The 121,896-nt window shown below is 42.1% G+C and overlaps 2 protein-coding genes across 6 annotated transcripts; both read right to left on the bottom strand.

Moving 5' to 3' along the window:
• Nucleotides 1-1,744: 1,744 nt before the first annotated feature.
• Nucleotides 1,745-27,673, bottom strand: LOC109900997 (ras-related protein Rab-32). The gene is made up of 3 exons (XM_020496954.2): nt 27,268-27,673; nt 8,431-8,708; nt 1,745-3,012 (listed from the first exon to the last, which is right to left on the bottom strand). The coding sequence occupies exons 1-3, from the start codon at nt 27,479-27,481 to the stop codon at nt 2,863-2,865; spliced, it is 642 nt and encodes a 213-aa protein (XP_020352543.1). The 5' UTR covers nt 27,482-27,673; the 3' UTR covers nt 1,745-2,862.
• A 271-nt stretch (nt 27,674-27,944) lies between these two features.
• grm1a (glutamate receptor, metabotropic 1a) lies at nt 27,945-77,477 on the bottom strand. Of its 5 annotated transcripts, none has more exons than XM_031837553.1 (11): nt 77,142-77,477; nt 75,393-76,260; nt 71,329-71,581; nt 46,152-46,387; nt 45,871-45,879; nt 45,555-45,566; nt 42,835-43,081; nt 40,123-40,291; nt 39,254-39,380; nt 31,770-32,700; nt 27,945-30,463 (listed from the first exon to the last, which is right to left on the bottom strand). In XM_031837553.1, the coding sequence occupies exons 2-11, from the start codon at nt 76,108-76,110 to the stop codon at nt 29,647-29,649; spliced, it is 3,519 nt and encodes a 1,172-aa protein (XP_031693413.1). In that variant the 5' UTR covers nt 76,111-76,260; nt 77,142-77,477; the 3' UTR covers nt 27,945-29,646. The 5 variants fall into 5 exon arrangements, with proteins under 5 accessions (XP_031693413.1, XP_031693416.1, XP_031693415.1 ...); XM_031837556.1 differs by having other exon boundaries at nt 27,945-30,428; XM_031837555.1 differs by lacking the exon at nt 77,142-77,477 and adding an exon at nt 76,578-77,092.
• Between the last annotated feature and the right edge of the window lie 44,419 nt (nt 77,478-121,896).

Below are 121,896 nucleotides of genomic sequence, written 5' to 3'. Positions count from 1 at the left end.
GAGTTTGTCACAGCAACTATGTGAGCTACAGTATTATGAAATATGTCCTGGGATTTCCTATGATCTTCTATGTAGAAGCACCCCTTATCATCTATCTGCTCTATTGATTCTGTTTCCTCATGGCAGAGTCTGCACAAAGCTGACTGCTCTATTGATTCTGTTTCCTCATGGAAAAGTCTGCACAGGGCTGACTGTTTTATTGATTCTGTTTCCTCATGGAAGAGTCTGCACAGGGCTGACTGTTTTATTGATTCTGTTTCCTCAGGGAAGAGTCTGCACAGGGCTGACTGTTCTATTGATTCTGTTTCCTCATGGCAGTGTCTGCACAGGGCTGACTGTTCTATTGATTCTGTTTCCTCATGGCAGAGTCTGCACAGGGCTGACTGCTCTATTGATTCTGTTTCCTCAGGGAAGAGTCTGCACAGGGCTGACTGTTCTATTGATTCTGTTTCCTCATGGCAGAGTCTGCATAGGGCTGACTGTTCTATTGATTCTGTTTCCTCATGGCAGAGTCTGCACAGGGCTGACTGCTCTATTGATTCTGTTTCCTCATGGCAGAGTCTGCACTGAGCTGTCTGTTCTATTGATTATGTTTCCTCATGGCAGAGTCTGCACTGAGCTGTCTGTTCTATTGATTATGTTTCCTCATGGCAGAGTCTGCACTGGGCTGACTGCTCTATTGATTATGTTTTCTCATGGCAGTCTGCACAAGGCTGACTGCTCTATTGATTTTGTTTCCTCGTGGCAGTCTGCACAGGGCTGACTGTTCTATTGATTATGTTTCCTCATGGCAGAGTCTGCACTGGTCTGACTGCTCTATTGATTATGTTTTCTCATGGCAGTCTGCACAAGGCTGACTACTCTATTGATTATGTTTCCTCGTGGCCCCATATATTGAATTATTTTTGTATCAAATATCTTTCATAATGTAATAACTTAAATTGAAATATACAGATTGAAGTGTCAATTGTTGGTTTATGTCAGTTCATAGAGCTGCTGCCAAGATATTGGGCCATCAAAAACTTGTTCCCAACTGACTTGAATTTGATATGGTATTGCCGTCAAACCTTTTGACTTTAAGTGAAACTGATACATTTTTCAATTCATACTAATCATTAAGCCATTTATGATTTTTAATGGGTGGCTGACAGACAAATTATTTAATTACATTCAGCTTTCTTTATAAACGTCCACTTTATTTCAGCAGCTTAGGTCTGTTAAACTGGCACCAATGGCTCAAATTGCATAGGCATACTTCCTCTTACTTCAGTCAAAATGAAGTCAGAAGAGACAAAATGAATAGGCAGTAGTAGACATTGCTGCAATAGTCGACATGAGTGTGTGTCCTGGAGGCTAGTGTGACATTGGTTTCTTCTCCAGTAATAATGGGGGCATGGGAGAGCATGAGCTACAGCAGTGAGCAGAATAGTCTGATGACTATCACACACAGCCTCCCCTAAGTGGTACAGCATGGTCATGCCTGATACACATCAATAGCCCAAGGAATTATGTGAAACCTTTCATAATGTGAATTCCCATTTCTCCTCCTCACATGTTGAGCCTCAGGGATCACCTCCAAGGCACTTAACCCTAATTGCTCCTGTAAATTGCTCTGGATAAGCGCGTCTGCTAAATAACTAAAATCTCAAATGTGACACAAACACACACAGATTCTTTCAATTCCACTCAATACAGACAATTCAATTGTGTCACTAATGAAGAATTAAGCCAAGACAACACAAACTATTATCAATTAAAAAATGTTTATTATTTTTAGTTTTTAGTAGTAGTTTCAAAGTATATTTTCACACGTAAACTTAATAGACCCCGCACAGTGTTTAAAAAAATAATTTACACTTGCCTAGGATTCTCAACTGCTTGGGTAGTGCGAGGGTTCCCTCCACCGCCTGATGTACCTCACCAGGAATTATACAGTACATGATCAAACACAAATGTACAAAAAAAAAATACACATCTTAGATGTACTCTTTCGTACTATTACTGAGACATCAAGTCTCTCAGGGATTTCTCTCTGAGTTCCAATGGCACCTTCCTTCTATTTGTTCTTTCTTTCAAGATAAATGTATTTTTTGTTGTTGTCCGTGTGTGACTAGCATTGCCTAGAAGAACACTGGAAGATACTCCACAGATCATCATGATAAAACACACATTTATTTATGGTACATCCTTAGTCCCACCTTTGTTCAGGCCTTCAGCAAAAACTATGAAAAAAAAAAAAGAGAACTCATGGCACCATTATGAAACAAGACAGTTGCATGCGTAATTGTCAGTGAGCTAGGGTATGACGAAACCCACTCCCTGGACAGTAGCCCTTCCGCAGGGTCATTGGACAGGGGGCATGGGTCCAGTGTAACGACAGCTTGGGGTGGGATATGGGGTTCAGGGTCACGCCCTTCCTGAACAGCAGCCCGGTGTGATCATATAGATACAGAAGACTGCGGCTAAGGTTTGGAAGGGTGTTGAGGCGGTCCAGGGTTAATGGACATAGGGGAGGGGTGGGGCTAGGAGACCCAGTCCTTGACCTCTAGGCCCTCTGTGTGAGCTGGCCTGAGGTGCTACCCTGTTATAATCTCGACCCGGCACAGCCAGACGAGGACTGGCCACCCCCCAGAGCATGGTTCCTCACTAGGTTTCTTTCTAGGTTCATTCCATTCTAGGGCGTTTTTTCTAGCCACCGTGCTTCTACATCTGCATTGCTTGATGTTTGGGGTTTTAGGCTGGGTTTCTGTATAGCACTTTGTGACATCGGCAGATGTAAAAAGGGCTTTATAAATACATTTGATTGATTGATTGATCCAGTGGGAGGAGGTTGAAAGGTGGATGCAGTAGGAGTCCTCAGAGCTAGCAGCAGCCTGGCTTGCTCTCAGCAGCCACCGTCTCCTGGTCGAGCTTGATGGGGTCACCGTTGCTCTCCTCGTATGGCAGGCCCTTGTCGTTCAGCAGGATGTTCTCCACCAGGAACCGAGCTGCCTCGTCCACGTTGATGTTGTCCTGGGAAAGGTGAAACAACAACAGGCTTAAGGTTAAAGGTCACATCAATTCAATATGAATACAGTTGCTGAGGATATTGGTTTAGGCAGTTAACTAATGAGGAGCAACATTGGTGAAGCAGGTCTGGGCGCATTCCATTTGTCACACAGAACAATAGTCTATAAAAAAAGATAACCCACTGGTATTTCATCCACCTCTCTCTTCTATGCAAGCACCAGAGGTTGTGTTATCCTCAGTTGTCAACTCAAGAGGACCTTTCCTATAGCCATGGCCCGTGACTAGGCTTCCAACATTAGCAGTCTAGCTAATATTCTTTCATGACTCTGCTACAGCTCTTTAGACTACTTCATATAGGCAGCTGAGTGGCATCAGAGAGCGGGCCTTGAAAACAGCAGCCATCCCTCATTTTGTCATTTCGCACCTCAGCAGCCAAGTGCAGCACAGCACAAAGCTGTCATCCCTCGTTTTGGAGGGGTTATGAATATTAATGCGTCTTCTCCAGGCCTCGACTGCTGCGAAGACATTCACAAAGTGACACTTCAGAGAAACGGCCAGGGCACCTTGGGAGCAGTGAAACTCAGGGTGAGTGTACGACTGGACAACACAAGTGTATCAAAGCTGCATCAAACAGGAATGAAGGGTCAAATATGATGGAGCATGGCATCAAACACAAAGTCCAATTATGAATGCAGATGAGATTTCAACTAAAATACTATTTGAGAATAAACTGCTCTTTGTGTTGTGATGAGAGGTCATTACCTCCACAGCAAACAGCTGTAGGCTACATCAGACTTCTGGCATGGGAGGAATCTGGTGTGTGAACAAATAAGGAAATCTAAATCCAATTGAAATCCAATCCAAATCAGCAGACACAGTGTTTCTCTCAAGGAATGGATAGGCCTACATACAGTGTACAAAACATTATGAACACCTGCTCTTACCATGAGACTGACCAGGTGAATCCAGGTGAAAGCCATCATCCCTTAATGATGCCACTTTTTAAATCAACTTCAAAATCAGTGTTGATGAATGGAAGGAGACAGGTTAAAGAAGGATTTTTAAGTCTTGATACATTCAGAGTGTGAACAGGCAAGACAAAATATTTAAGTGCCTTTGAATGGGGTATGGTAGTAGGCGCCAGGCACACCGGTTTGTGTTAAGAACTGCAACGCTGCTGTTTTTTTTTACACAACAGTTTCCCTTGTCTATCAAGAATGGTCCACCACCCATAGGACATCCAACTAGACACAACTGTGGGAAACATTGGAGTCCACATGGCCCAGCGTCCATGTGGAACGCTTTCGATACCTTGTAGAGTCCATGCCCTGGTGAAATGAGGCTGTTCTGAGGGCAAAAGGGGGGTTACATGAACTCACACACACATACGTATGCACAGCTGCAAATGATGACAGAAAAGGGAATTCAGCAGCAGGGACATTTTGCATTTCACAAAGCCTGAGATTCCCTGGAGGCTCATGTTTGCCATTCTGTTCAACTGTTAGAAGTGCTCACTGCATACAATCCCACAGAATAACACACACACACACACACACCTCAAGGCTCTAAACAGACATATATAAAGTATTTCTCGCAATGTAGGTTATGAGGTTATCCTAGAAGAAATAACACAGGAAATCCCATGTAGCTCAGTTGGTAGAGCATGGTCCTTGCAACGTGGGTTTGATTGTGGGTTTGATTCCCAAGGGGAACCAGTATGAAAATGTATGCACTCAAGTCGCTCTGGAAAAGAGTGTCTGCTAAATCACAAAAATGTCAAATGAAATCAAGTTTTCAAAGCAGGGAACCTTCTACAGTACCTCAATATGTGACCGTCAAGGTGTTGCAACTATATGGATTGTGCCCCATGATTTAGCACACGATAGCCTACTGTGTAATGAATGTATATGTATGAGGGTGGATTAGCCCTTGATTCTACAAGGAGGAATTCACTCCTTTAGCAGAGATGGTAAAAAAATAACTGCCACGCTTTGGTTTCTAGTGGCACACTTCAGCTATAATCAATCAAAGGACATGTCTAAGCACCAACAGGTCTAACAGCGCAGGATTAGAGCTGGGAAACGCTGTGGGCGTCATAACCTCAAAGCTGATCGGGACACCGAGTGTGTGGGGTTCTAAAGGGTATCCCTGTGAGCTTTCCATGGGCTGGGGAACAGGGATGTCACTGAGATGTGGGTGAGTGTGCCATTATCCAACCAAAACTCTCAACTGTTTAAACACAACCTGCCCAAACACATTGAGTGAATGGTGCAAGTGTGTGGACATGGACACTACAGGAAATCACAAGTGAGAGAAAACTGTAATTTCCGCAGGGACTAGAGTTGGCATCAGAATTGCGGTGACAAGCAGAAACTTAAAGACCTCCCGGTGAACTGAGGCACACACACACACAGTCCCCAGCTTCATGACAACAGGGCCCCATTGACCTAATTTTCACATAGATCGGGAGCAATTTCCACACACACAATTTCCACAGTGTGTGTTTGTGCATACTAGGACTTTCTCAGACTAAAAAAATTAAAATAAAAAATTGGTCGACCGAGATTCATCCTGTTCTTTTGACCAATCGACCAAATGTTTAAACTTATTTTTTCCATATATAGACAGATACACCCTATGTGTTTAAGAAAATCAACTAAATATGCACTGAGCATGTCTGATTCTTTATGCACACTGTTTGATTAAATAATTAAGACACACAAATGACTCATTGGTAACAGCGCGATGGTCACACTGTGAGTGCATGTGTGACTGGTGCACATTGTCTCACTCTCCTCCCAACTGCAGCGAGAAAGCACCACAGCAAGTGCTTATTAAATAAGTGTACCAGAGAGTCTGTTCTAACGAAGAAAATAATATATATATATATACACACAGTTGAAGTCGGAAGTTTACATACACCTTAGTCAAATACAGTTGAAGCCGGAAGTTTAGTTTACATGCACTTAGGTTGGAGTCATTAACATTGTTTTTCAACCATTCCACAAATTTCTTGTTAACAAACTATAGTTTTGGAAAGTCAGTTAGGATATCTACTGTGTGCATGACAAGTACTTTTACAACAATTGTTTACAGACAGATTATTTCACTGTATCACAATTCCAGTGGGTCAGAAGTTCACATACACTAAGTTGACTGTGCCTTTAAACAGCTTGGAATATTCCAGAAAATTATGTCATGGCTTTAGAAGCTTCTGTAGGCTAACTGACATCATTTGAGTCAGATGTAGGTGTACCTGTGGATGTACTTCAAGACCTACCTTCAAACTCAGTGCCTCTTTGCTTGACATCATGGGAAAATCAAAGACCTCAGGAAAAAAAAAAGTTTGGTTCATCCTTGGGAGCAATTTCCAAACGCTGAAGGTACCATGTTCATCTGTACAAACAATAGTACGCAAGTACAAACACCATGGGATCACGCAGATGTCATACAGCAAAGTACCTTGTGAAGATGCTGGAGGTACAAAAGTATCTATATCCACAGTAAAACAAGTTGTGGCAAAATGGCTTAAGGACAACAAAGTAAAGGTATTGGAGTGGCCATCACAAAGCCCTGACCTCTATCCCATAGAAAATCTGTGGGCAGAACTGAAAAAGCATGTGCGAGGAAGGAGGCCTACAAACCTGACTCAGTTACACAAGCTCTGTCAGGAGGAATGGGCCAAAATTCACCCAACTTATTGTGGGAAGCTTGTGGAAGGCTACCCGAAATGTTTGACCCAAGTTAAACAATTTAAAGGCAATGCTACCAAATACTAATTGAGTGTATGTGAACTTCTGACCCACTGGGAATGTGATGAAAGTAATAAAATATGAAATAAATCATTCTCTCTACTATTATTCTGACATTTCACATTCTTAAAATAAAGTGGTGATCCTAACTGACAAGACAGGGATTTTTACTAGGATTAAATGGAATTGTGAAAAACTGAGTTGAAATGTATTTGGCTAAGGTGAATGTAAAGTTCCGACTTCAACTGTATATATGGATGACTTATAAAGCCAGGGCCATTTAATAGTTGGGCTATTGATTATAGACGTAATTAAGATGGGGTCGACCAACAGCCTATCGACCCAACAATCGATCAGTCCACTAATATGGGGTAAACTCTAGTGCATACGTATTGTAATACATTTTCCTGTGGTGTCTCCACCCGTCTCTCTACGAAACATAACTACCACTTAAACGAGACCCAGTGCCGCAGGAGGTAAGGGTGATGTAGCACCCCCTGAAAAATCAGAATACAAAACAACAAAAAAATTGCATTATTATTCTGATTTTGAAAAACAAAAACAGAAGTAGTGCACTGGGCCTTTCATAGTCCGGTATAAAATGGGCTGATATAGCAGTCTGTAGCGCGGGCAAATCCACCCCCCTTTGAAAAAATTTGAATATTCGCAGCATCCCACCTCCAAACTACTCCCCGCGGCTATGATCCCTAATATTATAAATGTCATTCTGAATTTCTCGCTAAAGACCTCACCGAACAAACTCTAATAAAAGCTCAAAACTGTTCAACAAAAGAGCTTGTAAACAAAGCAGAGATCGTTTTCAGATGAGGATAAGCATTCAATTGAAGGCATTTAACAGATCTTGGAATGGAAATGAAGACCGCAGCCGTGATTGTGACCCTGGCTGGAATTGCTTGACGAGCATGCCTCTCTCTGACCTAACGAATAGTGCTCCGAGTGACACAGAGGGATATACTTGTGTTTTCCCCACTCTGCTCTTTGTAACAACACAGCACGAATAATTTGATTTCACAGCACGAGGAGCACTGCTAACTAAAGTTCTGATTTAACTCCCCCAAGTCAGGCCTTTACACTTTTATTACATTACCTGTTCATGCTATTTCTGCCCTCGTTTTGATTTCCATTCATTAAATCTATTAATCTGTTTGACGTGGAGCAACAAAAAAACGACCAGAAAAACAGAATGTAACGTGTGTGTGTGAAACGTGATTTAAAGAAAAATCGGCAAGCCGCGGTGAATCAACCATGCAACTAGACCTGAAAGCACCGGTTTACCCTTAATACGCTGAGCTATGTCAGCCATCTTAAACACGTGGCATAAAATGGGCAATGTCGTGCTACTTCTGAGCTGATCTGAGTAAGAGTCAAATGTTTGTCATTGTTTGTTGACAATTGTGTTTTATTTATTATTTACTGAAAAGCAACCTGTAAAACATTAGGAAACAACTTTACAAACAAAAACCTACATTTACCTTCAGTTCAAGCTGAATACAAAAGCCTAATGCACACACTAACTATACTATTATCTGTAGTGTGGTTGTAGCTAATGCTTTATGATTAGGGGAGAGCGAATAGCAAAACAGCAACAAGCTGTTATAGTCTTATGGTGTAGGCCTAGCGTATGTGTGTGTGTCTGTCTCTCTCTCACCATAGCCGAGGTCTCGAACCAGCCCAGGAAGCCAGTCTCTTTACAGAAGTTGTCCATGAGGGAAGTGTTTTTGGAGCTCTCTTTCTTCTGGTCACACTTATTGGCAAGCAGCACCGAGGGTATAGGGCTCCCATTGGCCAGTTTCACCTTGCTGTCCAAGTCGTGCTTCCATTTGGACACTGCCTCGAAAGTGGAGCCCCTCGTCACGTCAAACACCACGAATGCCCCCACCGCCTCCTTGTAGTACACCCGCGTCATGTTTCCGAATCGCTCCTGGCCTGAATGGGGGACATGAAAGGAATGTGATCAGTAACTCAATGGTACAGTACACAATGCAACCTTGTAGGTCTAGTAGTATCTATGGAGTTAGTAAACAGAAGGCTGTTGGTTGAAATGCTCAATGAGTGACACAATGTAGATATTCAGCTACTGCCCCAAAATAACACATCAGCCAGGGTCCAAGGAAAAACAACATATCTTGATGTACAAAACATTGAAGTAGGCCTATAGGAGAGTGGTGACAGCAAGTAAGCCTTTGAGTGTTGCTAATGAGACATCAAAGCAGGGCCTGTTCCCTCCGTACTCACACAGGCAAACCTGTGAGAGGATATTCCACTGGTCCTATAAGCCAGGGCAGTGAGCACACCGCAACAAGGACCGCCTCTGATATTACTCCACTAAATATCTCACCAGACTCACATTAAAAGGTGCCAGTTTGGGGAGAATTAGCCCCGTTTACCAATAATGATTTAGACATGGATATCAAACTGAGTGAGGGTTCTCAACAGTGTTTCAAAGGCAAAAGTCGCTCAGTCAAAGAGAAGTTAGTCTTAATGCATCATTTAGAGTGTAAGAGTGGTATTTTCCCCTTCGTTCTGGTTCCCCTTCCCCACCAAATATGATGAAAATGGATCTTGACCCACTTTTTCCTCACTCTAATCCAAGAAGACAAGCCTAGAAAGATATCTGCCTCCTCGATAATGAACCCATTCTCTCTAGAAATCTCGAGTGATGCTTTGAAGTCAAAGCAAGGGGAATTACCACTGGGATCTGGGGTGCCAGTATCAACTAAAAATGTTGTTACCAAATCGATAACGGAATCCCAAAAACGGAATTTCGGCAATTGAATTGTCTAGAACGGGAAATTATAGTCGTCACAAACCACAGTTGGGTTCACAAGTTTGGACAGCGCAGTACAGCACAGTACAGCACGGAAAAGTAGAGTATAGTTCATTACAGTACAAAAACAGAGTAAACGTAGAGTTCAGTACATAGTCGAGGACACTAGAGTTGAGTATACTACAATGTACTTTGATGCCCAAACATCTGAAACATAGAACTCTATGCTAGGTTCAGATTTGGTCCGGTCCAACAAAATTTGGTCTTGTTTGGGGTCAGAGCTCATTAGAATAATAGCCCGTAATTAGAATAATAGAATAATAACCAAAGATGCAAAGGAGGATATTGTACATTTATACCTTTGTGTACCTATTTAGGTTACATCACCATGAAGAGAATGACATTCATATTATTTTCTGTGTAGGACAGATCAGGGACCCATGATTAAATTCTGTTACCGCGATTCCGTTACCAGGTGTAAATCCACTCACTTACTGTAGTTCAATAACCAAAAGAGATGATTTCAAAGTGGATGTGTCATATCATAGCTGAGCCCTCATTCGTTCTGCATACATCGTGGAATTTTTGGAAAACGAGACACAAAAAACTGAGGGAGATGTTACCAAAACTCTATTACCAAACTCAGCATTCTAATAGATATGTTTTTGTAAAATGTTCTGTGTAAATTGTTGTTACGTCCTTGTGCATAGAGTTGTACGGTTTGTTAAACTTTGAAATCAACGGTTTTCATTTACAACTGCGACCTGGCCAAGATAAAGCAAAGCAGTGCAACAAAAACAACACAGAGTTACACGTAAACAAACGTACAGTCGATAACACAATAGAAAAATCTATCATCTATACATGATGTCAAACGGCAGCCAAGCATCAATTATCACGTCACCTGAATAAGATCCTCGATATAAAATGAAAAGGAGCATCAAGCTCATCACTGTGCACTTTTGCCCCCCGGTGAAATTCATCGTAACTTATTTCATCTGTAGCCTAATAAAAACGTCATGCTTCCCCGAGTCATCGTGGGAGACTACAGAACATATCGATATGATAGTTATTATATCAATATTTGCGTAAGAAAAGGCTTTTCCACCACCATTTATTGCATAATTAATTTTACCGACAACTAAACATCCCACCGTCTAATGTATTTTGATTTGTTCACATCTGGAATGTTTACCGACAAATTTGCTGTTTCCATCAGGTATGACATTTTTTAGCAAACATGTACTTTACTCGCATTAAAAAAAAGTTGGGTGGAAACCTGGTTACTGCATTGATTAAGAATTCGCACAGATAGGACACTCATCCTCATATTATTGACTACATATAACCCATGCTCAATGTCGACTGAAGCCTGCAGATCAAAATGCTATCTAAAATCTCCCATTCTGTTCCTTTCAACGTGTACCTCAAATTAGAGGTCGACACCGATTATTGGAGGACCCCAAAAAAAAGCCTATACCGATTAAGTCGGATGATTTTTAACATGTATTTGCAATAATGACAATTACAACAATACTGAATGAACACTTATTTTAACTTAATATAATACATAAATAAAATCAATTTAGCCTCAAATAAATAATGAAACATGTTCAAGTTGGTTTAAATAATGCAAAAACAAAGTGTTGGAGAAGAAAGTAAAAGTGCAATATGTGCCATGTAAGAAAGCTTAACGTAGAAAGCTTAACGTTTAAGTTCCTTGCTCAGAACATGAGAACATATGAAAGCTTGTGGTTCCTTTTAACATGAGTCTTCAATATTCCCAGGTAAGAAGTTTTAGGTTGTAGTTATTATAGGAATTATAGGACTATTTCTCTCTATATGATTTGTATTTCATATACCTTTGACTATTGGATGTTCTTATAGGCACTTTAGTATTGCCAGTGTAACAGTATAGCTTCCATCCCTCTCCACGCCGCTACCTGGGCTCGAACCAGGAACACATCGACAACAGCCACCCTCGAAACAGCGTTACCCATGCAGAGCAAGGGGAACAACTACTCCAAGTCTCAGAGCGAGTGACGTTTGAAACGCTATTAGCGCGCACCTCGCTAACTAGCTAGCCATTTCACATCAGTTACACCAGCCTAATCTCGGGAGTTGATAGGCTTGAAGTCATAAACAGCGCAATGCTTGAAGCATTGCGAAGAGCTGCTGGCAAAATGCACGAAAGAGCTGTTTGAATGAATGCTTACGAGCCTGCTGCTGCCTACCACCGCTCAGTCAGACTGCTCTATCAAATAACAGACTTATTATTAATAATAACACACAGAAATATGGACGAATCCGGAAACTATAATCTCGAAAACAAAACGTTTATTCTTTCAGTGAAATACAGAACCGTTCCGTATATTATCTAACGGGTGGCATCCATAAGTCTAAATATTCCTGTTACATTGCACAACCTTCAATGTTATGTCATAATTACGTAAAATTCTGGCAAATGAGTTCGCAATGAGCCAGGCGGCCCAAACTGTTGCATATACACTGACTCAGCGTGCAATGAACGTAAGAGAAGTGACACAATTTCACCAGGTTAATATTGCCTGCTAACCTGGATTTCTTTTAGCTAAATATGCAGGTTTCAACATATATACTTCTGTGTATTGATTTTAAGAAAGGCATTGATGTTTATGGTTAGGTACACGTTGGAGCAATGACAGTCCTTTTTCGCGAATGCGCACCGCATAGACACGCTAGATAAACTAGTAATATCATCAACCATGTGTAGTTATAACTAGTGATTATGATTGATTGATTGTTTTTTTAGAAGATAAGTTTAATGCTAGCTAGCAACTTACCGTGGCTTCTTACTGCATTCGCGTAACAGGCATGCTCCTCGTGAGGCAGGTGGTTAGAGCGTTGGACTAGTTAACTGTAAGGATGCAAGATTGAATCCCCGAGCTGACAAGGAAAAAATGTTGTTCTGACAAGTTAAATAGAATGGATATCATGCTTTAAAGAATTTCATCTGTATGTCTTGCAATCTGGTGGGAAAATTCCAACACAATTGACCCTAACAATTTTACATTTCCCTGAAAGGTCCATTGAATTACAGTAATGAGCACTGGACAAAACCTTGAGGAACCAGATTCTGGTGGAGCCCCATCTTCCAAAAATAATTCCCAGGACAAGAGTTTATTGAACCTTCAAGACTGCTGAGGTCAATCAACCAGTGAGTGATTGTTCGCTGAGGCGCTACGGTGCATCTTTAGGTCGGGGGTTCAATGGGAAGACCCCTGGCTGGGATCACACCCAGCCAGCCAGGGTTCTAGACCATCACTTCAGTTTTCCACTGAAAGGGTTTCAGTTCCTCACAACAGAAAGGGATGTTGTTACAAGCACACCTCATCCAATTAAAGATAACGAATTAGGAGTAGCTCACCTCACATTACAGCACCCAGTATACACTGCAGCCAAGTTGAACACGGAATACAGAGAGCAGTTTCAGGAACTGTGATGGCAGTTTTCCCCCCTGAAGTTTTACTTCATTATAGGTACTTCACCCAGCCATGTATGGAAACTGAGCAGCGCGTTGCAGTGCGGGTGTCAGCGAGGGAGTGAATACACTGAGGAGCCTACAGACCTGCTCAGTAATTGCTCATAATTGAGGGTCTAAATTTAGTCTGTTTAACCCCAGGTGAACTCACTGGGGACACGGCACAGTAGGAAGGAGAGACGATCGGTTGAAATAAGGCTTTCATTTCCAGGCCTTTTGGTGCCCAGAGATTCATTAGAAGAAGTCTTAGAAGAAATAAAAACCCAGAAAAAAGAACCTTTAAAAATGTTCTCCAGGCATATTTCTTGGATTTCAATAAACAGGCTCCACACAGAAACACTTAAGGCTCAGGCTGACATTTGCGGGAAAATGGTTTCCAGTAATAATCGAATGAACTGGGTAGTCAATGGAGTCAAATATTGACAGAACAAGTGCTCTGATATTTTCAAAATGTCAGCTATTTGTTGATGAGAGACGAACGAGGAATGGTAAATTAAGATTTTCTGAAAATCTTCTGAAGACAATAATTTGAGTGGCGTTCACAAAGCTGAAAACCACATTAGTCTGAGTACAGTGAATAAATAGAGAGAGACAAGGCCAGTCGCAGGGAACATTTTTCAGTTATGAGTTTCATAACATCGTAATTGACTTGGTGAGTGGTGAGAAGAGGAAGAAAAATGAAGTGAGCTTAGAGAGTTTCACTCCTTGGTCCTCACTCCCAACCTGGAAACAGGTTCACATACTGTAAATACCGAACTTTAAAAAGTCTGTTTTCACTATAATCAACACAATGCTAGCAAAACTAAGGCTGTTGTTGGTCCATTTCCCGCATGGGCCACACGTACTGGTTATGTTGACAATTACATGAATTCTGGAGTTAATCTGGATAGGAGCATCCTTGTGGTAATGAAACTAATAAATAGCTAGGCTATTAGGTTGTGTTAGCCAATGATTTCACCTGTAGACATAATAAGCTTCACTGTATTGGAAGCCATTGGAAATTGATCTCTTCACTGACATCCTTTTTTAGGATGATCCACAATACCACACTAGGAGTAGGCCTATAAGATTGTGAGCTTAGGGCTGAATATTCAGTGCCACTCAGATGGTGTGTGATTGATAAGTAAGCGTCGCTATGCTGTAGGAGTAGCCCTCACCTTCCGAGGGGAAACAGAATGAGTCGAAACGCTTCTTAGGCTGCGTTTAACACAGGCAGCTCAATTCTGATATTTTTCCCGCTAATCTGTCTTTTGACCAATCACATCAGATATTTTTCTGAGCTGATTTGAATGGACAAAATACCAATTAGTGAAAGAAAAAAAGACGTGTATACATAGCCATAGAGATTGATTAAATGGATCAATTAGCCCAGTACACACACACACACACACACACACACACACACACACATGATGATTGTGGTTTGTGCTGAGATGTTCGGCCATTAGAGCCATGATGAGGTTCAATGGTTAGACAACAGACGGCTTGTTATCTATTCTACTGTAACCTCCAAGGCAGTCTTGAAAAAAGGTCTAACCCCCAATGGCACAACCTCGATATAGGCAGCGATTCAACATTGTTAAGGGAGAACAGGATAACACAGTGAGCTTATGGGAAGAAATACGAGTCATGTGCTGTAGTTGAGAAATTCTGTAACCTAATTAGCATTCCGACGAAGGGTATGAGTGTCTCACGATGCAGGCTACAATGATGAGCCGGAGACTGTAATGACAATAAGGAGTCAAGACAGGTTGGCCATATACAGGTAAACATGGTTCGTTTTTGTGTGTGAGATTCGCATATCGTTTTCTAATCACTGCCTGAAGTGGAATGCAAGTGTGTGTAAAACTAGAATATTTACAAAAACAAACAGGGGGGAGAGACGATCATTAGGGAATTCCAGTACATTTACAATTTGGCTGTCCACATTACTAATATAAAACCCCAAGCAAAATAAAATAGGAAGTATTGCTTAAGACCCTGTGAGACCACTATCAAAAAATGTATGCAATGTTACTCCAAGTACCAATGACTTTCATTGAATATATTTTAAATGCCTTTTGCTATTCCGAGAGGGAAAGTAATCTTTTCTACAGATACATAATGGTTAGGGTGTCCATCTCTCTTCCCCAGGGTCCTTGTGGGAGTTGTCTATGAAAGTGGGAAGAACAGATGGAAACACTGAGAAAGAGAGAAACTCTTCATCATCCTGTGCCTTAGCAACCCGAGTTTCCTCTACGGTCTCTGTCGAGATGCTAGCTGTGGGTGGGTTACCATGGAAACTGTCCAAGCTAGCCATGGCAGCGGCAACGGAGGCACTGGCAGTCTCACCAGTCAGTTGTTAAGAGGCTTGGGGCTGTGAACCAACCTCAACAGAAGTCCATTCAAATGCTGGCCTAACCAGTTCTCTGGCGGAGATACAGTAAATATGGTGGTCATTACGAGACAGCTAGGGCCAATAGAAGTTTGCATCATGCAGAGTGAGTGGCAAAGGAGGAGCTGGAAAACAAAGACTATGAACATTGCCACATAATCAAATACTCTAAAAGGGACTATCCCCCCTCTTCCTCTGTTTCACCCCTTTACCCATTATTGATTTCCTTTCTTACCTTCCCCTCTAGAGAAACAGTGAGGCAGGTGGCCCTTCTCTCAGGATGTCTAAATCCTTGGCAAAAGGTGCTGGCTTACTTACTCCACTACCACCCCATGATTGTAATCATCCTGTCCCTGGCTCAGACAAGCCCAGATGAGCGCAGCTATTCTGGGCCAGAGGGGGCGGGCGAGGCCCAGACCTCACGCTGACTTCCAACGTACATCCATTTTTCCACAAGGCCCTGATTACTATCATTCCATCCGAGATGGTAATCATTATGGGAGAGTAAGGACGACATTGCCTCAACATTGGTTGGTCCTTATCGTTGCCATGAGGACAGGCCCACCTACTTATTCTGCATGATTAAAAAGGCTTAAAGAAGAACTGAGAACCAACTTTTCGCTTAAAACGGCATATGTGACATCGATATTAGTCAGAAACAATTATTCCAGTGCAAAATTTACTAAATGTGCAAGTAGGTACATTTTGGTCAAAAAGTCAGTATCTTCCAAAACTTAGTTGTGAGATTTAAATACAAGAGTTTGTCAGGACTTGAGGGCTGGATTTTGATTTCGACAATGCCCATGAATACAGGATAAACATCTGCGGTGATTGCACTCCAATCATACCACAGGACACACTGACAGTGAGAACAACCTGCCCAGCAGATCAGATTTCATAAAACCAGTGCTTAATCTGAGCCAGATCCTGCACCTTTTAGTTTTGGACTGTTTCCTTCCGGAACCTATTTGCCACGATCTGGTACCGATCATGTAATTTAAAGAAATATCTTCACCGTTTGTAAAAATTCAAATAAAAGAGTCTTAACTCGAGTTGCCTGTAATTCTCCTGCCCCCTCAAAAAACGTCATGTGAAAACCTGCTGGACACTCTTTGAATTGATTCATGTTGGGCTGGCCCGAGTTGACGGTTTGCGCAACATTGTAGCCTCGGGACCAACGTGTGCCTGTGTCTCTCACAGAACTAGAATGAGATTCACTTTCTGGGATTTCTCTTCCACTCTGTGCTCTGATAGACATGAGCCTCCAACTCAGCGTTACACTTCATGTATTGACGTAGAATCATAGCCGCGGGACGGGTGCTGGAGGTGCTGCAGCATCCCTAATGAATTGAAATAAAGTGCCAAAGTTATAGAATTTCCGCTGTCTGTTCAGAAATAATTCACAATACCACACTAGGAGTAGGCCTATATTTTAGCCACAGAGGATCAATAGCTATTATTTTTTAATGCTTAGCTGTGGATTGTTAAGCCCGATCACAAGGCGTAGCCGACAGTCGGGAACGTGCGGCAAATCTGTCAGTGAACAGCATTCAGCCTAAACAGGCCTTTTGCAATATTTCAAATACAATCATGGGAAAACACAGGTTGGAAAGCAAATGGCTCCTGCTAAAAAGAGAATTCTCTTATCAGTCTGTAGAATACCAAACATGTTATCAACTTCCAAATAGTCTAACAGAATCGCCGGTAAGTGAGTTTCACATCATTGGTTGAGTCAATGTAACTGGAAAGCATTTTTAGGACTATATAATTTCCTCCTCATATTGTAGCTTACAATATGTGCCTCCACACACCTAGGCCTAGGCTGTTGATGGATTCAAGACATGGTCGTTTTTTATTGATCTCAGAATCTGTTTGTCAGTGTCAAAGTAACCTGTCATTTTGATCACTTTGTGCGTTACTAAAAAAGATTCAGCTAAAGTCTCCAGTCGTGTAAAATGACACAGAATTGCATGAAATGTGTTATCAAATCAAATTTATTTTATATAGCCCTTCGTACATCAGCTGATATCTCAAAGTGCTGTACAGAAACCCAGCCTACAACACCAAACAGCAAGCAATGCAGGTGTAGAAGCACGGTGGCTAGGAAAAACTCCCTAGAAAGGCCAAAACCTAGGAAGAAACCTAGAGAGGAACCTGGCTATGAGGGGTGGCCAGTCCTCTTCTGGCTGTGCCGGGTGGAGATTATAACAGAACATGGCCAAGATGTTCAAATGTTCATAAATGACCAGCATGGTCCAATAATAATAAGGCAGAACAGTTGAAACTGTTATAAAAAAGGCAACATTTTTCCCGGGCCCTAGGCTGCAAAAAAAATCTCCATGTGTGCAACTTTTGTAAGACCTCTACCCTATTGCGCTATGCCACTACGGAAATGTGAAGATATGCATGCAATTCTTTATTATACAGATTTTCCGGTACCTATCAGCCCCCCAGGTAACCCCCCCTCTCACGCTCCCTTTTTGTTCCGGCACCTCCTGACAGATCAAGCACCGCATAAGACAACACGTTACACATTGTTTTACTTGAGAAATACAGCACCAAAAACAATATAATCTAGATGTAAAATGGTGTGACTAAAACCTCGCCTGCAAAAACGCATTTTAATTAAAGATTTTTTTATCTTAGATTCATTCTGATTATTTTCAGGAAGTGAAATTGGCTTTGTTCTAATTGTGTCTCATGGGTGACAAATCGAACCACATAACAGAAAAACACATGCGAAATCGGCGCATTCAATCGCTCTTTAAAGACTGGCCTTAATGACTTGGCAGTACACCTCTCACTTTCTGTCTGTTTCACTCCATTATTCCTTCTCTTCTCTTCACTTTAGCTGAATCTCCAGACTTGGTGTACAGGTGTGAATGATGAGTGTATTTGTGTGTGGGAGGGTGTGTGTATATTGTGTGTCATCCCCCTGTGGGGGTGAGAGTGTGTGTTTTCTCTCACAGCGTCTCTAGCAATGACATCAGTAAATGTGAATGAGGAACTGTGTGTTTGTGTTTTGCCTCCACAGCTCCTCTGGTAGAGTGCAATCCAGCTGTGAGAGACACTGTACCAGCGGAGGCTGGTGGGATGAGTTATAGGAGGATGGGCTCATTGTAATGGCTGGAATAGAATGAATGGTATCAAACACATTCAACATATGAAAGCCACGTTTCCCTCCGTTCCATTTATTCCATTCCATCCATTACAATGAGCAAGTCCTCCTATAGCTCCCCACTCCCCTGCACTGTACCATACCCACGTCGGTGTGTATCTCAACACTGTCCCAATCTCTCTCTCTCTCTCCCTCTCTGGGTTACTGATCAGAGCTAGTGACAGACATGCAGGTTGTTGCGATGGCCTGTCACAGCACTACCAGTGTGTGATGAGAACACCATCAATCAGCAGTCATCTTTCAACAGTCTTGGTGAAAACGGTGTGTCCTGTCGGTCTCTGCCTATCTGCCACCAAAATGTGTCAGACTTGGCTTTTCAGAGTGGTTTTGCAGTTCTCTAGTCCTATATCTGGCTTCAAATTCAACCTCATTCATAGTGGATTCAACATACGTCACAACATACTTCACAAAATTCAAATCACGACAGTTATACCGTGCATGTCCTGACCCCAATCTCACAACCTCATGATGGGATATGAAGCCTCACAGACACACATAAACACAACCCTTTTAATCTCTTAAGACTCAAATCACAGAGCCCTTGCTCAGGCCCTGACTGTAACTGCTGGCTAATGACTAACTTGTAGTCTCTTTCTCAGCTGGTATGATAAGGAGTCAACTGTGTCCATACAACTGCCTGTACTCCTGCTTGGCCTAATAAAAAGACTCATGTGTGCATAGCGGAAGCCAATACTAAATTTATCCATTCATTGAGAGTCCTGTTGGCAGAAATCATTACAGTATTTTTGTCAGGGACAGGGAGAGCAGGATTTTTTGAATGAGAAAATACATCTGATCACAATGTGATATGAGCTGTGTAGTGGTCCTGATAGGAGGCTGAGGTTAAATCAAACTTTGATATTGGTGATGAATGATAAGGAATGCTTCCCGTGAAGCATTGCACTTCCTATGCCTTTCACTAGATGTCAACAGTCTTTTGAAATTGATTCAGGCTTGTATTCTGAAAAATGAGGGAGTAAGAGCACTCTGAATGAGTGGACACTGCAGTGGCCCAAAGCTTTTTCATGCGCGAGACAGAGAGCGCGCCTTTCTTGTTTACCTTTTATATTGACGACGTTACTGTCCAGTTGAAATACTATTGATTATTTAGGCTAAAAACAACCGGAGGATTGATTATAAACATCGTTTGACTTATTTCTACGAACTATATGGATACTATTTGGATTTTTCGTCTGCCTGTTGTGACTGCGTTTGAGCCTGTGGATTCTTGAACATAACGCGCAAACAAAACTGAGGTTTTTGGATATAAACATGGACTTTATCGAACAAAACAAACATTTATTGAGTAAATGGGAGTCTTGTGAGTGCCACCATATGAAGATCAAAGGTAAGTGATCAATTTGATCACTATTTCTGACTTGTGTAACTCCTCTACTTGGCTGGTTACTGTTTGTAATGATTTGTCTGCTGGGCGCTGTTCTCAGATTATCGCTGGTATGCTTTCGCGGGTAAAGCCTTTTTGAAATCTGACACCATGGTTGGATTAACAAGAAGTTCATCTTTAAACCGATGTATAACACTTGTAAGCTTCATACATTTTTTATAATGAGTATTTCTGTTTTTGAATTTGGCGCTCTGCAATTTCACTGGATGTTGGCCAGGTGGGATGCTACCGTCCCACACCCCCTAATGAGGTTAAATAAATGATTAGCCTCAAATATTTTTTTTTTTACAGTAGCCTCAACAGCACTCTATAGGGTAAAACCATAGTGAAAAGCTAGTTTTCATCCTCCTCTGGGTACATTGCCTTGAATACAAAACCTAGGAGGCTCATGGTTCTCACCCCCTTCCATAGACTAACAAAGTAATGATGACAACTTCCGGAGGACATCCTCCAACCTATCCATCAGAGCTCTTGTAGAATGAACTGACACATTGTACACCCAATCAAGGGACCAGCATAAGCTAAAGCTAGCTAGCACTAAATAATTGACTCAAAGAGAGAGAAAGACAAGTTAATGTCTTTAAAAATTAAGGAGAAGCAACAGTGAGATAGCCAGCTATGTTTCATAGTATTTTTATTATTTTCACTTTCACTCAGTTGAAGTCAGAAGTTTACATACACTTAGGTTGGAGTCATTAAAACTTGTTTTTCCAACCACTCCACAAATTTCTTGTTAACAAACTATAGTTTTGGCAAGTCGGTTGGGACATCTACTGTGTGCATGACAAGTAATTTTTCCAACAATTGTTTACAGACAGATTATTTCACAATTCCAGTGGGTCAGAAGTGTACATACACTAACACAGAAACCAAACCAAACCAAACCATCATGCATAAATGCATGTTGTCCTCCCACACCAAACACAATCACGACAAGCAGGTTAAAATATCAAAACAAACTCTGAACCAATTACATTAATTGGGGACAGGTCGAAAAGCATTACACATTTATGTCAATTTAGCTAGTTAGCTTGCACTTGCTAGGTAATTCATCCTAGCTTGCTGTTGCTAGCTAATTTGTCCTGGGATATAAACATTGAGTTGTTATTTTACCTGAAATGCACAAGGTCCTCTACTCCGACAATTAATCCACACATAAAACATTCAACCAAATCATTTCTAGTCATCTCTCCTCCTTCTAGGCTTTTCTTCTCTTGACTTTATATTGCGAATGGCTACTTTCGCAAATTAGGTGCATTACGGCCACTGACCTCGTTCGTCACCCACGTGGGTATAACCAATGAGTTGGCACGTGGGTACCTGCTTCTATAAACCAATGAGGAGATGGGTGGACTTGCAGTGCGATCTGCGTCACAAATAGAACTTAATTTTTTTTCTATTTTAGCCCTTGGCAACGCAGATGATCGTTAGTGAGCGCGAGCAGTGTGGGTGCAATAATTGAATAATGTAGATTTCTACATTTATTTTGCAACACGAGCGGTGTAGTCAGCCTTTTAGTTGACTGAGCCTTTAAACAGCTTGAAAAATTCCAGAAAATTATGTCATGGCTTTAGAAGCTTCTGATTGGCTAATTGACATAATTTTTGTCAATTGGAGATTTACCTGTGGATGTATTTCAAGGCCTACCAAACTCAGTGCCTCATGGGAAAATCAAAAGAAATCAGCCAAGACCTCAGAAAAAAATTGGAGACCTCCACAAGTCTGGCTCATCCTTGGGAGCAATTTCCAAATACCTGAAGGTACCACGTTCATCTGTACAAACAATAGTAGGCAAGTATAAACACCATGGGACCATGCAGCCGTCATACCGCTCAAGAAGGAGACGTGTTCTGTCTCCTGGAGATGAACGTACTTTGGTGTGAAAATCAATCCCAGAACAACAGCAAAGGACCTTGTGAAGATGCTGGAGGAAACAGGTACAAGAGTATCGTTGTAGCGGTGCAGCCAACGGGTTTCTCCACGCATCGCGCCGACAGAAACAAACATCTTCCTGGTAAGAAGAGGGGCGGGGGCGTATGCCTTATGGCCAACGTGACATGGTGTGATGAAAGAAACATACAGGAACTCAAATCCTTCTGTTCACCTGATTTAGAATTCCTCACAATCAAATGTAGACCGCATTATCTACCAAGAGAATTCTCTTCGATTATAATCACAGCCGTATATATCCCCCCCCCAAGCAGACACATCGATGGCTCTGAACGAACTTTATTTAACTCTCTGCAAACTGGAAACGATTTATCCGGAGGCTGCATTCATGGTAGCTGGGGATTTTAACAAGGCTAATCTGAAAACAAGCCTCCCTAAATTTTATCAGCATATCGATTGCGCAACCAGGGGTGGAAAGACCTTGGATCATTGTTACTCTAACTTCCGCGACGCAGATAAGGCCCTGCCATGCCCCCCTTTCGGAAAAGCTGACCACGACTCCATGTTGTTGATCCCTGCCTACAGACAGAAACTAAAACAAGAGGCTCCCACGCTGAGGTCTGTCCAACGCTGGTCCGACCAAGCTGACTCCACACTCCAAGACTGCTTCCATCACGTGGACTGGGAGATGTTTCGTATTGCGTCATATAACATTGACGAATACGCTGATTCGGTGTGCGAGTTCATTAGAACGTGCGTTGAAGATGTCGTTCCCATAGCAACGATTAAAACATTCCCTAACCAGAAACCGTGGATTGATGGCAGCATTCGTGTGAAACTGAAAGCGCGAACCACTGCTTTTAATCAGGGCAAGGTGTCTGGTAACATGACCGAATACAAACAGTGCAGCTATTCCCTCCGCAAGGCTATCAAACAAGCTAAGCGCCAGTACAGAGACAAAGTAGAATCTCAATTCAACGGCTCAGACACAAGAGGCATGTGGCAGGGTCTATAGTCAATCACGGACTACAGGAAGAAATCCAGCCCAGTCACGGACCAGGATGTCTTGCTCCCAGGCAGACTAAATAACTTTTTTGCCCGCTTTGAGGACAATACAGTGCCACTGACACAGCCTGCAACGAAAACATGCGGTCTCTCCTTCACTGCAGCCGAGGTGAGTAAGACATTTAAACGTGTTAACCCTCGCAAGGCTGCAGGCCCAGACGGCATCCCCAGCCGTGCCCTCAGAGCATGCGCAGACCAGCTGGCCGGTGTGTTTACGGACATATTCAATCAATCCCTATACCAGTCTGCTGTTCCCACATGCTTCAAGAGGGCCACCATTGTTCCTGTTCCCAAGAAAGCTAAGGTAACTGAGCTAAACGACTACCGCCCCGTAGCACTCACATCCGTCATCATGAAGTGCTTTGAGAGACTAGTCAAGGACCATATCACCTCCACCCTACCTGACACCCTAGACCCACTCCAATTTGCTTACCGCCCAAATAGGTCCACAGACGATGCAATCTCAACCACACTGCACACTGCCCTAACCCATCTGGACAAGAGGAATACCTATGTGAGAATGCTGTTCATCGACTACAGCTCGGCATTCAACACCATAGTACCCTCCAAGCTCGTCATCAAGCTCGAGACCCTGGGTCTCGACCCCGCCCTGTGCAACTGGGTACTGGACTTCCTGACGGGCCGCCCCCAGGTGGTGAGGGTAGGCAACAACATCTCCTCCCCGCTGATCCTCAACACTGGGGACCCACAAGGGTGCGTTCTGAGCCCTCTCCTGTACTCCCTGTTCACCCACGACTGCGTGGCCACGCACGCCTCCAACTCAATCATCAAGTTTGCGGACGACACAACAGTGGTAGGCTTGATTACCAACAACGACGAGACGGCCTACAGGGAGGAGGTGAGGGCCCTCGGAGTGTGGTGTCAGGAAAATAACCTCACACTCAACGTCAACAAAACTAAGGAGATGATTGTGGACTTCAGGAAACAGCAGAGGGAACACCCCCCTATCCACATCGATGGAACAGTAGTGGAGAGGGTAGCAAGTTTTAAGTTCCTCGGCATACACATCACAGACAAACTGAATTGGTCCACTCACACAGACGGCATCGTGAAGAAGGCGCAGCAGCGCCTCTTCAACCTCAGGAGGCTGAAGAAATTCGGCTTGTCACCAAAAGCACTCACAAACTTCTACAGATGCACAATCGAGAGCATCCTGGCGGGCTGTATCACCGCCTGGTATGGCAACTGCACCGCCCTCAACCGTAAGGCTCTCCAGAGGGTAGTGAGGTCTGCACAACGCATCACCGGGGGCAAACTACCTGCCCTCCAGGACACCTACACCACCCGATGCTACAGGAAGGCCATAAAGCTCATCAAGGACATCAACCACCCGAGCCACTGCCTGTTCACCCCGCTGTCATCCAGAAGGCGAGGTCAGTACAGGTGCATCAAAGCTGGGACCGAGAGACTGAAAAACAGCTTCTATCTCAAGGCCATCAGACTGTTAAACAGCCACCACTAACATTGAGTGGCTGCCGCCAACACACTGTCAATGACACTGACTCAACTCCAGCCACTTTAATCATGGGAATTGATGGGAAATGATGTAAATATATCACTAGCCACTTTAAACAATGCTACCTTATATAATGTTACTTACCCTACATTATTCATCTCATATGCATATGTATATACTGTACTCTATATCATCGACTGCATCCTTATGTAATACATGTATCACTAGCCACTTTAACTATGCCACTTTGTTTACATACTCATCTCATATGTTATACTGTACTCGATATCATCTACTGTATCTTGCCTATGCTGCTCTGTACCATCACTCATTCATATATCCTTATGTACATATTCTTTATCCCCTTACACTGTGTATAAGACAGTAGTTTTTTTTGTTGGAATTGTTAGTTAGATTACTTGTTCGTTATTACTGCATTGTCGGAACTAGAAGCACAAGCATTTCCCTACACTCGCATTAACATCTGCTAACCATGTGTATGTGACAAATAACATTTGATTTGATTTGATTTATATCCACAGTAAAACAAGTCCTATATCGACATCACCTGACAGGCCGCTCAGGAAGGAAGAAGCCACTGCTCCAAAACCAACATAAAAAAAGCCAGACTGCGTACTTTTTGGAGAAATGTCCTCTGGTCTGATGAAACAAAAACACAACTGTTTGGCCATAATGACCATTGTTATGTTTGGAGGAAAAAGGGGGAGGCTTGCAAGCCGAAGAACACCATCCCAACCCTGAAGCACGGGGGTGGCAGCATCATGTTGTGGGGGTGCTTTGCAGGCAGGAGGGACTGGTGCACTTCACAAAATAGATGACATTATGAGGAAGTAAAATGATGTGGATATATTGAAGCAACATCTCAAGACATCAGTCAGGAAGTTAAAGCTAGGTCGCAAATGGATCTTCCAAATGGACAAAGTTGTGGCAAAATGGCTTAAGGACAACAAAGTCAAGGTATTGGAGTGGCCATCATAAAGCCCTGACCTCAATCCTATAGAAAATTTGTGGGCAGAACTGGGAAAGCATGTGCGAGTAAGGAGGCCTACAAACCTGACTCAGTTACACCAGCTCTGTCAGGAGGAATGTAAACTTCTGACCCACTGGGAATGTGATGAAAGAAAGAAAAACTGAAATAAATCACTCTTATTATTATTCTGACATTTCACATCCTTAAAATAAAGTGGTGATCCTAACTGACCTAAGACCGGGAATTTTTACTAGGATTAACTGTCAGCAATTGTGAAAAACTAAGTCTAAATGCATTTGGCTAAGGTGTATGTAAACATCCGATTTCAACTGTGGCTAGCGAATGCAGCTAGCTATTTTAGCCTACGCAAACACAAATCCAATCAAATTTTGGCTCAAACAGAGAGGGATGCTATGTTAGCTAGCTGGCTATGGCTATCGAACACTGGAACACTTCCAAGTCAAGGTAAGCGTTTGGTTTTGTTAATATATTGTCACCGAGGCCAGCCGGTGTAACAGCTAAACTGCTTGCTGACTGTACTGCAACATTGTAGTGGGTTTACTAACGCGTTCGTTCTATTAGCTATGTTGATTATGACGTTAGCTAATATGGTGACAACGATGTAGACTGTGTGTAGTGGTTAGCGGTTATGATATGAAGGTCTGGCTTGGGAAGGTTTTTGTGCCTGGTCACAGACAGCTGACATGTTGTGCACTGCAGTCTTCAAGCGAAGGGAAGAGGTGAGAGGAAGAGAACGCGTAGATGCAAGATATAATTATGCAAGGAGCAAAATGATCATGCTGTTTGTATGTGGCTGCTATGAAAGTGAACTGTGTTTGAGTGTAATCAAGGGTGTACTGTAGGCTATTCATTCCACCGATTCTGTTGATAAATGTTTTTTAAAACGGAAGCAAACTGAACGGGATAAACATACCTGAATTTGTCCAATAAGAACTCTTATTTGCAACTGTTGGACTAATGAATACACCCTAGATCAGCTAGATGCAGAAAAGAGAGTGCAAGACTGTATTGAATGTGTCACGGTCTGTCACCTTGATTGCTCAAATTTCTCTTCAAATTTGCACCTACTTTGTAAACTTTCATTCATAGGCTAGGTTGTAGCAACCTCATGATGGGTATATGGAAAATTAGAGTATTAATGTAGTAGCCTAAACCTATCGATGTTAATGGAATATGAATGAGTCATCCAATATGCTGTAGTTGAAAGACAATGCTCATAAAAAAATTGCATCACCGACCAGCCACGTGCTGGCAAGCATGACTTAGTTTGGAAAACATCCCACAAACTAGATTGTAGGCTATTATTGAGAGACAGTAGGACAGACTTTCTGGTCTGGCATAACCAACTGTAACTCAAGATGTAGGAATGAGATGACAATGGACTGACGTTCGATTATCGACAGACTCACTCCCCACAGGGCTGGTGATCGAGCCCATTAACTACATTGTTTTATGTTGGTTACCCTGATCATAACACCGGGGGAAACAGACCAAACAGGTATTTTTCACATAAATATGCACGTGCCCCTGTGTACATAGTATGAAGCCCACGTATGTAAAAAAAAATATATATATATACACATAATTACTAATGTGCTAACAACATTATGTGCTGTGCAGTCGTGTAAACACGTGCAATTCAAAGCTTCCCCTCTAGAATTGTGCAGTCACCACAATCGAGCACTTTTCAGAAAGTGGACAGGCTACTTTCACCAAACAATGCATAGCATAGGGTAAGCCCATTTGTAGCATCTCAGTAGTCTTGATATGTAGAAAATGTGCATCCATCGATCTTACCTGCGATATCCCATAGTTGTAACCTCACCAGCGTGTTGCTGTCCCAGTTGATAACTTTGAGCGCAAAATCGACCCCAATAGTCGCTCTGTAGTGTTGGGAAAATAACTGATGGACGTATCTTTTGATGATGCTGGTTTTCCCCACACCTAACTCCCCGATGACAAGGACTTTGAACAAGTATTCCTTGCACTCCGATACAGATCCGCCCGCCATAGTGTGAAAGTCCGAATGACAGTGACTTTCTCAAATTCAACACCTTGTTTTTCTCTCACAGGATGAGGCAATGGGAAACTGTTTCTGTGCTGTTTGGAAATATGGTAACTAACTACAATAGAAAGTGCTCTACTTCCCTTCCCCCCTTGTTCAAAAACACATCATATGACACGGAGTCATAGGACCCGGAAATGTCTAGTGTCCAAGTTTTTAAATTTGGTTTATTAAAACGTTTTGCCTCCTCCTGCGTTTACATGGTAACCATGGGTGCTTTGTGTGTATGACGGCTACACAACAAATCTGCTAATAATGCACATTTGATAAGCAATCCAAACTTTAAAACAAATTGTAGGGCCTATTTTAACAAAAATGTATTCCAAAATTGAGCAGGGTTGTCAATTCAATGTACCCCTTAACTCCTATGAATTAAAGCATTATGAAATCATTCAATCAATTAGTCATCTTACTATAAAAGGTTTTTATTTTACAGCATTTTTTCACCTTGCCAAAAACATGTAGGCCTATCTCATTCTAGCTGTGACCTTGTAAAACGTGATCCTTCTGTTACTTTACATTTAAGAAATGTTAAAATCGTCAAACAACTTACACTAATAGACTAAATAGAACATTTTGTAATAACAATTACAATACTATAGAACTATACATACTGTATATGTGTTTTTATACTTTGGAGTTGCATTCTTATAAAGTACTAAGAAGCGTATGATCAAGTAAACCAATGCAACTGCAATTTTATAATACAAAATCTAAACTAGATTGAAGCGCATATAATCTTACCACAAGAAGCTACTATCCATTGGTATGCTTTACAACTGAATATTTTCAAGAGGATACGGCTGACTTGAAAAGTTGCCCTAAATCAATGCCAACACAGCTCTTCCACAAGCATCTGTAAGACGAGTTTTAAAACGTATAAATAGTTTCACATTCTAAATATATAAACATTTACTGATATTACAAACATACCATCCGTGTGGAAAAAAATGAGAGATGGCTTAACAATATTACAAACTTTGAAAACATACACAAGTATATTTCCATTACAATGACACGGCGACCTCAGAAAACATTTTTTAAAAATAGCATCACACACACAGTATGGAAAACAGAATCTGATCTTCATAGCATCCTGTGTGAACCAAACATGTCTCAGGATTTCATAGAATGTGTTCAAACGTATAATGTCATCACATCACAGTCGCCTACAATCAAGCCCAACTCGTAATGTAAAATACTGTACACAATCTCAGAATCTCCTGAAGATGCCTTATCAGTAAACATGAATGCAGAGAACTGGAAAACTCATTTGATTGACACAATAAAAACCATGTTGCAAAGTATTGCATACAGGGCAAATACCTCATCTTCAATCTCCATCATATTATGTTACAGTACCTTGGGGCCCTGTATGCATTGTCTGAGACACATAATACTGCTTATATACTATACTGTAGCCTACCCTGCGGTTCATAGACAGAGTTTGTTTCTTATCAGAGAGTAACTGTTTGAACTGCAATGAGGTTAGTAGTAAAGGTACTGGTAAGCTGAGAAGAGTACTTCTTATTGAGGACTAAGTCTTTATGAAAAAAGGCAAAGAGAGTCTTTTGATCCAGCAGTGTCTGCTACACATAATAATATGAGCTCAACTGCACAGGCACAGTGTTGGACCAAACAGGAAGTGCATTGTGGGATCTTGGTCCCTGTATCTCACCGAAATCATAGGATAAGATCCAAGCACCTTATACACAGCATTCCCTCCATTTGTCTCATAGGCTATTTAAATGCAAAACAAAATCATATAGCTAAAGCCTTCATTGTGATTGCCAGCTTGCTTAATCCATTTGGCACAAGAGCCGGGTAGTTTTGGCACTGATCCCAGTCTCAAAGTTTGCAGAAAGGTTGGTGGGGACTCACAGCCCTTGAGAAACATGATTGCTACTGGACTATTCCATTTATTTTAATTTTCTCTCACTTCAACTCCCCCATGACATAAAATGTATTGTAATATAATCCAAGAAGCAAATGACAGAGCAAATGGAGCAATGTATAAATAAATAAGCAAATCAATGATCAAATCGTTGATGTTACATCTTAGTAACATGGTGTGTGCGTGTGTGTGCGTGTGTGCCAGTGCCTGGTGGCTCTCACAGCGTGGAGGAGCTCCGTCTGAAGTCCTGGAGGATGATGGAGGAGTAGGCAGAGCTCGGGGGGCTGCAGAGGGCCGACTCAGAGATGGGGGAGCCGGGAACCGACCCGGCAGAATGCACTGAGTCCCGAAAGGGGGAGGGGGGAGACAGAGCCAAGGAGTCCTCCAGGGTCAGCTTACTCTGAGCCAGCTCCTCTTCTCCCTCCTCCTCGTCATCCTCCTCTGTGTAGCTGTGTAGGAGGTCCAGTGCCTCACCCTCAGCCCCCTCCAGGGGTGAGATGAGGTCTTCCCCTCCAAAAGAAGCCCCACCTTGCAGGGGGCAGGAAAGCTGAGAGAAGGTGAAGCCTAGCGGTTGGTTGGTGGAGCTGGCCTGGGTGCCAGAGGCACCCATTGTGTCGTTAAATCCAGGGATATTGGAGCTGTGCGTGTCCACCATCACCCCCTGCAAGGGCTTGGTGGTTAAGTGAGAATAAGAGGGTGGCTCCTCCGAATCCTTCCCGTGGAGTGTTCCAGAGTGGGAGTGGGGGGCAATCCAAAGAGGGCGTGCTTCCTCGTCCTCCTCCTCCGCCAGGTTGTACAGAGCCGAGGTGCCGGGGTGGGGGAGGTGGGGGTCTGTGCCAGGGCTGTGTTGTTGGTGGTGTGGGTCGCAGCTGTGGGGGTCGACGGGGGCATTAGTTAGGGGCCTGATGACCGCCGTCTGATTCGAGCCGGCTTCCTGTTTCCTCACATGCACAGACAGTCTGTGCCACACATTCCCCCCCCTCTGAGGGTGTCTTGCACCTGGTTCAGACCATGACACAGACTTGCCATTAGAACTATGAACGAGATAAAGACTGCCGTTACTAACAGAGACAACTCGGGGGAAGGGTTAGTCAACAACACAGAGCACAATAGGACAGAACAGCCGCATTTCAACATTTCTCTACGCATGTTAAAATACGCTCAAGACATTTTAACAACATTATTAACAGGCAGCAGTGATGTGGTTCATGTCTGAGCTCCAAGTGGGATTGCATTGACTAATCTTGGAATTTACAGTAACTAAATACTTTGTATTTCATAATTTCATAATGTGCTGTTTGAACAGCATTATGAACCATAGATGGCTTAATTCAAAGTACTTTGAACCATCCACCAAATGTAGACCTGTTTATCTAAAGTAAGTGTTTATCAAGCTGAGATGGGCAACATGCACTGTAAAATGTTTCTGGTGCCTGTACTGTCTGACACAAGGAAATAACACAAGGCTTTAGCGCTGTGCATAGCAGGACAGGTTAGGTTTGTCTCTCTTATGTGATTAGTGAGGGAGACAAAGAGGGTTTCATGCTTCGAACTGGGATAAATGTGAGGACAATTCAGGATAAACCTAAATCACCTAAACCAGGGGTGTGCACATCTTCTTCCCTTGAAGGCTGCAGTGTCTATTGGCAGTCATGCATACCTTGTAATCGCCAACCAGTCTGGAGCTATGAAGAAAGATTAGTCGACCCTCCTCCTACTAACTACTGAGACATTATTTTCCAAAGACACTGCAGACCTCAAGGACAGGAGTTTGCCAAGCCCGTGTCTAAACATGAGCCTGTCAGTCAACCTCTGTCCATTGGAAGAGATTAAGTGGGACATATTGGAGCAAGGGTGAGAGACAACACTCAAAGACAACATTCTCTCATCCCCCATCTCAATCCTTACTTTAGACACTGTCAGTGTTTTTTGCTGTGGAACACCTATTAGGATACATACATGAAATATACGCTCCCATTATTCTGTGCTAATCTTGCAATCTGACTAGCTTTGAAGATATGACCAGTTCTGAGGTAAATCAATATGTACTTTCTCAGGATTAAATCTGTGAATCTGATGATCTATCATATTTTGTTTTTGATTGGCTTATATCTACCAAGGAAGTGTGTAGTCAAGCACAACTCATAATTCATCATATTTGGACAGAAAAAACAGTAGAATGACAGAATAGGGCATACAAACTCTAATTCTCTGAAACACACGTTTATTGTAGTCACAAGACTACTTTTGGATCCAAACGAGTGTGCAGGCCCTATTCTATCCTTCTATATGCCCTCATCTCTAGACCCTGAGTTCTGAACATCACTGAAGGTTACTCACTTGGTGCTTCCGTTTTCGTTCTTCTTCCTACGGAACATGTTGAGAATGCTCTTGCTCTGCTGAGCCGCCTTGCCGTCTCCCACATGCATCCTGACTACATCGGACGTGGTGAAGGCACTCCTCACGTTCCTCTCTGGCTTGGCGATGATGATGTACATCTTGGGCGAGAACATGCACCCCAGCGCCACGGTGACGCTCAGGCTCACGGAAAAGGACGTGGTGATGATCTTGTAGTTGGAGCCGAAGTAGATGGGCACGAAGGCCAACCAGATGATACAGGTGGTGTACATGGTGAAGGCAATGTACTTGGCCTCGTTGAAGTTGGCCGGGACGTTGCGCGTCTTGAAGGCGTAGTAGGTGCAGCTCATGATGAGCAGGCCGTTGTAACCCAGCGGCGCCACCATTCCCACCGTGCTGGTGTTGCAGATGAGGTAGACCTCACGGATGCTGGGGTAGTACTTGATGGGCATGGGCGGCTCCAGGATGATCAGGGTTATCTCCAAGATGAGCTGCAGGCTGATGAGGAAGAAGGAGATGACTACTTGGGCCCAGGCCGACATGAAGCGGGGCTTCTTGGTGCAAATCTTCTTCTTGCTGCCGGCCAGGATGCGCGCGATGCGGTTGGTTTTGGTGACCAGAGCGGAGTAGCACATGGCAGCCGAGAGGCCCACTAGGAGGCGCTGCAGGTAGCAGGATGTCACGGTGGGATGGGCGATCAAGGTGAAGGGGCAGATGTATCCCAGTAAGACGCCCACCAGGATGATGTAACACAGCTCGCGGCTGGATGACTTGACCACGGGCGTGTCGCGGTACAACATGAAGATTAAGGTTACCCAGAGGGTGACCAGGATGCCCACGCAGGACAAACACACCGCCACGATGGACTCCACATCTGACCAGTCCAGGTACTTCAGCGGCAGGGGCACACAACCTGCAGAGGACAGAGGAAAGGAGAGATGCTATTGTTGCCTATATAATCATTGAAGCATGTAAATTGTGGAAAGGTAGGAAGGACTATAAATGGAAAAGAGGGGAACATGGGTGTACTGAAGAGAGGGAGAGTAGATGAAGGCAGGGGACTAGTGAACAGATTTAGAAATGTGGGAAGTCAAGAGGTACATAGGGAAGATCATAGCCCTTCAAAGATGGCCTAAAATTACTCAGGAACACACACATACACATGCTCCAAATCTGTCAGCATGCTTATGCTGCAGTGTAAAGTGTCTCTGTGTGTGTCTGTTTCTGTGTGTGTGTGGCTGTCCATCATGTCGCATTGGTGGTGATTTGTCATCTGACACACACTTAGACTCGCAAGGGCTTAATGAGAGAAAAGTGACATCCCCAGACTCATCTTAAAACCCCTGAATTACACAGCGCTCCTAGCTAATAGCATTACTGTCAGTGCCACCACAGGCAATGCCTGCCTACGTCTATGCCATCACAACCAGCATCATTTAGCCCTCATAAACCAAATCACATGTATAGATTTACTAGTTAGCTAACTTAATGCAAAATCTCATCTGGATATACAGTGCCCTCCACTAATACTGGCACCCTTGGTAAATATGAGCAAAACAGGCTGTGAAAAAAATCTTTATTGCTCATCCTCTTGGTCTTTCAAACAAAATATTCACAAAAATTGAACCTTTACTTGAAGTAAAATAATTTAAAGAAAAAATACATTCTTATCATAAAACAAAGATTTTTCTCAACTATATTTGTGCCACAATTATTGGCACCCCTTCACTCAATACTTTGTGCAACTTCCCTTGGCCAAGGGATGCGTAATGAGGTTGGAGAACACATGGCAAGGGATCTGAGACCATTCCTCCATACAGAATCTCTCCAGATCCTTCAGATTCCCAGGTCCACGCTTGTGGACTCTCCTCTTCAGCTCACCCCACAGGTTTTCTATGGGGTTTAGGCCAGGGGACTGGGATGGCCATGGCAAAACCTTGATTCTGTGATCAGGGAACCATTTTTGTATTGATTTTGAGGTGTGCTTTGGATCATTGTGCTGCTGGAAGATCCAACCACAGCCCAGTTTAAGCTTCCTAGCACAGGCAGTCAGGTTTTGATTTAATATCTGCTGGTACTTGATGGAGTCCATGATACCATGTATCCTAACAAGTTGCCCAGGGCCTTTGGAAGAAAAACAGCCACACAACATCAAAGATCCACCACCAGACTTCACAGTGGGGATGAGGTACTTTTCTGCATGACTATCTTTCTGCCTACGCCAAACCCACCTCTGGTGTTTGTTTCCAAAAAGCTCTATTTTGGTCTCACCTGACCATAGAATTCAGTCCCATTGAAAGTTCCAGTAACATTTGGCAAACTGTAGGCACTTGAGTTCATTGTTTGATGACAGCAAATGTTTTTTTATGGCAACCCTCCCAAACAACGTGTGGTTATGTAGGTGGTGTCTGATTGTAGTTTTGTAGACTTTCCGACCCCAAGACCCAACTAACGTCTGCAATTCTCTAGCTGTGATCCTTGTAGATTTTTTGGCCACTCAAACTGTGCGTGGGGTCAATATAGACACACGTCCTCTTCCAGGTAGATTGTTAACCTCTTCAGTTGCTTTAAACTTCTTAATTATTGCCCTAATAATGGAAATGGGCATTTTCAACCAGAGCCATTTCCTGATTTGTGCAGCTCAATAACCTTTTGCCTCACATCACTACTGTATTCTCGGGTCTTTCCCATAGTGATGGATGACTATGGGAACTTGGCCTGTGTGTCACCTCATATTTATACTCCAGTGAAACAGGAAGTCATGGCTCACCACTTAAGTGTTCCTAATCACTCAGGTGAACTTGAAAACATAAAATATGAATGGCAATATACTTAAATTAGATTTTACTCATAAGAATTTCTAGGGGTGCCAATAATTGTGGCACATATGTTTCGGAGAAAAATATTTATTTATTTATTTTCACTTAAAAATAAATAAATAATTTTACTTCAATTAAACGTACATTTTTTGTGAATATTTTGAATAGACTCACTCTCTTCTCGCTCCTCAAGTGCACAACACCTTCCCTTCTCTGAACACTGGTGTAAAACTGTTTTCCCCAGTAACCTGGAATGACAGCGGTATTGATATTCCCAGACATGCATAGGGAATCATAGGAAAGAGTGGAATTGAATCACTGACAACAAACTGTTGGAAATCTACTAACGGGCTCTCAATGAGCTAATGTGATTTTTCACCTGACAGGGAGAAGGAAGGAGAGCTCAACTCTGCTCGAATCGCTGTCCTCTATACTGCGCAGAGACGCAAGAGACCGAAATCCACTGAGTTCGCCCCATTAGTTTGCACTATATGGATCAACGTTTTTTTCTGTTATCGAATCAACATTATACCTGCCCCTTTTCATTGCATCAAACCAAAGAAAATCTAACTTTGCAAGATTGACTCTGTGATTGTGTTGAAGGCAGAGCCACAGCGAAACAGATTAGAATTCTATTGGCTGGGGTAGCCCATGAGCGGTCTTTCAATCACCCGAGAGTGAATGCGCTTTTCAGATCAGATCGGAGCATGTTAATGTTTGTTGATATTATTTGCTAGTTAGCGAGTTATTAGTCTAATTATAGATCAGTATAGGTCAGCAATGTGGAGTTACTGCTTCCAACAAGAGCACAAAACGTGTAGGCTCCATTTCAAGCGGTCTTTGAAAAGCTTGTTTTAATTAAATGGGCAGTGTTGTATTTTGAGAAAGGCTTGATTATGCAAATAAGCCAATAGGCAGAGGGGGTAATAATAATTAATTTCATTTTGTAAAGTGGTTTCTTGAACAACACGTATAGGCTACTGTAGGCTTTATCATATACATCAAAAGTTATTTCCATGTGCATGTTATGGGATTTGCTCCATTGGTTCTGTTGGTAGGCCTACATTATGATCAGATAGCCACAATAGCCTATTGGCTACTGTCTAAAACTGTAAGGGTACAGCCTCAGTGTTCACTATAAACGCACGTGGGAAGTTGCACAAATCTCTCACACCATTCAAAGTTTCTGCTCACAAGACCTACAATTTGCTCAGTGCCCCGAAAAATTTGAGGGAACCTTGGTCATGGCAACAATGAGAAAACAGGATGACAGTGGAGTGAGAGAGAGAGATATGAGAAGAGAAGGGGTGGCACCTGAGAGGGGGAAGGTAAGACAGAGAGACTGAAAGCAGATGAGAGAGCAGGAAGTGAGATGAAAGGAGAGTTGGGGAAGGCAGAGTCAGTGTTTTCTCTAGGAATATTTTCAGCAGAGGTGGCAAAGGTAGCAGTGGGGAGGGGGATTTTTTTTTATAGAACAACGGTAAGAAGGTCAGTTCTAGTGACTTTTAAAAAGAAAATTATTGAAAATGTTATGTTGACACCATCTGAAATATAACTGAACTGCATTGTAGGGAGTGTTGGTTGTGTGCTTGTTGCTATCATTTGCACCACTGCTCACTCTGTTTTGCTACAAATATATGTTGAAGAAATGTCACTGGGTTAGGGTGAGATTTTGGCAATCAAGCCTTTTTTTCTACTTACCCAGAGTCAAATGAACAGTTTGAATGAAGTTGAAGGTAGTTTTGTGAGCCATTGCAAACTAGCATTAGCACAATGCCTGGAAGTCTATGGTACCATGCTAGCTGTCCCACAGACTTTCAGTCATTGCGCTAATGCTAGTTAGCAACTTAATTCAAACTGCATCCATGAGTTCATTTGACTCTGGCTAAGTAGAAAAAGGGCTTAATTTCTTAAATCTGGCACTATCCCTTTAAAAGTGGATCTTGGCAGAAATATCATATATATATATATTTATATATATATATATATTTATATATATATATATATATATATATATATATATATATATATATATATATATATATATATATATATATATATATATATATATATATATATATACAGTGCCTTGCGAAAGTATTCTGCCCCCTTGAACTTTGCGACCTTTTGCCACATTTCAGGCTTCAAACATAAAGTTATAAAACTGTATTTGTTTGTGAAGAATCAACAACAAGTGGGACACAATCATGAAGTGGAACGACATTTATTGGATATTTAAAACTTTTTTAACAAATCAAAAACTGAAAAATTGGGCGTGCAAAATTATTCAGCCCCCTTAAGTGAATACTTTGTAGCGCCACCTTTTGCTGCGATTACAGCTGTAAGTCGCGTGGGGTATGTCTCTATCAGTTTTGCACATCGAGAGACTGAATTGTTTTCCCATTCCTCCTTGCAAAACAGCTCGAGCTCAGTGAGGTTGGATGGAGAGCATTTGTGAACAGCAGTTTTCAGTTCTTTCCACAGATTCTCGATTGGATTCAGGTCTGGACTTTGACTTAGCCATTCTAACACCTGGATATGTTTATTTTTTAACCATTCCATTGTAGATTTTGCTTTATGTTTTGGATCATTGTCTTGTTGGAAGACAAATCTCCGTCCCAGTCTCAGGTCTTTTGCAGACTCCATCAGGTTTTCTTCCAGAATGGTCCTGTATTTGGCTCCATCCATCTTCCCATCAATTTTAACCATCTTCCCTGTCCCTGCTGAAGAAAAGCAGGCCCAAACCATGATACTGCCACCACCATGTTTGACAGTGGGGATGGTGTGTTCAGGGTGATGAGCTGTGTTGCTTTTACGCCAAACATAACGTTTTGCATTGTTGCCAAAAAGTTCAATTTTGGTTTCATCTGACCAGAGCACCTTCTTCCACATGTTTGGTGTGTCTCCCAGGTGGCTTGTGGCAAACTTTAAACAACACTTTTTATGGATATCTTTAAGAAATGGCTTTCTTCTTGCCACTCTTCCATAAAGGCCAGATTTGTGCAATATACGACTGATTGTTGTCCTATGGACAGAGTCTCCCACCTCAGCTGTAGATCTCTGCAGTTCATCAGGAGTGATCATGGGCCTCTTGGCTGCATCTCTGATCAGTCTTCTCCTTGTATGAGCTGAAAGTTTAGAGGGACAGCCAGGTCTTGGTAGATTTGCAGTGGTCTGATACTCCTTACATTTCAATATTATCGCTTGCACAGTGCTCCTTGGGATGTTTAAAGCTTGGGAAATCTTTTTGTATCCAAATCCGGCTTTAAACTTCTTCACAAAGGTATCTCGGACCTGCCTGGTGTGTTCCTTGTTCTTCATGATGCTCTCTGCGCTTTTAACGGACCTCTGAGACTATCACAGTGCAGGTGCATTACTCGGAGACTTGATTACACACAGGTGGATTGTATTCATCATCATTAGTCATTTAGGTCAACATTGGATCATTCAGAGATCCTCACTGAACTTCTGGAGAGAGTTTGCTGCACTGAAAGTAAAGGGGCTGAATAATTTTGCACGCCCAATTTTTCAGTTTTTGATTTGTTAAAAAAGTTTGAAATATCCAATAAATGTCGTTCCACTTCATGATTGTGTCCCACTTGTTGTTGATTCTTCACAAAAAAATACAGTTTTATATCTTTATGTTTGAAGCCTGAAATGTGGCAAAAGGTCGCAAAGTTCAAGGGGGCCGAATACTTTCGCAAGGCACTGTATTTATATATATTTATATATATTTATATATATATATATACATTTATATATATATATATACATTTATATATATATATATATATACATTTATATATATATATATATATATACATTTATATATATATATATATATATATATACACTTATATATATATATATATATACATTTATATATATATATATATATATATATATATACATTTATATATTTATATATATATATATACATTTATATATATATATATATATATACATTTATATATTTATATATATATATACATTTATATATATATATACATTTATATATATATATATATATATATATATATATATACATTTATATATTTATATATATATATATATATATATATATACATTTATATATATATATTTATATATATATATATATATATATTTATATATATATATATATATATATATACATTTATATATATATACATTTATATATATATTTAAATATATATATTTAAATGTATCATACTTTTTGGAGTGGCGGTAACGATTTAGGCCACTCCTAAATTAATATAGAGGAATAACATAGTATATGGCGCAGAGAGTCATGTCTTTTGGTGGCACAAAGAGAATAAAAGGCCATAGATATCAGAACATTAGTAAGGAATGGGGAAGAATAGACAGATATTTGCAGTCCCTTCACAGGGAGAACAAAGCAGGGAGCAGGTTGCAGAGTGTTGGGGACTGAGTTTACAAAAAAACTTGGGGGAAAACTGTCAGTGTGTGATGGTGGATTGGGAGACTAGTGAGGTGGGTGTTGGAGGAGATGAGGGCAGGGGGGCAGACATGCAGGTTAGAGATGGTAGGATTAGAGGGAGTACGAGCTGGGGGAGCTACAGCCAGGTAGAGGCAGTAGTCAGTCATCATGGCACATAGATAGATCGTGTCCTGTTAGTAAGTTACCTTCCAGATCATCATCGGGCCACCAGCCCAGGTCACAGGCCTGACAGGTGAACTCATCCCGGAGGATCTCATTGTCCTTACAGGTGGTGCAGATCCAGCAGCAGCTCACCTCACCCTTCCTGATCACCTGATCACACAGAGGTCAGGGGTCAACACCAGAAGTCACAAGCTTACAGTCAAAACAATAACAAACCACAACCCCACACCCACACAGTACCAACCCCAATCAGATATAAAGATGGGTAATTAGCATCTAATATGGCTTTGATGGGGCATTTTTAGGCCCTTCGCTCCACCCTTCGCTAAAACAAATTAGTCAATTCTGGTGCATATTATAAGAACCTATGGTGTAAAAGTTTTCCCTTAGTGATATTCCAAAAGACAAGCTCCATTGCATTTACATTATCCTGTTCCTAAAGTGGATGTTCTCAGCGGTGTGATATGCAAAACAGGGTGATGCACAGCACAGGGCAGTAAACAAAGTGTTAGAAGGCCCCGCTAAAGCAGACAGGAGAGTCTATATGCACCCTATGGGGGATATTGGCCAGGCTGAATAATACTGGCCCTGGTTGGAGAGACTCAAGGTGTTTCTTCAAGATACTGAAGGCTCCACAACATTATGTTAAAACACAATGAAAATCAACCCTTTTCAACCAGGGATGAAATCTGCACATACATTCCTGGACTAGGGATCAATTTACAGAGATAACTTAGTTCAAATTAAACAAAAGCATCAGAGCGGAAACACAGACAGAGCAGTTCTCTATGAAACTGGGTCCTGGGAATTCCTGATGGACTGGTTCAGGACCTTTCCTAATCCAGCCTGGTCCAGCCTGGTTTAGACTGGTTTGGCCCAGTTGTGTCTGTACCTTGATCTGTCCCCTGGAGCAGGGCTCACTGCAGACGGAACGGACCATGTCGCTGTTGTTCATCCACAGCTTCCAGTCATCGATGTTCAGGATGCCCTCGTGCCACGAGCCCACCTGCTGGTAGTCATAGCTACCGTCACCAACACTCTGCAGGTTCATGATGTCATACCTGAGAGGGGGAGAGGAGATAGGGTGAAGTGGTGCAAGACAGTTAAAGAGATAGGTGGGAGATGGATGGAGGGGGTAAAAGAGGGGGAGAGGAGATAGGTGGGAGATGAGTGGAGGGGGTGAAAGAGGGGGAGAGGCACAGAGAGAGATTATGGGAGAGCGAGAGAAAAACAGAGCAAGGTCAAGAAATGGAGATAAAGGGAGAAAGAAAAAGTCAATAAGAAGCAGTTATCTTAATGATAACAAGTCCCTTGCTTAGAGCAGACCCCTTCATCCAAAATTACTTCAACATCTTACATTCAATATAGTTAGACGTTTTTCATATAAAGACACTTACCAGGGCACAGAATCTAGATCTATTGTGATTGTGGTAGCATGTCTGAGTACTAGCCGTGACCTCTGGCTGAATAACAGGTGACTGGGGCTATTTTTCACCTGTCTGTCAGGGATAGATTTGATTTGTGACACTGAGAGGACTGACTGCACACGCTGTAAGTAGAAATGACTGCTGCAGCACACGGATGCATTTAATCTGTTCCAGTCGCAGCCCATTATGATTATGATTCCACATGCTCTGTGTATGTGTGTGTGTGTTTGTGTGTGTACATGTACAGTATGTGTATGTATGCCCATGCATGTGTGTTCATAGTCATTTCAAACAAAATCTGCTCAGAGTCGCTCGCACACTTCATATCTACAGTGCCTTGTGAAAGTATTCATCCCACTTGGCGTTTTTCCTATTTTGTTGCATTACAACCTGTAATTTAAATGTATTTTTATTGGAATTTCATGTAATGGACATACACAAAATACCACAAATTGGTGAAGTGAATTGAAAAAAATTACTTAAAAATGTTCATTAAAAAAACTGGAAAAGTGGTGAGTAAATATGTATTCACCCCCTTTGCAATGAAGCCTCTAAATAAGATATGGTGCAACCAATTACCTTCAGTAGTCACATAATTAGTTAAATAAAGTCAACCTGTGTGCAATCTAAGTGTCACATGATCTGTCACATAATCTCAGTATATATACACCTTTTCTGAAAGGCCCCAAAGTCTGCAACACCACTAAGCAAGGGGCACCACCAAGCAAGTGACTACACCAAGCAAGCGGCACCATGAAGACCAAGGAGCTATCCAAACAGGTCAGGGACAAAGTTGTGGAGAAGTACAGATCAGGGTTGGGTTATAAAAAAATATCAGACACTTTCAACATCCCACAGAGCACCATTAAATTCATTATTTTACAAAATTGAAAGAATTTGGCACCACAACAAACCTGCCAAGAGAGGGCTGCCCACCAGAACTCATGGACCAGGCAAGGAGAGCATTAACCAGAGAGGCAACAAAGAGACCAAAGATAACCCTGAAGGAGCTGCAAAGCTCCACAGCAGAGATTGGAGTATCTGTCCAGAGGACCACTTTAAGCCGCACACTCCACAGAGCTGGGCTTTATGGAAGAGTGACCAGAAAAAAATCTATTTCCTAAAGAAAAAAATAAGTAAACATGTTTGGTGTTCGCCAAAAGGCATGTGGGAGACTCCCAAACATGGGGAAGAGGTACTCTGGTCAGATGAGACTAAAATGTTGTTTTTAGGCCATCAAGGAAAACCCTATGTCTGGCGCAAACCCAACACCTCTCATCACCCGAGAACACCATCCCCACAGTGAAGCTTGGTGGTGGCAGCATCATGCTGTGGGGAAGTTTTCATCAGCAGGGACTGGAAACCTGGTCAGAATTGAAGGAATAATGGATGGCGCTAAATACAGGGAAATTCTTGAGGGAAACTTGTTTCAGTCTTCCAGAGATTTGAGACTGGGATGGAGGTTCACCTTCCAGCAGGACAATGACCCTAAGCATACTGCTAAAGCAACACTTGAGTGGTTTAAGGGGAAACATTTTAATGTCTTGGAATTGTCTAGTCAAAGCCCAGACCTCAATCCAATTGAGAATCTGTGGTATGACTTAAAGATTGCTATACACCAGCGAAACCCACACAAAATGAAGGAGCTGGAGCAGTTTTGCCTTGAAGAATGGGCAAAAATCTCAGTGGCTAGATGTACCAAGCTTATAGAGACATACCAAGAGACTTGCAGCTGTAATTGCTGCAAAAGGTGGCTCTACAAAGTATTGACTTTGGGGGGATGAATAGTGATGCACACTCAAGTTTTCAGTTATTTTGTCTTATTTCTTGTTTGTGTCACAATAAAAAATATTTTGCATTAAATGATACAAACCACCCACAAATAAATTTTAATTCCAGGTTCTAAGGCAACAAAATAGGAAAAATGCCAAGGGGGGTGAATACTTTCGTAAGCCACTGTATAACCTCCCAGTAATTTTTGGGTAAAAAAAACCATTTGTTTTTATAGCTTCCAGTTTATTCTCCGTTAGTCAGCACCTCTTCACTAAATAATTTTCTCTGGGTGTGTGCCAGCTCATGGTTTTTATTACACAAAATCTGCTCAACAACAATTCTCCATCTCAACATTCTGCCCCCTCCCCCCCCCCTCCTCGTCCCCTCCCCATCTCGCTCCTCACCTGCCAGGAGTGTCCCCGTTCTCGTCGAAGTACACATCCTCCCCTGACACCCCTCTGAAGGTGGTCTTGAGCAGGTACTCCAGCAGCTTGCTGCCGTCAATGGGGTCCATGGCCTCACACAGGCCTGGCTGGCCAGGGCACAGCTCACTGTGCATGTCATGGAGGCCGTGGGCCATGGCATAGATAGCATTGATGACGAAGCCCATCTTACTGTCCTGGACGTAGTTCTCATGAAGACTCTCATTGCCTGGGGATTAGTGGGAAATTACCAGAATGTCAAAATGGTGGTTTGGAATTGGTTGATGATGTTTTTCTAAGGACTGTGGCCGTTTTGTTTGTTTGTGCTGGACTTACAGTGCCATATCAATGTGTAAATGTAGGCACACATAATATTGTACGGCAAGAGAATTGTACAACTTCCTTCTCACTCAACCGATAAACAACTGAGTTTGGAACTATAATTTGATTAAAAAACATCTCTCTTTTGCAGCACAAAATAACTGGCACACACTATACCGTAGATCACAATAAGGTGTCCAGAAGCTTATTAATTTTCCCCCAAAAGGATACAGAAGATGGAGGAATCTTGAGGAAGCAACAGTAAAGTCTGTGGACACCATATTGTGTAACAAGCATTTTTGGTTAGCCAGCTGAAAGCATTGTCAAGCACTGGGAATAAGGCAACCATAGCACTAATAGGGATTTTTTTTAAAGAGATATTCATTCCCCCTTCTATCATACCGTACCTGAGGTGCCACTCCATATTTGTTTTCTTCTTATAACGGCTTAAATCTCATACATTTTCTCTCCTTCTTTTCCCATTGTTTCTCAATACATTCAGAAAAAGGCCGTCTTTTGTCTGTGGTGATCATGCAGATAGTCAGCAGAGGGGATAATCTACAGTGGTTTGCGAAAGCATTCACCCCCCTTGGCATTTTTCCTATTTTGTTGCATTACAACATGAAATTAAAATGGACTTTTGGGGGGTTTGTATGATTTGATTTAGACAACATGCACTTTGATGATGCAAAATATTTTTGGGATGAAACAAACAAGAAATAAGACAAAAAAACAGAACTTGAGCGTGCATAACTATTCAAAACTTTGTAGAGCCACCTTTTGCAGTTGCAAATTATAGCTGCAAATCTCTTGGGTTATGTCTCTATAAACTTGGCACATCTAGCCCATTCTTCAAGGCAAAACTGCTCCAGCTCCTTCAAGTTCGCTTGGTTCTGCTGGTGTACAGCAACCTTTAAGTCATACAATAGATTCTCAATTGGATTGAGGTCTGGGCTTTGACTAGGCCATTCCAAGACATTATAAATGTTTCCTGTCGTGGAAGGATCAGAATTTGTTGGTAACATTTGTAAGATGTTTAATATTCATCAAATGTGTGTAAGTTACTTCTCATCAGAATGGTATTTCTGTGTAATTCTGTGGTGAGGTTGCAGTTATCTGTTCTATGTCAAAACTAAGTTGCATGGGCCGCTGAGAGGGGAGAGGTCAAAGTGTCATCATGTGTAAACATATCTTTCACTCTCTACCTTTCCCATGGTGGGGAAAGGAATGTTGCAGTGTCTGGAATCATTCTATGCTCCCTTTTATGTTGTTTCTATCTTAACCTATAGCCTCACCCTCCTCTCCGTGAATTTGTCCAGGAGGTTATATTTTGAGTTGGTTGTATCTAAATGACAATTTGATAAATGCCTGTTGATATGGAGGATTTGGTTTATGGTTCTGGGGTTTGGGAAAGGAGACAAAGCTGAACGATGAATTATGTCTATGCTGTCTGACTATGTGTGTTTTTGCTATTAAAAGGAACTCAGTTGCATTGTAAGGGGGCTCTCAGAGAATTCAGGGGGAGACACTGAATTTATCTGAGAGTCACAGGATTGTGATAGAGCTGATATAATTAAAGATGGACTTTGATAACTAACTCTGACTTGTGTGTGGTTTGCGCTCATGATTTGGTAAATAGAGGAAATTTCCACGACATTCCCCTTAAACCACTCGAGTGTTGCTTTAGCAGTATGCTTAGGGTCATTGTCCTGCTGGAAGGTGAACCTCTGTCCCAGTGTCAAATCTCTAGAAGACTGAAACAGGTTTCCCTCAAGATCTGCACCAGATCTTATTTAGAGGCTTCATAGTAAAGGGGGTGAATACGCACCGCTTCTATGTTTTGAATTGTATGTTTTGTCTTTTGAATTTTTTGAAACAAGTAATTTTTCACCTTTCCCTTCATCAATTTGGACTATTGTGTGTTTGTCCATTACATGAAATCCAAATAAAAATCTATGTAAAATACAGGTTGTAATGGAACAAAATGGGAAAAACGCCAAGTGGGATGAATACTTTTGCAAGGCACCGTATATAGAACACATCTCTCTCATACAGTGGTGTTCTACTGAACAGGGTGTTTCAGTGACTCATTCTTCCTTGTTCTCTCTTCACATTGCAGTACTTTTTTTTTTAAACAACCCAAGAGTTTATGCATTAGAGTTTGACTGATTTGACCCTACCCCAGGCTTTCTCTGAGCACAGCAGCCAATTTGGATCATTCTATTTATTTCACTGGTCTAGTGGTAGTACAACATGCCAACATAATCCTCAGAGCTAGCACCAGTCAAACTCTACAAGTCTTGCCAAAGTGAAGTGCTTATACAGTACAGTGCAGGTGCAGGTAAAGTCAGCATCTCTTTAATCTCGAAATATACACTTACCACCTTGGAGATCTTTAAGAAGAGAAAATAACACAATAACATAAATTATAGCTACATTACACTGCTCTGCAATTTTGTCATGTTTTGAATGCTTGGATCAAGCTATTTTGGTTTACTCAAGTCTTAAGATAGTGAGGTATTACACAGTAGTACACGTGTAATACCTTCATGTTGACGTGAATACACTCACAATAACATCAGTACTTAAAATAGTTTTTTCTTACAAAATGTTTGAACGCATGCCTATCAAGCATCATTTCAGGTGTTAAATGTAAATCACTATGTTAATCATTGGCGGGGCAACAACTCAATTTACCTAGATCACCTTTTGTTCGTAAGCAGAGAGAGTATTTGGAAAGGAAAAAAAGGAGACAATATATTATCATACCATTGCTAGCCTATGTTCAAAACATTAACACTATTAATTTGTCCTCGGCCTATCTTATCATGTATTATTACAATAGAAAATACTGTATGATCTTTATCTGATGATTGTATATATTTTTTCTTCCCATTGCTTTTGTTGATTCCCAACCTAACCCCTGCTCAGTCCTCATGGCTCTGGGTAGCCTAGTGTAGTTAATTAGTCGTTCTCACCGGAGCAGACTTTCTTGTATTTCTTAATCTCCTGTTGATGTCCGGCCAGCCGGCACTGGAAGCGGTACTGCCAGAACTCTGGGAACCACGGGTTCCGTGTGTTGGTGTCCAAACGCAGCTTCAGGAAGTAGTCATCAAATGACTTTACTTCCTCTGACTGCAGCTTCATGGTGATCCCACCTTCAGCTTCCTGTTCGTACCCCTCCACCACCTCATCTCGATCTGCCCATCCATCACTAGAGAGAGAGAGAAAATACTGAGCACACAGATAATGAACTGTATTTGTATTGGGAGGTTGATCAAAACAAGAGCAAGTTCATTCTGAAGAAAAAAACGTTCATTACAAATGGAAAAACAAAATGATTGACTAAATAATTGTCTGTGTTACATTTCCCCATTAACTCATGAGCAGGAGTTCAGACATTCATCCAGTGACACTTGGGCGTTCTGCTAGCCGTGGCAATAGTGTTAGTGCATTCTAGCTGCACACTGATCTGATAGAACTATTGGAAGATGGGAGGTAACCTGTATCCAACCAACAAGGATGTCAGCCAGTTAGAATCGTCTCACTGTCTTGTTACCCTCATTGACAGCGTTCTTTCAGACCAGGCCACACGAAGAGAGGAGTGGACAAAAGAGTAGCAGAACATAGTAGCAGTTCTTTTTTTTTGTTTAGTTTATTGGATCATTTAAAACAACGTACACATACAAAATGATGCACTTTATTAAGAACGTCTATGGTAAACACAAACACATATATGACTTATTTCCATTGTGGTCCTATGTCATATCCTTCCCAACAATCAAATCCCACTGCAAAGATCTGCTCCTTTGTTCTTCAAGGTAATAGGCAGTGGCCTTTAAGTCTACCATAGTTTCTATGGAATCTATAGGGATCTTTAGCCCCTTAGCGTGAGCTCTGTGACCACTGAATGTTCCCAAGGTCTCTCTCCACTACTATCTCCATCTCTATGTGGATCCGTGGATGCTAGTGGGAGGAGCTATAGGAGGAAGGTCTTGTTTATTCCATTCCAGCCACTACAATGAGCCCGTCCTCCTATACCTCCGTCTTCATTTTCAACTCTACTTACAGTCCACCAATCGCCTTGTTGGTTTTCCTTCCCCTCTGTGTCAGAATCCCCATTAAACTAAGCTCATTTAGACATGCATTTGAAGCCTGGAGACCCTTAGAGGGATGAACAAGAAAGACTAGAGACAGAGACAAAGAAAATAAACGAGTTGATATACAGAGCTTCTATGCTGTGCTTCTCTGGATGCAGCAGCCTTGAATATCTGTACAGTTGACAGCTACCCTCCAATTAGAGAGTAATTGAGCCAGTAGCCAATTACCACACGCAGAAGGGATATTCTGATGGGCAAGAGCATATGTGAGGGTGTGTGTGTGTGTGTGTGTGTGTGTGTGCAACCTGGTCTCAGAGCATTTCATATTATTATGTAAGTAAATCCGAGACACTCCATTTAGTATCAATTACATTTCGTATGGTATGTATTAAGTTGTGGATTTCCATCACAAGTTTCATATGATATGTTACAAATTACAATTTTTATGACATGTTACAAAATAGAATTTGTATGATATGTTACAAATTACAATTCGTATGATATGCTACAAATTCCAATTCGTATTATATGTTAGGAATTAGCAAATGTAAAATATGTTAGAAAATTGCAAAACGTACAATATGTTATGATTTTGTCAAACGTACAATATGTTACGAACTTGCAAAACATATGATATGTTACAAATTCTAGCTAGGTGGCTAACGTTAGCTAACTGGCTAACATTAGCCAGGTTAGGGTTAAGGTTAGTGTTAAGTTTAGGAGTTAGGTTAAAGGGTTAGGGGAAGGGTTAGTTAACAAGCGAAGTAGTTGCAAAGTAGCAAAAAAAGTAGTAAGTTGTTTAAATTCTAAAGTTGTCCATGATGAGATTCAAACTTGCAAACTTTGGGTTGCTACACTCTAAAAAGAAAAGGTTCCTGGAGTATTCTTTTGTCACGAATATTACCGAAGGTGACTCCCCTTCTTGTTCGGGTGGCACTCGGCGGTCGTCGTCGCCGGTCTACTAGCTGCCACCGATCCTTTGTTCTGTGTTCGTTTGGTTTTGTCTAATTGGTTTCACCTGTTCCTTGTTTGGTTGTTAGGGTGGGGTTATTTAAGTTCGTTCAGCAAACTTCTGTTTGTGCGGGCTTGTTCATCTGTATGTGTTAGAGTGGTTAGTGTTTTCATTTGGGTTTCTCGCTGTCCTTTTATTTTTCACGATAGGGTATTTTTGTTCTGTAGTTATACCTGGTTTGGTATACTATTTTTGTTCCTGTGATTATTTCTGGACATTAAAGCGTGTTTTTCCCGCATCCTTTGCTCTCTGCGCCTGACTCCACACCTATTCACTCATTGAGCGTTACACCTTAGTGGTCCTTCACATTGAAACTTCACATTAAGTTATTTTGGGGTACATTTTTTAACTACCCCCACTCCCCTATTATTATTTTTATTATTATTAATAATATTTTTTTATATATTTTTTTTTTACCTTTATTTAACTAGGCAAGTCAGTGGTTAGAACGTTGGACTAGGAACCGGAAGGTTGCAAGTTCAAATCCCCAGCTGACAAGGTACAAATCTGTCGTTCTGTCCCTGAACAGGCAGTTAACCCACTGTTCCTAGGCCATCATTGAAAATAAGAATTTGTTCTTAACTGACTTGCCTAGTTAAATAAAAGGTAAAAAAATATATATTTATAAAAAAAATTAAAAAATTCAATGACGGCCTATGGGATATTCATTGAAGAGGTAAGGGAGGAGGATGGTAAATCTGGTCAGCATAACATACCAATACCAATTGACATACCTTCATATGCCTCCTTGTGTGTAAACCTGCAGACCCAGACACAAAAGTGACCAGATCAGTCATCTGCACCCAATACATCTAGCCTTCAACATATTCTGATAGCCTCCATATTTTTACCTATTTGTTGATTGATATCCTTTGAACGGTGTCCATTTTCTATTTTAGAAATATTTGCACAAATATGAAAATATAGATGGTATCATCATAAAACAATATCAATCTAGATCATGCAAGGGACAAACCTTATTTTAAATTCAGGAGATCTTTACATTTTTCAGTTAAGTTCCTGCACCTGCTACCTTCAAATGTTTTAGTTGGGCAGTTAGGTTCCTGCAAGAACCCCCACCAACTAAGGAGGTTCCTCGATGAACCCCACCTCCTACGGGGTTCTTGGAAGTACCTTTAGGGGGCAATTTTCAGTGCCAAGAACCTTAAGGTTCTTCAAAGGTTCTGGAAAAACCGTTGTTGAACTCCTAATTTTTAGAGTGTAGACGTTTGCCTGAAGTAACAATCTCTCTTATGTACCCATACCAAACGAAACGTATCATACTAAATGGAGCCTTCGGGAATACGTACAGAATAATACGAAATGCTCTGAGAGCAGGTTGGTGTGTGTTATGTTCTGCCATTTTAAAAGAGGTCTGAGAGAAACTGTGAAATCCAAGGGATATGAAGCATATAAAGAGTGATGTTGTGGACTGCTTGAACATTTTAAAGTGGTTTTTTTAGCACTTGTCAAAGACACAGGAAAATGTTTCCTGCTTTCTCGAGCTCAGTTAAGGTGATGCCACTAAATAATCCTCCACTGACAAACCTCTGAATTCTGGGTGGTTTTTTTAAAAGTTTTTTTTTTTAGAAAGGTTAGCCAAACAGAATCATAACTTCCTCTGTCTTAATTGAGTTTAGGCCAGAGACATGCATCTGATTTGTCACAGTCACATTTGCCTCTGAGGCTGTGTGGGTGTGTGCACTCTATGTGCATTTATGCTCAAATCCCAAACCACTGTCACTCTTCCACCCATCAAATATTCACAATCACAACAACAACATAATTATTGTTCCCTGTGCCCGCCCCCCCCCCCTCCCTATCACTAGTCTAGTCCATTCCCTGACCCAAGGTAGCTGACGGCATTTGATGTTCTAAATTTGATACAGTGTTATATACGGACCTCCAATATTTGTCCCCACAGACGTGGAGAACTGCAACAGCAGGCTATGGCAGAGAGAGAGAGAGAGAGAGAGAGAGAGAGAGAGAGATTGGGTTTGGTGTGTGTGTGTGGAGCATTTATTTAACATCTCAATGAATAATTTATGAGTTGTTGCCAAGGTAGACATGCATTGCTGTTTTCACATCGGAGTTTGCGATAAAGAAAAAATGACACTCTCTCCCTCTCTCTTCATGCCGTCGCTGGATCCTGCTGTGCTATATCTACTTAGTTTAAATATCTCATCAAAACAGTCAAACCAATGGAGGCCAAATTTGATTGAATTCATACCTACCTAAGTTTCATGAGTTCATGTATCATGAATACTGTTAATGGTATTTTTATCCAATATTCATGAAAACACAGACCCACCACAGCTATACTAATACTATCAAACACATACCACTGCTATCTTATATGGAAAAGAATGATGAACATTTCATAAGAATCTTGTATGGCAGGAGAAGATGATTTGTACAAAAATCTAAGAAGTATCTGGTAAGATTTTGTGTGTTTTGCTTTATATGTCAGTGAGGTATTTGTGGTAACTTATATGACTTATGTGACAAACACAATCGAATACATGTTTGTGGTAATTTTCCTACATAAACTCAGCAAAAAAGTAAACGTCCTCTCACTGTCAACTGCGTTTATTTTCAGCAAACTTAACATGTGTAAATACTGTATGTGTATGAACAAAACAAGATTCAACAACTGAGACAGAAACTGAACAAGTTCCACAAACATGTGACTAACAGAAATGGAATAATGGGGGGGTCAAAAGTAAAAGTCAATATCTGGTGTGGCCACCAGCTGCATTACATCTCCTCCTCATGGACTGCACCAGATTTGGCAGTTCTTGCTGTGAGATGTTTTTTAAATCTTTATTTAACTAGGCAAGTCAGTTGAGAACAAATTATTATTTTCAGCCAAGAAATTTAACAGCCAAGAAACAGTGGGTTAACTGCCTTGTTCATGGGCAGAACGACAGATTTTTACCTTGTCAGCTCGGGGATTCGATCTTGCAACCTTTCGGTAACTAGTCCAACGCTCTAACCACTAGGCTACCTGCCTTCAAATGTGGAAGTTCTCAGACATTTCTCTTTGCTGGCCATGGCAGAACACTGACAGGAAATCCCGCACAGAACGAGCAGTATGGCTGGTGGCATTATCATGCTGGAGGGTCATGTCAGGATGAGCCTGCAGGAAGGGTACCACATGAGGGAGGAGGATGTCGTCCCTGTAACGCACAGCGCTGAGATTGCCTGCAATGACAACAAGCTCAGTTCGATGATGCTGTGACACACCGCCCCAGACCATGACGGACCCTCCACTTTTTTCCAGTCCTGTCTGGTCTAGCGACGGTGGATTTGTGCCCATAGGCGACGTTGTTGCCGGTGATGTCTGGTGAGGACCTGCTTTACAACAGGCTTACAAGCCCTCAGTCCAGCCTCTCTCAGCCTATTGCGGACAGTCTGAGCACTGATAGAGGGATTGTGCGTTCCTGGTGTAACTCGGGCAGTTGTTTTTGCCATCCTGTACCTGTCCCGCAGGGGTGATGTTCGGATGTACCGATCCTGTGCAGGTGTTGTTACACGTGGTCTGTCACTGCGAGGATGATCAGCTGTCCGTCCTGTCTCCCTGTAGCGCTGTCTTAGGCGTCTCACAGTACGGACGTTGCAATTTATTGCCATGGCCACATCTACAGTCCTCATGCCTCCTTACAGCATGCCTAAGGGACATTCACGCAGATGAGCAGGGACCCTGGGCATCTTTCTTTTGGTGTTTTTCAGAGGCAGTAGAAAAGCCTCTTTAGTGTCCTAAGTTGTCATAACTGTGACCTTATTTGCCTACCGTCTGTAAGCTGTTAGTAACAACCATTCCACAGGTGTATGTTCATTAATTGTTTATGGGTCATTGAAAAAGCATGGGAAACAGTGCTTAAATCCTTTACAATGAAGATATGTGAAGTCATTTGGATTTTTACGAAATATCTTTGAAAGACAGGGTCCTGAAAAAGGGACGTTTATTATTTTGCTGAGTTTAGATATGGTGTGACATATTTGAGACAACATATATTACTTATATGAGTCATCAATTAAAATTATAATAAAAGTGTATGTTCTCTGTAAAGGTCGTTGTAAAAACACACACAAATACACCACTAACATACAGAAAAACATAAATGATCTTATCAGATATTCGATTACTTATTAGCTTGTAAAAAATGATCTTCCTCTGCCATACAATATTGTAATTATATTTTCATTATTATTTTTGTATTCATCTGTTATGTGTATTTGCTGCCATATGTATTACTTAGAAGTTCCAGGTAGAACACATAAGAATATTGTTTGTTTCTTCTATATCGTTTCCATATGGGATTAATATTACTCCCACCACACCACAGCTAGGCTAGTTTAATTACTGGAGGCAGCATCATTTCTAGCATATTCCTTCCCTGTTATTCCAGTAAATTGCTATCAAATTCAACTGTTTTCCTAGAGAAATATACTTAAGGCCAAATTACCACATGCATCAAGTGGTCAATTAGAGATATCTCTGTGTGTGTGTGAGAGAGAACATTGGCCAGATGATTGACGGATGCTTAGTGTTGTGAGATAACATTGTGGAAGAGCTTCCGAGCCAACAGTTAGATAATGAATAGCTAAAACACAGCAGACCTTTCAGTTGAGTGGTCTGAGTGCCAGGAGAGAGAACAAACAAACAAATCCCCCAGACTATTTCAGATGATCTAGTTCCAGTTTGATAGCTAACGCATTTGTATATTTATGAAGCCATGAATTAATTGGCGGGGAAGAGCCTTAATCACATGCACTCTCTCCTGAGAGAGAGAATGGATTGTAAAATAGTTTCTTAAAAAGTAGAAAAGAAAGAGATTCATTATGCGTTCCCTTGTTCTGGCTCATTTGACACAAGCAGACACTTAATAAGAATACCCAAACAAATGTAGGTGTCTAAAGACCAGTAGAATGCCAACTGACCCGATTATATTGAAACCACCATAATGTTTGAAATGTATAGAGCCAAGCCCTACCTCTACCCTATCCCTCTCTTCTCTCCTCACCCCGCAGTTCCCACTCTCTCTCCTTTCTTTCTCTCAATCTTAACCCACCCCCTCTTTCCTTCGCTCCCTCTTCTCTCTTTCTCCTCGTCTTCTTTTTCCCTGTTTTTCTATTTTGCCCAACCTCCCCCATCTTCCCTTCTTCTTCATTCTCTCTTCCCTTTCTCTTCCTTCCTGATCCAGTTCATTTTGCATGAGAGAAGTGGCAGTTTGTTAGCTAGATGACGGTAGGCAGGCCAGGCCTCTCCCGAGGCAGCTCAACGACCCTGGCCGAGCTGGGATCCATTAAAACACTATCCAGATCAAGCAGCCTTTACTTATTCATCACGCCCCAGTTTAGAGATTCATCTCCCAGATCCGTTTGCCTTGGACCGATGGCGTACAGTGTTTGGAGAGACAGATTTACTGCTAGCTGGCTACCAGCCGGCAATTCTCCATATTTAAGTATTACTTAGGAAATGTGTTTTCCCGAACCATAGTGACTGTTTTCATGTTTTCCTTGAGGTGCGTGTGTGTGTGTGTGTGTGTGTGTGTGTGTGTGTGTGTGTGTGTGTGTGTGTGCATGCAATTGTTCAATTGTGTATGTGGGCATGCACATGTATGCATGCATTTTCATGCGTACTGCATGTGTGCGAACTATAACAAGGGAAAAGTGAGCTAGGGGGCCATCAAGGAAATTGTTTCAGCCTCAGCGTGTTCTGATCTCACAATGACATCCAGATGCCAACCCAGCATGCCCTTTCTGATCATTTCAATGTCATTCACTAGTCCTTCATACTAGAAAGAAAACAAATGCATCAACTGGAGAGAGATGTCCTTGACAATGTTTTCTGTTTATCAATTCAAGTCTGTGGCACATTATGAATATTCAAATTCTGTGTGTAAAGCCTACTGTTCAGTGAAACAAAAAGAGATGCAATTAAGACTCATAAGTCAACTGTGAAAGACTTTGTGGAACTACTATTGTGTGTAATCACACACAAAGCTGTAGACATATCTTTGCCTCCTCTGTGGCATTCTACAGTATGCGATATGTGCTAGAATTGTGCTGTTATCTTAAAACTGTGGACTTTCTGTGTTGAGATATGTTCCTGAGAGGCTATTGTTTGACGGACAAGCCTAGACTCAGAGCCATTCACCCAAGTCTCCTAGCCTCTCATCAAACAAAACCAAATCTCCATGGGGATTGTAACGTTAGCAACACGCTAACCTCAGGGAGCAAAATTTACTTTCTCCATCAAAACACGAATCACAGCTATAACCTGAAAGGGACATCCCTTGACTAGCCAACACCCCCCACAACATGCCCCAATAAACGTAATCTAAACCTAGATTTGTATAATGGGTTAAAAGCGTAGCAACATGGCAGAGGGAGGAGAGGAGTAGAGTTGGGCCTCTCGAATCATACACAGGCACACACTGGTGTGTGTCCTGTCAGGCGCAGAGATCATGCCACACACACCGGGGGATAATCCTAAGTGGGGAAATAGAGACTTAGAGATCATCTCTATAATGCTGAAACGGGGGCCGCCTATAAAGAACAGCACCCTTCACTTCACAGCCTTTTCTGAGGAAATGGTTGAAATATAATCTGTAAGGCAGGAATCACTGGCAGGCAGGCTCCCTCTGTCCCACTATACTGACCTACTTCACTATAATGCACCCCATGCTGGTAGCCAAGGCTGTCCTCGTCTGTCCCAGGCCTACCTAAGCAACACTGGTGAAAATAGATGCAAGGACAGGAGTAAAAATAACAGAAGAAAATCAGTCTCCCGATCACATATTCCTTATGTAGCCATATAACAATCTTGGTCCTTTTTCAATCATAACTATTATCAGTGATTACAGAGGCGAGGCAAATTACAGTGTAAATACTGTACTATACAGTATTCTCATGTCTTCCGAGAGAATATGAATGGAAAAGCAGCTTATTCAAATGCAGTAGTAATAACAGCATCGAGGAAGGCAGCATTAGATGGGGAGCTAAAGGAATGGTGCTAATTGCGTGTATGTGACTGACTATGCTCCCCACACACAGTCTTTCTAATGGGGGAGGTTGGGTATTGGATGGAAAAGGCACTGGTGGTGGTGACTAAAGGTAGATATGTTGCAACTAACAGCCAACGCGGTTGGGGAAAGTAATCTGTTAGCAGTTTTTTGTGTCAATCCTGATCAAAAGAGTGATTCACCGTTGAGTTAACAGAACTGTAGCCTATTGCATTTCAGTGATTGCTGTAACAACATGTTGATGACACATTCTGTGCCTGTTGCTTTTAATGCATCAAATGCAATTTCCCCTGGGTAATGAAGTAAAATCAGTAAGCAGGTCAGGCACATAATTCCATACAAGGTAGTTATACTTGAGTGAGAGGAGACAGCTGTCAAGGGTTCTAGAGCCACAGATGTGCTTCTCTACACAGCTCCGTCCACTATGCTGGGAAGCTGTGTAGAGTAGACTAGTGTGTGTAGCTCACGCCGGGGCTCAGAGCTCATCACACGGTGTGATACTGCTCCCTTCAAACATTCTCCCTAAATCTATGGTTCCCTCTACGGGACGTCCCGTCTTGACATGAGGTGTTAGTGCCCCCTTGTGATGGGACATCTGTTCAGTGCTGCCTCCAACCACATCCTGAGGGAGAATATACATTGAGTGTACAAAACACACTCCCTTTTGCCCTCAGAACAGCCTCAATTTGTCGGGCATGGACTCTACAGGGTGTCGAAAGCATTCCACACGGATGCTGGCCAATGTTGACTCAAATTGTGTCCAGTTGTGTCGAGTAGGCTGGATGTCCTTTGGATGGTGGACCATTCTTGATGTACACAGTTGTTTGCTGTGATTTAGTGTACTATAAAATGTATGGCTCCACTACTCTCACCACTTTTCCCAGTCCTATTCAAGGCTAGAACTACTTTGTCTTTTCTAATGGTTCTAATGCTTCTAGCCTTGATTTGCATTTTGATTACATATCTAATATATAGTATTGCTTACTTGGTGTTGTCCAATGAATTCTGTAACCACTTCAAATCAGGGTTGATTGGAAAACGCTGTTCAAAAGAGAACATTGTATTAGCGCATCTTTGTACTCCCTAATGAAGGCCATGCAGCCGAAATGCATTGGAGTTGTCCATTGAACATGCCATACAAATAAAGGCATTTAAATTAATTATATGAAGAGTGCCTTGGTCCTCCGTTCTTTTTGATACACACGAGAAACTGTTGAGAGTGAAAAACCCAGCAGTGTTGCAGTTCTTGAAACACTCAAACCGGTGCGCCTGGCACCTACTACCTACCATACCCCGTTCAACAGCACTTAAATATGTTGTCTTGCCCATTCACCCTCTAAATGGCATACATACACAATCAATGTCTCAATTTTCTCATGGCTTAAAAATCATTCTTTAACCTGTCTCCTTCTCTTCATCTATACTGATTGAAGTGGATTCACATCACCAAGACATCACATCACATACATTAAATCTAATGCCAAATCCAGCCAGGTCACTCGTGATACAAGTCAGTATTTCACATCAATCAAGTGTTTGAGGACATCGGGAGATGATGTGGCAACTGGCCACTAGGGCCAACAGTGAGCACTGTTACCTTCAAGTAGGTTTCGGTTTTGCTAAGGCGTTGTGGACGGGGATGGCGGATTCCAAAGGTTGAAAATTTGAATTCAGCAATAGAAAGTTATTTTTTTGATTTTTGTTTTAAGCCTATCCCAAATCGTAAGCCTGACCTTAACCATTCTGGGTTAATGCCTAACCTTAATATTTCTGAGTTAATGTCACGACTTCCGCAGAAGCCGGTCCCTCTCCTTGTTCGGGCGGTGTTCGGTGGTCGACGTCACCGACCTTCTAGCCATTGCTGATCCATTTTTCATTCATTTTGTCTTGTCTTCCTTCACAACTGGTTCCAATCCCATCAATTACATGTTGTGTATTTAACCCTCTGTTTCCCCTCATGTCCTTGTCGGAGATTGTTTGATTGTATGTTATGTGCAAGATGTGTGTTGATGTGCGATGGGTTTTGTACCCAATTTGATTATTTTGTATATTTTGGTTTTTGGAGTTTTGTGAGCACTTACCAAGTTCGTTCTCCTGCGTCTGACTTCCCTGCCACCAACACGCACCCATTACAGTTAATGCCTAAATGTAACCCTAACCTTAAAGATTCAGAGTTAATGCTTACATTTAACCTTAAACATTGTTTTTGAGGTTTGTGTTTTGCAAGCTAGAGATGGAGAGTTGTTTTGGTGTCTTTCATTTGAAGGAACCTACTTTTCATGCCATTGCTAGGCACATGCCAACCCAGACAATCTAAGGTAGGGAACCAGACATTCAAATACCTGCTTGGATGATTCACTTTGAAAGGCAAATCCATGGGTGGAACATTTTTATAAAAAGTGCTCCATGTGAATGAAGGTCCATTCAACTTTGCTTAAAGAAAGTAAATATTTGAGTTACCTAAAATGATCCTGAGTAATGTTTTAATGTTAATTCAAAAATAAATAGGGAAAGAATACTTTTCTGGGCTGTTGGATATCATCAATGAAAAATGTCTGTTTCATTATGATCTAGTGCTGCATCGTTTTATCATAGTCAAACGAGAGAGAGTCAGAGACATTAAGCATATAGCAAAATGCTCTCAGACACAATGATGCAACCTAACCACATTCAACTAACTACAGTACATTCCACTGTTGCTTAGCTGTGCCTTGATGCATGATGAAATTCCTTATGAATTACATTCTCCTTCTGAACACATCTATCTATTGTATGCTGATATGGAACAATGACTGAAGTCATGAAAAATATCTTGATTCAAACTACAGACCAAGGCACTAGAGTCCCTGAAGATCTCTACAAATGGACCTGATTGTCATTCACAGATTGTGACAGGACCCAAAGATTGACACAATGGTAAGAGCAACAGATGTAGCGAAACCATGGAGATGATCAATCTGCAACTGTCTGATTCCTTCCCCCGCTAGTTACCCTCAGCAACTTCACTGGGAGATGGAGACAAAAGACAAGCCATCTGACCGAGAATAGAATATAACACAAGAGGAGAGTGAGTGGTGTAAGTACTGTAGGGTGTTAAAGCAGGCCTGGGGCTGCAGGAATAAAGTATTCCCGTATGAGAGTGCACCTGGCCCTCCTCTGAAGAGCAGGCGAGTGTTCAACAGCAGAGCTCTAAAACAAGAGCTCTCAGACTCTAAACCTGCCCGTCTGTCTGTCTGTATCTGTGTGTCTGATTCTCTTTCTTTCTCTCAGTCCGTTTCTCTCTCACTCTCTCTCACTCTTGGATTTTATGCATTTTTGTCTGTCAAAGGAAGAAATCCTCTCTCTCCATTCCTCATAATCCCTCCCTTCACGTCTCCTTCTCTCTGCATCTCAGTCAAGTCACTCTACCTCTATCTTGCTCCCTATTTCAACTAGGAGCCTAACTTTGTTCCCTCTCTTTCTCTCTCTGTGTCTTTGCCCGTCTTTCACACTCCCTCAACCTTAAGGTCTAATACCATTTCTAGCCATCTCTCTTCATCTCTCTCTCTCTGTCTTTCTTTCTCACATACACATCAACAGCGTCTCACTCGACTGGCAAGCAACGACACAAATTAGCATGGAATAGCAGGCTGTGTTTTGATCAGCTAATATCTGTCAGCCAACCTCCAAGCCTGTGTAACCATGACACTGTAGCCAAGCTTTAGACACACACACACTCACGCACATATGTGTGTTGGCCCAGAACGTTGCTCCGTCAGTCTTTCTTCATCTCTCTCTTTCACTGTCCTCTCATCTCTCTCTCTCTGACCCAGAAGCATATAGAGCTAAGCCACCAGTTCTTTCTCTCGCCCATGGAGGCCTACCCACCAGCAACAAAAACAAATCCTCTCGTGTGGAGTGGAGAGAGGAAGGAATCGGGACGGATGGAAGAAAATATGGAGGGAGATAGGGAAGGATTCGAGATCGGAAAAGGAATGTAAGAGAGGAGAGACAGGGAAAACACTGGAGCTTCATTACGATGGATAATTCATTTGACATGATCTAAAGAAATCCAATTAGCATTAAAAGAAATATCCCTGTAAAAATCTGTCCGTTTAAACTAGAGATGGGTGTGTCTCAATCCACCACAACCAGTGAAAGGTGACAGAGCTAGAGTGGTGTTTGTTAGACCATGAGACATCCCGAAAATCAGTCTTCTCACAAAATCATCTGCATGGAAAGACGAGATTCTTATGAATACAATGGTGTTCTCCATTTTACTCTTCGACCCTCTCAAGCGTCTTCGAACTCGTCTGAAGTCGGTACAGCTGATCTGCCAACTTTTTCCTGTAGCGTCCAAACAGTTTGGCCTACACACTAATATGACCCCGATGTGAAATGGTGAGACTCTCTTAGAACACATACATGTTACTCTAGAACGCCCACAGGCCTCACAATACTCATCTGAAGGTTCCCTGGTACCAGTTGAAAAAAATGCATGAAAGCACAGTATACAGTTTATGGAGACTGCTTAGTGCCAAAAATAAGGGATTAAATACAGTTCAGAACAAACTTCCTTTAGATTTTTGGGGGATTACGATCTGTTGTTCCATGTAGTGAATCTGTTATTCAATGAGTTTGTATGGGCTAATAGCAGTAAGGCCAAATAAATAAATAATCAAATTCCATATCAAATAGCAAAATTATCCTTGGTATGACCTTCTTAAAACAATTCCATATAGCTTAATAGAAACGCCCCCTCCACAAGCTTAGACAGGGCTTAGACTGTTATGGGTTAAGGAAAGTGCTTTTTACAGCGATGCTCCTATAGCGCAGCGGTCTGATATTGGCAACACTAGTGGCGTTAAGTGCCGTTTAAGATGAGGGAGGACGATTTTCTTTTCATGAGCATGGCCTGATTTCTATTACAGCATATTGGATGACTGTCATTCATATTCCATTCACCCAGTTCAATGTAACAGCAATTGGTTTAGGCTAATACATGATACAAAAATGTCCCCTATACCCATCATGAGGTTGCTACAACCTAGCCTATGAATGAAAGTTTACAACGTAGGTACACAAAGGTCGAGACAAATTTGAGGTGACAGATAGTGACATTCAATACCGCCCTGCACACTCTTGCCTGCATCTAGCTGATATAGGGTGTAATCATTTAAGAAGCCAGGCCTGGTATTTATCGTGGATTTTGAAAAGGCATTTGATAGAGTAAGATGATATAAATCTATATTTACCTAGATTTTTTCAATTTCTGTGATTCTCTAATAAAAAGGGTCAAAATAATGTATAGCAACCCCAGGTGCAAAATAGTAAATAACGGCTACTTCTCAGAGAGGTTTGAATTGTCAAGAGGAGTTAAACAAGGGTGTCCGCTGTCACCATATCTATGCTAGCTATTAAAATCAGATCCAATAACAACATTTGAGGATTAGAAATCCAAGGCTTCCAAGGCTCTGCAGTTTGCCTATGAAATGGACTGATGGGGAAGTACTGTAGACATACTTGGTATTCATATCACAAAAGATATAAATAAGCTCTCCACAATGAATTTCAATAGAAAACTTGTAAAAATAGACAAGATCCTGCAACCATGGAGAGGTAAATACTTATCGATTTATGGAAAAACTTTCCTGATTAACTCCTTAGTCATATCTCAGTTTACTCACTTATGGTATGGTGCTGTTTTTCAAATCATATGAGCAAAACATATTTTGCTTTATCTGGGATACTAAACCAGACAAAATAAAGCGTACCTATCTATATAATGAATATGAATTGGGTAGGTTGAGATGATTAAATATAAAAGCACTAAACCTCTCTCTAAAAGCTTCACTTATTCAAAAGTTTTACTTGAACCCTAAATGTTTTTAAAGTAGATTACTAAGAAAAGTTCGTACTGTCACACCCTGGCCATAGAGAGGCTTTTATTCTCTATTTTGGTTAGGCCAGGTTGTGACTAGGGTGTGCATTCTATGTTCCTTTTTCTATGGTTTTGTATTTCTTTGTTTTTGGCCGGGTATGGTTCTCAATCAGGGACAGCTGTCTATCGTTGTCTCTGATTGAGAACCATAATTAGGTAGCTCTTGCCCGCATGGGTTTTGTGGGTAGTTGCTTTCTGTTTTGTACCTGACTGAGCTGGGTTAGTTGTTATTTTTGTTACTTTGTATTCAGTGTTCAGTTCTATTTAATAAATAATGAACACGTACCACGCTGCGCTTTGGTCCTCACCTTCTTCCACCAACGGCCTTTGTGCAGAAGGCCATGTCTCATTTTCGATTAATTGAAAGTGATATGTTTTTCAAAGTCTCTCTCTTTTTCAAACAAGCATTGCAGAGCTGGCTACAATTTCAATTTCATCCCCCTGAAAAGATATTACAACAAATATTATGGCTGAACTCAAATATGCTGGTTGATAAAATACCTGTATTTATGGGAAATATGTTTGAAATTTGTATTTTGTTCTTAAATGATATTGCAAATTGGAATGGTAGAGTCATGTCCTTCATGGAGTTATCAGAATTCTACGGGAAGGTCTGCTCAATCCAAGAGTACAACCAATTGATTACAGCATAACCCCAAAAAATCGAGGAGGCAGGTGGCAGCGGGAGGAGGTAGGGAACTGGTCTGTCTGCACAATATAAAGGATCAAAACTGGCGGAGGAATAAAAATAGCATAAATAGGAAAGTATACCAGTTTCATTTGAGGACCAGGATGTTGACAACTGTGCCATACAGATTGCAAAATAGTTGGGAAGAGATTTTGATTCTGTATCCTCACATGATGTACCGATTCCATGGTACCGGGTGTAGGAGTTGTTACAGAAAACGAAGCAAGATTCAAGACTTCGTGCTTTTCAGCAAAAATTATCATATAGAATTCTTGCCAACAACAAAATTTTGAATATTTGGGGTATAAAATCATCGAAGCTCTGCAGATTTTGTTGTAAGGATACAGAATCATGAGACCATTTATTTTGGTATTGCCCTCAAGTAGCCTGTTTCTGGTCTCAGGTTCAGGAATGGCTGAAAATAGCATTGATCTAAAATGTTACCTAGAAATAGTACTGTTTGGAGATGTGGAGAGACCGGGTCAGTCAATTACTAATATACTAATACTCTTAGTGTGTATTAATCAATTATTTCGTGAGATGATTATATTTAGTATAGTTTTATCTAAAAAGGATAACTTTTTAAATGTTTTATTTTTATGAAATTCACTGAGGAGGATGGACCTCCCCTTTCTCCTCTGAGGAGCCTCCACTGAGCATTTGATATTTTACAATAGGCCAGCATAGACAAAATATTGATCAACATGAACACTCATGCGAAATAAAGGTGAGAAATAAAGGTAATTTGGCATAAAACAAATATTAGAGCCATAAGCCTAACATACAGTGCCTTGCAAAATTATTCATCCCCCTCTGCGTTTTTCTATTTTGTTGTATTACAACCTTTAAATAGATTTTTTATTTGGATTTCATGTAATGGACAAACACAAAATACTCCAAATTGCTGAAGTGAAATGAAAAAATGACTTGTTTAAAATGTTTGTTTTTTAAACAAACGGAAAAGTGGTGCATGCATACTGTTATAAAAACATATCAGAAGCTTTGAACATCCCACGGAGCACCATTAAATCCATTATAAAAAAATGGAAAGAATATGCCACCACAACAAACCTGCCAAGAGAGGGCAGTCCACCAAAACTCACGGACCAGGCAAGGAGGGCATTAATCAGAGAGGCAAAAAAGAGCCCTGAAGGAGCTGCAAAGCTCCACAGCGGAGATTGGAGATCTGTCCATAGGACCACTTTAAGCCGTACACTCAACAGAGCTGGGCTTTACGGAAGAGTGGCCAGAAAAAAGCCATTGCTTATTGAAAAAAATAAGCAAACACGTTTGGTGTTTGCCAAAAGGAGTGTGGGAGACTCCTCAAACATATGGAAGAAGGTACTTTGATGAGATGAGAGAGACGATGTCAGATGAGACTAAAATTGAGCTTTTTGACAATCAAGGAAAACGCTATGTATGGCGCAAACCCAAAACCTCTCATAACCCCGAGAATTACACCCCCAAGCATAGTGGTGGCCACATCTTGCTGTGGGGATGCTTTTAGCCGGCAGGGACTGGGAAACAGGTCAGAATTTAAGCAATAATGGATGGCGCAAAATACAGGGACATTTTTGAGGGAAACCTGTTTCAGTCTTCCAGAGATTTGACACTGGGAAGGAGGTTCACCTTCCAGCAGGACAATGACCCTAAGCATACTGCTAAAGCAACATTTGAGTGGTTCAAGGGGAAACATTTACATTTCTTTTGAATGGCCTAGTCAACTCAGACCACAATCCAATTGAGAATCTGTGGTATGACTTACAGATTGCTGTACACCAATGGTACCCATTCAACTTGAAGGAGCTGGAGCAGTTTTGCCTTGAAGAATGGGCAAAAATCCCTGTGACTAGATGTGCCAAGCTTACAGAGACATACCCCAAGAGACATGCAGCTGTAATTGCTGCAAAATGTGGCTCTACAAAGCCTTTGGGGTGAATAGTTATGCACACTCAAGTTGTCTGTTTTTTTCTTATTTCTTGTTTGTTTCACAATAAGAATATTTTGCATCTTCAAAGTGAGATGCATGTTGTGTAAATCAAATGATACAAATGACCCAAAAATCTATTTTTATTTCAGGTTGTAAGACAACAAAATAGGAAAAATGCCAAAGGGGATGAATATATTCGCAAGGCACTGCCCTACAGTGTGCAGGACCTATTGATTCGTACAATTTGTAACACTCATCTCCCGTCCGGAATGCTTGAAAAAAAAAAACTATACAAAGTAACAAAATGTGATATCACGTAAAAGTTAATGCAACCAACTACAGAGATTGATGGGGAGGAGAGCGGGAGAGGAGGGAGACTCATGAACACCACTTCATTAAAGCAGGCTTGGCTTCAATAAAGCAGGCAGTCACCCACTTGGCTTCAGTCACCCCCAAGAATGAAAAGGGACAGCCTAGGGCTGCTCCTTGTCAGGCCTCTCACACTGGGCAGACAGAGGTACTGGCATGGACAGCTCATACAGCTTCCTCACATACAGTTGAAGTCAGAAGTTTACATTCACTTAGGTTGGAGTCATTAAAACTCGTTATCATCTCCACAAATGTCTTTTTAACAAACTATAGCATTGGCAAGTCGGTTAGGACATCTACTGTGTGCATGACACAACAGACAGATTTACAGACAGATTATTTCACTTATAATTCGCTGTATCACAATTCCAGTGGGTCAGAAGTTTACATACACTAAGTTGACTGTGCCTTTAAACAGAATGTGAAATTCCAGAAAATGATGTCATGCCTTTAGAAGCTTCTGATAGGCTAATTGACATCATTTGAGTAAATTAGAGGTGTACCCGTGGATCAATGACCATCGTTATGTTTGGAGGAAAAACAGGGAGGCTTGCAAGCCGAAGAACACCATCCCAACCGTGAAGCACAGGGTGGCAGCATCATGTTGTGGGGGTGCTTTGCAGGCAGGATGGACTGTTGCACTTCACAAACTACATGGCATCATGAGGAAGTAAAATAAAATATATTGAAGCTACATCTAAAGTCATCAGTCAGGAAGTTAAAGCTTGGTCGCAAATGGGTCATCCAAACGGACCATGACCCCAAGCATACTCCCAAAGTTATGGCAAAATGGCTTAAGGACAACAAAGTAAAGGTATTGGAGTGGGCATCACAAAGCCCTGACCTCCATCCTATAGAAAATGTGTGGGCAGAACTGAAAAAGCGTGTGCCAGCAAGGAGGCCTACAAACCTGACTCAGTTCCACCAGCTCTGTCAGGAGGAATGGGACAAAATTCACCCAACTTATTGTGGGAAGCTTGTGGAAGGCTACCCGAAATGTTTGATCCAAGTTAAACAATTTAAAGGCAATGCTACCAAATGCTAATTGAGTGTATGTAAACTTCTGACCCACTGGGAATGTGACGAAATAAATAAAAGCTGAAATAAATCACTCTCGACTATTTTTCTAACATTTCACATTCTTAAAATAAAGTGGTGATCCTAACTGACCTAAGACAGGGAATTTTTTGCTAGGATTAAATGTCAGGAATTGTGAAAAACTGAGTTTAAATGTATTCGGCTAAGGTGTATGTAAACTTCCGACTTCAACTGGACGTAACTGGATCAAGAGTGACCTCGTTGAAGAGAAAATCAACAAGCCCGTCTAGGTAGCCGGTAATGTTTTTGAAGAGGGAAATGTTTGTTAAATGGTAGTGAATTGAATTTCCTTAAATTATAATTTTCTTAAATTCCCTAAGTTATGATGCTAACAATTCATTGATGTAGTGATCTACTCATTCTACAGTGTGTTTTCTGGTGTTTTTTAAGTACTCAAATTGAGTTTTTTGTGGAACTTTTCAGTGTTTGTGTGCCTGAAATGCTCAATTTGATGCAGATTTTAAATGAATAACTATGACTTCACAGCATGTCCCCCCCTTCTTTGCCTTGGGAAAACTGATTTTTGTGTCACTGAAATCCTACAGAGAAAATGTCTACCATTACAGCTTGATGATAGTGGAAAGACATGATTAGCCCGAATTAATTACATCAACTGTAAGACAACAACCCACACAATGGAATGCCAAAATATGATTTTCAGGGGTAAATTACAAACACTGTACACACTGCAACACCTTTTGGACAACATTCCTTTGTGCCAGCCGTGTGCTGGCACTTCTAAGAGTCAATGTAGGGGGCTTAGGGATGGAGGAACAAAAAGCATATAGTGACTATCAGGTGTGTTACAGAAAATATACCATTCACAAGTCAAAGCAGCCACAGCCAGTTGCATTATCTCACGTTAGTCCCCTGATCCCCCCCCCCCACACACACAAAATGTTGGCTACCATGTCAGACTCATCAAACTCTGATACTTACATTATGGTCAGCGCTTGAAGCGCCATTTGAAGTTTTGTGTTATGCCACTGAACCATGAGATACAATCATAGTCATAGTGGCACTGTATCAGAAATGTTGCCAGGGTCCTCATGGTCTCTGTCTCCATGAACATGGCTACCCTTTAGTCAGTTAGCTGCTTAAGGCCTTTCCAACAGTCTCCTCATTCTCATGTGCAACCAAGAGGGCAGATAAAAACAAATGAAGCTAAGAAATTCGCAGGAGTAAACTACCAAGGCTGCCACTAGGCGCCACGGCAACCATGGAGCAGCAACTGATTTCCCTCCATTTCCTTCCCTAGACATAACAGCCTCCAGAGGAGTGTGCTTGTCTAGATAAGAGGAGGAACAGAAGGGCTCTCCAAGAAGATAACCCTGGTGATGGAGCAGTGTTTGAGAAGCATTTGAGAAGAGTTTGGCAAATCCACTGAGAACAGTGCTTAAACTGGCTCTGAATCTACTCCCTCCCTATCATTCTGTCTCATCAATGTCCTCCTCCTCAGACACAAGCCTGACAGTCAGAAGGACCAATGCCTTACAACAACCTCCATCCCCAAACATCTTTAAGAAATAGACAGTGTCTTGCAATAAAAATGGTGGCGATGGAAGTGGAGGTCAAGTTTTAGGCATATATTTTGATGACAACAGAGGAGTGTCCTTGTCTTTGAAGGTCTTGATGGTGTAATGTGTGGTTGTCACACTGTGAATGCTGCTCTGCCCTTCTCCCCTATTCTTCTTCTAATGAAAGAGATTACAGCTGGAGTCACTCAGAGTCACCCAGTCTTGACACTAGAGAGCCTCTCAGACACCAATGTCAATGCCCTCTTCCACAAGGAAGAGCCCATCAGACGATAGACAGGGTGTGGGGGAAGAGAGCGAGAGAGGCTTTGACTATGTACAGACTTAGTGAGCATAGCCTTGCTATTGAGAAAGGTCCCCATAGGCAGACCTGGCTCTCAAGAGAAGACAGGCTATATGCACACTGCCCACAAAATGAGGTGGAAACTGAGCTGCACTTCCTAACCTTCTGCCAAATGTATGACCATATTAGAGACACATATTTCCCTCAGATTACACAGACCCAAATTTTCCATCAACTAAATTTTCCATCCAATTTACCAACTCCCATATCTACTGGGTGAAATATCACAGTGTGCAATCACAGCAGCAAGATTTGTGACCTGTTGCTACAAGAAAAGGGAATTCAGTGATGAACAAACACCATTGTAAGTACAACCCATATTTACGTATTTGCATTTATTTGGACCTTTTTTTTAAAACTATTTGCACATCGTTACAACACTGCATATAGACATAATAAAACATTTGAAATGTCTTTATTCTTTTGGAACTTTTGTGAGTGTAATGTTTACTGTACATTTTTTATTGTTTATTTCACTTTGGTTTATGATCTATTTCACTTGCTTTGGCAATGTAAACATGTGTTTTCCCATGCCAATGAAGCCCCTTGAATTGAAATTAATTGAATTGAGAGGGGGAGGGACTGACTCGACTTCAAAGAGCAACTGGAAGCTTTGTTGATGTATTTGTAAAGGTAAACAATAAAAAAACAAGTCTTTCTTTTCATACTGGCATATTGACACAGTACAGTATGTGTTACGAATAGTTCCTTATTCCATGGGTTGTTTTATGTAGTGGATATAGGTGATTATCCTAAATTATAAAACAGGTATTCCACAAGTTACCACCATCTAAATCTATGACGTTGAAATGCCTATTTACTTTGTCTATCTGATTGCGCAATCCACTGTCTCATCAGCCCAGCTAGGCAATTTACAGTATATACTAGATCTACACTGTAAAAAAAGCATCATTTTAATCGATACATACAAAGAAATGTCAATAAAAAACATGTTTGAAATGATTGTGTTAGATGTGTAGTTGGCTATCTCTTCTGAACAATGGCCTGGTGAGAGAGCAAATGTTCTATGCCAGGTGAAATTGAAATCATTACCTCATTGTTATGGATGTCTCCCCAAAGAATTCACCATAAAACAGTTTAAACAAACGCAAATGCAGCTTCTTTGCTATTATTCTGGCTGCACTGTTTGACGTGACTGTGTTAGCTGAAGTTGTCTTGCTAGGAAGCAAGGGATACAGTGTCTTCAGAAAGTATTCATACCCCTTGACTAATTCCACAATTTGTTGTGTTACAGCCTGAATTTTATATCCACACAATACTGCATAATGACAAAGTAAAAACGTGCTTTTAGCAATGTTTTCAAATGTATTGAAAATTAAATACAGAAATGGCTAATTTGCATAAGTATCCTCAACACGGGACCCTCAGGGGTGCGTGCTCAGTCCCTCCTGTACTCCCTGTTAACTCATGACTGCATGGCCAGGCACGACTCCAACACCATCATTAAGTTTGCCGATTACACAACAGTGGTAGGTCTGATCACCGACAACGAGGAGACAGCATATAGGGAGGAGGTCAGAGACCTGACCGTGTGGTGCCGGGACAACAACCTCTCCTTCAACGTGATCAAGACAAAGGAGATGATTGTGGACTACAGGAAAAGGAGGACCGAGTACGCCCCAATTGTCATCGACAGGGCTGTAGTGGCGCAGGTTGAGAGCTTCAAGGTCCTTGGCGTCCATATCATCAACAAACTAACATGGTTCAAATACACCAAGACAGTCATGAAGAGGGAACAACAAAACCTATTCCCCCTCAAGAGACTGAAAAGATTTGGCATGGGTCCTCAGATACTCAAAAGGTTCTACAGCTGCACCATCGAGAGCATCCTGACGGGTTGCATCACTGCCTGGTATGGCAACTGCTCGGCCTCCAACCGCAAGGCACTACAGAGGGTACTGCGTACGGCCCAGTACTTCACTGGGGCCAAGCTTCCAGCCATCCAGGACCTCTATATCAGGCGGTGCAAGAGGAGGGCCCTAAAAATTGTCAAAGACTCCAGCCACCCTAGTCATAGACTGTTCTCTCTGCTACAAGTGGTACCGGAGTGCCAAGTCTAGGTCCAAGAGGCTTCTAAAGAGCTTCTACCCCGCAAGCCATAAGACCCCTGAACATCTAATCAAATGGCTACCCAGACTATCTGCATTGCCTCCCCCCATCTTTTATGCTGCTGCTACTCTCTGTTATTATCGATGCATAATCACTTTTATAACTCTACCTACATGTACATATTACCTCAATTACCTCGACTAACCGGTGCCTCCGCACATAGACTCTGTACCGGTACCCCCTGTATATAGCATCGCTATATCATTTGTTACTTTCATTTCTTTTTTTGTGGTATTTTTAAAACTGCATTGTTGGTTAAGGGCAAGTAAGCATTTCACTGTATGGTTGTATTCGGAACATGTGACAAATAGAATATGATTTGATTTATTCACACCCCTGAGTCGATACTTTGTAGAAGCACCTTTGCCACAGCTGTGAGTCTTTCTGGGTAAGTCTCTTTGAGCCTTCCGCAGGTGGATTGTGCAACATTTTCCCATTATTCTTTTCAAAATTCTTCAAGCTCTGTCAAATTGGTTCATTGCTCGACATTGGATCATTGCTAGACAACCATTTTCAGGTCTTGCTATAGATTTGCAGGTAGATTTTAAGTCAAAACTGTAACTCGGCCACTCAGGAACATTCATTTGGTAAATCACTTGGTAAGCATCTCCTGTGTATATTTGGCCTTGTGTTTTAGGTTAGTGTCCTGCTGAAAGGTGAATTCATCTCCCAGTGGAAAGCAGACTGAACCAGTTTTTCCTCTGTCAATTAAATTAGTATTGTGGAGTAACTACAATGTTGTTGATCCATCCTCAGTTTTCTCATATCACATATTAAACTCTGCAACTGTTTTAAAGTCACAATTGGCCTCATGGTGAAATCCCTGAACGGTGTCCTTCCTCTCTGGCAACTGAGTTAGGAAGAACCGTTGTATCTTTGTAGTGACTGGGTGTATTGATACACCATCCAAAGTGGAATGAAGAACTTCACCATGCTTATTTTTCTTTTTACCCATCTACCAATAGGTGCCCTTCATTGCGATGCATTGAAATCCTCCCTGGTATTTGTCATTGAATCTGTGTTTGAAAATCACTGCTCAACTGAGGGACCTTACAGATAATTGTATATGTGGGGTACAGAGATGAGGTATTCATTCAAAAATCATGTTAAAACACTATTATTGCACATAGAGTGAGTCCATGCAACTTATTATGTGACTCGTTAAGCACATTATTACTCCTGAACTTATTTAGGCTTGCCATAACAAAGGGTTTGAATACTTATTGAATCAAGACATTTCAGCTTTACATGTTTTATTAATAATAATAAAAAATGAAAAACATAATTCCACTTTGACATTATGGGGTATGTGTGTATGCAAATGACAAAAAAACATCTAAATGTAATCCATTTTAAATTCAGGCTGTAACACAACATAATGTGGGAAAGTCCAAAGATGTGCCATGATTGGGTCACGTCCATAGATTTAGAACAAAAAGACTGGGTTGCGTCTCTGGCAACCGAACCAATAGACCGAACGACCAGCCAGCTTGGGTAGCAACCCTAGATTTGTGTCTGGACTGTATCTTGTGGAATGATGAAATAGTATGAATAAATTCATCAAAATACAATTTTTTTATGAAAATATGTCAATCATTATTTGAATACGATGGTAACCCTTACAAAAGTGATATTGCCCTAGAAGCCGGTGTTTGGAGGATATATTGGCACGGTTTGCCGGCCCTCGACCACCCATGCCAATAAAGTTGTATTGAATATCATCCAAACACCGGCTTCTCAGGCATAATCAAGGTGTACAAAATCTACACCCTGACACAGCATCATATAAGCAGTTTTATATCTGTGACAGAGATACAAATGATTCATTACCAGTGACCATTTCTCACTGGAAATAGTGGTATCTACTCCAATTCCACTTAGTTGCCTTGGTGATGTGTGTCGGGAAGCAGGCAGCACAAAACCACCCTGCACCCGCCGTTGAATACCATACAAAAACCACATTACCCCAAAATAAGTACCTTATAGCCATGTGCCTTACCTGCCAATGAGGAGGAACTCTCCTCCAGCCACACCCAGACGTCTCATGGCCATGAGGAGGCCGCGCACGGTCATGCCCTCGCAAAAACACACCACCACGCGGGCCTTGGGCAGACGTTCACGGAGTTTCTTAAGCAGGCGGTCAAAGTGTTTCTCCCCGGCGTTGCTGTAGATCTTGTCAGAGTGGGCGATGCACAGACCCTCCTGGGAGGCCAGCTCCTTGAAGGCCTCCATGCCACTCTCCCCATAGTTTCCTAGGGTGGAGGGATGAACAGATGGGTTAATCACCACTTGACACACAAAATGACTGACGAGGAGTCACCATTTTGGAGCAGGAAAAGGAAAAACATCCTCATCATTCATCTACAATGGAGGCTTTGTCGTTATAGAAAACGAGACCTACATAAAAAGTCACCATCGAGCACTGGGGAACAATCGTAGCATAGAATCATCATGAGAAAGTATATAGTCTATGAGCATTCCTTTTCATTTCAACCAAGCCTCTCAATCTATTTCACTGAGTTGTAGCTAACTGTCTATACTTTTTATTTCAACCAAGCCTCTCAATCTATTTCACTGAGTTGTAGCTAACTGTCTATACTTTTTATTTCAACCAAGCCTCTCAATCTATTTCACTGAGTTGTAGCTAACTGTCTATTTCAGTGTGCACTGATTTCAGTCTTTCTCTATACACTTCATCAAGGCCCTGCAGGCTGACAGTGACTGGATTCAGCCACACTAAAGCGGAAAGCTCACCAGAAACGGACGGGCGGAGCAAGCGGAGCGAGGTGGGTGGAAAGGATGGGACAGGCAGAGACAGCAGTGACTGTATGTTAGCAGGATAGTCCATATCTCCAATCACCTTTGCTGATAGCGATGTTGTGTTTCCATAAGTGGATGATTTGGTCTTATTTAGCATGTATGGTAACGCTTCAACCCTTCGCTAGCTCTTCCAATTAAAATAAGCTTGAAAAAAAGTGAATTACATTTTATTTTTTATTTTGTGTGACTAGTGCCAGCAATAGAAAGCCAAAATAGAGAGACAAGTTCTAATTGAGCAAGGTGTCAATGAGGACAACCTGCCCGCCCGGCTTCGGTGGGGTCATTATAATTCAAAATAATGCATTCTAAAATAAATCACACACACACACGCCTCACACATTCGCCGTTCGGGAGATTAGGCTAAAACTACTGTCGTAGTCTCATGACTGTGACACGTCAGGCTGTGAGTGACTGTGACTGTGCTGCAGTCCATATCCATCCTCTGATATAACCAGATAAAAAGGGAGTCAAGTGGGTACTGATCGCAATCAGGGATGCTGAATGGGGTAGAGAGGGCTGCTATGTTTGCCTATGATGACATCCTAATCAAGCTCTGCAAAGCTGTCTTATTTTACAGGTGTAACCTTGATTTAACTAGGCATTAAAAACAAATTATTATTGACAATGACGGCCTACACCGACGTACATACATAGGCTGCGTCTGAAATTGCATCATATTCCCTATGTAGTGCACTGCTTTTGACCAGAGCCAAAAGTACTGCACTATAGAGGATATGGTGCTACTTTGGACACAACTCTAGTTGTGCACAGAGGAGGCTGTTTTATTGTGTATATTCAAAGTGCTGGCTTCAATCAAAGATGTTGTCTGCAATGTTAATGCAGTGCTTTCATGACCTTGACACACACCTGTCTCATTCTGAAAAGTTGAGGCATCTTCCTGAGCACATTGTGCTCTTTTGACAGTATGACTGTGCTTGAAAAGGGAAAAGTGGTCTGAATTGGCAACACACTAATGCATTACCCGAGGGATGCTATTAGACTGGGCCACAATTGTTAGTTTTCCAACATAGCCTTTGATGATATTTTGAATGGCCTCGTTTTATTTTCCTGATGGCAAATGGGAATCATGATATCCAATTATTTTTCTCTTTCGATTGAGGTTGGAGGGTGGGATGGATGGATGAAAGCAGGCGGAGGTATATTGACACCCGTTCACTGAAACGATTTATGTTAATCTAGCCAGGTAATTTATGCAATCGCAGATCCTTAGCTGTTGCTATGGGCAACATGCTGCATGTTTACTTGTCTTAGGTGGTGGAGAGAGATGGGTGCATGGGGAGGTGCTGTCTGTCGTTGTGACTGCTGTTTAATGCAATCTGAACAGGTGAATTCATTTTATGGTTGATCAATTCTAAACCCCTTAAATTCAAAGGATTTCAATTTAAAGATTTTTGTCCAGCAAGAGACATTTTAGTCACATTTTTCATATCAATTAATACATTTACTACATTTTTTATCTCACAGCCCCCACAGTTTTCACAACAACAACCATTCCTCAAAGTGCACAAAATACAATTTACCTTACCATACACTCAATATTATACCTAGCAGGCATGGCGAAGGTCAGATCCCTAGCACCCCCTAGCTGTACCTCATGGCACTTCACCTCCCCTCTCTCCTGGCTCTGCCTGCATGCCCTTCAACCTGACCGTGACCCCTGAATTTTTGTGATTCCCCATACTGGTTTCTAGGGTCTGCCGTTACAAGGTGATCCAGAGTTCAACCCTCCCTTTAGGGCCTGTCTATCACATATCCCTCTAACAACTCCCAGAATTCATCAGTGGCCACTACAGAGCAGAGATGCACTCTGCCTTTCAATCATTACCTGATCACTCCATTGGTTACATTTCACTGAGATTTAGGCTGAGGAGGCTCGGCTAATGGCTAATGTAACCACAATTTAGCCATCTTCACATTTAATTTCATCTTCTCCCAATTACAGTTGTGGTAAAACTGGTGAAAGAGTTGTATGTGATTCAAGCTTAAGCGTTGTGGAGTGCTACTGGTATGTGAACCATTTCAGCACCATGGACAGCGCACTGACAAACTCCACCGAAAACGCATTCAGACAGGTGCTGCTGAAAAGCTAATGTGGGCTGCTATTGCGATGTGCTGATATTGCCAGCGTTGAGGGGCATTGCCAGAGGTGCGTAGAAATCCCTCACAACCATGGGTTAAATATGATGGAAACACACTCAACACAGTAATTCCTCTACATCTGAACAGAAATAACACACTTGGGAGTTTATTTCTAGCGATATCCATAACAGGGGGAGACGTTTGGAGGTATTGATTACACCCATAGAATTAGAATTACTAGAGCAGACATTTCTTTCAAGTGTTATGTAAATGGGTGGACCAGATGGATTCTATTTATATGATTTCTCGCATAGAGTTACATTACCTGTAACCCCAGCCTGATAGTATGCCACACAGCACAAGAACAGCAAATGCAAAGGGGAAACAGTCCATTTGTGCCCCTGTTAAATATGGACAGGCTGGTTGATTAATTAAGACATGCTTAGAAATGCAAATAATGAAGATGATGGAGCCCGCCTGTTATTTTCTAATGGAATAGAATTAGCATCAAATTAAACATCCTGGGAGACAGAGAGAAAGAGAGAGGAGAGAGAGAGAGCAGTGCTGACTGATTATCTTTTCTATCTAGCGTCCAATCTAATTGTCTCTAAAATAAATAGATCCAAATAAATACCAAAATGCATTTTCAGTCAGAGAACATTGACAACAATACGACTGAATTGTGGCTTGAGAGATTGGATGCGTTGCTGGACTGTGGATGTGATAAAAGGCAGAAGAACAGATTGTTGTGACGTACATCCAATATAGGTCACAACCCCATATTTTACCTGGGGTGTGTGTATGGATAGTTATATTGCACAGGATGTATAGGTTTGTCTGGAGAGAGGGAATTCCAGTTTAACAGTTTCCCTTCAACGCAATGCACACAGAAGCACATACAGGGAGGACACAAAGTTAGGAGCAAGTGCTTAACTGTTTACAAACCACGCTCACAATCCACCACCATATAAATAGCTAGGCCTATTTGTCATAATCCCAGATTTTTCCAACCCAAACAGAGACAAGACAAAATCTATTTGTTCGTGCAAAACCTCTCCAAATCTGTGCTAGTCCAACTATGCCTACTTGGTCTAATCCTATCCTAGAAGTTGAACCCTGTTTTGAGTGAGTTGAGCGACTCACCCTCTGTGTGCACCGCAGACACATAGGTCCAGTTGTAGCGCTTGACTATGTCCAGCATGGCCCTGGCCTGGAGCGTGTCAGAAGGCACGACCCGCAGGAAGTACTTAAAGAGCGTCTTGTCACTCAGGTCGATACTGGTTGCGGAATAAGCAATCTGGGGGATGTTGAAGAGCTGCAGCAAGTTCTGCACCTGGATAGCCACGGAGCTTGAGCCCGGCCCGATCACCCCAGCAATGGGCTTCTTGGAGGGCGGGGGCTGGTTAGATGGCGTCCCGTCGATGCACCACTTGGAGCCGTCCTTGTCGTCCCGGATGGAGATGAGGGAATCCCGGATGAACTCGATGCTCTGCTCCAGGGCCACAGAGGAGTGCCAGCAGGAGTCCCGGATCTCACAGCCCAGGCTGATGTTGGGGAGCAGGAAAGGGTCGGCGTTGATCCGGTCCAGGGTGTGGAACATGGCCTCCACCCGCTGGATGCCATACTGCTCACGGACATCCCCGCACTTTCGGTCGGCCACTTTTTCGGCGGACGGCTGGTGGTGGACGGAGAAGAGGGCCCCGATTATCACGTCTCCATCCATCCGGGCCACGGAGCGGGGAGTGGCCCGCGGGACCGCCGATCGCTCAAAGATGCTGCTTTTGTGGGACAGCACGAGTACATCAAAGAATAGTGTCGGGAGACACAGGAGCATGAGGAAAGCCATCTTTACGCTTGCCATATCCCGCAGCACGTGAGCGGCGCCAGCTACGCGGGCATACTATCTGCTCCTGGCAGTTGAGCAGGAACGTTGGCTGTCTCTCAGTATATCCACGTTTAACCCAGTGACCATGATTTGGGAACACAGCGTCCTGAGCATATCCAAACACACCTGAAGAGAGATCAAAACACACTGTCATAAAATATCAAGCAAGAATGTGAAGGCAGCAACAGATATGCAACGTTCCAGTTATCATATAGTCTCTACATTACATGGGTTTGAAAATAATGGTGGCCCTCACAATGAACAGGAGGATATTCTTGAATTGATGAGGTTCATAGCCTATTAGCCAACACACCATTCCTTCTAGAAATAAGGCTTACCCCTTTGCAAACTATATATACTATCATTAATATAAGGCTTACCCCTTTGCAAACTATATATACTATCATTAATCCCACAAGGGGCAATTATGTTATCGCTCCCACCGTCCATTGAGAAACCCGAGCTGCCGAGAAACCCATTTCAGCACCCTGGAGAGCTCACTAACTCAGCGGATTACTGAGGAAACGCCTTCGTACAGGTAGGTGCTACTGATAAACTATGTAGGGTACTGGAGCTATGTGCAGATATTTCCACGGTCGTGAAAGGATCTCATTGAGTTCCTAAACAATCAATGGCAAAGTATATTCCTTTCATTAGAGACGACTGAACAAATCCTTGATACCCAGTCTGATGACATGGAGCTTTGAACAACGTTGCACGGAGTCTCGTGGAATTATAATTGAGCATAAATCGAATTTCCAAGACATTGTATCTTGTCATGCTCTGTAAAGATCCAATGCGCAGCATGCAATATTTTCCACCCTCAACTATTCGAATTCATCGCCCACACCCCTCAGTGGCCTGAATCAAAAACATTCAATAAAATGCCATTATCGAAAAAGGATGATTACAAGGTAATCCGTGTCGCGAGCATATCAAAACCGACACATGCTCTAGCGTTCACATCTCTTCTCTCAAATGAATTCGGGGAAGAACTTCTGACGTACCTGAATCTGCGAGACATATCGCGTGCCATGCTCCGTCTTCTGTGCCGCGTGGTCCTTGGCTGTGATAGTTGAGTTTGTATCGCTCGAGCGGACGTTTTTTTTCTCTCCTCCAGCGAGATCACGAGAACCCCCACCCCTCCTCGTCTTCTTCTCATTTCTCTCTCTGCCCGTTTGTTACCACATTTCAAAATCCGGGTCATAAAAGCTGCAGTCTTAATAGCTCAACATTGTAGGCGTTTAAAACCCCACTACAGGTAACTTATTGTTAGTCGTGTCATTATTCATGCCAGGGTTAATCAGCCTGAACCTGAGAGGTGCCGCATTGGAGAGTTAAGCAGTGCGCAAGCCGCTTAGACAGCTGATATAGATGGTGTTTGTCTACAGAATTGTGACCCGGTCCATTACCCCATGCCTCAACTGGACCGTCTCACAGCAACAACACTCAGTGTGAGAATACATTGATTTATTTTGTCAATGGTTGACCAGATAATGGAGGAATCATCAATCAAATGGTACTTTTCTTATTAAGGAATGAGAGTCCAACATTGTACTAGTCCTGGTCTACCCTAGCTAATCTGTCTATAGGCTATATATCTTCTGATCCAATATCTGACCTCTAAATTCGGATGGGTGCCAGATATACCGACTGACCTGTCTGACTTAAATCCAAATAGTGATATTTCAACGAAGCACCTCAATGGTAGAAAAAACCTATAGTTGAAGTTGAAGACCTTACTTGTAAGCCTAACGTAGAAGATGTACATTGAGTTAATTGCCGAAGGTCAACAGTGTTAAGTCTTCCAAATCGTGGAGAGGTGCTTTGTTTAGAATTGGGTCATTTCTGTGCTATATTCTCTGTGCCATATTCTCTCCACCAAGAAATGGGTTTGGGCGACATATATCAAACAGCGTTAGGAAAAACGAAAAAGGAGTCCACAAGGCTAGAGAGGGCTGCGTTGCGTGGGCACGCCGGGAGCCAGCAGCAGCAGGCGTTTAATAAGTAAACAACCGGCGAGCGCACTAGGACATATCTTCCTGACACGCGCCCTGTGGAGTGTGAACATGGAGAGCAAGCGTAATTATGTGTGTGTCTGAGAGAGTGATAGATAGATAAAATCGAGATGAACAAATCTCTCTCACACTCACACATACACCATTACACACACACACACACCGTCACTTATTAGAAACGGATGTCATGCGGTGTTATCCTATATGTAGCCTACCTCTTTGATATCCTGCTGAGAAGAGTCAACGGGATTTAAGAGATTGGAGGTTATAGAAGGTACCCAAGCGCCATGAGAAGCGTGAGCATAGACCAGACAGATCCATCAGAAAACGCACAGAAATAACGTTATAAGTCACTATCACGCAGTCAGTGGTGGAAAAAGTGCACAATTCTCTTACTTGAGTAAAAGTAAAGATACCTTAATAGAAAATAACTCAGGTAAAAGTGAAAGTCACCCAGTAAAATACTACTTGAGTAAAAGTCTAAAAGTATTTGATTTTAAATATACTTAAGTATCAAAAGTAAATGTAGTTGCTAAAATATACTTAAGTATTAAATGTAAAAGTATAATTTAAAAGTCATTATATTAAGCAAACCAGAGGGCACAATTATTTGTATTTATCTTTTTAAATTTACGGATAGCCGGGGTAACGCTCCAGCACTCAGACGTAATTTAAAAACAAAGCATTTGTGTTTAGTGAGTCTGCCAGATGACAGGTAGTAGGGATGACGTGGGATATTCTCTTTATAAGTGTGTGAATTGAACCATTTTCTGTCCTGCTAAGCATTCATAATGTAACGAGTACTTTTGGGTGTCAGGGAAAATGCATGGAGTAAAAAAGTACATGATTTTATTAAGGAATGTAGCGAAGTTAAAGTAGTCAAAAATATACATAGTAAAGTAAAGTACAGATCAAAAAACGACTTCAGTAGTACTTTAAAGTATTTTTCGTAAGTACTTTACATCACTGCACACAGTGACTGTCCCCCTCAACCATATCCCGTTAGCCTAACAGTCAAGACAGCATGAGTCACTTTAGATGAACCACAGAGCAATGTGGGCCTAGCACAACACCCCTCAATCAGAAATCAATTGACATTTTGTTTGATGGGAAAATACAGTGCCCCCTTACCTATTCCACATGTTTTTGTATTACAGCCTGAATACAAAATGGATTAAATCGGTGTGGAAGAACTTGACTGGCCTGCTTAGAGCCCTGACCACAATCCCATCATTCACCTTTGGGATTAATTGGAACGCTGACCACAAGCCAGGCCTAATCACCCAACATCAGTGCCTGACATCACTAATACTCTTGTGGCTGAATGGAAGCAAGTTCCCTGCTGCAATGTTCCAACTTGTAGTGGAAAGACTTCCCAGAAGAGTTGAGGCTGTTATAGCAGCAAAGGGGGAACCAACTCCATTTTAATGTCCATGACTTTGGAATGATATGCTCGACGAGCAGGTGTATTCACACCCCTTGGTCAATACATGTTAGAATCCCCTTTGGCAGCAATTATAGCTGTGAGTCTATCTGGGTAAGTCTCTAAGAGCTTTGCACACCTGGATTGTACAATATTTTCCCATTATTCTTTAAAAAAAATATTCAAGCTCTGTCAAGTTGGTTGTTGATCATTGCTAGACAACCATTTTCCGGTCTTGCAATAGATTTTCAAGCAGATTTAAATCAAAAGTGTAACTCGGCCACTCTAGAACATTAATTGTCTTCTTGGTAAACAATTCCAGTGTAAATTTGGCCTTGTGTTTAAGGTTATTGTCCTGCTGAAAGGTGAATTCATCTCCCATTGTCTGGTGGAAAGCAGACTGAACCAGATTTTCCTCTCGGAATTTGCCTCTGCTTAGCTCCGTTTCTGTTGATTTTTTTATCCTGAAAAACTCCCCGATTACAAGCATACCCATAACATAATGCAGCCACCACTATGCTTGAAAATATGGAGAGTGGTACTCAGTAATGTGTTGTATTTAATTTGCCCCAAACAGGACAAAAATATGAATTGCTTTGCTACATTTTATTTTGTTATACTTTAGTGCCGTGTTGCAAACAGGATGCATGTTTTGGAATATTTGTATTATGTACCTTCTTCCTTCTTTTCATTCTGTCAGTTAGGTTATTATTGTGGATTAACTACAATGTTGCTGATCCATCCTCAGTTTTTTCCTATCACAGCCATTCAACTGAAATCCCCAATCCCCTTCCTCTCTGACAACAAAGTTAAGAAGGATGCCTGTATCTTTGTAGTGACTGGGTTTATTGAAACACCATCCAAAGTGTAATTAATAACTTCATCATTCTCAAAAGGAATATTCAATATCTGCATTTTTTTTACCCATCTACCAATAGGTGCCCTTCTTTGCAAAGCATTGGAAAACCTCCCTGGTCTTTCTCGTTGAATCTGTGTTTGAAATTCACTGCTCGACTGAGGGACCTTACATATAATTGTATGTGTAGGGTACAGAGATGAGGTTGTCATTCAAAAATCATGTTAAGCACTATTATTGCACACAGAGTGAGTCCATGAAACTTATTATGTGACTCGTTAAGCACATTTTTTACTCCTGAACTGATATAGGCTTGCCATAACAAAGGGGTTGAATACTTATTGACTCAAGACATTTCCACTTCTTATTTTAAATTAATTTGTAAAAAAACAATCTAAAAACATAATTCCACTTTGACATTATGGGCTATTGTGTGTAGGCCAGTGACAAACAAATCTCAATTTCATCCATTTTAAATTCAGGCTGTAACATGTGGAAAAAGTCAAGGCACAAAAAACCCTACTCTTATCCACAGATTCAAATTAGTTTCAGGCATCATGAATTGGTCATGGCCAGATTTGATTCTTAGTAGCAGGTTAGGAGAATTTATGCAGAAAGTTAGAAGAATTAACATAGCAGGTTAGGAGAATTAGGTTAAGGTTTGATGTTAATTTGGCAAAAGCTGGATCCCTTTTATCCATGACTTCATGTGAAATGTGGACAATTTCAGCTCCAACAACAGCTACTTCAATATACTTATTTTTGAAAGCAACAGACTGCCCTCTAGTGTTCGACAAATAACGTTCTAAACGTCTGAGAGCAGACTTGCTAATGACACAATTTCGCCCTCTTGTGGTTATATCAATACTATGCATGTCACTCTCTTGGCTAAGAGAGACTGACTGCATCACGTCTTGTTTTTATAAGAAACACGAATGTGTTGGACATACCAAATTCATTGCATAAATACCACACCAGACATGCCACCAGGGGTCTTTTCACAGTCCCCAGGTCCAGAACAAATTCAAGGAAACAGTATTACACAGTCATGATCGCATGACATCTCATATTGCACAAGTGAACAGCAAACCTGCTATCAAAAAAACGAATAAAGCAACATCTTATGGCAAAATGCCTCACCCCCATCCCATGTGACCTACTTGATGTGTGTAAAGTATGTACTGACATGCCTACACTATATGCAACTGATAGATGGACACACACGCACACTACATGTTAGTGTTTTTAAATGGACCCCAGTAAAACTAGCTGTCGCCATTGGCGTTGACTAATGGGGATCCTAATCAAATCAAAATAGCTTCAACCATCCTTTGGCCTACACACACAGACACTGACACAAAATCATCATAGGTCTCACAATTTGACAGGTGTTTAGCCTAAATAATAAATGTCATGAAAATGTACACATTTTTACGGATAAAGAAAAACGCCTAATCATCAAATAGGCTAGTCAGATAGTTTCAGGCTTGCTATTCATTATGAAAAAGTACTCTGGGTCTATGTTTTGCCTCAACCAAGTTTACGAACTAGGCTAACTTTTAATAGGCTACTTTAATTTTTAGCCTACAGTGAAAAAAATGCCAATGAAGATGCCGACTGAGTGAGTCTACAACCCAAGGGAGCATCCCACGCAGACCCCAGACAGATGCGACCCGGTCACCCGTATCCCGGGGCTTCTCTGTGCTTGATATGTTTGAGTTATGAGTCAGGTCCACCCTGCGCTCCACAACACAAAAAAACTTTTATGGAGACTAGACACTATGACACTGTCACCGCTGCTGCCCTAGGGTCGTAAGAGCTGATATTGATCCAGACTAACAGCGACATTTTGAGGGATAGGGAGGGAGGCGTCGTGGAGTAGGTGCTCGGGGGGACCTCAGTGTTTTTTGAGTTCCTTTGAGGTTAAAGGATGACATAGTCCAGATACAGCTCCTATTATCAAGAAATGTCCCCCTGAAAATTACCTTATTATAGCTTACATCCGGGTCTCTGCAACATAGGGGCAAATGTCCAAGGAAAATAGCTTAGACTGCCTACATCAAGTGAAGGAAACTGTGAAGTTATGTCGTCTTCTTGCCTTGCCTTCTTTTTCTGTGGCCTGAAAAGGCTATTGTTTTATCCCTCTAAATAATTGATGTCACTATCTAGACCCGACTTGCGAACAAACGGTCTGATCTCAAAACGAGTCATAGGCTATGTTGCCGTTTTATGTCCTGGTGTGCAGTGAAGGCCTATCAATAAATCTTTCACCTTTTTTGAGAGGACAGTCCTCCACGTTCAGCCTCGAGGACAATCCTTCATGTTTGGCCTGACGTCATAGTTGAAACTGTCTTTGAACAGGCGAGTCTACACCCATCCATCAATGTTACACTTGTTATTTCTTTCTGCAATGAGATTGATGGCCCATCCAAACTATTATGGAGACTTTATAGGGCACTAAAGAGATTTTCCAATGAATTGAGATTTAGAAAATGTAATTTTATTGAATAGGTCTACTTCAATCAATGATCCAACATGACTTTATTTAGACCACATGGTAAACCAGGCACGTGCACAGATAGGGATCTACCTGTGCCCGAGCACCTGCCCCTTTGCCCTCCCAGTCGATAGGCTTTACTTGATAATGATCATCCAGTATTGATTATTGCCATTATTTAAAAAATGTTGTGCAGTTCTGTCTCCTTACCTCACTGGAGTCTGTGACATGAAGGTCTACTGAGGATATCTTTGACACAACATTCAACTCCTCCTCCTTAATTTCCTCTTGTTTTTTAAGCACTACTTCAAATATCTCCTTTCGCTTCACAACAGACTCCGATGGCATAGAAACTGGCAGGGATGACCCAGGCAGCCCCAGTTTGACATCAGATTCCTCCTGTAAATCAATAGATCAAAAACATGTACTGATACAACCATGACGTTAAATTGATTATTTATGTTTTGGCGTAAATTAATCATCAGCTTTTAGGGAACTTAAGATAGAGAACTTGCTTTACTGCCTTCTTGTCATGGTCTTGGACACACGAGTTTGGGTTGTTCTTCCGTTGGCCCATCATCACAGGGTCCAGCAGCACTGACCTCAGGCCTCACCTCTTCCTGACCCACACCACATTGACCCAGCCATGACTTGGGTCAAATTGAAAGATACCTGTCCTCCTGAACCCATCCTTTACAGTCCTCTCAGTCTCAAAAGCGTCATACATCTGCTTCAATACTGTGGCAACCATGTGCATATGGACAAAAACCATATAAGGAGAGAGGATGTCAAATGCATTACTGGAAAACTGCCTTGAAGGGCCTATGGACTCCATGGTTAGTGGCTGCTGGAAAGGGGGAAAGTCAGGTGGCAGGTAGATACAGAACAATATGACTGTCTCTGTAAGCTTCATTGATAATATCAGAGTCAAGCAGATCCTTCTTTCCTTTGAGAATCAGCACGGGCGGAAGGTCCTTCACAGCAAAGCAAAAATAAATCTTATACCACCCCTTGAAAACCTTTTTGTCCATATTCCCACTTTCTGAAACATAGTGGAAAAATTCATCAGGGTATGCGGTGTCAAATAACTTTGGGCCTACCGTTTGAAGATGGTGCTGGGTGATAAGTTACATCTCATTATTTTAATACATTTTGGAATATTCGATGACAGTTGTTGACATTAACCGCCTGAATTCAATGGAGAGATGTTACGTTACTAGCTTCATGTCATGAAATATGCATAGCCATCTCGAGGCAACTTCGATAGAAAATGTGTTTCACAAAGTTGCCGGGATGTCACGTGTCCTACTTATATCAGTAAACTCCTAGCAACCTAAGCATTACAACACTTCTATTCGAAATAAACAAATAGTAAATAAGCCATTACATTTTTTTTTGCTGACCACATTTCGACACTCTCTTATTGACCTCCATACAAAAACTCCTTGTTAGGTGAGCGAAAGAAACGAAACAACCCCACCTGCTGGAGAAGTCATATTTTTGGTTGAGTTGGGCCTCTCGCTTCTCCCCTTCCTCTTCCAACGTAATTTATAATAAAGGTTATATGGAGAAATTCGGACCTCTCTGAAGTGAAAATAGATGGCCCTCCCTTCAGTAAAATACATTTTACCTAAACCCTCCCTGAATGACTGAAAAAAAAGTGACCCCCCCCCCCTATACCCCAAATTATAATTAAAACCAAATGGATATCAGAGAACATGTCTACCATTTAACCTCACTGCTTGGACGGACCAGAGCCTTAGAAATGCAGTTTTAGAAACTGTTCTTTGTCCAGTAAGCATTAGATCGCACAGTAAAAGCATTACATGACTCTACAATCGTATTTGCAGGTGTAACGGATGTGAAACGGCTAGCTTAGTTAGCGGTGGTGCGCGCTAAAATAGCGTTTCAACGTCACTTGCTCTGAGACCTTGAAGTAGTAGTTCCCTTTGCTCTGCAAGGGCCACGGAGATGCTTCGTGGGTGACTGTTGTTAATGTGTGCAGGAGGTCCCTGGTTCACGCGAGGGGACGGTCTAAAGTTATACTGTTACACAGGTCCCCCAAAAAATAGCATTTCATAAAAAATGGCATGCAATTCTATGTAATTTGACATATTAGCGGAATATAAAAAAAAAAATCCAGACAAATTACCAAAAATGACAGGCTAATAATGGCCCGAGATATTTGTACCTTGTCAGCTGGAGGGTTTGAATTTGCTAGTCCAACGCTCTAGCCACTAGGCTACGATGCCGCCAAATCCGTGTGTCAAATGAAACTGTCCCTGTTTGCAAATAATTTAATCTGAGACATAGAACTACATTTCCACCCCAGACAGAGTAGGCTTACTGACACAACAATTTAAGCTTCAACTGCTCTTCTACCTACTCTTCTTCCGTGGTATAACCCAGCGAGAGGTCACAAGTGTTTCCCTAAAAGCTGTCTGCGTTGTTTGTATTGTACAGAAAGTGACTATCTTAATCAATTGATAGTAACATAATTTCATTACTTCCCAAGCAAAGTCAGCCTCTGAATGTCAAAGAAATTAAACAATGATATTCCCATATGCATCAGAGTCTTTTCCTGGTAGTTTGCAGCCTGTTTCTAGCATAAAGCTGCGTGGACCAAAACGCTGTTAAAAATCACTTAATATTATCGGATCCGTTTTATTTTCTTCAGAATCTTAAACCAACAATGGGTCGGCATGTGCTTTTTGTAATTGTCTTTACTAAAAGGGAGGGCTATGGCATACCATCTCATACCCCCTCGACTCAAGTATTGGTTTGAACTTAACAGCCAATCATTGACATGGAGGAATTGACCGAAAAAAATCTATGGATATAGCAGCCTATAGCCTAATTTCGTCTGTCAAACAGGTAGAGCAACCTCTTATTTCTTAAATAGGAAGAAACAGGCTCCAACAAAAAGCCATCAATAACGTTGATTAATACATAATGGACAAGAAACATTGTTTTTAACTAAATCAATTACAGTAGTAGTAAGCTATCAAAGTTGACCTCCGGTCCTCCGTCTCATCTTCGCTCCCCCCTTCTCAAACTACACAGAACATAGGCTATAGGTTAGTTCGCACACAATATATTTAATTTATTGCACTAGGCCTAATCAAAAATAATTGTTGAAAAAAAACGTTGATTCTCCTCCTGAACTGCACTACACAGCCCAGCCATTGGTTAAGCAGCATACAATATGTTTTTGATCAGCAAGAGCAGAGCAGGTGAGAGATCAGGGTTGGAATATCCATTGCAGTGTGTAATGCAGCCTAATTTTATTCACACAATCCCAGCAGCTATTTTAGCAATATAACTTTGCTCTGTGCTTCGCAGAGCATGCACTTCGCAGTATTTTGATTGAGACCACAATAAATAGCTTATAGGCAAAACTGATATTGCTTGACCAGCGGAGAATCAGAGATGAGGAGCTGCATCGGACACACGAATGTATAGCCTAATAAGCAACTCATTCTGAAACACAGAGAAATATTGAATTGTCATCAACTACAAATTACATTACCCTCCCCTGGACTACTTAAAAACAATTATAATAATACCAAATCCTCCCCTTGACTGATATTGAAAAAGCATGATCCTCCTCCATTTTCCTCCCGGTAACTATTCTGTAAATATCGATCCGCCCCTTTCATTGCAATGAGCCATGCCTGTTCCCGAAGCGGATGTTGACGATTTTATCATTACGTGACTGCTGCATGATGACAACATCAACTAGCGTCTCAGCTAAACGATACAAGTTCCTCATTTGAAGATGCTAATTACGAATCGCATTACTACCTAGCTAATATCAAAACGTGCTATGGACATATGGCATACGACTACTTCGCGGTGAAATAGTCGAAGGAAAACTTCACAGGCCAAACTTCAAGAAAAAGGAAAGAACAGCGACCCACATGACAATCATTGTCCAATGGGAACTCACATCTCTCTTTGAGGTTTCCCCTAGTTACCATAGTCACAAAGTCAAAATGGGCTATCTGGTAACATTCATATAAACTAAAATAGACATTGTGGCTGTGGTAACTAGTGACGAGCTGTAATCATTAGTACAAACAGTTGCAAAACGTTCCTAAAATGAGAGTTTCTATTGGACAAATTCAGGTAGGTACCTCCCACAGTTGAGCACAAGATGGAGGGCGTTCCACTGCCGTCCATGTGCACAGCCAGAGACATATCCCTCCTCTCAGTCTTGAAACTCTAGGAGCAACACACAACCTTAGTGTAGCTAACAGAGGTTAGGTACTGGTGTCTAATTTGATTCAGTTTTTGATGTTACATGTATTTATTTTATTGGAAAAGACTGTCCCATGTTATATTGAGGTTGAAGGGTAAAGAGCCTTTAATGTATGACCTTCTTGACACAGTTCCAGTGGCGGTAAAATTATACCTTTTATTTAACTAGGCAAGTCCGTTAAGAAAAAAATCTTATTTTCAAGGACGGCCTAGGAACAGTGGGTTAACTTCCTTGTACAGGGGCAGAACGACAGATTTTTACCTTGTCAGCTCGGGGATTCGAGCTTGCAACCTTTCGGTTACTAGTTTAACGCTCTAACCACTAGGCGACCTGCCGTGTCAATTGAAGGTACTGTTTAACAATTTACCTCGCATGGTTTGGTGTTTAAATCGTGCCCCTATTTTTGTAACGTGTGTCTTGGAGAGAGAAACATGCAAAAGTTTGTTTTATTTACTACTTTTCTGTGAGATAGTGACTATACAGAGAAAGAAATACATATTCTGTGTTTGTCTTGTTTGTTACTCATAGCCATGGGATGAGCAAGTTGTTTGCCATATCACACCATTTTTATGCTAGCACTTTAATGAATTTTGCACTCTTAAACCCATTTTCAATTTACTGAAATCATCCTCCATGAAATGAATCTGAAGGGCAAGTCTGCTCTCTGTGTGGGTTGGACCAGAAAGGGACCACAACACACAAACTAAAACAAAGGGAGAGAAGACACACAATGTCCCAATGGACATTTCCCAACGATGCATGTGATTCTGTTGCCATTTAATATAAATAGTCTTTATTACCACATTTCATGATTTTCCTTGTGCTCTTTGTATTCTGTTTTTTTTTAATGGTTGTTTTTCTATCATCACCATGAAGCTTCAGTGAATCAGACAAGCTGTTTGAGGTGATTTATTTTGTAATTGACAGTACATATGAAGATGCTCAATCAGGAGATACATGTTAGTTCAGTCATTAACATGGCCAATGAGGCAAGATGACTGTTGCCAGCATCATACCAACCTGCATCCCACTGCTGGCTTGCCTCTGATGGTCAGCAGGATTTATCCTGGTTGGTCCCTGGATGGGAGACCAGATGCTTCTGGAAGTGGTGTTGGAGAACCAGGAGGAGGCACTCTTTGCTCTGGTATAATTTAAAAAATTGCCTTGTTGCTGGGTGCTGTCTTTTGAATGGGTGTCCTGACTGTGATCATTAAACATCACATGACACTTATTGTCAGAGTAGGGGTATTAACCCTGGTGTCCTGGCTAAATTCCAAGTCTGGCCCTCATACCATCATGGCCACTTAATCATCCCCAGCTTCCAGTTGGCACATTCTTCCCAGTAACTGTTCCGCAGGTTGTTGTTGTAAGTTAGAATCTGTTTTCAGTCAATTTACTGGGTTAAATAAATACAAAATGATCTCTCCAAAGGTTCAATTACACTTGAATGCTCATAACTACATCCTGTACTACTGGGCTTGCATGCATTTTTGAATGCTCAATCATATATAACATGAACAGGCTCACATGGATACACCATCTCGGCTTTGTTCAGGTAATTTAAGGGCAGTGTAAAGGGCCCTCCACACCAAGGACAATAGCTATAACGAGAAAAAAAAGAGTTATAATTCAAGTGAACAGGAGCATTAACACTACAACGATAACTACAAAAAGAGTGAAAAACGATAGCTCTCGTTATTGTTTGGATAACTTTCAGAGCCATTTTTCTCTCGATAAAACATTGAAAACAGGTTTTATTGGCACGTTCTTGATTCTAGGTGTGCGAGGATGATCATGAGGGGAGAAAGCAGAGCGCAAATGAAACATGTGAGCATATTGGTGGCCACATTCATTATAGGAAGACTTGGAAAAACGATGATCCACGACAAACAGCTCATGTGAAAGCCATATTTTCCGATGGTAGGCCTCTCTGTAAACGCTGATACATCCTGAACAAAGTACACATTATGACTGTCCTGCCAATGTGCCTTTTAGGACCTTGTAAACTGAAAATACACATTACTGATCCAAATGGTTGCCTAGTCAGGCCTAGGGTAGATTATTATTATTTTGGAATTTAACATGCGTTCAAATCGCAGGGCTTTTTTTTGCGGTTATTGAAATGGCATATTCACTGCAGTTTACAGCCTAGACTAAAGTTTTTTATTCACTGGAAAAAATGTTTTTTATTGAATTGTGTTGTTATAGGCTAGGTATGATAATTTTCTTGTCCCTAAAAAGCTTAATCAATTGGGGAGATTTTTTATCTTGAGTGCAGCCTAGGGATAACAGCCTGTAATTTCCTAATCTGATGGGAAAAAAATCTACAGTATATACAGTGCATTCGGAAAGTATTCAAACCCCTTGACTTTTTCCAAGTTTTGCTATATTACAGCCTTATTGTAAAATGTATTAAATAAATAAAAATCCTCAGCAATCTACACACAATACCCCATAATGACAAACATGTATTAAAAATAAAAAATAAAAATACATTATTTTTAATACCAAACCATAGATTTTTTAAAAATGTAACCTTTATTTAACTAGGCAAGTCAGTTAAGGACACATTTGTATTTTAAATGACAGCCTACAAAACATTGTTGGGCACAGACAACAGCACAAAGAACAAGGTAGAGACAACAATGCAGAGCAACCACAACTGTCAGTAAGAGTGCCCATGATAGAGTCTTTGAATGAAGAGATTGAGCTAAAACTGTCCAGTTTGAGTGTTTGTTGCAGCTCGTTCCAGTCACTAGCTGCAGCGAACTGAAAAGACAAGCGGCCCAGGGATGTGTGCGCTTTAGGGACTACATAAGTACACACATAAGTATGAATACATGAGTATTCAGGCCCTTTGCTATGAGACTCAAAATTGAGCTCAGGTGCATGCTGTTTCCATTGATCATCCTTGAGATGTTTCTACAACTTGATTGGAGTCCACCTGTGGTAAAATCAATTGATTGGACATAATTTGGAAAGAAACTCACTTGTCTATATAAGTTGACAGCTCCTTTCAGAACAAAAAACAATTAATGAGGTCGAAGAAATTGTCCGCAGAGCTCTGAGACAGGATTGTGTTGTGGCACAGATCTGGGGAAAGGTACAAAAAACATTTCTGCAGCATTGAAGGTCCCCAACAACACAGTGGCCTCCATCATTCTTAAATGAAAGACATTTGGAACCACCAAGACACTTCCTATGGCTGGCCACCCAGCCAAACTGAGCAATCGGGGGAGCAAGACCTTGGTCAGGGAGGTGACCAAGAACCCGATGATCACTCTGACAGAGCTCCACAGAGCTCTGACAGAGCTCTGTGGAGATGGGACAACCTGTCAGAAGGACAATCATCTGTGCAGCATTCCAACAGTCTGGCTTTTACGTAAGAGTGGCTAGACGGAAGCCACTCCTCAGATAAAGGCACATGACGGACTCTAAGACCATGAGAAACAAGAATCACTGGTCTGATGAAACCAAGATTGAGCTATTTTGCCAAGCTTCACGTCTGGAGTAAACCTGGCACCATCCCTACGGTGAAACATGGTGGTGGCAGAATCATGCTGTGGGGATGTTTTGCAGGGACTGGGATTGAGGGAAAGGATTGAGGGAAAGATGAACGGAGCAAAGTACAGGGAGATCATTGATGAAAACCTGCTCCAGAGCGCTCAGGATCTCAGACTGGGGCGAAGGTTCATCTTCCAACAGGACAACGACACTAAGCCCACAGCCAAGACAACGCAGGAGTGGCTTCGGGACAAGTCTCTGAATGTCCTTGAGTGGCTCAGCCAAAGCCCGGACTTGAACCCAACCGAACATCTCTGGAGAAACTTGAAAATAACTGTGCAGTAACACTCCCCATTCAACATATCCTACTCTGCCTTTCTAAGGTCTTCGAAAGCCAAGTTAACAAACAGATCACCGACCATTTCGAATCCCACCATACCTTCTCCACTATGCAATCTGGTTTCCGAGCTCGATCAAGGTCCTAAACGATATCATGGCCGCCATCGATAAGATGCAATACTGTGCAGCTGTATTCAATGACCTAACCAAGGCTTTCGACTCTGTAAATCACCACATTCTTATCGGCAGACTATCTTGGCCAGGTCGCAGTTCTCAACTAGCCTACCTGGTTAAATAAATAAATTAACCTCTAGCGTCCCACTTGGCCAAAAGCCAGGGAAAATGCAGCGCGGCAAATTCAAATAAAATGATATAAAAATCAAACTTACATTAAATCACACATGTAAGATACTAAATTAAAGCTACACTCAGTGTGAATCCAGCCAACATGTCAGATTTTTAAAAGGCTTTTCGGCGAAAGCATAAGAAGCTATTATCTGATGATAGCACAACAGTAAACAAAGAGGGTAGCATATTTCAACCCTGCAGGTGCTACATAAAACGCAGAAATAAAATATAAATCATGCCTTACCTTTGACAAGCTTCTTTTGTTGGCACTCCAATATGTCCCATAAACATCACAATTGGTCCTTTTGTTCAATTAATTCCGTCCATATATATCCAAAATGTCAATTTATTTGGCGCATTTGATCCAGAAAAAAACAGCTTCCAATTTGCGCAACGTCACTCTAAAATATCTCAAAAGTTATCTGTAAACTTTGCCAAAACATTTCAAACTACTTTTAAAATACAACTTTAGGTATTTTTAAACGTTAATAATCGATCAAATTGAAGACGGGTCTATCTGTGTTCAATACAGGAAGACAACAAACCAGTGTTACCCAGTTCCTAGATGGCCATACCTCTTCATTGCACAAAGGAATAACCTCAACCAAATTCCAAAGACTGGTGACATCCAGTGGAAGCGGTAGGAACTGGAAACAAGTGCCTAAGAAATATCGTTTCCCAATGAGAACCCACTGAACAGACAGAGACCTAAAAAAATAAAAAATCTGAATGGTTAGTCCTCGGGGTTTTGCCTGCTACATAAGTTCTGTTATACTCACATACATGATTCAAACAATTTTAGAAACTTCAGAGTGTTTTCTAGCCAAATCTGCTAATAATATGCATGTCTTATATTCTTGGCATGAGTAGCAGGAAGTTGAAATTGGGCACGCTATTTATCCAAAAGTGAAAATGCTGCCCCCTATACTTTTAGAAGTTAAAGCAACTTTGACCTTTTTTATTTTGCAGATCTTACTCTGAAACATACGTGCTGTGTTTCCGTTGTCAACCTTTGTCTGCAATTGTATTAATAAAGGTTTGATTGATTTACTTAAAGAAGATATTGTCTGATTGCTGATTTCACCAACAAGCCAATGATTGACAAGGAACAAAGAACCTACCCCAACACTGTAATCACTGCCAAAAGTGCTTCAACAAGGTACTAAGGGTCTGAATACTTATGTAAATGTAATATTTGAAAAAATTCATGTTTATACAGTTGTACAATTTTATAAAAACCTGTGTTTGATTTGTTATTATGGGATATTGTGTGTAGATTGATGAGGCAAAACAAAAATGTGGAAAAAGACAAGGGGTCTGAATATTTTCCGAAAGCACTGTATATTTCACTGTGCAAATCCATTGGGTATAGGCTATTCACTGCAGTATTCAGCCTAATATTTAGGCAATGAATGGGTTATATACGCTCAGTAGTGGTTTGTGGGTCAAATCAAAGGGGAAACCAAGCCCCCACCAAAAAGCCATTATACATCCTATGTGTTTTGATAATTGTGTTGTTTGCTCTATAACCTGTTAGTTCATATGCCTTAACACCGTGATGTATAGACCTAAGGCCGAGACAATAAGAATAAGAATAAATTCAACCACACATTTGTTTCATTACAAAACCAGAGAGTAACATCTGTCTGGTGAAGTCCACAAAAACATATTGCATTGTAACAAACAGTTACATGACCTACAGCATTATCATGCAGGTAATGTTTCTGACATTCTTCGGACTACTAAACACCTTTTGATTTAGAACCAGGGAGAGTTATCACAAGTCACAAAGAAAAGAGGAGCTGCCTCCACTATTCCTGCACCATTTCAACTTCAACATTTCCAAATCATCTATGCTTAGTCTAATATAGTGACAACTAAAATATACCAAAAACTATTAAGTCCAAGCAACGTAAGCTAAAAAATGATGTGGCTGTCCATGGTACTGATTTCCGTGTGAGTATGTGTGTGTCTGTGGGTGCGTGCGTAAGTCCAAGTAGAAAAAACATGTTGACTCACCCTACTTGTAGAGAAACGCCAATGCCATCCTCCTCTTTCATGTTGCCTACATGGTCTATGACTCTGTTATACAGTACATGCTTTTAGTTTTTGTTGTCCTAGGCCAATTGGCTAAAATGTTTGCTCGCTAGACTAACATCATGGGCAACGATGTGCCAGGCCAGCAAGTAAACATTCGCATACTATAGCTACATGTTGAACTTCCATCCTCTCAGGCCAGGGGCACAACAATGTATGAATTTATGGTTGAATCGCCGTTATAACCATTGGCCAGTATGGAGAATGAAGTAAAACCACAAGTCCAGATCCCTATCTCCCTCCATGCACGGTGGGTTGTCGAGCTCCCGCCTATCCTTTCAGCCTCAGTGCTCATGCAAGACCTGGGCTATTTACATTTCGAAGCCCCCCTAATTAACCATATATGGTCAGAATCATCCCTTTAAAGCCGATAGGAATATACAATGCTGTACTATGAAATAGCCTACAACAGCGCAACCAAAAAAAGCTTTGAATTAATAGAAAAATTGAGACTGTAATAGAGGTGCTACTGTCAGAGATTGAGTACAATAAAACTTTTTACATGGCTCGCTCAGTTGAGGTTTGACCAGTAAAAACAAAAACATAGCTACAAAGAGAGGACTATTTGGACAATTCAAGTTGCTTTAGCAATGGCAAATTTACTTCAAGTGAGTAGGCAACACTTTTTATTTTATTGAACCTTTATTTAACTAGGCAAGTCAATTAAGAACAAATTCCCATTTACAATGACGGCCTACCAAGAGTCAAAAGGCCTCCTGCGGGAACAGAGGCTGGGATAAAAAAAAATACATCACGACAACAGAGACACAACAGCAACACATTACAACACAGCATGGTAGCAACACAACATGGCAGCAGCACAAACTGGTAGCAGCACAAACGTGGTACAAACATTGTTAGGCACAGAAGGCCAAAAAAGGTAGAAACTACAGTGGGGATAAAACTGTCTAGTTTGAGTGTTTTTTGCAGCTCGTTCCAGTCGCTAGCTGCAGTGAACTGAAACAGAGGACCGACCCAGGGATGTCTGTGCTTTGGGGACCTTTAGCAGAATGTGACTCGCAGAAGGGGTGTTTAGTGTGTGTTGTATGTGGTCCCATGTGGCTCAGTTGGTCGTGCATGACACTTGCAACGCCAGGGTTGGGGGTTCGATTCCCACTGGGTATGCACTCACTACGGTAAGTTGCTCTGGACAAGAGTGTCTGCTAAATGACTAAACTATATGTGTAGGATGAGGGTTGCAGTTGTTAACTCAGTTAGGGGGGAGTGAGGCCTAAGAGGGTTTTATAAACATGCATCAACCAGTTGGTCTTGTGCTGTGTATACATAGATGGCCAGTTTACACAGGAGTATGGAGTGCATTGGTGGAAAATCTAATGGCTGAATGGTAAAGAACATCTAGCTGCTATAGAGCACCCTTACCTGCTGATCTATATATTACGACTCTTATCTAGCATGGGTAGGATGGTCAGGAGCTGTAGAGATACGCTGAATGATCGGCTATGAAAAACATTTATTCCTGAGGTGCTAACATGTTGCACCCTCTACAACCACTGTGATTATTATTATTTGCCCCTGCTGGTCATCTATCAACATTTTAACATATTGGCCATGTTCTGTTATAATCTCCACCTGGCACAGTCAGAAGAGGACTGGCCACCCCTCATAGCCTGGTTCCTCTCTAGGTTTCTTCCTAGGTTCTGGCCTTTCTAGGGAGTTTTTCCTAGCCCACCGTACTTCTACACCTGCATTGCTTGCTGTTCTGGGGTTTTAGGCTGGGTTTCTGTACAGCACTTTGTGACATCAGCTGATGTTAGAAGGGCTTTATAAATCAATATGATTGATTGATTGATGGTCATATGAATCAGGGTTAGTTTGGCAGCTGGGGTGAAAGAGGAATGATTACGATAGAGGAAACCAAGTCTAGATTTAACCTTAGCCTGCAGCTTGGATATGTGCTGAGAGAAGGACAGTGTGCCGTCGAGCCATACTCCCAAACACTACCTCAACGGCTACCTCAAGCTCTAAACCCTCAGAGGTAGTAAATACACCGGTGACCTATGTTTTGGAACCACATGACCTTTGTTTTGGAGGTGATTGGAACAAGATTAAGGGCAGAGAAAGCTTGTTGGACACTAAGAAAGCTTTGTTGTAGAGGGTTTAACACAAAATCCAGGAAGGGGTCAGCTGAGGATAAGACTGTGTCTGAGCTACACAAAATGCTACACAAAATGACCAAAAGTATCAGACCCCTTCAGTTTTTGCACATTTTCCCTCATCAATCTACACACAATACACCATAATGACCAAGCGAAAACAGGTTTTTAGAAATAGTTGAAAATGTATTAAAAATAAAAAATAGAAATACCTTATTTACATAAGTATTCAGACCCTTTGCTTTGAGACTTGAAATTGAGCTCAGGTGCATCCTGTTTCCATTGATTATCCTTGAGATGTTTCTACATCTTGACTGGACTCTTTCGTACTGGTCCCAGTGGGAATCAAACCCACAACCATAACATATGCTCTACCAACTGAGTCACAACATCACAAACACTTGATGTCTCAATGTACTCAAATACTGTATTGTGCATTGTTTTTCTTCATGGTGATAGAAAGTCTACAGGTACAAACCTTGATGACCAACCTATGTACAATACAGTAATGTACAAAAAGTGGTTGTTTCCCATGTTATTTGATCAATATAAATATTTAATTTGATGTGGCTGTTTTGTGTCTTTGCCCATAACTTTGCAACTTTGGTATAAATGTTCGTTCTGGATTCCATTAGAATGACAATCGCAGGGAAAGGGCAACAACTCTTACAATTCCAGCTATTGAATCCTACAAGATACTATTCTTAATTATACAACTACCTTTTTGCCAAACCATAGATGCAGATTTATTTTATTTAACTAGGCAAGTCAGTTCAGAACAAATTCTTATTTACAATGACAGTCTACCCCAACCAAACCCTCCCCTAAACCAGACAACGCTGGGCCAATTGTGCACCACCCTATGGGACTCACAATCACAGCCAGTTGTGATACAGCGCAGGATTAAACCCAGGTCTGTAGTGACTCCTCTAGCACTGTGATGCAGTGCCTTAGACCGCTGCGCCACTCAGGAAGCCTATGCTACAGCCTTCTACTGTCTGCTAATATGAGTAAAAAGACCCAGAATTTTTTAAAACTGAGATTTAACTGAGATTTTTCAGGGGTTGCTGCAGCACCATCACACCCCTACTTCCCCAGGCTTTGTTCCAATGTGTAGCCTTCTGTACACAATGACATGGTTTTGAAGCCTTCATCACAGAGAATGAGCTATGAAAGCTTTAAAATGTAACAGCACTGCGACCTCTAGCCTAGTAGGCTATAACTGCATCAATATTGTATTTTGTTTGGGAACTTTTAGATAATTTGGTGAGATGTCACCAATGGATATTAGTGAGATGTTAAGTGACATTATCACTCCGGCGTGTTCAGACATAGAGGTGTTTGTGTTGGGGTCCCATCTGGAGATGGGTCACTAATGAAACCGACAAAGGTGGTTAAATCCATGCGTGAGCCCTGCCTCTGGATCGACAACGTGCACCTGGCAGAGACGTGACAATAGAGCCTGTAGTTGAAGTTCATCAAATTAGTAGGGGTCAATTTAATCTCTAAAGATATGCAGTGGTTCTTCCTTTAAAAGTTGTGTCGTACTGCAGCACACCTTGCGGGATTCTATTGAACGTTATTTAAGTGTCAGCCATTGTTGCCATTAATGCTAGTTAGTGCTAGTTTGACAACCAGAGGACATCTTTGAGAAGCATTTGACTTTTAAAAATATTGGCTGTACTAGTGAATTTAAAACCTTTTCTTGTAAAAACATTGATTTTAAGAAATGTAGCTGAATTAATTTGATTAATATTATGGTGTTTCTATTCCAAGAAAAATGAAAAACGCAACCCTCCATGTTCCCGTTAGGAAAATAAGGCGCTGTACAACGTGACCGGTCGGGAGTAGGCCCTAATTGTAGTCTAACCAATACCCAAATGGAGATTCCGTGAAAATGAAAATTGCATTGAGTTATCAAGACTAGTCCCCATGCTTGTCTCAGAGTGGTGCGAAACGGTGCTGAAATAAATTGCTTCAAATCCTATTGCTTCTGTCTTCAATATGCTTTAAATGCCACGAACAATTGAACACACACAATTCTTAAAACTCTGAAAAGGGTAATAGGAGGATCTCTCTCTCTCTCTCTCTCTCATAATCTAATACCCCTTTGGATTTAAGTAGAACTTTTGTATGACTGACACCTTTAGTGAGAGGTCTAATGCTTTAATATTTAATAATTTCTGCCCTCCAATTTCATATTCATTATATAAATATGCCCATTTGCACCTTCATCAGATGAACCGCAACATGTTGACTAAAGCGATATATATCTTAAATACATGGTTTGGTGAAAGATTGGACTAAATGCTCAGCTATACCGAACAAAAACCTAAACACAACATGCAGCAATTTCAACGATTTTACTGAGTAAATCAGTCAATTGAAATACATTCATTATTTCCTAATCTATTGATTTCACATGACTGGGCAGGGGCGTGGCCATGAGTGGGTATTGGAAGGCATAGGTCCACCCACTGGGGTGCCAGGTCCAGCCAATCAAAATGAGTTTTTCCCCACAAAAGGGTTTTATTACAGACAGAAATACTCTTCAATTTCATCAGGCGGCAACACTACCACTAAAACAACGTTGGAAGAGGCTTACGGTTGAGAAATTAACATTAAATTCTCTGGCAACAGCTCTGGTAGACATTCCTGCAGTAAGCATGCCAATTGCTTGCTCCCTCAAATTTGAGACATCTGTGGCATTGTGTTGTGTGACAAAACTGCACATTTAAGAGTGGCCTTTTATTGTCCCCAGCACAAGGTGCACCTCTGTAATGAGCATGCTGTTTAATTAGCTTTTTGATATGCCACACCTGTCATGTGGATGCATTATCTTGGCAAAGGAGAAATTCTCACTAACAGGGATGTAAACAAATGTGTGCCCAACATTTGAGGGAAATAACCTTTTTGTGCATAGGGAACATTTCTGGGATTGTTTATTTCTGCTCATAAAACTTGGGACCAACACTTTACATGTTGCATCTATTTTTTGTTTAGTATATATCCACGTCTGTTTCCATGGCATAGATAGGCCTACAGCCTTTTATGTATTCTGCTTGTTGCTCTTTCAACTGTAATAAGCAGTTCAGTCACTTGATGGCGGCAAAGACATGTCTTTGAATTGCACAGGCTCGAGGCTCTGGCTCTTTGTTTCTGAAAGAAAGGGTGGCACGCAGTGATTAATGATGCATAAATGACCACCTTGAGAAATACCAGGACAGAAGGCCTTACAATGTCACACCAAATGACCTCATTCCCTGCAATCTAACTCATCTGCTGTATATGATATGTTTTCTTTGGGTATTATGAAGTTTGGTTGGAAGATAGATTAGAATATGAGATGGATGAGAGGGATAGAGTTCAGAAAGCGAGTGGTGAAGCAGGGGATCTATCCAGGCGGCAGCACTACCACTATTACTAGATCAGCCCCAGAATTATTAGCATTGGAAATACGCATGGGATGGTTTTCCATGTAGCCTAGCTCACAGTACTCTAGGCCTATTTGGAAATACTTGGATCAACAGTGAATCGGAATAATAACTTTTTGAATAACTGTCTTTATTTGGTGTTGTATGCCTACTTGAAGGCCAATTACCTACCAGCACATCACCTTTAATCCAAAGATGTTATGTCAACGCCCAGAGCAACCTGGTGGATGGGGTGTCATGCCACCCTGTTGGACACTTGATCGAGGTGACATGTCGCATGAACGAGATGAAGCGCATAACTGACTTGTATTTTGTTTTCACAAATAGTCCTCTTTAAAATAACCGATCTCAGTCCTCTTTAAAGTGAACTCTGGGGTAAAAAAAGGCAGTTCTCTTTGTTTTCACACTGCCTTTGCCTTTGAATGAGGACTTAACTAATTTTCCAGTTCACTTTACCTATTTTGTAGTTTGAATCCTCTTTGCATTCACATTATTACGTTTAGAAAGGAATCAAGATCTTTTTCCAACATTCACTCAATGCACTTTGGGCTTTGATGGACATCAGAATGTGTTAATGGACAGCCAGATATACCGTACCTACTTACATTTTGGAAGCTAAGATTGCATTTAGTTAAAAGATGAGACAATAATTGTGATCAGAAGATACTATTAACATGTAAATATTATTGGTAACAGAATAAATAATGCTGTCAAAAATGGTACACCCAATGTAGGTTTAAGAGCTAGAATAGATTTTGTACCCTATGCAGTGATTCTCACCACATATGTTGGTGTCTTATCACACTATTCAAATCCTACAATCAAATAAACAGCTATCTTAGCCTATAGATCACATATTGAAAAACAAATAAACTGAACTAAAAACACACATTTTGGAATTTCTGTGCATCCATGACAATCAATAGGCCTAACCAAAAACAGCAAGTTTTTTCTGTGAACCTGCACATTATGATTTTATCTATTGTGAAACCAATGTGAGAGGGTTTATTGCAGTAGTCTAGTGCAGTGGTTCCCAAACTGTGGGGAGCGAGTGGTCTGCAGCCAGGAGCGAGGGCCCTATTTGGTAAAATACTAAGTCCATATTATGGCAAGAACAGCTCAAATAAGCAAAGTGAAACGACAGTCCATCATTATTTTAAGACGCGAAGGTCGGTCAATCCAGAAAATTTCAACAACTTTCTTCAAGTGCAGTCGCAAAAACCATCAAGCGCCACAAGAAGGGAAGACGCACAGTTACCTCTGGTTCAGAGGATACGTTCATTAGAGTTACCAGCCTCAGAAATTGCAGGCCAAACAAATGCTTCAGAGTTCATGTAACAGACACATCTCAACATCAACTGTTCAGAGGAGACTGCATGAATCAGGCCGTCATGGTCGAATTGCTGCAAAGAAACCACTACTAAAAGACACCAATGGAGCAGGTTGAAAGCTTCAAGTTCCTTGGTGTCCACATCACCAACAAACTAACATGGTCCAAGCACACCAAGACAGTTGTGTAGAAGGCACAACAAAACCTATTCCCCCTCAGGAGACTGAAAAGATTTGGCATGGGTCCTCAGATCCTCAAAAGGTTCTACAGCTGCACCATCGAGAGCATGGTTGCATCACTGCCTGGTACGGCAACTGCTCAGCCTCCGACCTCAAGGTACTACAGAGGGTAGTGCGAACGGCCCAGTACATCACTGGGGCCAAGCTTCCTGCAATCCAGGACCTCTATACCAGGTGGTGTCAGAGGAAGGCCCTGAAAATGGTCAAAGTCTCCAGCCACTCTAGTCCTAGACTGTTCTCTCTGCTACCTCATGGCAATTCTAAACAGCTTCTACCCCCAGGCCATAAGACTCCTGAACATCTAATCAAATGGCTACCCACACTAATTGCGTTGCACCCCCCCCCCCCCCCTTTTTACACCGCTGCTATTCTCTGTTGTTATCATCTATGCATAGTCACGTTAATAACTCTACTTACATGTACATATAACCTCAACTAACCATTTAACCCGCACATTGACTCTGTACCGGTACTCCACTGTATATAGTCTCGTTATTGTTATTTTACTGCTACTTTTTAATTACTTGTTACTTTTATTTCTTATTCTTATCCGTATTTTTTGAAACTGCATTGTTGGTTAGGGGCTCGTAAGTAAGCATTTCACTGTAAGGTCTACACCTGTTGTATGTGACTAATACAATTTGATTTGATTTGATTCATTAAGAAGAAGAGACTTGCTTGGGCCAAGAAACGCGAGCAATGGAAGGTGAACCTTCGCCCCAGTTTTTCATCGAGGATTTCTCTGTACTTTACTCCGTTCATCTTTCCCTCAATCCTGGCTAGTCTCCCAGTCCCTGCTGCTGAAAAACATGCTGCCACCACTATGCTTCACTGTAGGGATGGTGCCAGGTTTCATTCAGACTTGACACTTGGCATTCAGGCCAAACAGTTCTATCTTTGTTTCATCAGACAAGAGAATCTTGTTTCTCATGGTCGCAGAGTCCTTTAGGTGCCTTTTGGCAAATTCCAAGCGGGCTGTCATGTGCTTTTTACTGAGGAGTAGCTTCCGTCTGGCCAAAGGCATGACTGGTGGTGTGCTGCAGAGATGGTTGTCCTTCTGGAAGGTTCTCCCATCTCCACAGAGGAACTCTGGAGCTCTGTCAGAGTGCCAATCAGGTTCTTGGTCACCTCCCTGGCCAAGGCCCTTCTATCCTGATTGCTCAGTGTGACCGGACGGCCAGCTCTAGGAAGATTCTTGGAGGTTACAAGCTTCTTCCATTTAAGAATGATGCAGACATTTTGTGGTACCCTTCCCCATTTTTTGGTAACCTTCCCCAGATCTGTGTCTTGTATCTCTACGGACAATTCGACATCATGGTTTGGTTTTTGCTCTGACATGCACTCAGTCCGGCTTTAAACGTGCTCTTGAAAGTTGAAATAGTAGAATGCACAAGCTGCAATTTCGAAATTGGGTAGTGCGTCATCAGTTCCTTTTGTCATGTGTTAGTCATTGCATTCCTTGGAGAGCTATTTATAACATTTTTTTTGCCCACAGATATTGTTGAAAGTTTTCAGTCACTGAAATATCACATGAATCATCACATGAATCTACATTAGACATAGCAAAATGCATAGAATTGAAAGAAAATAAGCTTCAGTTCAGTTCGCTTCTGGGGCTCTTTTGAGGGGTATGAGTTGCACTTCAACAGGTAACAACACCCATAGCCACATTGTCTTCCCACAGGTGGCATCCCTTCTTTGCAGCGCTCATCCCTCAACCGTGTGGGTGTTGGCAGCTGGAAACAAATCTCATTTTAGATCTCTCTCTGTCTCTCTATTCTTAGATACTAAAATGATGCGGACAAAGATGGTTGCCTCGCTTCGTATTCTTAGGAAACTATGCAGTATTTTTTTTTTATGTATTATTTCTTACATTGTTACCCCAGGAAATCTTAAGTATTCTAAAATGCAGCCGGGAAGAGCTATTGGATATAAGAGCAACGTCAACTTACCAACCTTATGACCATGAATATGACTTTCCTGAAGCAGATCCTGTCTTTGGACCACCACCCAGGATAATGGATCTAATCCCAGCAGTTGAGCGAAAACAACGGCGACGCAGAAGGGGCAGAAGGAGTGGTCTTTTGGTCAGGCTTCGTAAACGGGCACGTCGCTCACCGCTCCCGAGTATACTACTCACCAATGTACAGTCTCTTGACAAGGTAGACGAAATTCGAGCAAGGGTTTCCTTCCAGAGAGACATCAGAGATTTTAACATTCTCTGTTTCACAGAAACATGGCTCTCTCGGGAAATGTCGTTGGAGTCGGTCCAGCCATGGCTTCTCCATGCATCGCGCCGCCTCTGGGAAGAGGAAGGGCGGGGGTGTGTGCTTTATGATTAACAACTCATGGTGTGATCATACCAACACACAGGAACTCAAGTCCTTTTGCTCACCCAATCTAGAATTCCTTGCAATCAAATGTCAACCATTCTACCTACCAAGAGAATTCTCGTCAGTTATAGTCCCAGCTGTGTAAAACTCCCAAGATGGCCCTCAAGGTACTTCACTGGACTTGATGTAAACCAGTAACTATAAACCTGAGGCTGCATTTATTGTAGCTGGGGATTTTAACAAAGCAAATTTGAGATCAACGTTACCTACATTCTATTAGCATACTGATTGCAAGACATGTAGGGCTAATACTCTCGACCACTGCTACTCTAACTTCTGCGATGCATACAAAGCCCTTCCCCGCCCTCCCTTTGGCAAATCCCAACACGACGCTGCTGTTGGCTTATAGGCAGAAACTCAAACAGAATGTACCAGTGACTAGAACCATTCAACGCTAGTCTGACCAATCGGAATCCACGCTCCAAGATTGTTTTGATCAAGCGGACTGGAATATGTTCCAGTCAGCCTCAGAGAACGACTTTGATCTATACACTGACTCGGTGAGTGCGTTTACAAATAAGTGCATTGGAGATGTCATACCCACTGTGACTATTAAAACCTACCCTAACTAGAAACCGTGGATGGATGGCGGCATTCGCGGAAAACTGAAATCGCGATGCACCGCATTTAACCATGGAAAGAGGTCTGGTGATATGGCTGAATATAAACAGCATAGTTATTCCCTTCGCAAGGCAATCAAACAAGCAAAATGCCGGTACAGGGACAAGGTGGAGTCGCAATTCAATGGCTCAGATACGAGACGTATGTCGCAGGGTCTACAGGAAATCACAGACTAGAAAAACAAAAATAACCACGTCACGGATACTGACGTCACGCTTCCAGACAAACTAAACACCTTCTTTGCCCGCTTTGAGGATAAACTATCAAAACTGCACCCACCCCTCTCCTTCTCAGTGGCTGACGTGAGTAAAACATTTAAACATGTTAACCCTCGCAGGGCTCCTGGCCCAGACGGCATCCCTAGCCACGTCCTCAGAGCATGCGCTTACACCAGCTGGCTTAAAGACTCATTTAAATGGCTCCCTATCCCAGTCTGTTGTCCCCATATGCTTCAAGATGGCTAACATTATTCCTGTACCCAAGAAGGCAAAGATAAATGAACTAAATGACTACCGCCCTGTAGCACTCACTTCTGTCATCAGGAAGTGATTTGAGAGACTAGTCAAGGATCATATCACCACCACCTTACCGGCCACCCTAGACCCCCAACAGGTCCACAGATGACGCAATCGCCTTCGCCCTGCATACTGCCCTATCCCGTCTGGGCAAAAATAATACCTATGTAAGAATGCTGTTCATTGACTATACGCTCAGCATTCAACACGATAGTACCATCAAAGCTGGGTCTCAACCCCTCCCTGTGCAACTGGGTCCTGGACTTTCTGACGGGCCGCCCCCCAGATGGTGAAGGTAGGAAACAACATCTCCACTTCACTGACCCTCAAACTGGGGCCTCACAAGGGTGTGTGCTCAGCCCTCTCCTGTACTCCCTGTTTACCCACGACTGCGTGGCCATGCACCTGTACTGACCTCACCTTCTGGATGGAAGCGGGGTGAACAGGTAGTGGCTCCGGTGGTTATTGTCCTTGATGATCTTTTTTGCCTTCCTGTGACATCGGGTATTGTAGATTGCCCCCAGTGATGCATTGAGCAGACCACACCACCCTCTGGAGAGCCATGCGGTTGTGGGCGGTGTAGTTACCATACCAGGCGGTGATACAGCCCGACAGGATGCTCTCAATGGTGCACCTGTAAAGGTTAGTAAGCGTTTTCAGTGACAAGACTCATTTTTTCAGCCTCCTGAGGTTGAAGAGGCGCTGTTGCGCCTTCTTCACCACACTGTCTGTGTGCATGGACCAATTCAGTTTGTCAGTGATAAACTCAGGAAAAAAGAAACTTCCTCTCATTGTGAACTGCATTTATTTTCAGCAAACTTAACATGTGTAAATATTTGTATGACCATAACAAAACTCAAAAACTGAGACATAAACTGAACAAGTTCCACAGACATGTGACTAACAGAAATTGAATAATGTGTCCCTGAACAAAATCAAAATAGGGTGTCAAAATCAAAAGTAACAGTCATGATCTGATGTGGCCACCAGCTGCATTAAATACTGCAGTGCATCTCCCCCCATGGACTGCACCAGATTTGCCAGTTCTTGCTGTGAGATGTTACCTCACTCTTACACCAAGGCACCTGCAAGTTCCCTGACATTTCTGTGGGGAATGGCCCTAGCCCTCACCCTCCGATCCAGCAGGTCCCAGACGTGCTCAATGGGATTGAGATCCGGGCTCTTCGCTGGTGTAATGCTCGTCGTTGTAAGAATGGTCGGACCAAGATGCAGCGTGGAAAGTGTTCATCATATTTATTCAAGTGAACCAGCAACAAAACAAAATAAAGAGTAACAAAAACGAAACCTCCAGCTTTGTAGGGCTCAAAAGCAACAATACAAAATCAAGATCCCACAAACAACAAGTGGGAAAAGGCTCTCACTGGAGGCTCCGGGCCATGGATCATCACTGGAGGCTTCTGGCCATGGATCATCACTGGAGGCTTCGGGCCATGGATCATCACCGGAGGCTTCGGGCCATGGATCATCACTGGAGGCTTCGGGCCATGGATCATCACTGGAGGCTCCGGGCCATGGATCATCACTGGAGGCTTCGGGCCATGGGTCATCACTGGAGGCTTCGGGCCATGGATCATCACTGGAGGCTTCGTGCGTGGAACAGGCACAGGACGTTCCAGGCTGGAGACACGCACTGGAGGCCGGGTGCATGGAGCTGGCATAGGATATACTGGAACATGGAGGCGCACTGGAGGTCTGGAGCGTAGAGCTGGCACAATGCGTCCCGGACAAAGGACCACCTTTGCATGGCAAGTGCGGGGAGCTGGCACAGGATGCACTGGGCTATGAAGGCGCGCTGGAGACACAGTACGTATGGCCGGCGCAATATATACTGGCCCGTGAAGGCGCACTGGAGGTCTGGGGCGTAGAGCTGGCACAACGCATCCTGGACAAAGAACCACCTTCGCACGGCAAGTGCGGGGAGCTGGCACAGGACGCACCAGGCTGTGGATGCGCACTGGAGACACATTGTATCACTGCAAAACATGGTGCTTGACCGGTCACACGCTCCCCACGGTGAGAACGGAGAGTTGGCTCTGGTTCAAACCCTGGCTCCACCAACCCCCCGTGTCCCCCCCCCCCCCCTAATTTTTTGGGAGGGGCTTCCTCTCGGGCTTCCATCGTGGTCGCGAACCCCGGTGTCGTTGTTGTTCCTCCCTCGCTGCCTCCGTCTGCTCCCATGGAAGGTGATCCTTTCCGGCCCGGATCTCCTTCCATGTCCAGGATCCCTTACCGTCCAAGATATCCTCCCATGTCCAGGATGTGTGCTCCTCCTGGCCACGCTGCTTGGTCCGTTTGTGGTGGGATCTTCTGTAACGCTCGTCGTTGTAAGAATGGTCAGCTTTGTAGGGCTCAAAAGCAACAATACAAAATCAAGTTCCCACAAACAACAGGTGGGAGAAGGCTGCCTAAATATGATTCCCAATCAGAGACAACGAAAGACAGCTGCCTCTGATTGGGAACCATACCAGGCCAACATAGAAATATACAAACTAGAGTATCCACCCTAGGCACACCCTGACCTAACCAAAATAGAGAATAAAAAGGCTCTCTAAGGTCAGGGCGTGACAGCTGGCCATGGCAGAACACTGACATTCCTGTCTTGCAGGGAATCACGCACAGGATGAGCAGTATGGCTGGTGGCATTGTCATGCTGGAGGGTCATGTCAGGACGAGGCTGCAGGAAGGGTACCTTATGAGGGAGGAGGATGTCTTCCCTGTAATGCACAGCATTGAGATTGCCTGCAATGACAACAAGCTCAGTCCGATGATGCTGTGACACACCGTCCCAAACCATGTCGGACCCTCCACCTCCAAATCGATGTTACGGCTTTCTTGTGTCGAAGGAGAGGAGGACCAAAATGCAGAGTGGTTATTTTGATTAATCTTTAATAAAAGATAAACACGAACAATACAAAACCAGAAACCTAACGTGAAAACCTAAACAGCCTTATCTGGTGCAAACAAACACTGAGACAGGAACAATCACCCACAAAACACTCAAAGAATATGACTGCCTAAATATGCTTCCCAATCAGAGACAACGATAAACACCTGCCTCTGATTGAGAGCCACTCCAGGCAACCATAGACTTTTCTAGACAACCCCACTAACCACAATCCCATAACCTACAAAAAACCCCTAGACAAAACACACCACATAAAATAACCCATGTCACACACTGATCAAAATAATAAAGAAAACACAAAATACTAAGACCAGGGCGTGACAATCGACCACCCTCCAGAGTACAGGCCGCGCTGTAACGCTCACTCCTTCGACGATAAACGCGAATCCGATCATCACCCCGGTGAGACAAAACCTTGACTCATCAGTGAAGGAGCACTTTTTGCCAGTCTTGTCTGTTCCAGCGACGGTGGGTTTGTGCCCATAGGCGACGTTGTTGCAGGTGATGTCTGGTGAGAACCTGCCTTACAACAGTCCTAGAAGCCCTCAGTCCAGCCTATTGTGGACAGTCTGAGCACTGATGGAGGGATTATGCGTTCCTGGTGTAACTCGGGCAGTTGTTGTTGCCATCCTGTATCTGTCCCGCAGGTGTGATGTTCAGATGTACCAATCCTGTGCAGGTGTTGTTACACGTGGTCTGCCACTGCGAGAACGATCAGCTGTCCGTCCTGTCACCCTGTAGCTCTGTCTTAGGCGTCTCACAGTACGGACATTGCAATTTATTGCCCTGGCCACATCTGCAGTCCTCATGTCTCCTTGCAGCACGCCTATGTCACGTTCACGCAGATGAGCAGGGACCCTAGGCATATTTATTTTGTCATAAAGTTGTCATAACTGTGACCTTAATTGCCTACCGTCTGTAAGCTGTTAGTGTCTTAACGACCCTTCCACAGGTGCATGTTCATTCATTGTTTACGGCCCATTTGAACAAGCATGGGAAACAGTGTTAAAACCTTTTACAATGAAGATCTGTGAAGTTATTTGGATTTTTATGAATGATCTTTGAAAGACAGTGTCCTGAAAAAGGGACGTTTCTCTTCTTGCTGAGTTTATGTACACCGAGGAACTTAAAACGTTCCACCTTCTCCACTGCTGTCCTGTCGATGTGGATAGAGGGGTGCTCCCTTTGTTGTTTCCTGAAGTCCTCAATCATCTCTTTTGTTTTGCTTATATTGAGTGAGAGGTTATTTTCCTGACACCGCACTCCGAGCCCTCACCTCCTTCCTGTAGGTTGTCTCGTCGTTGTTGGTAATCAAGCCTACCACTGTAGTGTCGTCTGCAAACTTGATGATTGAGTTGGAGGCTTGCATGGCCACACAGTCGTGGGTGAACAGGGAGAGGGCTGAGAACGCACCCTTGTGGGGCCCCAGTGTTGAGGATCAGCGGAGTGGAGAGGTTGTTTCCTACCTTCATCACCTGGGGGCGGCCCGTCATGACATCCAGGACCCAGTTGCACAGGGTGGGGTCAAGACCCAGGGTCTCAAGCTTAATGATGAGTTTGGAGGGTACTATGGTGTTGAATGCAGAGCTCTACTCAATGAACATCATTCTTATATAGGTATTCCTTTTGTCCAGATGGGATATGGCAGTGTGTAGTGTGATGGCTAATTATAATTCCCTTTTAAGTGAGTTGTTGTTTTGTTATCGTTTACAGAAGCTTGATTTGTTTGCCCTGTGCAGTGTCTCCTGAGTGAGTTTGAGTCCTAGTGCTTCTTGTTTTCACAGTTTAATTATGTACCTTCTGTTGAACGTTTTCCAGTAAAGTATTCCATTTTTCTTCATCTGGTTATCTTCTCTGCTCCTGGATTCTACCTCACCATGTCACAAAACACTTTTATTGATTTGATCCTGAGATGAATAGCTACGCCCACCACATCCTCATGTCATGAGTGGGATGCTAGACCCTCTTCAATCTCTGAGCAGTGACAGCCAGCCATGCTTACCCTACTCTCTCATGTCTACTACTAGCCTCCTCTCTCCCACTCATTTTTAATTACAATGCAAACAGGGTTTTGTGAGGGACTCGGCACCTCATAGATAGCTCATTTTGTTGGCCCTCGCTTGCCAAATCTATTAGAGGAACGAGAGATTAAAAGTGTTAAAGACCTTAAAAGAGATTTCTGTGAAGAGGAGGGGAAAACTTTTGGGAGGTCACTGATAACTATTTGCAATGTGATAGCCAGACTGTCATCATCATCATCATTGAATTTCATAATTTCCCACCTTCTTCACAAACTTTATGAGAGATGGCTAGTCATTTGGCTGTGTGTCATAATGGTTCATTGGCAGTTTGGGCTATATGAAGTAATTTACTGACAGCAGGTTGAGTGGTTGTATTAAATGCAGTCATTCAATGTTCAGATTGGAAATAGAGTTGAGCAGTTAATTACAAGGCAGACAATAGTTGTATTTTGCAGTTTATTTGAAAATGCTATACCAACTAAAAGGCAAATATTTTCTTTGATATTCAAATGTATCTCATAAAAACAAATAATATTAGAAAGTATTTTAAATAGTACACAGAACATCAAATAATATTTTAATATTTGAAGGTATTTTAACATGAACATTTTTACATTTTATTAAATGGCTGCCAAATATTTCATGACGAAGAGTTGAATTAGTCTAAATATATCATCAAAAGCACATGGATCAGAAGCTCTTAGATATGAATCTTAATATAGCCTATAGTAATCTCTCATAATGAAATACATGAGAGACATGGAAACGCCTCTACATTAGAATAGACCAATTTTCCAGCTTCAAAATGACTAACACATATATTTTCATAATGAGTGAGACTTAAGGTAATACAGTAACGCTTGACATCAAGTTTTTATACATGTGTAGTAACTGATTATTACAATAGCAACACTGTTGTTACATAGGACTTTGGAAATTGCTTTATGATAATGAAGTTATTACATGAAATAAGGAATAGTCATTATTCCTCTTGGGCACAGTAGTTACAAAAACTCTTGGCTCATTGCTATGCAGTTCAAATGCAATTATTATATAATAACATACTTATAAAATGTTATAAAAAGACTGAATCGTACTATAGCGGCTCTGACGCTCGTCGGATGTGGCAGGGCCAGTAAACCATTACAGACTACAAACGTAAGCCCAGCCGAGAGCTGCCCAGTGACACGAGCCTACCAGTCGAGCGAAACTACTTCCATGCTCGCTTCGAGGCAAATAACACTGTAACATGCATGAGAGCACCAGCTGACCTGGAAAAATGTGTGATCACGCTCTCCGCAGCCAATGTGAATAAGACCTTTAAGCAGGTCAACATTCACAAGGCCGCACAGCCAGACAGTATACCAGGACGTGTACTGCGAGCATGCACTGACCAACTGGCAAGTCTCTTCACTGACATTTTCAACCTCTCCCTGTGTTTTAAGCAGACCACCATAGTCCCTGTGCCCAAGAACACTAAGGTAACCTGCCTAAACAACTACTGACCCGTAGTACTCACATCTGTAGCCATGAAATGATTTGAAAGGCTAGTCATGGCTCACATAAACACCATCATCCCAGAAACCCTAGACCCACTCCAATTTGCATACCGCCCCAACAGATCCACAGATGATGCAATCTCCTTTGCACTCCCCACTAACCTTTCCCAGCTGGACAAAAATAACACCTATGTGAGAAAGCCATTCATTGACTACATCTCAGCGTTTAACACCATAGTGCTCTCAAAGCTCATTCCTGGGACTAAACACATCCCTCTGCAACTGGATCCTGGACTTCCTGACAGACCGCCCCCAGGTGGTAAGGGTAGGTAACAACAGATCCGCAATGCTGATCCTCAACACAGGGGCCCCTCAGGGTTGCGTGCTCAGTCCCCTCTTGTACTCCCTGTTCACTCATGACTGCACGGCCAGGCACAACTTCAACACCATCATTACATTTGCTGACGACACAACAGTGGTAGGCCTGATCACAGACAACGATGAGACAGTCTATAGGGAAGTCAGAGACCTGCCCGTGTGCTGCTAGGCTAGCAACCCTTCCCTCAACGTGATCAAGACAAAGGAGATGATTGTGGACTACAGGAAAAAGAGACCAGAGCACGCCCCCATTCTCATCGTCTGGGCTGCAGTGGAGCAGGTTGAGAGCTTCAAGTTCCTTGGTGTCCACATCACCAACAAACTAACATGGTCCAAGCACACCAAGACAGTCGTGAAAAGGGCACGACAAAATCTATTACCCCTCAGGAGACTGAAAAGATTTGGCATGGGTCCTCAGATCCTCAAAAATTTATAAAGCTGCACCATCGAGAGCATCCTGGCTGGTTGCATCACTGCCTGGTCTGGAAACTGCAAGGCCTCCGACCGCAAGGCACTACAGAGGGTAGTGCGAATGGCCCAGTACATCACCGGGGCCAAGCTTCCTGCCATTCAGGACCTCTATACCAGGTGGTGTTAGAGGAACGCCCTAAAAATGGTCAAAGTCTCCAGCCACCCTAGTCATAGACTGTTCTCTCTGCTACCGCATGGCAAGCGGTACCGGAGCACCAAGTCTAGGCCCCAAGAGGCTTCTAAACAGCTTTTAACCCCAAGCCATAAAACTCCTGAACATCTAGTCAAGTGGCTACCCAGACTATTTGCAGGGCCTCCCCTCTCCTTTCACCCCCTCTTTACTCCACTTCTACTTTCTGTTGTCATCTATGCATAGCCACTTTAATAACTCTACCTACATGTACATACTACCTCAAATAATCGGTGCCCCCACACGTTGACTCTGTATCGGTACCCCCCTGTATATAACCTTGCTAATGTTATTTCACTGCTGCTCTTTAATTACTTGTTACTTTTATCTCTTATTCTTCTTCTGTCTTTTTTTTGGAACTGCATTGTTGGTTAGGGGCTCGTAAGTAAGCATTTCACTGCGTTGTATTCGGCACGTGACTGATAAAATTTGATTTATTTAGATGTTTTTTTCCGAGGATATTTTAGCTGCGCAATTTCATATTTAAGGTGCTAGCTGCAGTATTTCTCAAGTAAAAAAATGTGAGACGCATTGTCTTATGGTAACAAAGTTGGCTCTGATGGGCAGGTCTGTCTCACTGTCTATGCTACTGGATAGAGAGCAATCACCGCAGGTGTTCACCCCATGTTCGTGGGCTAATGGACATTGTCAAATCAAAACCCAACCTCCATGTACCCGTTGTGACGCAGGGATGTTCTGAAATGATCCTTTACACTGTAGTAAATTGTCACTAGAATAACTGTTTCTATCTCATATCGATGCCATATAGGCCGTTTTCAAAGGGATTCATTGCTTTTTAAAGGCAGTCGTTCTTTTTTGGAATCTGTATTAAAATAAGTTACTATTTGATGCCTACATTTAAACAAAACAAAAATTCACAAACATGCACGCACACACACTTGCCTTCTTTGCTCAGTGCACACACCTTGTGAGGTGAGCTGCTGGACACAGACAAAATTAGCCTGGTCCACCTGAAGCTCTGGATATACTGTACACCTTAAAGTGAAACAGAGGGTGGCCAGGTCCAACCGGGTTTGAATTTGTGGCCCAAGACCTTACAAGCCTTTGTCAAGGACCTCTGTACTGCAGGAGGCACATGACCTTGTATACCTCTCCTTTAATAATAGCTTTTTAAATGAGACTTCCAGGCTGGTATCAGTATAGCCACCGGTATCAAACACAGCCCGCTCTCTAATACATTTATCATTGTTTATCTGAAAGGGAGGTTAATGCACTTTACAGGAACATTGTTCGTTACACGTCGATCAGAGGTGACTCCCAAGGACTTCTCTACCATTGTCTTGCTAATGCAATTCAAACCTGTTTGTACAGCTGGGTTATTTCGATAGTTTAGAGATGTTTGTTTCTGCTGTAAGCTCCTCTTTACTTCCATGCCAGGGCTTTGACTGGTTGGCCATGTTTATCCAGTGGAGAAGGTTAAGTTCACACCAGCCCACACCTTCATCAGTGCCAAAAGGGCCGGTTAAGTACACCTGACAGGGAGGAGAACACGAAAAATGACACTGTAAAAAATTATTTGTTGTTTCAACTTTTTTTTCAACCTTTTTCAAGCTCAGAGTACTTCACATTTCACGTTATCCTAGCTTTTATTACATTCATTTTGAGAAACAGACGATTAATTTGATGTTTGTTAATTTAATATTTTTGAATCAACTTAAAACCTTATGTTAACAATAAATATGTTCTAGTTCTAATAACTAAAGCTACATTATTGTTGACAAATAAAAGACAGTTAAGTCCACTGCTTCATTTTTCAGTCTAACTTACTATTCTCATTTGAATCAACTTAAACATTATGTCAACAATAAATCTTGAGTTATCATAACTAAAGCAACATTTCCGTTGACAAATAAAAACATTTCATCATGTCAGTATAACCAACCATTTTTAGTTGAATCTTTTTCCAATTTTGTTATGTCAATTATTAATAAAGTTATCATAAATAGTAACACAGTTATAACTACATTTAAAGTTTAAATAACAAAATTGTCTAAGCTAGTATAACGTGACATGTTAAGTGCTCTGAACTTTAAAAAGACCACCCGACTAAACTCAGCAAGAAAGAAACGTCCTCTCACTGTCAACTGCATTTATTTTCAGCAAACTTAACATGTGTAAATATGTCCACAGACATGTGACTAACAGAAATGGAATAATGTGTCCCTGAACAAAGGAAGGGGGGGGGGGGTCAAAATCAAAAGTAAAAGTCAATACCAGGTGCATTATCTGGTGCATCAAATACTGCAGTGCATCTCCTTCTCATGGACTGCACCAGATTTGCCAGTTCTTGCTGTGAGAGGTTACCCCACTCTTCCACCAAGGCACCTGCAAGTTCCCTGAAATTTATGGGGGGAATGGTCCTAGCCCTCACCCTCCGATCCAACGGGTCCCAGACGTGCTCAATGGGATTGAGATCTGGGCTCTTCGCTGGCCATGGCAGAACACTGACATTTCTGTCTTGTAGGATATCACCCACAGAATGAGCAGTATGACTGGTGGCATTTTCATGCTGGAGGGTCATGTCAGGATGAGCCTGCAGGAAGGGTACCACATAAGGGAGGAGGATGTCTTCCTTGTAATGCACAACGTTGAGATTGCCTGCAATGACCTCCAAATCGTTCCTGCTCCAGAGTACAGGCCTCGGTGTAACGATTATTCCATCGACGATAAACGCAAATCCAACCATCACCCCTGGTGTGACAAAACCACAACTTGTCAGTGAAGAGCACTTTTTGCCAGTCTTGTCTGGTCCAGCGATGTTTTGTGCCCATAGGCGACGTTGTTGCGTGAGGACCTGCCTTACAACAGGCCTACAAGCCCTCAGTCCAGCCTCTTTCAGCCTATTGCGGACAGTCTGATTACTGATGGAGGGATTGTGCGTTCCTGGTGTAACTCGGGCAGTTGTTGCCATCTTGTAACTGTCCCGCAGGTGTGATGTTCCTGCGGTGGATGATTGGTTCAGGCACGCGGAGGAGACACGGGAAGCCATCTGTGTCCACCTTCAGCAGGCCGTGACTAGCCAGAAGGTTAATGCAGATCGCCACCGCAGTGAGACCCTGGTGTTCGCACCCGAAACCTGCCCCTCTGCCTGCCCTGCTGGAAGCTGGGTCCGCGGTTTGTGAGGCCATTTAAAGTCCTGAGGAGAATGAACAAGGTTTGTTATAGGTTACAGCTTCCACCCGATTACCGTATTAACCCCTCGTTCCATTAGTCTCTCCTCAGGCCGGTGGTGGCTGGCCCGCTCCAGGAGTCTGAGGTGTAACAGTCACGACTTCCGCCGAAGTTGGTCCCTCTCCTTGTTTGGCGGTCGAAGTCACCAACCTTCTAGCCATCGCTGATCCTCTTTTCATTTCCCTTTGGTTTTGTCTTGTCTTGTATCACACCTGGTTCCAATCCCATTTATTACATGTTGTGTATTTAACCCTCCGTTGCCCCTCATTGTACTTGTCGGGGATTGTTTGTTTGTAAGCATTGTGCAAGATATTCTGGTGTGCGATGGGTTTTGTACCCACTTTATATATTTTGGTTTTTGGAGTTTTTGAGCACTTATTAAACTGCTCCGTTTATAAAATCAAATCAAATTGTATTTGTCACATACACATGGTTAGCAGATGTTAGTGCGAGTGTAGCGAAATGCTTGTGCTTCTAGTTCCGACAATGCAGTAATAACCAACAAGTAATCTAGCTAACAATTCCAAAACTACTACCTTATAGACACAAGTGTAAGGGGATAAAGAATATGTACATAAAGATATATGAATGAGTGATGGTACAGAGCGGCATAGGCAAGATACAGTAGATGGTATTGAGTGCAGCATATACATATGAGATGAGTATGTAAACAAAGTGGCATAGTTAAAGTGGCTAGTGATACATGTATTACATAAGGATGCAGTAGATGATAGAGTACAGTATATACGTATACATATGAGATGAATAATGTAGGGTATGTAAACATTATATTAGGTAGCATTGTTTAAAGTGGCTAGTGATATATTTTACATCAATTCCCATCAATTCCCATTATTAAAGTGGCTGGAGTTGAGTCAGTGTGTTGGCAGCAGCCACTCAATGTTAGTGGTGGCTGTTTAACAGTCTGATGGCCTTGAGATAGAAGCTGTTTTTCAGTCTCTCGGTCCCAGCTTTGATGCACCTGTACTGACCTCACCTTCTGGATGATAGCAGGGTGAACAGGCAGTGGCTCGGGTGGTTGCTGTCCTTGATGATCGTTATGGCCTTCCTGTGACATCGGGTGGTGTAGGTGTCCTGGAGGGCAGGTAGTTTGCCCCCGGTGATGCGTTGTGCAGACCTCACTACCCTCTGGAGAGCCTTACAGTTGTGGGCGGAGCAGTTGCCGTACCAGGCGGTGATACAGCCCGACAGGATGCTCTCGATTGTGCATCTGTAGAAGTTTGTGAGTGCTTTTGGTGACAAGCCGAATTTCTTCAGCCTCCTGAGGTTGAAGAGGCGCTGCTGCGTCTTCTTCACGATGCTGTCTGTGTGGGTGGACCAATTCAGTTTGTCTGTGATGTGTACGCCGAGGAACTTAAAACCTACTACCCTCTCCACTACTGTTCCATCGACGTGGATAGGGGGGTGTTCCCTCTGGTGTTCCCTGAAGTCCACAATCATCTCCTTAGTTTTGTTGACGTTGAGTGTGAGGTTATTTTCCTGACACCACACTCTGAGGGCCCTCACCTCCTCCCTGTAGGCCGTCTCGTCGTTGTTGGTAATCAAGCCTACCACTGTTGTGTCGTCCGCAAACTTGATGATTGAGTTGGAGGCGTGTGTCGCCACTCAGTCGTGGGTGAACAGGGAGTACAGGAGAGGGCTCAGAACGCACCCTTGTGGGGCCCCAGTGTTGAGGATCAGCGGGGTGGAGATGTTGTTGCCTACCCTCACCACCTGGGGGGCGGCCCGTCAGGAAGTCCAGTACCCAGTTGCACAGGGCGGGGTCGAGACCCAGGGTCTCGAGCTTGATGACGAGCTTGGAGGGCACTATGGTGTCAAATGCCGAGCTGTAGTCGATGAACAGCATTCTCACATAGGTATTCCTCTTGTCCAGATGGGTTAGGGCAGTGTGCAGTGTGGTTGAGATTGCATCGTCTGTGGACCTATTTGGGCGGTAAGCAAATTGGAGTGGATCTAGGGTGTCAGGTAGGGTGGAGGTGATATGGTCCTTGACTAGTCTCTCAAAGCACTTCATGATGACGGAAGTGAGTGCTCAGTTAGTCATTTAGTCGTTTAGCTCAGTTACCTTAGCTTTCTTGGGAACAGGAACAATGGTGGCCCTCTTGAAGCATGTGGGAACAACAGACTGGGATAGGGATTGATTGAATATGTCCGTAAACACACCAGCCAGCTGGTCTGCGCATGCTCTGAGGGCTGGGGATGCCGTCTGGGCCTGCAGCCTTGCGAGGGTTGACACGTTTAAATGGTTTTCCTCACGTCAGCTGCAGTGAGGAAGAGTCCGCATGTTTTAGTTGCGGGCAGTGTCAGTGGCACTGTATTGTCCTCAAATCGGGCAAAAAAGTTATTTAGTCTGCCAGGGAGCAAGACATCCTGGTCCGTGACAGTGCTGGTTTTCTTTTTGTAATCCGTGATTGACTGTAGACCCTGCCACATACCTCTTGTGTCTGAGCCGTTGAATTGAGATTCTACTTTGTCTCTATACTGACGCTTAGCTTGTTTGATTGCCTTGCGGAGGGAATAGTTACACTGTTTGTATTTGGTCATGTTTCCAGTCACCTTGCCCTGATTAAAAGCAGTGGTTCGCACTTTCAGTTTCACGCGAATGCTGCCATCAATCCACGGTTTCTGGTTTGGGAATGTTTTAATCGTTGCTATGGGAACGACATCTTCAACGCACGTTCTAATGAACTCGCACACCGAATCAGCGTATTCGTCAATGTTGTCGTCTGACACAATACGGAACATATCCCAGTCCACGTGATGGAAGCAGTCTTGGAGTGTGGAATCAGATTGGTCGGACCAGCGTTGAACAGACCTCAGCGCGGGAGCTTCTTGTTTTAGTTTCTGTCTGTAGGCAGGGATCAACAAAATGGAGTCGTGGTCAGCTTTTCCGAAAGGAGGGCGGGGCAGGGCCTTATATGCGTCGCGGAAGTTGGAATAGCAATGATCCAAGGTTTTTCCCTCCCTGGTTGCGCAATCGATATGCTGATAAAATTTAGGGAGTCTTGTTTTCAGATTAGCCTTGTTAAAATCCCCAGCTACAATGAATGCAGCCTCCGGATAAATGGATTCCAGTTTGCAAAGAGTCAAATAAAGTTCGTTCAGAGCCATCGATGTGTCTGCTTGGGGGGGAATATATACGGCTGTGATTATAATCGAAGAGAATTCCCTTGGTAGATAATGCGGTCTACATTTGATTGTGAGGAATTCTAAATCAGGTGAACAGAAGGACTTGAGTTCCTGTATGTTGTTTTGGCCACACCACGTCCCGTTAACCATAAAGCATACACCCCCGCCCCTCTTCTTACCAGAAAGATGTTTGTTTCTGTCGGCGCGATGCGTGGAGAAACCAGCTGGCTGCACCGTCTCCGATAGCGTCTCTCCAGTGAGCCATGTTTCTGTGAAGCAAAGAGCGTTACAGTCTCTGATGTCCCTCTGGAATGCTACCCTTGCTCGGATTTCATCAACCTTGTTGTCAAGAGACTGGACATTGGCGAGGAGAATGCTAGGGAGTGGTGCACGATGTGCCCGTCTCCGGAGTCTGACCAGAAGACCGCTTCGTATACCAAGTTCGATCTCCTGCACCTGACTTCCCTGCCACCAGCATGCACCATTACATACACGTAGCAGAATTGCACAAGTAATCCAATTTAAACTGAAATAGTAAAATACTATTTACCAAACGTAGCCAAATCAGTTTCTTTCTTAATTTAATAAAATTACCATTTTAACATTGAGTGTGTGCGGTGCTAACCAGCTGGCTAGCATGTAACATAGTGTCTAATGTCCTTGCTATTCTAGTGCTGAAAAATGTTCATTCTTTTTTACAAAGGCCACTTGTTAACTTAGCAAATAAATATTTATACTGTGTAGGTTACCAAGTAGGTAAATAACATGCTAGTGGTTGTATTGTTTTAAAGGAGATACTCACCTATTGCCAAGCTACTCACTCCAGTTTAGAAACCTGTTGAATGCAGTAGAAGAGTTGCCAAAGCACGGTCTTGATCAAGCCACTTCCTGAAATGAAGCCACCGCCTATAAATTAACAATGAGTTCTAAAATAAATTGTGCTAGTGCGACAAGGCTTAAGTAAATAAAAAAAAATGTTTGATTCTAAACATTGTACACTTGTTTAAGAATTGATTACTATAATTACAAGGACCAAGTACTAAACCAAATTAAGTTTGATCTATATTCCCTATCAATACGCAAACAAGGAGCAAACTCAAACAGAAACACTAATATCACACAATTGGACAGCTGATCTGATGCATTCTGAGTGTTTTTGTAGTTAATCTATTTTATAACCAATTGGAACATTACACATATTACTTTCACAACATTGGCCTCACCAAACACCAACTGTTAGATGGCTAGCCATGAAAGCTTAGACCCAATAATAGGATCTCTAATACATGTACATGCATGGAGAAATAGTATATGTCAATCATTCTCGTACAGTTTAGTCAGTTAGCAGACACGCTTTTCTAGAGCGACTTACAGTTAGTCTTACTGGAATAAGCTATAGGCCTTAGTTACACATGTGTAGATCTTCATGCAGTAAAAACCTGTAACCCTCAGCTAACACAATATGAACCCATAGCCCATACAATTGACACAGTGTCAGAGTCGTGTGTTTAGGTGGCTGGGAAGTCAGGCGCAGAAGAATCAAACTGAATGAAATTGAGTTGTTTAATAACAATAAATGAAACATAACTCCAACACTAAATAACAATAAAACAAAGTGGGTACGAGGACCCGTCGCGCACCAATACGAACAACACAACACTGAGCAAACAAACAATCTCTGACAAAGACATGAGGGGAAACAGAGGGTTAAATACGCAACAGGTAATGAATGGGATTGAAACCAGGTGTGTTGGAAGACAAGACAAAACCAATGGAAAAGGAAAAATGGATCAATGATGGCTAGAAGACCGGTGACGTCGACCGCCGAGCACCACCCGAACAAGGAGAGGCTTCGACTTCGGTAGAAGTCGTGACACACAGTTAATGCTATGTGGCTCCATATTTTTTTACATTTGGTGCATTGGTGTCAGAAATTAGAAAATTTGAAATTGCATGTGACCTTTGCCCTCACAGACAAAACATGAATTTATTGGCTGCAAGGAATATGGGGGAAGTCACTCCAGAAAAATTGTACCAATCAAATTCCATTTAAAACAAATAGATCAACAAAATGCCAATTGTGACAATTGTTGGCACCCCAATAGGGATTCTTACTTATGAGCAGCTGTATTGTGGCCTTCCATGGCTCCCTTTAAGTAGGGTATAAAAATAGTTAACACGCATGGAAGATGCATTTTTCCTCAATCACAATGTGGAAAGGCAAAAACACTCACAAATTCAAAAATACAAAAATTGTTTCTGCTATTAAACAATAGGTACACTATTAGGGCAATAATTAAAACACACACACCAGTACATGTGGCAGTTGCACAGACCACTGATTTGAAATCTTGGTTCTGACTTAAAAGTTAAATGAACACATAGGTCTTAGCCAATTTAACTTAATTTTGTAAGTTAAGTTAATGTACAGATTTGTTGTTATACTGACTTGACATTTAAAGTCAAACAACTATTGTCTTTATTTAGTACATTTGACTTATTGGATCTAATTTGAAAGTTGAGGGAATGTAAGACAATGTAATGATTTATAGTTATTATAACTTGCCATGTTTCAACAACACAACTAGGATCTTGTTTTAGTTTATTTCACTTATTAGTTCTGATTGGAAAGTTGACTGAGCAAATTGTTCTTTGCTAACTGAACTTGGTTTTTTATGTTTACAGTTTTTATTGAGTTAAAGTTAAGTTAATAAAGTTAACATTATTTGTCAAATCAACACATTTTGCTAATTTAGTTGACTTGAATAGATGAAATAAGTTATTTTGACTTACTTTTTTTACAATGTAGATGCTCCTAAATACAAAAATTACAAAATAAGTTTACTTGAGGCTATTCAACTGTATCTTTGTGTTGAAAGAATATGCCCATTTCTATGACAGTTGTGAATAACTCAATTTCACTGGATTTTTAGAAGAAATTAAGAGTTTCTGGGTGTAGAAAGGAGTCTTTCTCCAGCTGTATATTTAAAGTGGAGGCAAATGTTCCTGAATAATCTCCATTTAACTCTTATGCAAATCAGGAGTGTCTTTGAGTTTCACTGCCCTGGTTTCCCATAAATACCCAGAAGTCTGTGGCACCAGCTGCTGGCCCAACCAGAGAGGGGTCCTTGTGGTGTCACTCAAGGGCATCATTCGGTGACGCTGTCGCTTTTTTTACTTCCTCCCACTGACTGTTGAGTTTACTCAAGCTAAATGGAGTCTGGTCTCAGAGTGACAGGGCAGAAAATGAATGGAGGAGGTCAGGGAACATCACTGCCAGAGAAAATTACAGGAGGAGAGAGAGTGAGAGAGTGAGAGAGGAGGGAGAGATGAGATCGACTGATGGCTTTTCTGAGAAGTTGGGATTTTTTTTGAATCGGTCTCTTTCGTGTAGAGAGAAATTAGATGAGTGAAAACAGCTTTAGATCAATTGCCTTTGGTCTGTCTGGGAGACAGTTTCTAAAAATACCACAGCTCTCCCCAGGAATCAGACTAGCAGACTAATGCATTTAGCTCTTTCACCCTCTAGGTTTCCCTCCATATTTTCCCCATATTTTCCACCTTTACTGGGTGTGTCTGGGCATCAACCCCAGTCCCTCAACCCCTGTGCCCCTTCACTGCTACCAGGGTCCTTTACTGGGTGTCTGGGCATCAATCCCACTCCCTCACCGCCTGTACCCACTCTGCTCTGTTCCCATAGTCCTGGGTGTTTCTGGGTAGCTGCCCTCGCCAGCTGGATCAAGTGACCCTCAAGCTGAAGGAGGAGCTGGGCGTGACTATGTTGGTGAACATCCAGAAGGAGGGGGACGTGGTCAACATCTTTTCCGGCTACCACCGCGACACCGGGTAGGATATGACCCCAGAGACCATGATACACCTGTACAGGGACTGTCGCCTGGGATTGTGGCTTTGCCTATCATGTGGATCCCCATGCTGGAAGGGGGTC

Source organism: Oncorhynchus kisutch, linkage group LG12 (genome assembly GCF_002021735.2).
Source record: "Oncorhynchus kisutch isolate 150728-3 linkage group LG12, Okis_V2, whole genome shotgun sequence".
Taxonomy (NCBI): domain Eukaryota; kingdom Metazoa; phylum Chordata; class Actinopteri; order Salmoniformes; family Salmonidae; genus Oncorhynchus; species Oncorhynchus kisutch.
This window is presented reverse-complemented; position numbering and strand designations above follow the sequence as displayed.

Excerpts from the sequence above, each read along its gene's own strand:
- LOC109900997 (XM_020496954.2), bottom strand. The coding sequence starts at position 27,481 with ATGGCGGGCGGATCTGTATCGGAGTGCAAGGAATACTTGTTCAAAGTC. Across the intron at positions 8,709-27,267 it reads ACAACTATGGGATATCGCAG|GCCAGGAGCGATTCGGAAAC; the intron begins GTAAGATCGATG and ends TCCCCCATTCAG. Across the intron at positions 3,013-8,430 it reads GGTTCGAGACCTCGGCTATG|GACAACATCAACGTGGACGA; the intron begins GTGAGAGAGAGA and ends CACCTTTCCCAG.
- grm1a (XM_031837553.1), bottom strand. The coding sequence starts at position 76,110 with ATGGCAAGCGTAAAGATGGCTTTCCTCATGCTCCTGTGTCTCCCGACA. Across the intron at positions 71,582-75,392 it reads GTCTGCGGTGCACACAGAGG|GAAACTATGGGGAGAGTGGC; the intron begins GTGAGTCGCTCA and ends CCTCCACCCTAG. Across the intron at positions 32,701-39,253 it reads GCCCGATGATGATCTGGAAG|GTTGTGTGCCCCTGCCGCTG; the intron begins GTAACTTACTAA and ends TGTCCTCTGCAG.